Source organism: Harpia harpyja, chromosome 22, assembly GCF_026419915.1.
Source record: "Harpia harpyja isolate bHarHar1 chromosome 22, bHarHar1 primary haplotype, whole genome shotgun sequence".
Lineage (NCBI taxonomy): Eukaryota > Metazoa > Chordata > Aves > Accipitriformes > Accipitridae > Harpia > Harpia harpyja.
The window spans coordinates 12,808,526-12,947,993 of NC_068961.1; positions in this window are offsets into that span (position 1 = coordinate 12,808,526).

Sequence of the window (139,468 nt, forward strand, 5' to 3'; positions counted from 1 at the left end):
CAAGGAAGGGCCCAGCCCTGAAAGCTCTTGCTGCTCTTCACGGTGCCTTGGCGCCCTCTCTACAGGCACAACAGCAGTGGGGATCTGTGCTTTCCCAGAGACGCAACATCTCATGGCGCTCGGCCCGCGGCACAGCCTCTTGCCGAAAAGGCAAACGTCCGGCTCCTTCTCCCACAAGGAAGGGCCCAGCCCTGAAAGCTCTTGCTGCTCTTCACGGTGCCTTGGCGCCCTCTCTACAGGCACAACAGCAGTGGGGATCTGTGCTTTCCCAGAGACGCAACATCTCATGGCGCTCGGCCGCGGCAGAGCCTCTTGCCGAAAAGGCAAACGTCCGGCTCCTTCTCCCACAAGGAAGGGCCCAGCCCTGAAAGCTCTTGCTGCTCTTCACGGTGCCTTGGCGCCCTATGTACAGGCACAACAGCAGTGGGGATCTCTGCATTCCCAGAGACGCAACATCTCATGGCGCTCGGCCGCAGCAGAGCCTCTTGCCGAAAAGGCAAACGTCCGGCTCCTTCTCCCACAAGGAAGGGCCCAGCCCGGAAAGCTCTTGCTGCTCTTCACGGTGCCTTGGCGCCCTATCTACAGGCACAACAGCACTGGGGATCTGTGCTTTCCCAGAGACGCAACATCTCATGGCGCTCGGCCGCGGCAGAGCCTCTTGCCGAAAAGGCAAACGTCCGGCTCCTTCTGCCACAAGGAAGGGCCCAGCCCTGAAAGCTCTTGCTGCTCTTCACGGTGCCTTGGCGCCCTATCTACAGGCACAACAGCAGTGGGGATCTCTGCTTTCCCAGAGACGCAACATCTCATGGCGCTCGGCCGCGGCAGAGCCTCTTGCCGAAAAGGCAAACGTCCGGCTCCTTCTCCCACAAGGAAGGGCCCAGCCCTGAAAGCTCTTGCTGCTCTTCACGGTGCCTTGGCGCCCTATCTACAGGCACAACAGCAGTGGGGATCTCTGCATTCCCAGAGACGCAACATCTCATGGCGCTCGGCCGCGGCAGAGCCTCTTGCCGAAAAGGCAAACGTCCGGCTCCTTCTCCCACAAGGAAGGGCCCAGCCCTGAAAGCTCTTGCTGCTCTTCACGGTGCCTTGGCGCCCTATCTACAGGTACAACAGCAGTGGGGATCTGTGCTTTCCCAGAGACGCAATATCTCAGGGCGCTCGGACGCGTCAGAGCCTCTTGCCGAAAAGGCAAACGTCCGGCTCCTTCTCCCACAAGGAAGGGCCCAGCCCTGAAAGCTCTTGCTGCTCTTCACCTACCCTTGGTGCCCTAATCTACAGGCACAACAGCAGTGGGGATCTGTGCTTTCCCAGAGACGCAACATCTCATGGCGCTCGGCCGCGGCAGAGCCTCTTGCCGAAAAGGCAAACGTCCGGCTCCTTCTCCCACAAGGAAGGGCCCAGCCCTGAAAGCTCTTGCTGCTCTTCACGGTGCCTTGGCGCCCTATCTACAGGCACAACAGCAGTGGGGATCTGTGCTTTCCCAGAGACGCAACATCTCATGGCGCTCGGCCGCGGCAGAGCCTCTTGCCGAAAAGGCAAACGTCCGGCTCCTTCTCCCACAAGGAAGGGCCCAGCCCTGAAAGCTCTTGCTGCTCTTCACGGTGCCTTGGCGCCCTCTCTACAGGCACAACAGCAGTGGGGATCTGTGCTTTCCCAGAGACGCAACATCTCATGGCGCTCGGCCGCGGCAGAGCCTCTTGCCGAAAAGGCAAACGTCCGGCTCCTTCTCCCACAAGGAAGGGCCCAGCCCTGAAAGCTCTTGCTGCTCTTCACCTACCCTTGGTGCCCTAATCTACAGGCACAACAGCAGTGGGGATCTGTGCTTTCAGAGAGACGCAACATCTCATGGCGCTCGGCCGCGGCAGAGCCTCTTGCCGAAAAGGCAAACGTCCGGCTCCTTCTCCCACAAGGAAGGGCCCAGCCCTGAAAGCTCTTGCTGCTCTTCACGGTGCCTTGGCGCCCTCTCTACAGGCACAACAGCAGTGGGGATCTGTGCTTTCCCAGAGACGCAACATCTCATGGCGCTCGGCCGCGGCACAGCCTCTTGCCGAAAAGGCAAACGTCCGGCTCCTTCTCCCACAAGGAAGGGCCCAGCCCTGAAAGCTCTTGCTGCTCTTCACGGTGCCTTGGCGCCCTCTCTACAGGCACAACAGCAGTGGGGATCTGTGCTTTCCCAGAGACGCAACATCTCATGGCGCTCGGCCGCGGCAGAGCCTCTTGCCGAAAAGGCAAACGTCCGGCTCCTTCTCCCACAAGGAAGGGCCCAGCCCTGAAAGCTCTTGCTGCTCTTCACGGTGCCTTGGCGCCCTCTCTACAGGCACAACAGCAGTGGGGATCTGTGCTTTCCCAGAGACGCAACATCTCATGGCGCTCGGCCGCGGCAGAGCCTCTTGCCGAAAAGGCAAACGTCCGGCTCCTTCTCCCACAAGGAAGGGCCCAGCCCTGAAAGCTCTTGCTGCTCTTCATGGTGCCTTGGCGCCCTATCTACAGGCACAACAGCAGTGGGGATCTGTGCTTTCCCAGAGACGCAACATCTCATGGCGCTCGGCCGCAGCAGAGCCTCTTGCCGAAAAGGCAAACGTCCGGCTCCTTCTCCCACAAGGAAGGGCCCAGCCCTGAAAGCTCTTGCTGCTCTTCACGGTGCCTTGGCGCCCTATCTACAGGCACAACAGCAGTGGGGATCTGTGCTTTCCCAGAGACGCAACATCTCATGGCGCTCGGCCGCGGCAGAGCCTCTTGCCGAAAAGGCAAACGTCCGGCTCCTTCTCCCACAAGGAAGGGCCCAGCCCTGAAAGCTCTTGCTGCTCTTCATGGTGCCTTGGCGCCCTATCTACAGGTACAACAGCAGTGGGGATCTGTGCTTTCCCAGAGACGCAATATCTCAGGGCGCTCGGACGCGTCAGAGCCTCTTGCCGAAAAGGCAAACGTCCGGCTCCTTCTCCCACAAGGAAGGGCCCAGCCCTGAAAGCTCTTGCTGCTCTTCACGGTGCCTTGGCGCCCTATCTACAGGCACAACAGCAGTGGGGATCTGTGCTTTCCCAGAGACGCAACATCTCATGGCGCTCGGCCGCGGCAGAGCCTCTTGCCGAAAAGGCAAACGTCCGGCTCCTTCTGCCACAAGGAAGGGCCCAGCCCTGAAAGCTCTTGCTGCTCTTCACGGTGCCTTGGCGCCCTATGTACAGGCACAACAGCAGTGGGGATCTGTGCTTTCCCAGAGACGCAACATCTCATGGCGCTCGGCCGCGGCAGAGCCTCTTGCCGAAAAGGCAAACGTCCGGCTCCTTCTCCCACAAGGAAGGGCCCAGCCCTGAAAGCTCTTGCTGCTCTTCACGGTGCCTTGGCGCCCTCTCTACAGGCACAACAGCAGTGGGGATCTGTGCTTTCAGAGAAACGCAACATCTCATGGCGCTCGGCCGCGGCAGAGCCTCTTGCCGAAAAGGCAAATGTCCAGCTCCTTCTCCCACAAGGAAGGGCCCAGCCCTGAAAGCTCTTGCTGCTCTTCACCTACCCTTGGTGCCCTAATCTACAGGCACAACAGCAGTGGGGATCTGTGCTTTCAGAGAGACGCAACATCTCATGGCGCTCGGCCGCGGCAGAGCCTCTTGCCGAAAAGGCAAACGTCCGGCTCCTTCTCCCACAAGGAAGGGCCCAGCCCTGAAAGCTCTTGCTGCTCTTCACGGTGCCTTGGCGCCCTATCTACAGGCACAACAGCAGTGGGGATCTGTGCTTTCCCAGAGACGCAACATCTCATGGCGCTCGGCCGCGGCAGAGCCTCTTGCCGAAAAGGCAAACGTCCGGCTCCTTCTGCCACAAGGAAGGGCCCAGCCCTGAAAGATCTTGCTGCTCTTCACGGTGCCTTGGCGCCCTATGTACAGGCACAACAGCAGTGGGGATCTGTGCTTTCCCAGAGACGCAACATCTCATGGCGCTCGGCCGCGGCAGAGCCTCTTGCCGAAAAGGCAAACGTCCGGCTCCTTCTCCCACAAGGAAGGGCCCAGCCCTGAAAGCTCTTGCTGCTCTTCACGGTGCCTTGGCGCCCTATGTACAGGCACAACAGCAGTGGGGATCTCTGCATTCCCAGAGACGCAACATCTCATGGCGCTCGGCAGCGGCAGAGCCTCTTGCCGAAAAGGCAAACGTCCGGCTCCTTCTCCCACAAGGAAGGGCCCAGCCCTGAAAGCTCTTGCTGATCTTCACGGTGCCTTGGCGCCCTATCTACAGGTACAACAGCAGTGGGGATCTGTGCTTTCCCAGAGACGCAACATCTCATGGCGCTCGGCCGCGGCACAGCCTCTTGCCGAAAAGGCAAACGTCCGGCTCCTTCTCCCACAAGGAAGGGCCCAGCCCGGAAAGCTCTTGCTGCTCTTCACGGTGCCTTGGCGCCCTATCTACAGGCACAAGAGCAGTGGGGATCTGTGCTTTCCCAGAGACGCAACATCTCATGGCGCTCGGCCGCGGCACAGCCTCTTGCCGAAAAGGCAAACGTCCGGCTCCTTCTCCCACAAGGAAGGGCCCAGCCCGGAAAGCTCTTGCTGCACTTCACGGTGCCTTGGCGCCCTATCTACAGGCACAACAGCAGTGGGGATCTGTGCTTTCCCAGAGACGCAACATCTCATGGCGCTCGGCCGCGGCACAGCCTCTTGCCGAAAAGGCAAACGTCCGGCTCCTTCTCCCACAAGGAAGGGCCCAGCCCGGAAAGCTCTTGCTGCTCTTCACGGTGCCTTGGCGCCCTATCTACAGGCACAAGAGCAGTGGGCATCTGTGCTTTCCCAGAGACGCAACATCTCAAGGCGCTCGGCCGCGGCACAGCCTCTTGCCGAAAAGGCAAACGTCCGGCTCCTTCTCCCACAAGGAAGGGCCCAGCCCGGAAAGCTATTGCTGCTCTTCACGGTGCCTTGGCGCCCTGTCTACAGGCACAACAGCAGTGGGGATCTGTGCTTTCCCAGAGACGCAACATCTCATGGCGCTCGGCCGCGGCACAGCCTCTTGCCGAAAAGGCAAACGTCCGGCTCCTTCTGCCACAAGAAGGGCCCAGCCCGGAAAGCTCTTGCTGCTCTTCACGGTGCCTTGGCGCCCTATCTACAGGCACAACAGCACTGGGGATCTGTGCTTTCCCAGAGACGCAACATCTCATGGCGCTCGGCCGCGGCAGAGCCTCTTGCCGAAAAGGCAAACGTCCGGCTCCTTCTCCCACAAGGAAGGGCCCAGCCCGGAAAGCTCTTGCTGCTCTTCACGGTGCCTTGGCGCCCTGTCTACAGGCACAACAGCAGTGGGGATCTGTGCTTTCCCAGAGACGCAACATCTCATGGCGCTCGGCCGCGGCACAGCCTCTTGCCGAAAAGGCAAACGTCCGGCTCCTTCTCCCACAAGGAAGGGCCCAGCCCGGAAAGCTGTTGCTGCTCTTCACGGTGCCTTGGCGCCCTATCTACAGGCACAACAGCAGTGGGGATCTGTGCTTTCCCAGAGACGCAACATCTCATGGCGCTCGGCCGCGGCAGAGCCTCTCGCCGAAAAGGCAAACGTCCGGCTCCTTCTCCCACAAGGAAGGGCCCAGCCCGGAAAGCTCTTGCTGCTCTTCACGGTGCCTTGGTGCCCTATCTACAAGCACAACAGCAGTGGGGATCTGTGCTTTCCCAGAGACGCAACATCTCATGGCGCTCGGCCGCAGCACAGCTTCTTGCCGAAAAGGCAAACGTCCGGCTCCTTCTCCCACAAGGAAGGGCCCAGCCCGGAAAACTCTTGCTGCTCTTCACGGTGCCTTGGCGCCCTATCTACAGGCACAACAGCAGTGGGGATCTGTGCTTTCCCAGAGACGCAACATCTCATGGCGCTCGGCCGCGGCACAGCCTCTTGCCGAAAAGGCAAACGTCCGGCTCCTTCTCCCACAAGGAAGGGCCCAGCCCGGAAAGCTCTTGCTGCTCTTCACGGTGCCTTGGCGCCCTATCTACAGGCACAACAGCAGTGGGGATCTGTGCTTTCCCAGAGACGCAACATCTCATGGCGCTCGGCCGCGGCACAGCCTCTCGCCGAAAACGCAAACGTCCGGCTCCTTCTCCCACAAGGAAGGGCTCAGCCCGGAAAGCTCTTGCTGCTCTTCACGGTGCCTTGGCGCCCTATCTACAGGCACAACAGTAGTGGGGATCTGTGCTTTCCCAGAGACGCAACATCTCAAGGCGCTCGGCCGCGGCACAGCCTCTCGCTGAATAGGCAAACGTCCGGCTCCTTCTCCGACAAGGAAGGGCCTAGCCCTGAAAGCTGTTACTGCTCTTCACGGTGCCTTGGCGCCCTATCTACAGGCACAACAGCAGTGGGGATCTGTGCTTTCCCAGAGACGCAACATCTCAAGGCGCTCGGCCGCGGCACAGCCTCTTGCCGAAAAGGCAAACGTCCGGCTCCTTCTCCCACAAGAAGGGCCCAGCCAAAGCTCTTGCTGCTCTTCACGGTGCCTTGGCGCCCTATCTACAGGCACAATAGCAATGGGGATCTGTGCTTTCCCAGAGACGCAACATCTCATGGCGCTCGGCCGCGGCACAGCCTCTTGCCGAAAAGGCAAACGTCCGGCTCCTTCTCCCACAAGGAAGGGCCCAGCCCGGAAAGCTCTTGCTGCTCTTCACGGTGCCTTGGCGCCCTATCTACAGGCACAACAGCAGTGGGGATCTGTGCTTTCCCAGAGACGCAACATCTCATGGCGCTCGGCCGCGGCAGAGCCTCTTGCCGAAAAGGCAAACGTCCGGCTCCTTCTCCCACAAGGAAGGGCCCAGCCCGGAAAGCTCTTGCTGCTCTTCACGGTGCCTTGGCGCCCTATCTACAGGCACAACAGCAGTAGGGATCTGTGCTTTCCCAGAGACGCAACATCTCATGGCGCTCGGCCGCGGCAGAGCCTCTCGCCGAAAAGGCAAACGTCCGGCTCCTTCTCCCACAAGGAAGGGCCCAGCCCGGAAAGCTCTTGCTGCTCTTCACGGTGCCTTGGTGCCCTATCTACAGGCACAAGAGCAGTGGGCATCTGTGCTTTCCCAGAGACGCAACATCTCAAGGCGCTCGGCCGCGGCACAGCCTCTTGCCGAAAAGGCAAACGTCCGGCTCCTTCTCCCACAAGGAAGGGCCCAGCCTGGAAAGCTGTTGCTGCTCTTCACGGTGCCTTGGCGCCCTATCTACAGGCACAACAGCAGTGGGGATCTGTGCTTTCCCAGAGACGCAACATCTCATGGCGCTCGGCCGCGGCAGAGCCTCTCGCCGAAAAGGCAAACGTCCGGCTCCTTCTCCCACAAGGAAGGGCCCAGCCTGGAAAGCTCTTGCTGCTCTTCACGGTGCCTTGGCGCCCTATCTACAGGCACAACAGCACTGGGGATCTGTGCTTTCCCAGAGACGCAACATCTCATGGCGCTCGGCCGCGGCACAGCCTCTTGCCGAAAAGGCAAACGTCTGGCTCCTTCTCCCACAAGGAAGGGCCCAGCCCGGAAAGCTCTTGCTGCACTTCACGGTGTCTTGGCGCCCTATCTACAGGCACAACAGCAGTGGGGATCTGTGCTTTCCCAGAGACGCAACATCTCATGGCGCTCGGCCGCGGCAGAGCCTCTTGCCGAAAAGGCAAACGTCCGGCTCCTTCTCCCACAAGGAAGGGCCCAGCCCGGAAAGCTCTTGCTGCTCTTCACGGTGCCTTGGCGCCCTATCTACAGGCACAAGAGCAGTGGGCATCTGTGCTTTCCCAGAGACGCAACATCTCAAGGCGCTCGGCCGCGGCACAGCCTCTTGCCGAAAAGGCAAACGTCCGGCTCCTTCTCCCACAAGGAAGGGCCCAGCCCGGAAAGCTCTTGCTGCTCTTCACGGTGCCTTGGCGCCCTATCTACAAGCACAACAGCAGTGGGGATCTGTGCTTTCCCAGAGACGCAACATCTCATGGCGCTCGGCCGCGGCACAGCCTCTCGCCGAAAACGCAAACGTCCGGCTCCTTCTGCCACAAGGAAGGGCCCAGCCCTGAAAGCTCTTGCTGCTCTTCACGGTGCCTTGGCGCCCTATCTACAGGCACAAGAGCAGTGGGGATCTGTGCTTTCCCAGAGACGCAACATCTCATGGCGCTCGGCCGCAGCACAGCCTCTTGCCGAAAACGCAAACGTCCGGCTCCTTCTCCCACAAGGAAGGGCCCAGCCCGGAAAGCTCTTGCTGCTCTTCACGGTGCCTTGGCGCCCTATCTACAGGCACAACAGCAGTGGGGATCTGTGCTTTCCCAGAGACGCAACATCTCAAGGCGCTCGGCTGCGGCACAGCCTCTCGCCGAAAAGGCAAACGTCCGGCTCCTTCTCCCACAAGGAAGGGCCCAGCCCGGAAAGCTCTTGCTGCTCTTCACGGTGCCTTGGCGCCCTATCTACAGGCACAACAGCAGTGGGGATCTCTGCTTTCCCAGAGACGCAACATATCAAGGGGCTCGTCTGCGGCACAGCCTCTCGCCGAAAAGGCAAACGTCCGGCTCCTTCTCCCACAAGGAAGGGCCCAGCCCGGAACGCTCTTGCTGCTCTTCACGGTGCCTTGGCGCCCTATCTACAGGCACAAGAGCAGTGGGGATCTGTGCTTTCCCAGAGACGCAACATCTCATGGCGCTCGGCCGCGGCACAGCCTCTTGCCGAAAAGGCAAACGTCCGGCTCCTTCTCCCACAAGGAAGGGCCCAGCCCGGAAAGCTCTTGCTGCTCTTCACGGTGCCTTGGCGCCCTATCTACAGGCACAACAGCAGTGGGGATCTGTGCTTTCCCAGAGACGCAACATCTCATGGCGCTCGGCCGCGGCACAGCCTCTTGCCGAAAAGGCAAACGTCTGGCTCCTTCTCCCACAAGGAAGGGCCCAGCCCGGAAAGCTCTTGCTGCTCTTCACGGTGCCTTGGTGCCCTATCTACAGGCACAACAGCAGTGGGGATCTGTGCTTTCCCAGAGACGCAACATCTCATGGCGCTCGGCCGCGGCACAGCCTCTTGCCGAAAAGGCAAACGTCCGGCTCCTTCTCCCACAAGGAAGGGTCCAGCCCGGAAAGCTCTTGCTGCTCTTCACGGTGCCTTGGCGCCCTATCTACAGGCACAAGAGCAGTGGGCATCTGTGCTTTCCCAGAGACGCAACATCTCAAGGCGCTCGGCCGCGGCACAGCCTCTTGCCGAAAAGGCAAACGTCCGGCTCCTTCTCCCACAAGGAAGGGCCCAGCCCGGAAAGCTGTTGCTGCTCTTCACGGTGCCTTGGCGCCCTATCTACAAGCACAACAGCAGTGGGGATCTGTGCTTTCCCAGAGACGCAACATCTCATGGCGCTCGGCTGCAGCACAGCTTCTTGCCGAAAAGGCAAACGTCCGGCTCCTTCTCCCACAAGGAAGGGCCCAGCCCGGAAAGCTCTTGCTGCTCTTCACGGTGCCTTGGCGCCCTATCTACAGGCACAACAGCAGTGGGGATCTGTGCTTTCCCAGAGACGCAACATCTCATGGCGCTCGGCCGCGGCACAGCCTCTCGCCGAAAACGCAAACGTCCGGCTCCTTCTGCCACAAGGAAGGGCCCAGCCCTGAAAGCTCTTGCTGCTCTTCACGGTGCCTTGGCGCCCTATCTACAGGCACAACAGCAGTGGGGATCTCTGCTTTCCCAGAGACGCAACATATCAAGGCGCTCGTCTGCGGCACAGCCTCTCGCCGAAAAGGCAAACGTCCGGCTCCTTCTCCCACAAGGAAGGGCCCAGCCCTTAAAGCTGTTGCTGCTCTTCACGGTGCCTTGGTGCCCTATCTACAGGCACAAGAGCAGTGGGGATCTGTGCTTTCCCAGAGACGCAACATCTCATGGCGCTCGGCCGCGGCACAGCCTCTCGCCGAAAAGGCAAACGTCCGGCTCCTTCTCCCACAAGGAAGGGCCCAGCCCGGAAAGCTCTTGCTGCTCTTCACGGTGCCTTGGCGCCCTATCTACAGGCACAATAGCAATGGGGATCTGTGCTTTCCCAGAGACGCAACATCTCATGGCGCTCGGCCGCGGCACAGCCTCTTGCCGAAAAGGCAAACGTCCGGCTCCTTCTCCCACAAGGAAGGGCCCAGCCCGGAAAGCTCTTGCTGCTCTTCACGGTGCCTTGGCGCCCTATCTACAGGCACAACAGCAGTGGGGATCTGTGCTTTCCCAGAGACGCAACATGTCATGGCGCTCGGCCGCAGCACAGCCTCTTGCCGAAAAGGCAAACGTCCGGCTCCTTCTCCCACAAGGAAGGGCCCAGCCCGGAAAGCTCTTGCTGCTCTTCACGGTGCCTTGGCGCCCTATCTACAGGCACAAGAGCAGTGGGGATCTGTGCTTTCCCAGAGACGCAACATCTCATGGCGCTCGGCCGCGGCAGAGCCTCTCGCCGAAAAGGCAAACGTCCGGCTCCTTCTCCCACAAGGAAGGGCCCAGCCCGGAAAGCTGTTGCTGCTCTTCACGGTGCCTTGGCGCCCTATCTACAGGCACAAGAGCAGTGGGGATCTGTGCTTTCCCAGAGACGCAACATCTCATGGCGCTCGGCCGCGGCACAGCCTCTTGCCGAAAAGGCAAACGTCTGGCTCCTTCTCCCACAAGGAAGGGCCCAGCCCGGAAAGCTCTTGCTGCACTTCACGGTGCCTTGGCGCCCTATCTACAGGCACAACAGCAGTGGGGATCTGTGCTTTCCCAGAGACGCAACATCTCATGGCGCTCGGCCGCGGCAGAGCCTCTTGCCGAAAAGGCAAACGTCCGGCTCCTTCTCCCACAAGGAAGGGCCCAGCCCGGAAAGCTCTTGCTGCTCTTCACGGTGCCTTGGCGCCCTATCTACAGGCACAAGAGCAGTGGGCATCTGTGCTTTCCCAGAGACGCAACATCTCAAGGCGCTCGGCCGCGGCACAGCCTCTTGCCGAAAAGGCAAACGTCCGGCTCCTTCTCCCACAAGGAAGGGCCCAGCCCGGAAAGCTCTTGCTGCTCTTCACGGTGCCTTGGCGCCCTATCTACAAGCACAAGAGCAGTGGGGATCTGTGCTTTCCCAGAGACGCAACATCTCATGGCGCTCGGCTGCAGCACAGCTTCTTGCCGAAAAGGCAAACGTCCGGCTCCTTCTCCCACAAGGAAGGGCCCAGCCCGGAAAGCTCTTGCTGCTCTTCACGGTGCCTTGGCGCCCTATCTACAGGCACAACAGCAGTGGGGATCTGTGCTTTCCCAGAGACGCAACATCTCATGGCGCTCGGCCGCGGCACAGCCTCTCGCCGAAAACGCAAACGTCCGGCTCCTTCTGCCACAAGGAAGGGCCCAGCCCTGAAAGCTCTTGCTGCTCTTCACGGTGCCTTGGCGCCCTATCTACAGGCACAACAGCAGTGGGGATCTGTGCTTTCCCAGAGACGCAACATCTCATGGCGCTCGGCCGCGGCACAGCCTCTTGCCGAAAACGCAAACGTCCGGCTCCTTCTCCCACAAGGAAGGGCCCAGCCCGGAAAGCTGTTGCTGCTCTTCACGGTGCCTTGGCGCCCTATCTACAGGCACAACAGCAGTGGGGATCTGTGCTTTCCCAGAGACGCAACATCTCAAGGCGCTCGGCTGCGGCACAGCCTCTCGCCGAAAAGGCAAACGTCCGGCTCCTTCTCCCACAAGGAAGGGCCCAGCCCGGAAAGCTCTTGCTGCTCTTCACGGTGCCTTGGCGCCCTATCTACAGGCACAACAGCAGTGGGGATCTCTGCTTTCCCAGAGACGCAACATATCAAGGCGCTCGTCTGCGGCACAGCCTCTCGCCGAAAAGGCAAACGTCCGGCTCCTTCTCCCACAAGGAAGGGCCCAGCCCGGAACGCTCTTGCTGCTCTTCACGGTGCCTTGGCGCCCTATCTACAGGCACAACAGCAGTGGGGATCTGTGCTTTCCCAGAGACGCAACATCTCATGGCGCTCGGCCGCGGCACAGCCTCTCGCCGAAAAGGCAAACGTCCGGCTCCTTCTCCCACAAGGAAGGGCCCAGCCCGGAAAGCTCTTGCTGCTCTTCACGGTGCCTTGGCGCCCTATCTACAGGCACAATAGCAATGGGGATCTGTGCTTTCCCAGAGACGCAACATCTCATGGCGCTCGGCCGCGGCACAGCCTCTTGCCGAAAAGGCAAACGTCCGGCTCCTTCTCCCACAAGGAAGGGCCCAGCCCGGAAAGCTCTTGCTGCTCTTCACGGTGCCTTGGCGCCCTATCTACAGGCACAACAGCAGTGGGGATCTGTGCTTTCCCAGAGACGCAACACCTCATGGCGCTCGGCCGCGGCACAGCCTCTCGCCGAAAACGCAAACGTCCGGCTCCTTCTGCCACAAGGAAGGGCCCAGCCCTGAAAGCTCTTGCTGCTCTTCACGGTGCCTTGGCGCCCTATCTACAGGCACAACAGCACTGGGGATCTGTGCTTTCCCAGAGACGCAACATCTCATGGCGCTCGGCCGCGGCACAGCCTCTTGCCGAAAACGCAAACGTCCGGCTCCTTCTCCCACAAGGAAGGGCCCAGCCCGGAAAGCTGTTGCTGCTCTTCACGGTGCCTTGGCGCCCTATCTACAGGCACAACAGCAGTGGGGATCTGTGCTTTCCCAGAGACGCAACATCTCAAGGCGCTCGGCTGCGGCACAGCCTCTCGCCGAAAAGGCAAACGTCCGGCTCCTTCTCCCACAAGGAAGGGCCCAGCCCGGAAAGCTCTTGCTGCTCTTCACGGTGCCTTGGCGCCCTATCTACAGGCACAACAGCAGTGGGGATCTCTGCTTTCCCAGAGACGCAACATATCAAGGCGCTCGTCTGCGGCACAGCCTCTCGCCGAAAAGGCAAACGTCCGGCTCCTTCTCCCACAAGGAAGGGCCCAGCCCGGAACGCTCTTGCTGCTCTTCACGGTGCCTTGGCGCCCTATCTACAGGCACAAGAGCAGTGGGGATCTGTGCTTTCCCAGAGACGCAACATCTCATGGCGCTCGGCCGCGGCACACCCTCTCGCCGAAAAGGCAAACGTCCGGCTCCTTCTCCCACAAGGAAGGGCCCAGCCCGGAAAGCTCTTGCTGCTCTTCACGGTGCCTTGGCGCCCTATCTACAGGCACAACAGCAGTGGGGATCTGTGCTTTCCCAGAGACGCAACATCTCATGGCGCTCGGCCGCGGCACAGCCTCTCGCCGAAAAGGCAAACGTCCGGCTCCTTCTCCCACAAGGAAGGGCCCAGCCCGGAAAGCTCTTGCTGCTCTTCACGGTGCCTTGGCGCCCTATCTACAGGCACAACAGCACTGGGGATCTGTGCTTTCCCAGAGACGCAACATCTCATGGCGCTCGGCCGCGGCACAGCCTCTTGCCGAAAAGGCAAACGTCCGGCTCCTTCTCCCACAAGGAAGGGCCCAGCCCGGAAAGCTCTTGCTGCTCTTCACGGTGCCTTGGCGCCCTATCTACAGGCACAAGAGCAGTGGGCATCTGTGCTTTCCCAGAGACGCAACATCTCAAGGCGCTCGGCCGCGGCAGAGCCTCTTGCCGAAAAGGCAAACGTCCGGCTCCTTCTCCCACAAGGAAGGGCCCAGCCCGGAAAGCTCTTGCTGCTCTTCACGGTGCCTTGGCGCCCTATCTACAAGAACAAGAGCAGTGGGGATCTGTGCTTTCCCAGAGACGCAACATCTCATGGCGCTCGGCCGCGGCACAGCCTCTTGCCGAAAACGCAAACGTCCGGCTCCTTCTCCCACAAGGAAGGGCCCAGCCCGGAAAGCTCTTGCTGCTCTTCACGGTGCCTTGGCGCCCTATCTACAGGCACAACAGCAGTGGGGATCTGTGCTTTCCCAGAGACGCAACATCTCATGGCGCTCGGCCGCGGCACAGCCTCTCGCCGAAAACGCAAACGTCCGGCTCCTTCTGCCACAAGGAAGGGCCCAGCCCGGAAAGCTCTTGCTGCTCTTCACGGTGCCTTGGCGCCCTATCTACAGGCACAACAGCAGTGGGGATCTGTGCTTTCCCAGAGACGCAACATCTCATGGCGCTCGGCCGCGGCACAGCCTCTTGCCGAAAACGCAAACGTCCGGCTCCTTCTCCCACAAGGAAGGGCCCAGCCCGGAAAGCTCTTGCTGCTCTTCACGGTGCCTTGGCGCCCTATCTACAGGCACAACAGCAGTGGGGATCTGTGCTTTCCCAGAGACGCAACATCTCAAGGCGCTCGGCTGCGGCACAGCCTCTCGCCGAAAAGGCAAACGTCCGGCTCCTTCTCCCACAAGGAAGGGCCCAGCCCGGAAAGCTCTTGCTGCTCTTCACGGTGCCTTGGCGCCCTATCTACAGGCACAACAGCAGTGGGGATCTCTGCTTTCCCAGAGACGCAACATATCAAGGCGCTCGTCTGCGGCACAGCCTCTCGCCGAAAAGGCAAACGTCCGGCTCCTTCTCCCACAAGGAAGGGCCCAGCCCGGAACGCTCTTGCTGCTCTTCACGGTGCCTTGGCGCCCTATCTACAGGCACAAGAGCAGTGGGGATCTGTGCTTTCCCAGAGACGCAACATCTCATGGCGCTCGGCCGCGGCACAGCCTCTCGCCGAAAAGGCAAACGTCCGGCTCCTTCTCCCACAAGGAAGGGCCCAGCCCGGAAAGCTCTTGCTGCTCTTCACGGTGCCTTGGCGCCCTATCTACAGGCACAATAGCAATGGGGATCTGTGCTTTCCCAGAGACGCAACATCTCATGGCGCTCGGCCGCGGCACAGCCTCTTGCCGAAAAGGCAAACGTCCGGCTCCTTCTCCCACAAGGAAGGGCCCAGCCCGGAAAGCTCTTGCTGCTCTTCACGGTGCCTTGGCGCCCTATCTACAGGCACAACAGCAGTGGGGATCTGTGCTTTCCCAGAGACGCAACACCTCATGGCGCTCGGCCGCGGCACAGCCTCTCGCCGAAAGCGCAAACGTCCGGCTCCTTCTGCCACAAGGAAGGGCCCAGCCCTGAAAGCTCTTGCTGCTCTTCACGGTGCCTTGGCGCCCTATCTACAGGCACAACAGCACTGGGGATCTGTGCTTTCCCAGAGACGCAACATCTCATGGCGCTCGGCCGCGGCACAGCCTCTTGCCGAAAACGCAAACGTCCGGCTCCTTCTCCCACAAGGAAGGGCCCAGCCCGGAAAGCTGTTGCTGCTCTTCACGGTGCCTTGGCGCCCTATCTACAGGCACAACAGCAGTGGGGATCTGTGCTTTCCCAGAGACGCAACATCTCAAGGCGCTCGGCTGCGGCACAGCCTCTCGCCGAAAAGGCAAACGTCCGGCTCCTTCTCCCACAAGGAAGGGCCCAGCCCGGAAAGCTCTTGCTGCTCTTCACGGTGCCTTGGCGCCCTATCTACAGGCACAACAGCAGTGGGGATCTCTGCTTTCCCAGAGACGCAACATATCAAGGCGCTCGTCTGCGGCACAGCCTCTCGCCGAAAAGGCAAACGTCCGGCTCCTTCTCCCACAAGGAAGGGCCCAGCCCGGAACGCTCTTGCTGCTCTTCACGGTGCCTTGGCGCCCTCTCTACAGGCACAACAGCAGTGGGGATCTGTGCTTTCCCAGAGACGCAACATCTCATGGCGCTCGGCCGCGGCACACCCTCTCGCCAAAAAGGCAAACGTCTGGCTCCTTCTCCCACAAGGAAGGGCCCAGCCCGGAAAGCTCTTGCTGCTCTTCACGGTGCCTTGGCGCCCTATCTACAGGCACAATAGCAATGGGGATCTGTGCTTTCCCAGAGACGCAACATCTCATGGCGCTCGGCCGCGGCACAGCCTCTTGCCGAAAAGGCAAACGTCCGGCTCCTTCTCCCACAAGGAAGGGCCCAGCCCGGAAAGCTCTTGCTGCTCTTCACGGTGCCTTGGCGCCCTATCTACAGGCACAACAGCAGTGGGGATCTGTGCTTTCCCAGAGACGCAACATCTCATGGCGCTCGGCCGCGGCAGAGCCTCTTGCCGAAAAGGCAAACGTCCGGCTCCTTCTCCCACAAGGAAGGGCCCAGCCCGGAAAGCTCTTGCTGCTCTTCACGGTGCCTTGGCGCCCTATCTACAGGCACAACAGCAGTAGGGATCTGTGCTTTCCCAGAGACGCAACATCTCATGGCGCTCGGCCGCGGCAGAGCCTCTCGCCGAAAAGGCAAACGTCCGGCTCCTTCTCCCACAAGGAAGGGCCCAGCCCGGAAAGCTCTTGCTGCTCTTCACGGTGCCTTGGTGCCCTATCTACAGGCACAAGAGCAGTGGGCATCTGTGCTTTCCCAGAGACGCAACATCTCAAGGCGCTCGGCCGCGGCACAGCCTCTTGCCGAAAAGGCAAACGTCCGGCTCCTTCTCCCACAAGGAAGGGCCCAGCCTGGAAAGCTGTTGCTGCTCTTCACGGTGCCTTGGCGCCCTATCTACAGGCACAACAGCACTGGGGATCTGTGCTTTCCCAGAGACGCAACATCTCATGGCGCTGGGCCGCGGCACAGCCTCTTGCCGAAAAGGCAAACGTCTGGCTCCTTCTCCCACAAGGAAGGGCCCAGCCCGGAAAGCTCTTGCTGCACTTCACGGTGCCTTGGCGCCCTATCTACAAGCACAACAGCAGTGGGGATCTGTGCTTTCCCAGAGACGCAACATCTCATGGCGCCGTCTGCGGCACAGCCTCTCGCCGAAAAGGCAAACATCCGGCTCCTTCTCCCACAAGGAAGGGCCCAGCCCGGAACGCTCTTGCTGCTCTTCACGGTGCCTTGGCGCCCTATCTACAGGCACAACAGCAGTGGGGATCTGTGCTTTCCCAGAGACGCAACATCTCATGGCGCTCGGCCGCGGCACAGCCTCTCGCCGAAAAGGCAAACGTCCGGCTCCTTCTCCCACAAGGAAGGGCCCAGCCCGGAAAGCTCTTGCTGCTCTTCACGGTGCCTTGGCGCCCTATCTACAGGCACAATAGCAATGGGGATCTGTGCTTTCCCAGAGACGCAACATCTCATGGCGCTCGGCCGCGGCACAGCCTCTTGCCGAAAAGGCAAACGTCCGGCTCCTTCTCCCACAAGGAAGGGCCCAGCCCGGAAAGCTCTTGCTGCTCTTCACGGTGCCTTGGCGCCCTATCTACAGGCACAACAGCAGTGGGGATCTGTGCTTTCCCAGAGACGCAACATCTCATGGCGCTCGGCCGCGGCAGAGCCTCTTGCCGAAAAGGCAAACGTCCGGCTCCTTCTCCCACAAGGAAGGGCCCAGCCCGGAAAGCTCTTGCTGCTCTTCACGGTGCCTTGGCGCCCTATCTACAGGCACAATAGCAGTGGGGATCTGTGCTTTCCCAGAGACGCAACATCTCATGGCGCTCGGCCGCGGCACAGCCTCTCGCCGAAAAGGCAAACGTCCGGCTCCTTCTCCTCAAGGAAGGGCCCAGCCCGGAAAGCTCTTGCTGCTCTTCACGGTGCCTTGGTGCCCTATCTACAGGCACAACAGCAGTGGGGATCTGTGCTTTCCCAGAGACGCAACATCTCATGGCGCTCGGCCGCGGCAGAGCTTCTTGCCGAAAAGGCAAACGTCCGGCTCCTTCTCCCACAAGGAAGGGCCCAGCCCGGAAAGCTGTTGCTGCTCTTCACGGTGCCTTGGCGCCTTATCTACAGGCACAAGAGCAGTGGGGATCTGTGCTTTCCCAGAGACGCAACATCTCATGGCGCTCGGCCGCGGCACAGCCTCTTGCCGAAAAGGCAAACGTCCGGCTCCTTCTGCCACAAGGAAGGGCCCAGCCCGGAAAGCTCTTGCTGCTCTTCACGGTGCCTTGGCGCCCTATCTACAGGCACAACAGCAGTGGGGATCTGTGCTTTCCCAGAGACGCAACATCTCATGGCGCTCGGCCGCGGCACAGCCTCTTGCCGAAAACGCAAACGTCCGGCTCCTTCTCCCACAAGGAAGGGCCCAGCCCGGAAAGCTCTTGCTGCACTTCACGGTGCCTTGGTGCCCTATCTACAGGCACAACAGCAGTGGGGATCTGTGCTTTCCCAGAGACGCAACATCTCATGGCGCTCGGCCACGGCACAGCCTCTTGCCGAAAACGCAAACGTCCGGCTCCTTCTCCCACAAGAAGGGCCCAGCCCGGAAAGCTCTTGCTGCTCTTCACGGTGCCTTGGCGCCCTATCTACAGGCACAATAGCAGTGGGGATCTGTGCTTTCCCAGAGACGCAACATCTCATGGCGCTCGGCCGCGGCAGAGCCTCTCGCCGAAAAGGCAAACGTTCCGGCTCCTTCTCCCACAAGGAAGGGCCCAGCCCGGAAAGCTCTTGCTGCTCTTCACGGTGCCTTGGTGCCCCTATCTACAGGCACAACAGCAGTGGGGATCTGTGCTTTCCCAGAGACGCAACATCTCATGGCGCTCGGCCGCGGCAGAGCTTCTTGCCGAAAAGGGCAAACGTCCGGCTCCTTCTCCCACAAGGAAGGGCCCAGCCCGGGAAAGCTGTTGCTGCTCTTCACGGTGCATTGGCGCCTTATCTACAGGCACAAGAGCAGTGGGGATCTGTGCTTTCCAGAGACGCAACATCTCATGGCGCTCGGCCGCGGCACAGCCTCTTGCCGAAAAGGCAAACGTCCGGCTCCTTCTCCCACAAGGAAGGGCCCAGCCCGGAAAGCTCTTGCTGCTCTTCACGGTGCCTTGGCGCCCTATCTACAGGCACAACAGCAGTGGGGATCTGTGCTTTCCCAGAGACGCAACATCTCATGGCGCTCGGCCGCGGCACAGCCTCTTGCCGAAAAGGCAAACGTCCGGCTCCTTCTCCCACAAGGAAGGGCCCAGCCCGGAAAGCTCTTGCTGCACTTCACGGTGCCTTGGTGCCCTATCTACAGGCACAACAGCAGTGGGGATCTGTGCTTTCCCAGAGACGCAACATCTCATGGCGCTCGGCCACGGCACAGCCTCTTGCCGAAAACGCAAACGTCCGGCTCCTTCTCCCACAAGGAAGGGCCCAGCCCGGAAAGCTCTTGCTGCTCTTCACGGTGCCTTGGCGCCCTATCTACAGCACAACAGCAGTGGGGATCTGTGCTTTCCCAGAGACGCAACATCTCAAGGCGCACGGCTGCGGCACAGCCTCTCGCCGAAAAGGCAAACGTCCGGCTCCTTCTCCCACAAGGAAGGTCCCAGCCCGGAAAGCTCTTGCTGCTCTTCACGGTGCCTTGGCGCCCTATCTACAGGCACAACAGCAGTGGGGGATCTGTGCTTTCCCAGAGACGCAACATCTCAAGGCGCTCGTCTGCGGCACAGCCTCTCGCCGAAAACGCAAACGTCCGGCTCCTTCTCCCACAAGGAAGGGCCCAGCCCGGAAAGCTATTGCTGCTCTTCACGGTGCCTTGGCGCCCTATCTACAGGCACAACAGCAGTGGGGATCTCTGCTTTCCCAGAGACGCAAAATATCAAGGCGCTCGTCTGCGGCACAGCCTCTCGCCGAAAAGGCAAACGTCCGGCTCCTTCTCCCACAAGGAAGGGCCCAGCCCGGAACGCTCTTGCTGCTCTTCACGGTGCCTTGGCGCCCTATCTACAGGCACAACAGCAGTGGGGATCTGTGCTTTCCCAGAGACGCAACATCTCATGGCGCTCGGCCGCGGCAGAGCCTCTCGCCGAAAAGGCAAACGTCCGGCTCCTTCTGCCACAAGGAAGGGCCCAGCCCGGAAAGCTCTTGCTGCTCTTCACGGTGCCTTGGCGCCCTATCTACAGGCACAATAGCAATGGGGATCTGTGCTTTCCCAGAGACGCAACATCTCATGGCGCTCGGCCCGCGGCACAGCCTCTCGCCGAAAAGGCAAACGTCCGGCTCCTTCTCCCACAAGGAAGGGCCCAGCCCGGAAAGCTCTTGCTGCTCTTCACGGTGCCTTGGCGCCCTATCTACAGGCACAACAGCACTGGGGATCTGTGCTTTCCCAGAGACGCAACATCTCATGGCGCTCGGCCACGGCACAGCCTCTTGCCGAAAAGGCAAACGTCCGGCTCCTTCTCCCACAAGGAAGGGCCCAGCCCGGAAAGCTCTTGCTGCTCTTCACGGTGCCTTGGCGCCCTATCTACAGGCACAACAGCAGTGGGGATCTGTGCTTTCCCAGAGACGCAACATCTCATGGCGCTCGGCCCGCGGCACAGCCTCTCGCCGAAAAGGCAAACGTCCGGCTCCTTCTCCCACAAGGAAGGGTCCAGCCCGGAAAGCTCTTGCTGCTCTTCACGGTGCCTTGGCGCCCTATCTACAGGCACAACAGCAGTGGGGATCTGTGCTTTCCCAGAGACGCAACATCTCATGGCGCTCGGCCGCCGGCACAGCCTTTCGCCGAAAACACAAACGTCCGGCTCCTTCTGCACAAGGAAGGGCCCAACCCGGAAAGCTCTTGCTGCTCTTCACGGTGCCTTGGCGCCCTATCTACAGGCACAACAGCAGTGGGATCTGTGCTTTCCCAGAGACGCAACATCTCATGGCGCTCGGCCGCGGCACAGCCTCTCGCCGAAAAGGCAAACGTCCGGCTCCTTCTCCACAAGGAAGGGTCCAGCCCAGAAGCTCTTGCTGCTCTTCACGGTGCCTTGGCGCCCTATCTACAGGCACAACAGCACTGGGGATCTGTGCTTTCCCAGAGACGCAACATCTCAAGGCGCTCGGCTGCGGCACAGCCTCTCGCCGAAAAGGCAAACGTCCGGCTCCTTCTCCCACAAGGAAGGGTCCAGCCCTGAAAGCTCTTGCTGCTCTTCACGGTGCCATGGCGCCCTATCTACAGGCACAACAGCAGTGCGGATCTCTGCTTTCCCCAGAGACGCAACATCTCAAGCGCACGGCTGCGGCACAGCCTCTCGCCGAAAAGGCAAACGTCCGGCTCCTTCTCCCAGAAGAAGGTCCCAGCCCGGAAAGCTCTTGCTGCTCTTCACGGTGCCTTGGCGCCCTATCTACAGGCACAACAGCAGTGGGGATCTGTGCTTTCCCAGAGACGCAACATCTCAAGGCGCTCGTCTGCGGCACAGCCTCTCGCCGAAAACGCAAACGTCCGGCTCCTTCTCCCACAAGGAAGGGCCCAGCCCGGAAAGCTATTGCTGCTCTTCCACGGTGCCTTGGCGCCCTATCTACAGGCACAACAGCAGTGGGGATCTCTGCTTTCCCAGAGACGCAACATATCAAGGCGCTCGTCTGCGGCACAGCCTCTCGCCGAAAAGGCAAACGTCCGGCTCCTTCTGCCACAAGGAAGGGCCCAGCCCGGAAAGCTCTTGCTGCTCTTCACGGTGCCTTGGCGCCCCATCTACAGGCACAATAGCAGTGGGGATCTGTGCTTTCCCAGAGACGCAACATCTCATGGCGCTCGGCCCGCGGCACAGCCTCTTGCCGAAAAGGCAAACGTCCGGCTCCTTCTCCCACAAGGAAGGGCCCAGCCCGGAAAGCTCTTGCTGCTCTTCACGGTGCCTTGGCGCCCTATCTACAGGCACAACAGCAGTGGGGATCTGTGCTTTCCCAGAGACGCAACATCTCATGGCGCTCGGCCGCGGCACAGCCTCTTGCCGAAAAGGCAAACGTCCGGCTCCTTCTGCCACAAGGAAGGGCCCAGCCCGGAAAGCTCTTGCTGCACTTCACGGTGCCTTGGTGCCCTATCTACAGGCACAAGAGCTGTGGGGATCTGTGCTTTCCCAGAGACGCAACATCTCATGGCGCTCGGCCACGGCACAGCCTCTTGCCGAAAACGCAAACGTCCGGCTCCTTCTCCCACAAGGAAGGGCCCAGCCCGGAAAGCTCTTGCTGCTCTTCACGGTGCCTTGGCGCCCTATCTACAGGCACAACAGCAGTGCGGATCTCTGCTTTCCCAGAGACGCAACATCTCAAGGCGCACGGCTGCGGCACAGCCTCTTGCCGAAAAGGCAAACGTCCGGCTCCTTCTCCCACAAGGAAGGTCCCAGCCCGGAAAGCTCTTGCTGCTCTTCACGGTGCCTTGGCGCCCTATCTACAGGCACAACAGCAGTGGGGATCTGTGCTTTCCAAGAGACGCAACATCTCAAGGCGCTCGTCTGCGGCACAGCCTCTCGCCGAAAACGCAAACGTCCGGCTCCTTCTCCCACAAGGAAGGGCCCAGCCCGGAAAGCTATTGCTGCTCTTCACGGTGCCTTGGCGCCCTATCTACAGGCACAACAGCAGTGGGGATCTCTGCTTTCCCAGAGACGCAACATATCAAGGCGCTCGTCTGCGGCACAGCCTCTCGCCGAAAAGGCAAAACGTCCGGCTCCTTCTCCCACAAGGAAGGGCCCAGCCCGGAACGCTCTTGCTGCTCTTCACGGTGCCTTGGCGCCCTATCTACAGGCACAACAGCAGTGGGGATCTGTGCTTTCCCAGAGACGCAACATCTCATGGCGCTCGGCCGCGGCAGAGCCTCTCGCCGAAAAGGCAAACGTCCGGCTCCTTCTGCCACAAGGAAGGGCCCAGCCCGGAAAGCTCTTGCTGCTCTTCACGGTGCCTTTGCGCCCTATCTACAGGCACAATAGCAATGGGGATCTGTGCTTTCCCAGAGACGCAACATCTCATGGCGCTCGGCCGCGGCACAGCCTCTTGCCGAAAAGGCAAACGTCCGGCTCCTTCTCCCACAAGGAAGGGCCCAGCCCGGAAAGCTCTTGCTGCTCTTCACGGTGCCTTGGCGCCCTAACTACAGGCACAACAGCACTGGGGATCTGTGCTTTCCCAGAGACGCAACATCTCATGGCGCTCGGCCACGGCACAGCCTCTTGCCGAAAAGGCAAACGTCCGGCTCCTTCTCCCACAAGGAAGGGCCCAGCCCGGAAAGCTCTTGCTGCTCTTCACGGTGCCTTGGCGCCCTATCTACAGGCACAACAGCAGTGGGGATCTGTGCTTTCCCAGAGACGCAACATCTCATGGCGCTCGGCCGCGGCACAGCCTCTTGCCGAAAAGGCAAACGTCCGGCTCCTTCTCCCACAAGGAAGGGTCCAGCCCGGAAAGCTCTTGCTGCTCTTCACGGTGCCTTGGCGCCCTATCTACAGGCACAACAGCAGTGGGGATCTGTGCTTTCCCAGAGACGCAACATCTCATGGCGCTCGGCCGCGGCACAGCCTTTCGCCGAAAACGCAAACGTCCGGCTCCTTCTGCCACAAGGAAGGGCCCAACCCGGAAAGCTCTTGCTGCTCTTCACGGTGCCTTGGCGCCCTATCTACAGGCACAACAGCACTGGGGATCTGTGCTTTCCCAGAGACGCAACATCTCATGGCGCTTGGCCGCTGCACAGCCTCTCGCCGAAAAGGCAAACGTCCGGCTCCTTCTCCCACAAGGAAGGGCCCAGCCCTGAAAGCTCTTGCTGCTCTTCACGGTGCCTTGGCGCCCTATCTACAGGCACAACAGCAGTGGGGATCTGTGCTTTCCCAGAGACGCAACATCTCAAGGCGCTCGGCTGCGGCACAGCCTCTCGCCGAAAAGGCAAACGTCCGGCTCCTTCTCCAACAAGGAAGGGCCCAGCCCTGAAAGCTCTTGCTGCTCTTCACGGTGCCTTGGCGCCCTATCTACAGGCACAACAGCAGTGCGGATCTCTGCTTTCCCAGAGACGCAACATCTCAAGGCGCACGGCTGCGGCACAGCCTCTCGCCGAAAAGGCAAACGTCCGGCTCCTTCTCCCACAAGGAAGGTCCCAGCCCGGAAAGCTCTTGCTGCTATTCACGGTGCCTTGGCGCCCTATCTACAGGCACAACAGCAGTGGGGATCTGTGCTTTCCCAGAGACGCAAACATCTCAAGGCGCTCGTCTGCGGCACAGCCTCTCGCCGAAAACGCAAACGTCCGGCTCCTTCTCCCACAAGGAAGGGCCCAGCCCGGAAAGCTATTGCTGCTCTTCACGGTGCCTTGGCGCCCTATCTACAGGCACAACAGCAGTGGGGATCTCTGCTTTCCCAGAGACGCAACATATCAAGGCGCTCGTCTGCGGCACAGCCTCTCGCCGAAAAGGCAAACGTCCGGCTCCTTCTCCCACAAGGAAGGGCCCAGCCCGGAACGCTCTTGCTGCTCTTCACGGTGCCTTGGCGCCCTATCTACAGGCACAACAGCAGTGGGGATCTGTGCTTTCCCAGAGACGCAACATCTCATGGCGCTCGGCCGCGGCAGAGCCTCTCGCCGAAAAGGCAAACGTCCGGCTCCTTCTGCCACAAGGAAGGGCCCAGCCCGGAAAGCTCTTGCTGCTCTTCACGGTGCCTTTGCGCCCTATCTACAGGCACAATAGCAATGGGGATCTGTGCTTTCCCAGAGACGCAACATCTCATGGCGCTCGGCCGCGGCACAGCCTCTTGCCGAAAAGGCAAACGTCCGGCTCCTTCTCCCACAAGGAAGGGCCCAGCCCGGAAAGCTCTTGCTGCTCTTCACGGTGCCTTGGCGCCCTATCTACAGGCACAACAGCACTGGGGATCTGTGCTTTCCCAGAGACGCAACATCTCATGGCGCTCGGCCACGGCACAGCCTCTTGCCGAAAAGGCAAACGTCCGGCTCCTTCTCCCACAAGGAAGGGCCCAGCCCGGAAAGCTCTTGCTGCTCTTCACGGTGCCTTGGCGCCCTATCTACTGGCACAACAGAAGTGGGGATCTGTGCTTTCCCAGAGACGCAACATCTCATGGCGCTCGGCCGCGGCACAGCCTCTTGCCGAAAAGGCAAACGTCCGGCTCCTTCTCCCACAAGGAAGGGTCCAGCCCGGAAAGCTCTTGCTGCTCTTCACGGTGCCTTGGCGCCCTATCTACAGGCACAACAGCAGTGGGGATCTGTGCTTTCCCAGAGACGCAACATCTCATGGCGCTCGGCCGCGGCACAGCCTTTCGCCGAAAACGCAAACGTCCGGCTCCTTCTGCCACAAGGAAGGGCCCAACCCGGAAAGCTCTTGCTGCTCTTCACGGTGCCTTGGCGCCCTATCTACAGGCACAACAGCAGTGGGCATCTGTGCTTTCCCAGAGACGCAACATCTCATGGCGCTTGGCCGCTGCACAGCCTCTCGCCGAAAAGGCAAACGTCCGGCTCCTTCTCCCACAAGGAAGGGCCCAGCCCTGAAAGCTGTTGCTGCTCTTCACGGTGCCTTGGCGCCCTATCTACAGGCACAACAGCAGTGGGGATCTGTGCTTTCCCAGAGACGCAACATCTCATGGCGCTCGGCCGCGGCACAGCCTCTCGCCGAAAAGGCAAACGTCCGGCTCCTTCTGCCACAAGGAAGGGCCCAGCCCGGAAAGCTCTTGCTGCTCTTCACGGTGCCTTGGCGCCCTATCTACAGGCACAACAGCAGTGCGGATCTCTGCTTTCCCAGAGACGCAACATCTCAAGGCGCACGGCTGCGGCACAGCCTCTCGCCGAAAAGGCAAACGTCCGGCTCCTTCTCCCACAAGGAAGGTCCCAGCCCGGAAAGCTCTTGCTGCTCTTCACGGTGCCTTGGCGCCCTATCTACAGGCACAACAGCAGTGGGGATCTGTGCTTTCCCAGAGACTCAACATCTCAAGGCGCTCGTCTGCGGCACAGCCTCTCGCCGAAAACGCAAACGTCCGGCTCCTCCCACAAGGAAGGGCCCAGCCCGGAAAGCTATTGCTGCTCTTCACGGTGCCTTGGCGCCCTATCTACAGGCACAACAGCAGTGGGGATCTCTGCTTTCCCAGAGACGCAACATCTCAAGGCGCTCGTCTGCGGCACAGCCTCTCGCCGAAAAGGCAAACGTCCGGCTCCTTCTCCCACAAGGAAGGGCCCAGCCCGGAACGCTCTTGCTGCTCTTCACGGTGCCTTGGCGCCCTATCTACAGGCACAACAGCACTGGGGATCTGTGCTTTCCCAGAGACGCAACATCTCATGGCGCTCGGCCGCAGCACAGCCTCTCGCCGAAAAGGCAAACGTCCGGCTCCTTCTGCCACAAGGAAGGGCCCAGCCCGGAAAGCTCTTGCTGCTCTTCACGGTGCCTTGGCGCCCCATCTACAGGCACAATAGCAATGGGGATCTGTGCTTTCCCAGAGACGCAACATCTCATGGCGCTCGGCCGCGGCACAGCCTCTTGCCGAAAAGGCAAACGTCCGGCTCCTTCTCCCACAAGGAAGGGCCCAGCCGGGAAAGCTCTTGCTGCTCTTCACGGTGCCTTGGCGCCCTATCTACAGGCACAACAGCAGTGGGGATCTGTGCTTTCCCAGAGACGCAACATCTCATGGCGCTCGGCCGCGGCACAGCCTCTTGCCGAAAAGGCAAACGTCCGGCTCCTTCTCCCACAAGGAAGGGCCCAGCCCGGAAAGCTCTTGCTGCTCTTCATGGTGCCTTGGCGCCCTATCTACAGGCACAACAGCAGTGGGGATCTGTGCTTTCCCAGAGACGCAACATCTCATGGCGCTCGGCCGCGGCACAGCCTTTCGCCGAAAACGCAAACGTCCGGCTCCTTCTGCCACAAGGAAGGGCCCAACCCGGAAAGCTCTTGCTGCTCTTCACGGTGCCTTGGCGCCCTATCTACAGGCACAACAGCAGTGGGGATCTGTGCTTTCCCAGAGACGCAACATCTCATGGCGCTTGGCCGCTGCACAGCCTCTCGCCGAAAAGGCAAACGTCCGGCTCCTTCTCCCACAAGGAAGGGCCCAGCCCGGAAAGCTGTTGCTGCTCTTCACGGTGCCTTGGCGCCCTATCTACAGGCACAACAGCAGTGGGGATCTGTGCTTTCCCAGAGACGCAACATCTCAAGGCGCTCGGCTGCGGCACAGCCTCTCGCCGAAAAGGCAAACGTCCGGCTCCTTCTCCCACAAGGAAGGGCCCAGCCCGGAAAGCTCTTGCTGCTCTTCACGGTGCCTTGGCGCCCTATCTACAGGCACAACAGCAGTGGGGATCTGTGCTTTCCCAGAGATGCAACATCTCATGGCGCTCGGCCGCGGCACAGCCTCTTGCCGAAAAGGCAAACGTCCGTCTCCTTCTCCCACAAGGAAGGGCCCAGCCCGGAAAGCTGTTGCTGCTCTTCAAGGTGCCTTGGTGCCCTATCTACAGGCACAACAGCAGTGGGGATCTGTGCTTTCCCAGAGACGCAACATCTCATGGCGCTCGGCCGCGGCACAGCCTCTCGCCGAAAAGGCAAACGTCCGGCTCCTTCTCCCACAAGGAATGGCCCAGCCCAGAAAGCTCTTGCTGCTCTTCACGGTGCCTTGGCGCCCTATCTACATGCACAACAGCAGTGGGGATCTCTGCTTTCCCAGAGACGCAACATCTCATGGCGCTCGGCCGCGGCACAGCCTCTTGCCGAAAAGGCAAACGTCCGGCTCCTTCTCCCACAAGGAAGGGCCCAGCCCGGAAAGCTGTTGCTGCTCTTCACGGTGCCTTGGCGCCCTATCTACAGGCACAACAGCAGTGGGGATCTGTGCTTTCCCAGAGACGCAACATCTCATGGCGCTCGGCCGCGGCACAGCCTCTCGCCGAAAAGGCAAACGTCCGGCTCCTTCTCCCAAAGGAAGGGCCCAGCCCGGAAAGCTCTTGCTGCTCTTCACGGTGCCTTGGCGCCCTATCTACAGGCACAAGAGCAGTGGGGATCTGTGCTTTCCAGAGACGCAACATCTCATGGCGCTCGGCCGCGGCACAGCCTCTTGCCGAAAACGCAAACGTCCGGCTCCTTCTGCCACAAGGAAGGGCCCAGCCCGGAAAGCTCTTGCTGCTCTGCAAGGTGCCTTGGCGCCCTGTCTACAGGCACAACAGCACTGGGGATCTGTGCTTTCCCAGAGACGCAACATCTCATGGCGCTCGGCCGCGGCACAGCCTCTTGCCGAAAAGGCAAACGTCCGGCTCCTTCTCCCACATGGAAGGGCCCAGCCCTGAAAGCTCTTGCTGCTCTTCACGGTGCCTTGGCGCCCTATCTACAGGCACAACAGCAGTGGGGATCTGTGCTTTCCCAGAGACGCAACTTCTCATGGCGCTCGGCCGCGGCACAGCCTCTCGCCGAAAACGCAAACGTCCGGCTCCTTCTGCCACAAGGAAGGGCCCAACCCGGAAAGCTGTTGCTGCTCTTCACGGTGCCTTTGCGCCCTATCTACAGGCACAACAGCAGTGGGGATCTGTGCTTTCCCAGAGACGCAACATCTCATGGCGCTCGGCCGCGGCACAGCCTCTCGCCGAAAAGGCAAACGTCCGGCTCCTTCTCCCACAAGGAAGGGCCCAGCCCGGAAAGCTGTTGCTGCTCTTCACGGTGCCTTGGCACCCTATCTACAGACACAACAGCAGTGGGGATCTGTGCTTTCCCAGAGACGCAACATCTCATGGCGCTCGGCCGCGGCACAGCCTCTCGCCGAAAAGGCAAACGTCCGGCTCCTTCTCCCACAAGGAATGGCCCAGCCCTGAAAGCTCTTGCTGCTCTTCACGGTGCCTTGGCGCCCTATCTACAGGCACAACAGCACTGGGGATCTGTGCTTTCCCAGAGACGCAACATCTCATGGCGCTCGGCCGCGGCACAGCCTCTCGCCGAAAAGGCAAACGTCCGGCTCCTTCTCCCACAAGGAATGGCCCAGCCCGGAAAGCTCTTGCTGCTCTTCATGGTGCCTTGGCGCCCTATCTACAGGCACAAGAGCAGTGGGGATCTCTGCTTTCCCACAGACGCAACATCTCATGGCGCTCGGCCGCGGCACAGCCTCTTGCCGAAAAGGCAAACGTCCGGCTCCTTCTCCCACAAGGAAGGGCCCAGCCGGGAAAGCTCTTGCTGCTCTTCACGGTGCCTTGGCGCCCTATCTACAGGCACAACAGCAGTGGGGATCTGTGCTTTCCCAGAGACGCAACATCTCAAGGCGCTCGGCTGCGGCACAGCCTCTCGCCGAAAAGGCAAACGTCCGGCTCCTTCTCCCACAAGGAAGGGCCCAGCCCGGAAAGCTCTTGCTGCTCTTCACGGTGCCTTGCTGTCCTATCTACAGGCACAACAGCAGTGGGGATCTGTGCTTTCCCAGAGACGCAACATCTCATGGCGCTCGGCCGCGGCACAGCCTCTTGCCGAAAAGGCAAACGTCCGGCTCCTTCTCCCACAAGGAAGGGTCCAGCCCGGAAAGCTCTTGCTGCTCTTCACGGTGCCTTGGCGCCCTATCTACAGGCACAACAGCAGTGGGGATCTGTGCTTTCCCAGAGACGCAACATCTCATGGCGCTCGGCCGCGGCACAGCCTCTCGCTGAAAACGCAAACGTCCGGCTCCTTCTGCCACAAGGAAGGGCCCAACCCGGAAAGCTCTTGCTGCTCTTCACGGTGCCTTGGCGCCCTATCTACAGGCACAACAGCAGTGGGGATCTGTGCTTTCCCAGAGACGCAACATCTCATGGCGCTTGGCCGCTGCACAGCCTCTCGCCGAAAAGGCAAACGTCCGGCTCCTTCTCCCACAAGGAAGGGCCCAGCCCGGAAAGCTGTTGCTGCTCTTCACGGTGCCTTGGCGCCCTATCTACAGGCACAAGAGCAGTGGGGATCTGTGCTTTCCAGAGACGCAACATCTCATGGCGCTCGGCCGCGGCACAGCCTCTTGCCGAAAACGCAAACGTCCGGCTCCTTCTCCCACAAGGAAGGGCCCAGCCCGAAAAGCACTTGCTGCTCTGCAAGGTGCCTTGGCGCCCTGTCTACAGGCACAACAGCAGTGGGGATCTGTGCTTTCCCAGAGACGCAACATCTCATGGCGCTCGGCCGCGGCACAGCCTCTTGCCGAAAAGGCAAACGTCCGGCTCCTTCTCCCACAAGGAAGGGCCCAGCCGGGAAAGCTCTTGCTGCTCTTCACGGTGCCTTGGCGCCCTATCTACAGGCACAACAGCAGTGGGGATCTGTGCTTTCCCAGAGACGCAACTTCTCATGGCGCTCGGCCGCGGCACAGCCTCTCGCCGAAAACGCAAACGTCCGGCTCCTTCTGCCACAAGGAAGGGCCCAACCCGGAAAGCTGTTGCTGCTCTTCACGGTGCCTTTGCGCCCTATCTACAGGCACAACAGCAGTGGGGATCTGTGCTTTCCCAGAGACGCAACATCTCATGGCGCTTGGCCGCTGCACAGCCTCTTGCCGAAAAGGCAAACGTCCGGCTCCTTCTCCCACAAGGAAGGTCCCAGCCCGGAAAGCTCTTGCTGCTCTTCACGGTGCCTTGGCGCCCTATCTACAGGCACAAGAGCTGTGGGGATCTGTTCTTTCCCAGAGACGAAACATCTCATGGCGCTCGGCCGCAGCACAGCCTCTTGCCGAAAAGGCAAACGTCCGGCTCCTTCTGCCACAAGGAAGGGCCCAGCCCGGAAAGCTGTTGCTGCTCTTCACGGTGCCTTGGCACCCTATCTACAGGCACAACAGCAGTGGGGATCTGTGCTTTCCCAGAGACGCAACATCTCATGGCGCTCGGCCGCGGCACAGCCTCTCGCCGAAAAGGCAAACGTCCGGCTCCTTCTCCCACAAGGAATGGCCCAGCCCTGAAAGCTCTTGCTGCTCTTCCCGGTGCCTTGGCGCCCTATCTACAGGCACAACAGCACTGGGGATCTGTGCTTTCCCAGAGACGCAACATCTCATGGCGCTCGGCCGCGGCACAGCCTCTCGCCGAAAAGGCAAACGTCCGGCTCCTTCTCCCACAAGGAAGGGCCCAGCCCGGAAAGCTCTTGCTGCTCTTCACGGTGCCTTGGCGCCCTATCTACAGGCACAACAGCAGTGGGGATCTGTGCTTTCCCAGAGACGCAACATCTTAAGGGCTCGGGCCGCGGCACAGCCTCTCGCCGAAAAGGCAAACGTCCGGCTCCTTCTCCCACAAGGAATGGCCCAGCCCTGAAAGCTCTTGCTGCTCTTCCCGGTGCCTTGGCGCCCTATCTACAGGCACAACAGCACTGGGGATCTGTGCTTTCCCAGAGACGCAACATCTCATGGCGCTCGGCCGCGGCACAGCCTCTCGCCGAAAAGGCAAACGTCCGGCTCCTTCTCCCACAAGGAAGGGCCCAGCCCGGAAAGCTCTTGCTGCTCTTCACGGTGCCTTGGCGCCCTATCTACAGGCACAACAGCAGTGGGGATCTGTGCTTTCCCAGAGACGCAACATCTTAAGGCGCTCGTCTGCGGCACAGCCTCTTGCCGAAAAGGCAAACGTCCGGCTCCTTCTCCCACAAGGAAGGGCCCAGCCCGGAAAGCTCTTGCTGCTCTTCACGGTGCCTTGGCGCCCTATCTACAGGCACAACAGCAGTGGGGATCTGTGCTTTCCCAGAGACGCAACATCTCATGGCGCTCGGCGGCGGCACAGCCTCTTGCCGAAAAGGCAAACGTCCGGCTCCTTCTCCCACAAGGAAGGGCCCAGCCGGGAAAGCTCTTGCTGCTCTTCACGGTGCCTTGGCGCCCTATCTACAGGCACAACAGCAGTGGGGATCTGTGCTTTCCCAGAGACGCAACATCTCAAGGCGCTCGTCTGCGGCACAGCCTCTCGCCGAAAAGGGAAACGTCCGGCTCCTTCTCCCACAAGGAAGGGCCCAGCCCGGAAAGCTCTTGCTGCTCTTCACGGTGCCTTGGCGCCCTATCTACAGGCACAACAGCACTGGGGATCTGTGCTTTCCCAGAGACGCAACATCTCATGGCGCTCGGCCGCGGCACAGCCTCTCGCCGAAAAGGCAAACGTCCGGCTCCTTCTCCCACAAGGAAGGGCCCAGCCCGGAAAGCTCTTGCTGCACTTCACGGTGCCTTGGTGCCCTATCTACAGGCACAAGAGCAGTGGGGATCTGTGCTTTCCCAGAGGCGCAACATCTCATGGCGCTCGGCGGCGGCACAGCCTCTCGCCGAAAATGCAAACGTCCGGCTCCTTCTCCCACAAGGAAGGGCCCAGCCCGGAAAGCTCTTGCTGCTCTTCACGGTGCCTTGGCGCCCTATCTACAGGCACAACAGCAGTGGGGATCTGTGCTTTCCCAGAGACGCAACATCTCATGGCGCTCGGCCGCGGCACAGCCTCTCGCCGAAAAGGCAAACGTCCGGCTCCTTCTCCCACAAGGAAGGGCCCAGCCCGGAAAGCTCTTGCTGCTCTTCACGGTGCCTTGGCGCCCTATCTACAGGCTCAAGAGCAGTGGGGATCTGTGCTTTCCAGAGACGCAACATCTCATGGCGCTCGGCCGCGGCACAGCCTCTTGCCGAAAAGGCAAACGTCCGGCTCCTTCTCCCACAAGGAAGGGCCCAGCCCTGAAAGCTCTTGCTGCTCTTCACGGTGCCTTGGCGCCCTATCTACAGGCACAACAGCAGTGGGGATCTGTGCTTTCCCAGAGACGCAACATCTCATGGCGCTTGGCCGCTGTACAGCCTCTTGCCGAAAAGGCAAACGTCCGGCTCCTTCTCCCACAAGGAAGGTCCCAGCCCGGAAAGCTCTTGCTGCTCTTCACGGTGCCTTGGCGCCCTATCTACAGGCACAAGAGCTGTGGGGATCTGTTCTTTCCCAGAGACGCAACATCTCATGGCGCTCGGCCGCAGCACAGCCTCTTGCCGAAAAGGCAAACGTCCGGCTCCTTCTCCCACAAGGAAGGGCCCAGCCCGGAAAGCTGTTGCTGCTCTTCACGGTGCCTTGGCACCCTATCTACAGGCACAACAGCAGTGGGGATCTGTGCTTTCCCAGAGACGCAACATCTCATGGCGCTCGGCCGCGGCACAGCCTCTTGCCGAAAAGGCAAACGTCCGGCTCCTTCTCCCACAAGGAATGGCCCAGCCCTGAAAGCTCTTGCTGCACTTCACGGTGCCTTGGCGCCCTATCTACAGGCACAACAGCACTGGGGATCTGTGCTTTCCCAGAGACGCAACATCTCATGGCACTCGGCCGCGGCACAGCCTCTCGCCGAAAAGGCAAACGTCCGGCTCCTTCTCCCACAAGGAATGGCCCAGCCCTGAAAGCTCTTGCTGCACTTCACGGTGCCTTGGCGCCCTATCTACAGGCACAACAGCAGTGGGGATCTGTGCTTTCCCAGAGACGCAACATCTCATGGCACTCGGCCGCGGCACAGCATCTTGCCGAAAAGGCAAACGTCCGGCTCCTTCTCCCACAAGGAAGGGCCCAGCCCGGAAAGCTCTTGCTGCTCTTCACGGTGCCTTGGCGCCCTATCTACAGGCACAAGAGCAGTGGGGATCTGTGCTTTCCCAGAGACGCAACATCTCATGGCGCTCGGCCGCGGCACAGCCTCCTGCCGAAAAGTCAAACGTCCGGCTCCTTCTCCCACAAGGAAGGGCCCAGCCCGGAAAGCTCTTGCTGCTCTTCACGGTGCCTTGGCGCCCTATCTACAGGCACAAGAGCAGTGGGGATCTGTGCTTTCCAGAGACGCAACATCTCATGGCGCTCGGCCGCGGCACAGCCTCTTGCCGAAAACGCAAACGTCCGGCTCCTTCTCCCACAAGGAAGGGCCCAGCCCGAAAAGCACTTGCTGCTCTGCAAGGTGCCTTGGCGCCCTGTCTACAGGCACAACAGCAGTGGGGATCTGTGCTTTCCCAGAGACGCAACATCTCATGGCGCTCGGGCCGCGGCACAGCCTCTTGCCGAAAAGGCAAACGTCCGGCTCCTTCTCCCACAAGGAAGGGCCCAGCCCTGAAAGCTCTTGCTGCTCTTCACGGTGCCTTGGCGCCCTATCTACAGCACAACAGCAGTGGGGATCTGTGCTTTCCCAGAGACGCAACTTCTCATGGCGCTCGGCCGCGGCACAGCCTCTCGCCGAAAACGCAAACGTCCGGCTCCTTCTGCCACAAGGAAGGGCCCAACCCGGAAAGCTGTTGCTGCTCTTCACGGTGCCTTTGCGCCCTATCTACAGGCACAACAGCAGTGGGGATCTGTGCTTTCCCAGAGACGCAACATCTCATGGCGCTTGGCCGCTGCACAGCCTCTTGCCGAAAAGGCAAACGTCCGGCTCCTTCTCCCACAAGGAAGGTCCCAGCCCGGAAAGCTCTTGCTGCTCTTCACGGTGCCTTGGCGCCCTATCTACAGGCACAACAGCACTGGGGATCTGTGCTTTCCCAGAGACGCAACATCTCATGGCGCTCGGCCGCGGCACAGCCTCTCGCCGAAAAGGCAAACGTCCGGCTCCTTCTCCCACAAGGAAGGGCCCAGCCCGGAAAGCTCTTGCTGCTCTTCACGGTGCCTTGGCGCCCTATCTACAGGCACAACAGCAGTGGGGATCTCTGCTTTCCCACAGACGCAACATCTCATGGCGCTCGGCCGCGGCACAGCCTCTTGCCGAAAAGGCAAACGTCCGGCTCCTTCTCCCACAAGGAAGGGCCCAGCCGGGAAAGCTCTTGCTGCTCTTCACGGTGCCTTGGCGCCCTATCTACAGGCACAGCAGCAGTGGGGATCTGTGCTTTCCCAGAGACGCAATATCTCAAGGCGCTCGTCTGCGGCACAGCCTCTCGCCGAAAAGGCAAACGTCCGGCTCCTTCTCCCACAAGGAAGGGCCCAGCCCGGAAAGCTCTTGCTGCTCTTCACGGTGCCTTGGCACCCTATCTACAGGCACAACAGCAGTGGGGATCTGTGCTTTCCCAGAGACGCAACATCTCATGGCGCTCGGCGGCGGCACAGCCTCTTGCCGAAAAGGCAAACGTCCGGCTCCTTCTCCCACAAGGAAGGGCCCAGCCGGGAAAGCTCTTGCTGCTCTTCACGGTGCCTTGGCGCCCTATCTACAGGCACAACAGCACTGGGGATCTGTGCTTTCCCAGAGACGCAACATCTCATGGCGCTCGGCCGCGGCACAGCCTCTCGCCGAAAAGGCAAACGTCCGGCTCCTTCTCCCACAAGGAAGGGCCCAGCCCTGAAAGCTCTTGCTGCACTTCACGGTGCCTTGGTGCCCTATCTACAGGCACAAGAGCAGTGGGGATCTGTGCTTTCCCAGAGGCGCAACATCTCATGGCGCTCGGCCGCGGCACAGCCTCTCGCCGAAAATGCAAACGTCCGGCTCCTTCTCCCACAAGGAAGGGCCCAGCCCGGAAAGCTCTTGCTGCTCTTCACGGTGCCTTGGCGCCCTGTCTACAGGCACAACAGCAGTGGGGATCTGTGCTTTCCCAGAGACGCAACATCTCATGGCACTCGGCCGCGGCACAGCATCTTGCCGAAAAGGCAAACGTCCGGCTCCTTCTCCCAAAAGGAAGGGCCCAGCCCGGAAAGCTCTTGCTGATCTTCACGGTGCCTTGGCGCCCTATCTACAGGCACAAGAGCAGTGGGGATCTGTGCTTTCCCAGAGACGCAACATCTCATGGCGCTCGGCCGCGGCACAGCCTCTTGCCGAAAAGGCAAACGTCCGGTTCCTTCTCCCACAAGGAAGGGCCCAGCCGGGAAAGCTCTTGCTGCTCTTCACGGTGCCTTGGCGCCCTATCTACAGGCACAACAACAGTGGGGATCTGTGCTTTCCCAGAGACGCAACATCTCAAGGCGCTCGTCTGCGGCACAGCCTCTCGCCGAAAAGGCAAACGTCCGGCTCCTTCTCCCACAAGGAAGGGCCCAGCCCGGAAAGCTCTTGCTGCTCTTCACGGTGCCTTGGCGCCCTATCTACAGGCACAACAGCAGTGGGGATCTGTGCTTTCCCAGAGACGCAACATCTCATGGCGCTCGGCCGCGGCACAGCCTCTTGCCGAAAAGGCAAACGTCCGGCTCCTTCTCCCACAAGGAAGGGTCCAGCCCGGAAAGCTCTTGCTGCTCTTCACGGTGCCTTGGCGCCCTATCTACAGGCACAACAGCAGTGGGGATCTGTGCTTTCCCAGAGACGCAACATCTCATGGCGCTCGGCCACGGCACAGCCTCTCGCTGAAAACGCAAACGTCCGGCTCCTTCTGCCACAAGGAAGGGCCCAACCCGGAAAGCTCTTGCTGCTCTTCACGGTGCCTTGGCGCCCTATCTACAGGCACAACAGCAGTGGGGATCTGTGCTTTCCCAGAGACGCAACATCTCATGGCGCTTGGCCGCGGCACAGCCTCTCGCCGAAAAGGCAAACGTCCGGCTCCTTCTCCCACAAGGAAGGGCCCAGCCCGGAAAGCTCTTGCTGCTCTTCACGGTGCCTTGGCGCCCTATCTACAGGCACAACAGCAGTGGGGATCTCTGCTTTCCCACAGACGCAACATCTCATGGCGCTCGGCCGCGGCACAGCCTCTTGCCGAAAAGGCAAACGTCCGGCTCCTTCTCCCACAAGGAAGGGCCCAGCCCGGAAAGCTCTTGCTGCTCTTCACGGTGCCTTGGCACCCTATCTACAGGCACAACAGCAGTGGGGATCTGTGCTTTCCCAGAGACGCAACATCTCATGGCGCTCGGCGGCGGCACAGCCTCTTGCCGAAAAGGCAAACGTCCGGCTCCTTCTCCCACAAGGAAGGGCCCAGCCGGGAAAGCTCTTGCTGCTCTTCACGGTGCCTTGGCGCCCTATCTACAGGCACAACAGCAGTGGGGATCTGTGCTTTCCCAGAGACGCAACATCTCAAGGCGCTCGTCTGCGGCACAGCCTCTCGCCGAAAAGGCAAACGTCCGGCTCCTTCTCCCACAAGGAAGGGCCCAGCCCGGAAAGCTCTTGCTGCTCTTCACGGTGCCTTGGCGCCCTATCTACAGGCACAACAGCACTGGGGATCTGTGCTTTCCCAGAGACGGAACATCTCATGGCGCTCGGCCGCGGCACAGCCTCTCGCCGAAAAGGCAAACGTCCGGCTCCTTCTCCCACAAGGAAGGGCCCAGCCCGGAAAGCTCTTGCTGCACTTCACGGTGCCTTGGTGCCCTATCTACAGGCACAAGAGCAGTGGGGATCTGTGCTTTCCCAGAGGCGCAACATCTCATGGCGCTCGGCCGCGGCACAGCCTCTCGCCGAAAATGCAAACGTCCGGCTCCTTCTCCCACAAGGAAGGGCCCAGCCCGGAAAGCTCTTGCTGCTCTTCACGGTGCCTTGGCGCCCTATCTACAGGCACAACAGCAGTGGGGATCTGTGCTTTCCCAGAGACGGAACATCTCATGGCGCTCGGCCGCGGCACAGCCTCTCGCCGAAAAGGCAAACGTCCGGCTCCTTCTCCCACAAGGAAGGGCCCAGCCCGGAAAGCTCTTGCTGCTCTTCACTGTGCCTTGGCGCCCTGTCGACAGGCACAACAGCAGTGGGCATCTGTGCTTTCCCAGAGACGCAACATCTCATGGCGCTTGGCCGCTGCACAGCCTCTTGCCGAAAAGGCAAACGTCCGGCTCCTTCTCCCACAAGGAAGGGCCCAGCCCGGAAAGCTCTTGCTGCTCTTCACGGTGCCTTGGCGCCCTGTCTACAGGCACAACAGCAGTGGGGATCTGTGTCTTCCCAGAGACGCAACATCTCAAGGCGCTCGTCTGCGGCACAGCCTCTCGCCGAAAAGGCAAACGTCCGGCTCCTTCTCCCACAAGGAAGGGCCCAGCCCGGAAAGCTCTTGCTGCTCTTCACGGTGCCTTGGCACCCTATCTACAGGCACAACAGCAGTGGGGATCTGTGCTTTCCCAGAGACGCAACATCTCATGGCGCTCGGCGGCGGCACAGCCTCTTGCCGAAAAGGCAAACGTCCGGCTCCTTCTCCCACAAGGAAGGGCCCAGCCCGGAAAGCTCTTGCTGCACTTCACGGTGCCTTGGTGCCCTATCTACAGGCACAACAGCAGTGGGGATCTGTGCTTTCCCAGAGGCGCAACATCTCATGGCGCTCGGCCGCGGCACAGCCTCTCGCCGAAAATGCAAACGTCCGGCTCCTTCTCCCACAAGGAAGGGCCCAGCCCGGAAAGCTCTTGCTGCTCTTCACGGTGCCTTGGCGCCCTATCTACAGGCACAACAGCAGTGGGGATCTGTGCTTTCCCGGAGACGCAACATCTCATGGCGCTCGGCCGCGGCACAGCCTCTCGCCGAAAAGGCAAACGTCCGGCTCCTTCTCCCACAAGGAAGGGCCCAGCCCGGAAAGCTCTTGCTGCTCTTCACGGTGCCTTGGCGCCCTGTCGATAGGCACAACAGCAGTGGGGATCTGTGCTTTCCCAGAGACGCAACATCTCATGGCGCTTGGCCGCTGTACAGCCTCTTGCCGAAAAGGCAAACGTCCGGCTCCTTCTCCCACAAGGAAGGGTCCAGCCCGGAAAGCTCTTGCTGCTCTTCACGGTGCCTTGGCGCCCTGTCTACAGGCACAACAGCAGTGGGGATCTGTGCTTTCCCAGAGACGCAACATCTCATGGCACTCGGCCGCGGCACAGCATCTTGCCGAAAAGGCAAACGTCCGGCTCCTTCTCCCACAAGGAAGGCCCGGAAAGCTGTTGCTGCTCTTCACGGTGCCTTGGCGCCCTATCTACAGGCACAAGAGCAGTGGGGATCTATGCTTTCCCAGAGACGCAACATCTCATGGCGCTCGGCCGCACCACAGCCTCTTGCCGAAAAGGCAAACGTCCGGCTCCTTCTCCCACAAGGAAGGGCCCAGCCTGGAAAGCTCTTGCTGCTCTTCACGGTGCCTTGGCGCCCTATCTACAGGCACAGGAGCAGTGGGGATCTGTGCTTTCCCAGAGACGCAACATCTCATGGCGCTCGGCCGCGGCACAGCCTCTTGCCGAAAAGGCAAACGTCCGGCTCCTTCTCCCACAAGGAAGGGCCCAGCCCGGAAAGCTCTTGCTGCTCTTCACGGTGCCTTGGCGCCCTATCTACAGGCACAAGAGCAGTGGGGATCTGTGCTTTCCCAGAGACGCAACATCTCATGGCGCTCGGGCCGCGGCACAGCCTCTTGCCGAAAAGGCAAACGTCCGGCTCCTTCTCCCACAAGGAAGGGCCCAGCCCTGAAAGCTCTTGCTGCTCTTCACGGTGCCTTGGCGCCCTATCTACAGGCACAACAGCAGTGGGGATCTGTGCTTTCCCAGAGACGCAACATCTCATGGCGCTCGGCCGCGGCACAGCCTCTTGCCGAAAAGGCAAACGTCCGGCTCCTTCTCCCACAAGGAAGGGCCCAGCCCGGAAAGCTCTTGCTGCACTTCACGGTGCCTTGGCGCCCTATCTACAGGCACAACAGCAGTGGGGATCTGTGCTTTCCCAGAGACGCAACATCTCATGGCGCTCGGCCGCGGCACAGCCTCTTGCCGAAAAGGCAAACGTCCGGCTCCTTCTCCCACAAGGAAGGGCCCAGCCCGGAAAGCTCTTGCTGCTCTTCACAATGCCTTGGCACCGTATCTACAGGCACAACAGCAGTGGGCATCTGTGCTTTCCCAGAGACGCAACATCTCATGGCGCTCGGCCGCGGCACAGCCTCTCGCCGAAAAGGCAAACGTCCGGCTCCTTCTCCCACAAGGAAGGGCCCAGCCCGGAAAGCTGTTGCTGCTCTTCACGGTGCCTTGGCGCCCTATCTACAGGCACAACAGCAGTGGGGATCTGTGCTTTCCCAGAGACGCAACATCTCAAGGCGCTCGGCCGTGGCACAGCCTCTTGCCGAAAAGGCAAACGTCCGGCTCCTTCTCCCACAAGGAAGGGCCCAGCCCGGAAAGCTCTTGCTGCTCTTCACGGTGCCTTGGCGCCTTATCTACAGGCACAACAGCAGTGGGGATCTGTGCTTTCCCAGAGACGCAACATCTCATGGCGCTCGGCCGCGGCACAGCCTCTTGCCGAAAAGGCAAACGTCCGGCTCCTTCTGACACAAGAAGGGCCCAGCCTGGAAAGCTCTTGCTGCTCTTCACGGTGCCTTGGCGCCCTATCTACAGGCACAAGAGCAGTGGGGATCTGTGCTTTCCCAGAGACGCAACATCTCATGGCGCTCGGCCGCGGCACAGCCTCTCGCCGAAAAGGCAAACGTCGGGCTCCTTCTCCCACAAGGAAGGGCCCAGCCCGGAAAGCTCTTGCTGCTCTTCACGGTGCCTTGGCGCCCTATCTACAGGCACAACAGCAGTGGGGATCTGTGCTTTCCCAGAGACGCAACATCTCAAGGCGCTCGGCCGCGGCACAGCCTCTCGCTGAATAGGCAAACGTCCGGCTCCTTCTCCGACAAGGAAGAGCCCAGCCCGGAAAGCTGTTGCTGCTCTTCACGGTGCCTTGGCGCCCTATCTACAGGCACAACAGCAGTGGGGATCTGTGCTTTCCCAGAGACGCAACATCTCAAGGTGCTCGGCCGCGGCACAGCCTCTTGCCGAAAAGGCAAACGTCCGGCTCCTTCTCCCACAAGAAGGGCCCAGCCCGGAAAGCTCTTGCTGCTCTTCACGGTGCCTTGGCGCCCTATCTACAGGCACAACAGCAGTGGGGATCTGTGCTTTCCCAGAGACGCAACATCTCAAGGCGCACGGCCGCGGCACAGCCTCTCGCTGAAAAGGCAAACGTCCGGCTCCTTCTCCCACAAGGAAGGGCCCAGCCCGGAAAGCTGTTGCTGCTCTTCACGGTGCCTTGGCGCCCTATCTACAGGCACAAGAGCAGTGGGGATCTGTGCTTTCCCAGAGACGCAACATCTCATGGCGCTCGGCCGCGGCACAGCCTCTTGCCGAAAAGGCAAACGTCCGGCTCCTTCTCCCACAAGGAAGGGCCCAGCCCGGAAAGCTCTTGCTGCTCTTCACGGTGCCTTGGCGCCCTATCTACAGGCACAAGAGCAGTGGGGATCTGTGCTTTCCCAGAGACGCAACATCTCATGGCGCTCGGCCGCGGCACAGCCTCTTGCCGAAAAGGCAAACGTCCGGCTCCTTCTCCCACAAGGAAGGGCCCAGCCCGGAAAGCTCTTGCTGCACTTCACGGTGCCTTGGCGCCCTATCTACAGGCACAACAGCAGTGGGGATCTGTGCTTTCCCAGAGACGCAACATCTCATGGCGCTCGGCCGCGGCACAGCCTCTTGCCGAAAAGGCAAACGTCCGGCTCCTTCTCCCACAAGGAAGGGCCCAGCCCGGAAAGCTCTTGCTGCTCTTCACGGTGCCTTGGCGCCCTATCTACAGGCACAAGAGCAGTGGGCATCTGTGCTTTCCCAGAGACGCAACATCTCAAGGCGCTCGGCCGCGGCACAGCCTCTTGCCGAAAAGGCAAACGTCCGGCTCCTTCTCCCACAAGGAAGGGCCCAGCCCGGAAAGCTCTTGCTGCTCTTCACGGTGCCTTGGCGCCCTGTCTACAGGCACAACAGCACTGGGGATCTGTGCTTTCCCAGAGACGCAACATCTCATGGCGCTCGGCCGCGGCACAGCCTCTTGCCGAAAAGGCAAACGTCCGGCTCCTTCTCCCACAAGGAAGGGCCCAGCCCGGAAAGCTGTTGCTGCTCTTCACGGTGCCTTGGCGCCCTATCTACAGGCACAACAGCAGTGGGGATCTGTGCTTTCCCAGAGACGCAACATCTCAAGGCGCTCGGCTGCGGCACAGCCTCTCGCCGAAAAGGCAAAGGTCCGGCTCCTTCTCCAACAAGGAAGGGCCCAGCCCGGAAAGCTGTTGCTGCTCTTCACGGTGCCTTGGCGCCCTATCTACAGGCACAACAGCACTGGGGATCTGTGCTTTCCCAGAGACGCAACATCTCATGGCGCTCGGCCGCAGCACAGCCTCTTGCCGAAAAGGCAAACGTCCGTCTCCTTCTCCCACAAGGAAGGGCCCAGCCCGGAAAGCTGTTGCTGCTCTTCAAGGTGCCTTGGCGCCCTATCTACAGGCACAACAGCAGTGGGGATCTGTGCTTTCCCAGAGACGCAACATCTCATGGCGCTCGGCCGCGGCACAGCCTCTCGCCGAAAACGAAAACGTCCGGCTCCTTCTCCCACAAGGAAGGGCCCAGCCCAGAAAGCTCTTGCTGCTCTTCACGGTGCCTTGGCGCCCTATCTACAGGCACAACAGCAGTGGGGATCTGTGCTTTCCCAGAGACGCAACATCTCATGGCGCTCGGCCGCGGCACAGCCTCTCGCCGAAAAGGGAAACGTCCGGCTCCTTCTCCCAAAGGAAGGGCCCAGCCCGGAAAGCTCTTGCTGCTCTTCACGGTGCCTTGGCGCCCTATCTACAGGCACAAGAGCAGTGGGGATCTGTGCTTTCCAGAGACGCAACATCTCATGGCGCTCGGCCGCGGCAGAGCCTCTTGCCGGAAAGGCAAACGTCCGGCTCCTTCTCCCACAAGGAAGGGCCCAGCCCTGAAAGCTCTTGCTGCTCTTCACGGTGCCTTGGCGCCCTATCTACAGGCACAACAGCAGTGGGGATCTGTGCTTTCCCAGAGACGCAACATCTCATGGCGCTTGGCCGCGGCACAGCCTCTCGCCGAAAAGGCAAACGTCCGGCTCCTTCTCCCACAAGGAAGGGCCCAGCCCGGAAAGCTCTTGCTGCTCTTCACGGTGCCTTGGCGCCCTATCTACAGGCACAAGAGCTGTGGGGATCTGTGCTTTCCCAGAGACGCAACATCTCATGGCGCTCGGCCGCACCACAGCCTCTTGCCGAAAAGGCAAACGTCCGGCTCCTTCTCCCACAAGGAAGGGCCCAGCCCGGAAAGCTGTTGCTGCTCTTCACGGTGCCTTGGCACCCTATCTACAGGTACAACAGCAGTGGGGATCTGTGCTTTCCCAGAGACGCAACATCTCATGGCGCTCGGCCGCGGCACAGCCTCTCGCCGAAAAGGCAAACGTCCGGCTCCTTCTCCCACAAGGAATGGCCCAGCCCTGAAAGCTCTTGCTGCTCTTCACGGTGCCTTGGCGCCCTATCTACAGGCACAAGAGCAGTGGGGATCTGTGCTTTCCCAGAGACGCAACATCTCATGGCGCTCGGCCGCGGCACAGCCTCTCGCCGAAAAGGCAAACGTCGGGCTCCTTCTCCCACAAGGAAGGGCCCAGCCCGGAAAGCTCTTGCTGCTCTTCACGGTGCCTTGGCGCCCTATCTACAGGCACAACAGCAGTGGGGATCTGTGCTTTCCCAGAGACGCAACATCTCAAGGCCCTCGGCCGCGGCACAGCCTCTCGCTGAATAGGCAAACGTCCGGCTCCTTCTCCGACAAGGAAGAGCCCAGCCCGGAAAGCTGTTGCTGCTCTTCACGGTGCCTTGGCGCCCTATCTACAGGCACAACAGCAGTGGGGATCTGTGCTTTCCCAGAGACGCAACATCTCAAGGTGCTCGGCCGCGGCACAGCCTCTTGCCGAAAAGGCAAACGTCCGGCTCCTTCTCCCACAAGAAGGGCCCAGCCCGGAAAGCTCTTGCTGCTCTTCACGGTGCCTTGGCGCCCTATCTACAGGCACAACAGCAGTGGGGATCTGTGCTTTCCCAGAGACGCAACATCTCAAGGCGCACGGCCGCGGCACAGCCTCTCGCTGAAAAGGCAAACGTCCGGCTCCTTCTCCCACAAGGAAGGGCCCAGCCCGGAAAGCTGTTGCTGCTCTTCACGGTGCCTTGGCGCCCTATCTACAGGCACAAGAGCAGTGGGGATCTGTGCTTTCCCAGAGACGCAACATCTCATGGCGCTCGGCCCGCGGCACAGCCTCTTGCCGAAAAGGCAAACGTCCGGCTCCTTCTCCCACAAGGAAGGGCCCAGCCCGGAAAGCTCTTGCTGCTCTTCACGGTGCCTTGGCGCCCTATCTACAGGCACAACAGCAGTGGGGATCTGTGCTTTCCCAGAGACGCAACATCTCATGGCGCTCGGCCGCGGCACAGCCTCTTGCCGAAAAGGCAAACGGCCGGCTCCTTCTCCCACAAGGAAGGGCCCAGCCCGGAAAGCTCTTGCTGCACTTCACGGTGCCTTGGCGCCCTATCTACAGGCACAACAGCAGTGGGGATCTGTGCTTTCCCAGAGACGCAACATCTCATGGCGCTCGGCCGCGGCACAGCCTCTTGCCGAAAAGGCAAACGTCCGGCTCCTTCTCCCACAAGGAAGGGCCCAGCCCGGAAAGCTCTTGCTGCTCTTCACGGTGCCTTGGCGCCCTATCTACAGGCACAAGAGCAGTGGGCATCTGTGCTTTCCCAGAGACGCAACATCTCAAGGCGCTCGGCCGCGGCACAGCCTCTTGCCGAAAAGGCAAACGTCCGGCTCCTTCTCCCACAAGGAAGGGCCCAGCCCGGAAAGCTCTTGCTGCTCTTCACGGTGCCTTGGCGCCCTGTCTACAGGCACAACAGCACTGGGGATCTGTGCTTTCCCAGAGACGCAACATCTCATGGCGCTCGGCCGCGGCACAGCCTCTTGCCGAAAAGGCAAACGTCCGGCTCCTTCTCCCACAAGGAAGGGCCCAGCCCGGAAAGCTGTTGCTGCTCTTCACGGTGCCTTGGCGCCCTATCTACAGGCACAACAGCAGTGGGGATCTGTGCTTTCCCAGAGACGCAACATCTCAAGGCGCTCGGCTGCGGCACAGCCTCTCGCCGAAAAGGCAAAGGTCCGGCTCCTTCTCCAACAAGGAAGGGCCCAGCCCGGAAAGCTGTTGCTGCTCTTCACGGTGCCTTGGCGCCCTATCTACAGGCACAACAGCACTGGGGATCTGTGCTTTCCCAGAGACGCAACATCTCATGGCGCTCGGCCGCAGCACAGCCTCTTGCCGAAAAGGCAAACGTCCGTCTCCTTCTCCCACAAGGAAGGGCCCAGCCCGGAAAGCTGTTGCTGCTCTTCAAGGTGCCTTGGCGCCCTATCTACAGGCACAACAGCAGTGGGGATCTGTGCTTTCCCAGAGACGCAACATCTCATGGCGCTCGGCCGCGGCACAGCCTCTCGCCGAAAACGAAAACGTCCGGCTCCTTCTCCCACAAGGAAGGGCCCAGCCCAGAAAGCTCTTGCTGCTCTTCACGGTGCCTTGGCGCCCTATCTACAGGCACAACAGCAGTGGGGATCTGTGCTTTCCCAGAGACGCAACATCTCATGGCGCTCGGCCGCGGCACAGCCTCTCGCCGAAAAGGGAAACGTCCGGCTCCTTCTCCCAAAGGAAGGGCCCAGCCCGGAAAGCTCTTGCTGCTCTTCACGGTGCCTTGGCGCCCTATCTACAGGCACAAGAGCAGTGGGGATCTGTGCTTTCCAGAGACGCAACATCTCATGGCGCTCGGCCGCGGCAGAGCCTCTTGCCGGAAAGGCAAACGTCCGGCTCCTTCTCCCACAAGGAAGGGCCCAGCCCTGAAAGCTCTTGCTGCTCTTCACGGTGCCTTGGCGCCCTATCTACAGGCACAACAGCAGTGGGGATCTGTGCTTTCCCAGAGACGCAACATCTCATGGCGCTTGGCCGCGGCACAGCCTCTCGCCGAAAAGGCAAACGTCCGGCTCCTTCTCCCACAAGGAATGGCCCAGCCCTGAAAGCTCTTGCTGCTCTTCACGGTGCCTTGGCGCCCTATCTACAGGCACAAGAGCAGTGGGGATCTGTGCTTTCCCAGAGACGCAACATCTCATGGCGCTCGGCCGCAGCACAGCCTCTTGCCGAAAAGGCAAACGTCCGGCTCCTTCTCCCACAAGGAAGGGCCCAGCCCGGAAAGCTGTTGCTGCTCTTCACGGTGCCTTGGCGCCCTATCTACAGGCACAACAGCAGTGGGGATCTGTGCTTTCCCAGAGACGCAACATCTCAAGGCGCTCGTCTGCGGCACAGCCTCTCGCCGAAAAGGCAAACGTCCGGCTCCTTCTCCCACAAGGAATGGCCCAGCCCGGAAAGCTCTTGCTGCTCTTCACGGTGCCTTGGCGCCCTATCTACAGGCACAAGAGCAGTGGGGATCTCTGCTTTCCCAGAGACGCAACATCTCATGGCGCTCGGCCGCGGCACAGCCTCTTGCCGAAAAGGCAAACGTCCGGCTCCTTCTCCCACAAGGAAGGGCCCAGCCGGGAAAGCTCTTGCTGCTCTTTACGGTGCCTTGGCGCCCTATCTACAGGCACAACAGCAGTGGGGATCTGTGCTTTCCCAGAGACGCAACATCTCAAGGCGCTCGTCTGCGGCACAGCCTCTCGCCGAAAAGGCAAACGTCCGGCTCCTTCTCCCACAAGGAAGGTCCCAGCCCGGAAAGCTCTTGCTGCTCTTCACGGTGCCTTGGCGCCCTATCTACAGGCACAACAGCAGTGGGGATCTGTGCTTTCCCAGAGACGCAACATCTCATGGCGCTCGGCCGCGGCACAGCCTCTCGCCGAAAAGGCAAACGTCCGGCTCCTTCTCCCACAAGGAAGGGCCCAGCCCGGAAAGCTCTTGCTGCTCTTCACGGTGCCTTGGCGCCCTATCTACAGGCACAAGAGCAGTGGGGATCTGTGCTTTCCAGAGACGCAACATCTCATGGCGCTCGGCCGCGGCACAGCCTCTTGCCGAAAACGCAAACGTCCGGCTCCTTCTCCCACAAGGAAGGGCCCAGCCCGGAAAGGTGTTGCTGCTCTGCAAGGTGCCTTGGCGCCCTACCTACAGGCACAACAGCAGTGGGGATCTGTGCTTTCCCAGAGACGCAACATCTCATGGCGCTCGGCCGCGGCACAGCCTCTTGCCGAAAAGGCAAACGTCCGGCTCCTTCTCCCACAAGGAAGGGCCCAGCCCTGAAAGCTCTTGCTGCTCTTCACGGTGCCTTGGCGCCCTATCTACAGGCACAACAGCAGTGGGGATCTGTGCTTTCCCAGAGATGCAACTTCTCATGGCGCTCGGCCGCGGCACAGCCTCTCGCCGAAAACGCAAACGTCCGGCTCCTTCTGCCACAAGGAAGGGCCCAACCCGGAAAGCTGTTGCTGCTCTTCACGGTGCCTTGGCGCCCTATCTACAGGCACAACAGCAGTGGGGATCTGTGCTTTCCCAGAGACGCAACATCTCATGGCGCTCGGCCGCGGCACAGCCTCTCGCCGAAAACGCAAACGTCCGGCTCCTTCTCCCACAAGGAATGGCCCAGCCGGGAAAGCTCTTGCTGCTCTTCACGGTGCCTTGGCGCCCTATCTACAGGCACAACAGCAGTGGGGATCTCTGCTTTCCCAGAGACGCAACATCTCATGGCGCTCGGCCGCGGCACAGCCTCTTGCCGAAAAGGCAAACGTCCGGCTCCTTCTCCCACAAGGAAGGGCCCAGCCCGGAAAGCTCTTGCTGCTCTTCACGGTGCCTTGGCGCCCTATCTACAGGCACAACAGCAGTGGGGATCTGTGCTTTCCCAGAGACGCAACATCTCATGGCGCTCGGCCGCGGCACAGCCTCTCGCCGAAAAGGCAAACGTCCGGCTCCTTCTCCCACAAGGAAGGGCCCAGCCCGGAAAGCTGTTGCTGCTCTTCACGGTGCCTTGGCGCCCTATCTACAGGCACAACAGCAGTGGGGATCTGTGCTTTCCCAGAGACGCAACATCTCAAGGCGCTCGTCTGCGGCACAGCCTCTTGCCGAAAAGACAAACGTCCGGCTCCTTCTCCCACAAGGAAGGGCCCAGCCCGGAAAGCTGTTGCTGCTCTGCAAGGTGCCTTGGCGCCCTATCTACAGGCACAACAGCAGTGGGGATCTGTGCTTTCCCAGAGACGCAACATCTCATAGCGCTCGGCCGCGGCATAGCCTCTCGCTGAAAAGGCAAACGTCCTGCTCTTTCTCCCACAAGGAAGGGCCCAGCCTGGAAAGCTCTTGCTGCTCTTCACGGTGCCTTGGCGCCCTATCTACAGGCACAACAGCAGTGGGGATCTGTGCTTTCCCAGAGACGCAACATCTCATGGCGCTCCGCTGCGGCAGAGCCTCTCGCCGAAAAGGCAAACGTCCGGCTCCTTCTCCCACAAGGAAGGGCCCAGCCCGGAAAGCTCTTGCTGCTCTTCACGGTGCCTTGGCGCCCTATCTACAGGCACAACAGCAGTGGGGATCTGTGCTTTCCCAGAGACGCAACATCTCATGGCGCTCGGCCGCGGCACAGCCTCTTGCCGAAAACGCAAACGTCCGGCTCCTTCTCCCACAAGGAAGGGCCCAGCCCGGAAAGCTCTTGCTGCTCTTCACGGTGCCTTGGCGCCCTATCTACAGGCACAACAGCAGTGGGGATCTGTGCTTTCCCAGAGACGCAACATCTCAAGGCGCTCGTCTGCGGCACAGCCTCTTGCCGAAAAGACAAACGTCCGGCTCCTTCTCCCACAAGGAAGGGCCCAGCCCGGAAAGCTGTTGCTGCTCTGCAAGGTGCCTTGGCGCCCTATCTACAGGCACAAGAGCAGTGGGGATCTGTGCTTTCCCAGAGACGCAACATCTCATGGCGCTCGGCCGCGGCACAGCCTCTCGCCGAAAAGGCAAACGTCCTGCTCTTTCTCCCACAAGGAAGGGCCCAGCCTGGAAAGCTCTTGCTGCTCTTCACGGTGCCTTGGCGCCCTATCTACAGGCACAACAGCAGTGGGGATCTGTGCTTTCCCAGAGACGCAACATCTCATGGCGCTCCACTGCGGCAGAGCCTCTCGCCGAAAAGGCAAACGTCCGGCTCCTTCTCCCACAAGGAAGGGCCCAGCCCGGAAAGCTCTTGCTGCTCTTCACGGTGCCTTGGCGCCCTATCTACAGGCACAAGAGCAGTGGGGATCTGTGCTTTCCCAGAGACGCAACATCTCATGGCGCTCGGCCGCGGCACAGCCTCTTGCCGAAAAGGCAAACGTCCGGCTCCTTCTCCCACAAGGAAGGGCCCAGCCCGGAAAGCTCTTGCTGCTCTTCACGGTGCCTTGGCGCCCTATCTACAGGCACAACAGCAGTGGGGATCTGTGCTTTCCCAGAGACGCAACATCTCATGGCGCTCGTCTGCGGCACAGCCTCTTGCCGAAAAGACAAACGTCCGGCTCCTTCTCCCACAAGGAAGGGCCCAGCCCGGAAAGCTGTTGCTGCTCTGCAAGGTGCCTTGGCGCCCTATCTACAGGCACAAGAGCAGTGGGGATCTGTGCTTTCCCAGAGACGCAACATCTCATGGCGCTCGGCCGCGGCACAGCCTCTCGCCGAAAAGGCAAACGTCCTGCTCTTTCTCCCACAAGGAAGGGCCCAGCCTGGAAAGCTCTTGCTGCTCTTCACGGTGCCTTGGCGCCCTATCTACAGGCACAACAGCAGTGGGGATCTGTGCTTTCCCAGAGACGCAACATCTCATGGCGCACGGCCGCGGCACAGCCTCTCGCCGAAAAGGCAAACGTCCGGCTCCTTCTCCCACAAGGAAGGGCCCAGCCCGGAAAGCTCTTGCTGCTCTTCACGGTGCCTTGGCGCCCTATCTACAGGCACAAGAGCAGTGGGGATCTGTGCTTTCCCAGAGACGCAACATCTCATGGCGCTCGGCCGCGGCACAGCCTCTTGCCGAAAAGGCAAACGTCCGGCTCCTTCTCCCACAAGGAAGGGCCCAGCCCGGAAAGCTCTTGCTGCTCTTCACGGTGCCTTGGCGCCCTATCTACAGGCACAACAGCAGTGGGGATCTGTGCTTTCCCAGAGACGCAACATCTCAAGGCGCTCGTCTGCGGCACAGCCTCTTACCGAAAAGACAAACGTCCGGCTCCTTCTCCCACAAGGAAGGGCCCAGCCCGGAAAGCTGTTGCTGCTCTGCAAGGTGCCTTGGCGCCCTATCTACAGGCACAAGAGCAGTGGGGATCTGTGCTTTCCCAGAGACGCAACATCTCATGGCGCTCGGCCGCGGCACAGCCTCTCGCCGAAAAGGCAAACGTCCTGCTCTTTCTCCCACAAGGAAGGGCCCAGCCTGGAAAGCTCTTGCTGCTCTTCACGGTGCCTTGGCGCCCTATCTACAGGCACAACAGCAGTGGGGATCTGTGCTTTCCCAGAGACGCAACATCTCATGGCGCTCCGCTGCGGCAGAGCCTCTCGCCGAAAAGGCAAACGTCCGGCTCCTTCTCCCACAAGGAAGGGCCCAGCCCTGAAAGCTCTTGCTGCTCTTCACGGTGCCTTGGCGCCCTATCTACAGGCACAAGAGCAGTGGGGATCTGTGCTTTCCCAGAGACGCAACATCTCATGGCGCTCGGCCGCGGTACAGCCTCTTGCCGAAAAGGCAAACGTCCGGCTCCTTCTCCCACAAGGAAGGGCCCAGCCCTGAAAGCTCTTGCTGCTCTTCACGGTGCCTTGGCGCCCTATCTACAGGCACAGGAGCAGTGGGGATCTGTGCTTTCCCAGAGATGCAACATCTCATGGCGCTCGGCCGCGGCACAGCCTCTTGCCGAAAAGGCAAACGTCCGGCTCCTTCTCCCACAAGGAAGGGCCCAGCCCGGAAAGCTCTTGCTGCTCTTCACGGTGCCTTGGCGCCCTATCTACAGGCACAACAGCAGTGGGGATCTCTGCTTTCCCACAGACGCAACATCTCATGGCGCTCGGCCGCGGCACAGCCTCTCGCCGAAAACGCAAACGTCCGGCTCCTTCTGCCACAAGGAAGGGCCCAGCCCGGAAAGCTCTTGCTGCTCTTCACGGTGCCTTGGCGCCCTATCTACAGGCACAAGAGCAGTGGGGATCTGTGCTTTCCCAGAGACGCAACATCTCATGGCGCTCGGCCGCGGCACAGCCTCTTGCCGAAAAGGCAAACGTCCGGCTCCTTCTCCCACAAGGAAGGGCCCAGCCCTGAAAGCTCTTGCTGCTCTTCACGGTGCCTTGGCGCCCTATCTACAGGCACAACAGCAGTGGGGATCTCTGCTTTCCCAGAGACGCAACATCTCATGGCGCTCCGCTGCGGCAGAGCCTCTCGCCGAAAAGGCAAACGTCCGGCTCCTTCTCCCACAAGGAAGGGCCCAGCCCGGAAAGCTCTTGCTGCTCTTCACGGTGCCTTGGCGCCCTATCTACAGGCACAACAGCAGTGGGGATCTGTGCTTTCCCAGAGACGCAACATCTCATGGCGCTCCGCTGCGGCAGAGCCTCTCGCCGAAAAGGCAAACGTCCGGCTCCTTCTCCCACAAGGAAGGGCCCAGCCCGGAAAGCTCTTGCTGCTCTTCACGGTGCCTTGGCGCCCTATCTACAGGCACAAGAGCAGTGGGGATCTGTGCTTTCCCAGAGACGCAACATCTCATGGCGCTCGGCCGCGGCACAGCCTCTTGCCGAAAAGGCAAACGTCCGGCTCCTTCTCCCACAAGGAAGGGCCCAGCCCGGAAAGCTCTTGCTGCTCTTCACGGTGCCTTGGCGCCCTATCTACAGGCACAACAGCAGTGGGGATCTGTGCTTTCCCAGAGATGCAACATCTCATGGCGCTCGGCCGCGGCACAGCCTCTTGCCGAAAAGGCAAACGTCCGGCTCCTTCTCCCACAAGGAAGGGCCCAGCCCGGAAAGCTCTTGCTGCTCTTCACGGTGCCTTGGCGCCCTATCTACAGGCACAACAGCAGTGGGGATCTGTGCTTTCCCAGAGACGCAACATCTCATGGCGCTCGGCCGCGGCACAGCCTCTCGCCGAAAACGCAAACGGCCGGCTCCTTCTCCCACAAGGAAGGGCCCAGCCCGGAAAGCTCTTGCTGCTCTTCACGGTGCCTTGGCGCCCTATCTACAGGCACAACAGCAGTGGGGATCTGTGCTTTCCCAGAGACGCAACATCTCATGGCGCTCGGCCGCAGCACAGCCTCTTGCCGAAAAGGCAAACGTCCGGCTCCTTCTCCCACAAGGAAGGGCCCAGCCCTGAAAGCTCTTGCTGCTCTTCACGGTGCCTTGGCGCCCTATCTACAGGCACAACAGCAGTGGGGATCTCTGCTTTCCCAGAGACGCAACATCTCAAGGCGCTCGTCTGCGGCACAGCCTCTCGCCGAAAAGGCAAACGTCCGGCTCCTTCTGCCACAAGGAAGGGCCCAGCCCGGAAAGCTCTTGCTGCTCTTCACGGTGCCTTGGCGCCCTATCTACAGGCACAACAGCAGTGGGGATCTGTGCTTTCCCAGAGACGCAACATCTCATGGCGCTCGGCCGCGGCACAGCCTCTCGCCGAAAACGCAAACGTCCGGCTCCTTCTCCCACAAGGAAGGGCCCAGCCCGGAAAGCTCTTGCTGCTCTTCACGGTGCCTTGGCGCCCTATCTACAGGCACAGGAGCAGTGGGGATCTCTGCTTTCCCAGAGACGCAACATCTCAAGGCGCTCGGCCGCGGCACAGCCTCTTGCCGAAAAGGCAAACGTCCGAATCCTTCTCCCACAAGGAAGGGCCCAGCCCGGAAAGCTCTTGCTGCTCTTCACGGTGCCTTGGCGCCCTATCTACAGGCACAACAGCAGTGGGGATCTGTGCTTTCCCAGAGACGCAACATCTCATGGCGCTCGGCCGCGGCACAGCCTCTCGCCGAAAAGGCAAACGTCCTGCTCCTTCTCCCACAAGGAAGGGCCCAGCCCTGAAAGCTCTTGCTGCTCTTCACGGTGCCTTGGCGCCCTATCTACAGGCACAACAGCAGTGGGGATCTGTGCTTTCCCAGAGACGCAACATCTCATGGCGCTCCGCTGCGGCAGAGCCTCTCGCCGAAAAGGCAAACGTCCGGCTCCTTCTCCCACAAGGAAGGGCCCAGCCCGGAAAGCTCTTGCTGCTCTTCACGGTGCCTTGGCGCCCTATCTACAGGCACAAGAGCAGTGGGGATCTGTGCTTTCCCAGAGACGCAACATCTCATGGCGCTCGGCCGCGGCACAGCCTCTTGCCGAAAAGGCAAACGTCCGGCTCCTTCTCCCACAAGGAAGGGCCCAGCCCGGAAAGCTCTTGCTGCTCTTCACGGTGCCTTGGCGCCCTATCTACAGGCACAACAGCAGTGGGGATCTGTGCTTTCCCAGAGACGCAACATCTCAAGGCGCTCGTCTGCGGCACAGCCTCTTGCCGAAAAGACAAACGTCCGGCTCCTTCTCCCACAAGGAAGGGCCCAGCCCGCAAAGCTCTTGCTGCTCTGCAAGGTGCCTTGGCGCCCTATCTACAGGCACAAGAGCAGTGGGGATCTGTGCTTTCCCAGAGACGCAACATCTCATGGCGCTCGGCCGCGGCACAGCCTCTCGCCGAAAAGGCAAACGTCCTGCTCTTTCTCCCACAAGGAAGAGCCCAGCCCTGAAAGCTCTTGCTGCTCTTCACGGTGCCTTGGCGCCCTATCTACAGGCACAAGAGCAGTGGGGATCTCTGCTTTCCCAGAGACGCAACATCTCATGGCGCTCGGCCGCGGCACAGCCTCTTGCCGAAAACGCAAACGTCCGGCTCCTTCTCCCACAAGGAAGGGCCCAGCCCGGAAAGCTGTTGCTGCTCTGCAAGGTGCCTTGGCGCCCTACCTACAGGCACAACAGCAGTGGGGATCTGTGCTTTCCCAGAGACGCAACATCTCATGGCGCTCGGCCGCGGCACAGCCTCTTGCTGAAAAGGCAAACGTCCGGCTCCTTCTCCCACAAGGAAGGGCCCAGCCCTGAAAGCTCTTGCTGCTCTTCACGGTGCCATGGCGCCCTATCTACAGGCACAACAGCAGTGGGGATCTGTGCTTTCCCAGAGACGCAACTTCTCATGGCGCTCGGCCGCGGCACAGCCTCTCGCCGAAAACGCAAAAGTCCGGCTCCTTCTGCCACAAGGAAGGGCCCAACCCGGAAAGCTGTTGCTGCTCTTCACGGTGCCTTGGCGCCCTATCTACAGGCACAACAGCAGTGGGGATCTGTGCTTTCCCAGAGACGCAACATCTCATGGCGCTCGGCCGCGGCACAGCCTCTTGCCGAAAAGGCAAACGTCCGGCTCCTTCTCCCACAAGGAAGGGCCCAGCCGGGAAAGCTCTTGCTGCTCTTCACGGTGCCTTGGCGCCCTATCTACAGGCACAACAGCAGTGGGGATCTGTGCTTTCCCAGAGACGCAACATCTCATGGCGCTCGGCCGCGGCACAGCCTCTCGCCGAAAAGGCAAACGTCCGGCTCCTTCTCCCACAAGGAATGGCCCAGCCGGGAAAGCTCTTGCTGCTCTTCACGGTGCCTTGGCGCCCTATCTACAGGCACAACAGCAGTGGGGATCTCTGCTTTCCCAGAGACGCAACATCTCATGGCGCTCGGCCGCGGCACAGCCTCTTGCCGAAAAGGCAAACGTCCGGCTCCTTCTCCCACAAGGAAGGGCCCAGCCCGGAAAGCTATTGCTGCTCTTCACGGTGCCTTGGCGCCCTATCTACAGGCACAAGAGCAGTGGGGATCTGTGCTTTCCCAGAGACGCAACATCTCATGGCGCTCGGCCGCGGTACAGCCTCTTGCCGAAAAGGCAAACGTCCGGCTCCTTCTCCCACAAGGAAGGGCCCAGCCCTGAAAGCTCTTGCTGCTCTTCACGGTGCCTTGGCGCCCTATCTACAGGCACAGGAGCAGTGGGGATCTGTGCTTTCCCAGAGATGCAACATCTCATGGCGCTCGGCCGCGGCACAGCCTCTTGCCGAAAAGGCAAACGTCCGGCTCCTTCTCCCACAAGGAAGGGCCCAGCCCGGAAAGCTCTTGCTGCTCTTCACGGTGCCTTGGCGCCCTATCTACAGGCACAACAGCAGTGGGGATCTCTGCTTTCCCACAGACGCAACATCTCATGGCGCTCGGCCGCGGCACAGCCTCTCGCCGAAAACGCAAACGTCCGGCTCCTTCTGCCACAAGGAAGGGCCCAGCCCGGAAAGCTCTTGCTGCTCTTCACGGTGCCTTGGCGCCCTATCTACAGGCACAACAGCAGTGGGGATCTGTGCTTTCCCAGAGACGCAACATCTCATGGCGCTCGGCCGCGGCACAGCCTCTTGCCGAAAAGGCAAACGTCCGGCTCCTTCTCCCACAAGGAAGGGCCCAGCCCTGAAAGCTCTTGCTGCTCTTCACGGTGCCTTGGCGCCCTATCTACAGGCACAACAGCAGTGGGGATCTCTGCTTTCCCAGAGACGCAACATCTCATGGCGCTCCGCTGCGGCAGAGCCTCTCGCCGAAAAGGCAAACGTCCGGCTCCTTCTCCCACAAGGAAGGGCCCAGCCCGGAAAGCTCTTGCTGCTCTTCACGGTGCCTTGGCGCCCTATCTACAGGCACAACAGCAGTGGGGATCTGTGCTTTCCCAGAGACGCAACATCTCATGGCGCTCCGCTGCGGCAGAGCCTCTCGCCGAAAAGGCAAACGTCCGGCTCCTTCTCCCACAAGGAAGGGCCCAGCCCGGAAAGCTCTTGCTGCTCTTCACGGTGCCTTGGCGCCCTATCTACAGGCACAAGAGCAGTGGGGATCTGTGCTTTCCCAGAGACGCAACATCTCATGGCGCTCGGCCGCGGCACAGCCTCTTGCCGAAAAGGCAAACGTCCGGCTCCTTCTCCCACAAGGAAGGGCCCAGCCCGGAAAGCTCTTGCTGCTCTTCACGGTGCCTTGGCGCCCTATCTACAGGCACAACAGCAGTGGGGATCTGTGCTTTCCCAGAGATGCAACATCTCATGGCGCTCGGCCGCGGCACAGCCTCTTGCCGAAAAGGCAAACGTCCGGCTCCTTCTCCCACAAGGAAGGGCCCAGCCCGGAAAGCTCTTGCTGCTCTTCACGGTGCCTTGGCGCCCTATCTACAGGCACAACAGCAGTGGGGATCTGTGCTTTCCCAGAGACGCAACATCTCATGGCGCTCGGCCGCGGCACAGCCTCTCGCCGAAAACGCAAACGGCCGGCTCCTTCTCCCACAAGGAAGGGCCCAGCCCGGAAAGCTCTTGCTGCTCTTCACGGTGCCTTGGCGCCCTATCTACAGGCACAACAGCAGTGGGGATCTGTGCTTTCCCAGAGACGCAACATCTCATGGCGCTCGGCCGCAGCACAGCCTCTTGCCGAAAAGGCAAACGTCCGGCTCCTTCTCCCACAAGGAAGGGCCCAGCCCTGAAAGCTCTTGCTGCTCTTCACGGTGCCTTGGCGCCCTATCTACAGGCACAACAGCAGTGGGGATCTCTGCTTTCCCAGAGACGCAACATCTCAAGGCGCTCGTCTGCGGCACAGCCTCTCGCCGAAAAGGCAAACGTCCGGCTCCTTCTGCCACAAGGAAGGGCCCAGCCCGGAAAGCTCTTGCTGCTCTTCACGGTGCCTTGGCGCCCTATCTACAGGCACAACAGCAGTGGGGATCTGTGCTTTCCCAGAGACGCAACATCTCATGGCGCTCGGCCGCGGCACAGCCTCTCGCCGAAAACGCAAACGTCCGGCTCCTTCTCCCACAAGGAAGGGCCCAGCCCGGAAAGCTCTTGCTGCTCTTCACGGTGCCTTGGCGCCCTATCTACAGGCACAGGAGCAGTGGGGATCTCTGCTTTCCCAGAGACGCAACATCTCAAGGCGCTCGGCCGCGGCACAGCCTCTTGCCGAAAAGGCAAACGTCCGAATCCTTCTCCCACAAGGAAGGGCCCAGCCCGGAAAGCTCTTGCTGCTCTTCACGGTGCCTTGGCGCCCTATCTACAGGCACAAGAGCAGTGGGGATCTGTGCTTTCCCAGAGACGCAACATCTCATGGCGCTCGGCCGCGGCACAGCCTCTCGCCGAAAAGGCAAACGTCCTGCTCCTTCTCCCACAAGGAAGGGCCCAGCCCTGAAAGCTCTTGCTGCTCTTCACGGTGCCTTGGCGCCCTATCTACAGGCACAACAGCAGTGGGGATCTGTGCTTTCCCAGAGACGCAACATCTCATGGCGCTCCGCTGCGGCAGAGCCTCTCGCCGAAAAGGCAAACGTCCGGCTCCTTCTCCCACAAGGAAGGGCCCAGCCCGGAAAGCTCTTGCTGCTCTTCACGGTGCCTTGGCGCCCTATCTACAGGCACAAGAGCAGTGGGGATCTGTGCTTTCCCAGAGACGCAACATCTCATGGCGCTCGGCCGCGGCACAGCCTCTTGCCGAAAAGGCAAACGTCCGGCTCCTTCTCCCACAAGGAAGGGCCCAGCCCGGAAAGCTCTTGCTGCTCTTCACGGTGCCTTGGCGCCCTATCTACAGGCACAACAGCAGTGGGGATCTGTGCTTTCCCAGAGACGCAACATCTCAAGGCGCTCGTCTGCGGCACAGCCTCTTGCCGAAAAGACAAACGTCCGGCTCCTTCTCCCACAAGGAAGGGCCCAGCCCGCAAAGCTCTTGCTGCTCTGCAAGGTGCCTTGGCGCCCTATCTACAGGCACAAGAGCAGTGGGGATCTGTGCTTTCCCAGAGACGCAACATCTCATGGCGCTCGGCCGCGGCACAGCCTCTCGCCGAAAAGGCAAACGTCCTGCTCTTTCTCCCACAAGGAAGAGCCCAGCCCTGAAAGCTCTTGCTGCTCTTCACGGTGCCTTGGCGCCCTATCTACAGGCACAAGAGCAGTGGGGATCTCTGCTTTCCCAGAGACGCAACATCTCATGGCGCTCGGCCGCGGCACAGCCTCTTGCCGAAAACGCAAACGTCCGGCTCCTTCTCCCACAAGGAAGGGCCCAGCCCGGAAAGCTGTTGCTGCTCTGCAAGGTGCCTTGGCGCCCTACCTACAGGCACAACAGCAGTGGGGATCTGTGCTTTCCCAGAGACGCAACATCTCATGGCGCTCGGCCGCGGCACAGCCTCTTGCTGAAAAGGCAAACGTCCGGCTCCTTCTCCCACAAGGAAGGGCCCAGCCCTGAAAGCTCTTGCTGCTCTTCACGGTGCCATGGCGCCCTATCTACAGGCACAACAGCAGTGGGGATCTGTGCTTTCCCAGAGACGCAACTTCTCATGGCGCTCGGCCGCGGCACAGCCTCTCGCCGAAAACGCAAAAGTCCGGCTCCTTCTGCCACAAGGAAGGGCCCAACCCGGAAAGCTGTTGCTGCTCTTCACGGTGCCTTGGCGCCCTATCTACAGGCACAACAGCAGTGGGGATCTGTGCTTTCCCAGAGACGCAACATCTCATGGCGCTCGGCCGCGGCACAGCCTCTTGCCGAAAAGGCAAACGTCCGGCTCCTTCTCCCACAAGGAAGGGCCCAGCCGGGAAAGCTCTTGCTGCTCTTCACGGTGCCTTGGCGCCCTATCTACAGGCACAACAGCAGTGGGGATCTGTGCTTTCCCAGAGACGCAACATCTCATGGCGCTCGGCCGCGGCACAGCCTCTCGCCGAAAAGGCAAACGTCCGGCTCCTTCTCCCACAAGGAATGGCCCAGCCGGGAAAGCTCTTGCTGCTCTTCACGGTGCCTTGGCGCCCTATCTACAGGCACAACAGCAGTGGGGATCTCTGCTTTCCCAGAGACGCAACATCTCATGGCGCTCGGCCGCGGCACAGCCTCTTGCCGAAAAGGCAAACGTCCGGCTCCTTCTCCCACAAGGAAGGGCCCAGCCCGGAAAGCTATTGCTGCTCTTCACGGTGCCTTGGCGCCCTATCTACAGGCACAACAGGAGTGGGGATCTGTGCTTTCCCAGAGACGCAACATCTCATGGCGCTCGGCCGCGGCACAGCCTCTCGCCGAAAAGGCAAACGTCCGGCTCCTTCTCCCAAAAGGAAGGGCCCAGCCCGGAAAGCTGTTGCTGCTCTTCACGGTGCCTTGGCGCCCTATCTACAGGCACAACAGCAGTGGGGATCTGTGCTTTCCCAGAGACGCAACATCTCAAGGCGCTCGTCTGCGGCACAGCCTCTTGCCGAAAAGACAAACGTCCGGCTCCTTCTCCCACAAGGAAGGGCCCAGCCCGGAAAGCTGTTGCTGCTCTGCAAGGTGCCTTGGCGCCCTATCTACAGGCACAAGAGCAGTGGGGATCTGTGCTTTCCCAGAGACGCAACATCTCATGGCGCTCGGCCGCGGCACAGCCTCTCGCCGAAAAGGCAAACGTCCTGCTCTTTCTCCCACAAGGAAGGGCCCAGCCTGGAAAGCTCTTGCTGCTCTTCACGGTGCCTTGGCGCCCTATCTACAGGCACAACAGCAGTGGGGATCTGTGCTTTCCCAGAGACGCAACATCTCATGGCGCTCCGCTGCGGCAGAGCCTCTCGCCGAAAAGGCAAACGTCCGGCTCCTTCTCCCACAAGGAAGGGCCCAGCCCGGAAAGCTCTTGCTGCTCTTCACGGTGCCTTGGCGCCCTATCTACAGGCACAAGAGCAGTGGGGATCTGTGCTTTCCCAGAGACGCAACATCTCATGGCGCTCGGCCGCGGCACAGCCTCTTGCCGAAAAGGCAAACGTCCGGCTCCTTCTCCCAGAAGGAAGGGCCCAGCCCGGAAAGCTCTTGCTGCTCTTCACGGTGCCTTGGCGCCCTATCTACAGGCACAACAGCAGTGGGGATCTGTGCTTTCCCAGAGACGCAACATCTCAAGGCGCTCGTCTGCGGCACAGCCTCTTGCCGAAAAGACAAACGTCCGGCTCCTTCTCCCACAAGGAAGGGCCCAGCCCGGAAAGCTGTTGCTGCTCTGCAAGGTGCCTTGGCGCCCTATCTACAGGCACAAGAGCAGTGGGGATCTGTGCTTTCCCAGAGACGCAACATCTCATGGCGCTCGGCCGCGGCACAGCCTCTCGCCGAAAAGGCAAACGTCCTGCTCTTTCTCCCACAAGGAAGGGCCCAGCCTGGAAAGCTCTTGCTGCTCTTCACGGTGCCTTGGCGCCCTATCTACAGGCACAACAGCAGTGGGCATCTGTGCTTTCCCAGAGACGCAACATCTCATGGCGCTCCGCTGCGGCAGAGCCTCTCGCCGAAAAGGCAAACGTCCGGCTCCTTCTCCCACAAGGAAGGGCCCAGCCCGGAAAGCTCTTGCTGCTCTTCACGGTGCCTTGGCGCCCTATCTACAGGCACAAGAGCAGTGGGGATCTGTGCTTTCCCAGAGACGCAACATCTCATGGCGCTCGGCCGCGGCACAGCCTCTTGCCGAAAAGGCAAACGTCCGGCTCCTTCTCCCACAAGGAAGGGCCCAGCCCGGAAAGCTCTTGCTGCTCTTCACGGTGCCTTGGCGCCCTATCTACAGGCACAACAGCAGTGGGGATCTGTGCTTTCCCAGAGACGCAACATCTCAAGGCGCTCGTCTGCGGCACAGCCTCTTGCCGAAAAGACAAACGTCCGGCTCCTTCTCCCACAAGGAAGGGCCCAGCCCGGAAAGCTGTTGCTGCTCTGCAAGGTGCCTTGGCGCCCTATCTACAGGCACAAGAGCAGTGGGGATCTGTGCTTTCCCAGAGACGCAACATCTCATGGCGCTCGGCCGCGGCACAGCCTCTCGCCGAAAAGGCAAACGTCCTGCTCTTTCTCCCACAAGGAAGGGCCCAGCCTGGAAAGCTGTTGCTGCTCTTCACGGTGCCTTGGCGCCCTATCTACAGGCACAACAGCAGTGGGGATCTGTGCTTTCCCAGAGACGCAACATCTCATGGCGCTCCGCTGCGGCAGAGCCTCTCGCCGAAAAGGCAAACGTCCGGCTCCTTCTCCCACAAGGAAGGGCCCAGCCCGGAAAGCTCTTGCTGCTCTTCACGGTGCCTTGGCGCCCTATCTACAGGCACAAGAGCAGTGGGGATCTGTGCTTTCCCAGAGACGCAACATCTCATGGCGCTCGGCCGCGGCACAGCCTCTTGCCGAAAAGGCAAACGTCCGGCTCCTTCTCCCACAAGGAAGGGCCCAGCCGGGAAAGCTCTTGCTGCTCTTCACGGTGCCTTGGCGCCCTATCTACAGGCACAACAGCAGTGGGGATCTGTGCTTTCCCAGAGACGCAACATCTCAAGGCGCTCGTCTGCGGCACAGCCTCTTGCCGAAAAGACAAACGTCCGGCTCCTTCTCCCACAAGGAAGGGCCCAGCCCGGAAAGCTCTTGCTGCTCTGCAAGGTGCCTTGGCGCCCTATCTACAGGCACAAGAGCAGTGGGGATCTGTGCTTTCCCAGAGACGCAACATCTCATGGCGCTCGGCCGCGGCACAGCCTCTCGCCGAAAAGGCAAACGTCCTGCTCTTTCTCCCACAAGGAAGGGCCCAGCCTGGAAAGCTCTTGCTGCTCTTCACGGTGCCTTGGCGCCCTATCTACAGGCACAACAGCAGTGGGGATCTGTGCTTTCCCAGAGACGCAACATCTCATGGCGCTCCGCTGCGGCAGAGCCTCTCGCCGAAAAGGCAAACGTCCGGCTCCTTCTCCCACAAGGAAGGGCCCAGCCCGGAAAGCTCTTGCTGCTCTTCACGGTGCCTTGGCGCCCTATCTACAGGCACAACAGCAGTGGGGATCTGTGCTTTCCCAGAGACGCAACATCTCATGGCGCTCGGCCGCGGTACAGCCTCTTGCCGAAAAGGCAAACGTCCGGCTCCTTCTCCCACAAGGAAGGGCCCAGCCCTGAAAGCTCTTGCTGCTCTTCACGGTGCCTTGGCGCCCTATCTACAGGCACAGGAGCAGTGGGGATCTGTGCTTTCCCAGAGATGCAACATCTCATGGCGCTCGGCCGCGGCACAGCCTCTTGCCGAAAAGGCAAACGTCCGGCTCCTTCTCCCACAAGGAAGGGCCCAGCCCGGAAAGCTCTTGCTGCTCTTCACGGTGCCTTGGCGCCCTATCTACAGGCACAACAGCAGTGGGGATCTGTGCTTTCCAAGAGACGCAACATCTCATGGCGCTCGGCCGCGGCACAGCCTCTCGCCGAAAACGCAAACGTCCGGCTCCTTCTGCCACAAGGAAGGGCCCAGCCCGGAAAGCTCTTGCTGCTCTTCACGGTGCCTTGGCGCCCTATCTACAGGCACAACAGCAGTGGGGATCTGTGCTTTCCCAGAGACGCAACATCTCATGGCGCTCGGCCGCAGCACAGCCTCTTGCCGAAAAGGCAAACGTCCGGCTCCTTCTCCCACAAGGAAGGGCCCAGCCCTGAAAGCTCTTGCTGCTCTTCACGGTGCCTTGGCGCCCTATCTACAGGCACAAGAGCAGTGGGGATCTGTGCTTTCCCAGAGACGCAACATCTCATGGCGCTCCGCTGCGGCAGAGCCTCTCGCCGAAAAGGCAAACGTCCGGCTCCTTCTGCCACAAGGAAGGGCCCAGCCCGGAAAGCTCTTGCTGCTCTTCACGGTGCCTTGGCGCCCTATCTACAGGCACAACAGCAGTGGGGATCTGTGCTTTCCCAGAGACGCAACATCTCATGGCGCTCCGCTGCGGCAGAGCCTCTCGCCGAAAAGGCAAACGTCCGAATCCTTCTCCCACAAGGAAGGGCCCAGCCCGGAAAGCTCTTGCTGCTCTTCACGGTGCCTTGGCGCCCTATCTACAGGCACAAGAGCAGTGGGGATCTGTGCTTTCCCAGAGACGCAACATCTCATGGCGCTCGGCCGCGGCACAGCCTCTTGCCGAAAAGGCAAACGTCCGGCTCCTTCTCCCACAAGGAAGGGCCCAGCCCGGAAAGCTCTTGCTGCTCTTCACGGTGCCTTGGCGCCCTATCTACAGGCACAACAGCAGTGGGGATCTGTGCTTTCCCAGAGATGCAACATCTCATGGCGCTCGGCCGCGGCACAGCCTCTTGCCGAAAAGGCAAACGTCCGGCTCCTTCTCCCACAAGGAAGGGCCCAGCCCAGAAAGCTCTTGCTGCTCTTCACGGTGCCTTGGCGCCCTATCTACAGGCACAACAGCAGTGGGGATCTGTGCTTTCCCAGAGACGCAACATCTCATGGCGCTCGGCCGCGGCACAGCCTCTCGCCGAAAACGCAAACGTCCGGCTCCTTCTGCCACATTGAAGGGCCCAGCCCGGAAAGCTCTTGCTGCTCTTCACGGTGCCTTGGCGCCCTATCTACAGGCACAACAGCAGTGGGGATCTGTGCTTTCCCAGAGACGCAACATCTCATGGCGCTCGGCCGCAGCACAGCCTCTTGCCGAAAAGGCAAACGTCCGGCTCCTTCTCCCACAAGGAAGGGCCCAGCCCTGAAAGCTCTTGCTGCTCTTCACGGTGCCTTGGCGCCCTATCTACAGGCACAACAGCAGTGGGGATCTGTGCTTTCCCAGAGACGCAACATCTCAAGGCGCTCGTCTGCGGCACAGCCTCTCGCCGAAAAGGCAAACGTCCGGCTCCTTCTGCCACAAGGAAGGGCCCAGCCCGGAAAGCTCTTGCTGCTCTTCACGGTGCCTTGGCGCCCTATCTACAGGCACAACAGCAGTGGGGATCTGTGCTTTCCCAGAGACGCAACATCTCATGGCGCTCGGCCGCGGCACAGCCTCTCGCCGAAAACGCAAACGTCCGGCTCCTTCTGCCACAAGGAAGGGCCCAGCCCGGAAAGCTGTTGCTGCTCTTCACGGTGCCTTGGCGCCCTATCTACAGGCACAGGAGCAGTGGGGATCTCTGCTTTCCCAGAGACGCAACATCTCAAGGCGCTCGGCCGCGGCACAGCCTCTTGCCGAAAAGGCAAACGTCCGAATCCTTCTCCCACAAGGAAGGGCCCAGCCCGGAAAGCTCTTGCTGCTCTTCACGGTGCCTTGGCGCCCTATCTACAGGCACAAGAGCAGTGGGGATCTGTGCTTTCCCAGCGACGCAACATCTCATGGCGCTCGGCCGCGGCACAGCCTCTCGCCGAAAAGGCAAACGTCCTGCTCCTTCTCCCACAAGGAAGGGCCCAGCCTGGAAAGCTCTTGCTGCTCTTCACGGTGCCTTGGCGCCCTATCTACAGGCACAACAGCAGTGGGGATCTGTGCTTTCCCAGAGACGCAACATCTCATGGCGCTCCGCTGCGGCAGAGCCTCTCGCCGAAAAGGCAAACGTCCGGCTCCTTCTCCCACAAGGAAGGGCCCAGCCCGGAAAGCTCTTGCTGCTCTTCACGGTGCCTTGGCGCCCTATCTACAGGCACAAGAGCAGTGGGGATCTGTGCTTTCCCAGAGACGCAACATCTCATGGCGCTCGGGCCGCGGCACAGCCTCTTGCCGAAAAGGCAAACCGTCCGGCTCCTTCTCCCACAAGGAAGGGCCCAGCCCGGAAAGCTCTTGCTGCTCTTCACGGTGCCTTGGCGCCCTATCTACAGGCACAACAGCAGTGGGGATCTGTGCTTTCCCAGAGACGCAACATCTCAAGGCGCTCGTCTGCGGCACAGCCTCTTGCCGAAAAGACAAACGTCCGGCTCCTTCTCCCACAAGGAAGGGCCCAGCCCGGAAAGCTCTTGCTGCTCTGCAAGGTGCCTTGGCGCCCTATCTACAGGCACAAGAGCAGTGGGGATCTGTGCTTTCCCAGAGACGCAACATCTCATGGCGCTCGGCCGCGGCACAGCCTCTCGCCGAAAAGGCAAACGTCCTGCTCTTTCTCCCACAAGGAAGGGCCCAGCCTGGAAAGCTCTTGCTGCTCTTCACGGTGCCTTGGCGCCCTATCTACAGGCACAACAGCAGTGGGGATCTGTGCTTTCCCAGAGACGCAACATCTCATGGCGCTCGGCCGCGGCAGAGCCTCTCGCCGAAAAGGCAAACGTCCGGCTCCTTCTCCCACAAGGAAGGGCCCAGCCCGGAAAGCTCTTGCTGCTCTTCACGGTGCCTTGGCGCCCTATCTACAGGCACAAGAGCAGTGGGGATCTGTGCTTTCCCAGAGACGCAACATCTCATGGCGCTCGGCCGCGGTACAGCCTCTTGCCGAAAAGGCAAACGTCCGGCTCCTTCTCCCACAAGGAAGGGCCCAGCCCTGAAAGCTCTTGCTGCTCTTCACGGTGCCTTGGCGCCCTAACTACAGGCACAGGAGCAGTGGGGATCTGTGCTTTCCCAGAGATGCAACATCTCGTGGCGCTCGGCCGCGGCACAGCCTCTTGCCGAAAAGGCAAACGTCCGGCTCCTTCTCCCACAAGGAAGGGCCCAGCCCGGAAAGCTCTTGCTGCTCTTCACGGTGCCTTGGCGCCCTATCTACAGGCACAACAGCAGTGGGGATCTGTGCTTTCCCAGAGACGCAACATCTCATTGCGCTCGGCCGCGGCACAGCCTCTCGCCGAAAACGCAAACGTCCGGCTCCTTCTGCCACAAGGAAGGGCCCAGCCCGGAAAGCTCTTGCTGCTCTTCACGGTGCCTTGGCGCCCTATCTACAGGCACAACAGCAGTGGGGATCTGTGCTTTCCCCAGAGACGCAACATCTCATGGCGCTCGGCCGCAGCACAGCCTCTTGCCGAAAAGGCAAACGTCCGGCTCCTTCTCCCACAAGGAAGGGCCCAGCCCTGAAAGCTCTTGCTGCTCTTCACGGTGCCTTGGCGCCCTATCTACAGGCACAACAGCAGTGGGGATCTCTGCTTTCCCAGAGACGCAACATCTCATGGCGCTCCGCTGCGGCAGAGCCTCTCGCCGAAAAGGCAAACGTCCGGCTCCTTCTGCCACAAGGAAGGGCCCAGCCCGGAAAGCTCTTGCTGCTCTTCACGGTGCCTTGGCGCCCTATCTACAGGCACAACAGCAGTGGGGATCTGTGCTTTCCCAGAGACGCAACATCTCATGGCGCTCGGCCGCGGCACAGCCTCTTGCCGAAAAGGCAAACGTCCGGCTCCTTCTCCCACAAGGAAGGGCCCAGCCCGGAAAGCTCTTGCTGCTCTTCACGGTGCCTTGGCGCCCTATCTACAGGCACAAGAGCAGTGGGGATCTGTGCTTTCCCAGAGACGCAACATCTCATGGCGCTCGGCCGCGGCACAGCCTCTTGCCGAAAAGGCAAACGTCCGGCTCCTTCTCCCACAAGGAAGGGCCCAGCCCGGAAAGCTCTTGCTGCTCTTCACGGTGCCTTGGCGCCCTATCTACAGGCACAACAGCAGTGGGGATCTGTGCTTTCCCAGAGATGCAACATCTCATGGCGCTCGGCCGCGGCACAGCCTCTTGCCGAAAAGGCAAACGTCCGGCTCCTTCTCCCACAAGGAAGGGCCCAGCCCGGAAAGCTCTTGCTGCTCTTCACGGTGCCTTGGCGCCCTATCTACAGGCACAACAGCAGTGGGGATCTGTGCTTTCCCAGAGACGCAACATCTCATGGCGCTCGGCCGCGGCACAGCCTCTCGCCGAAAACGCAAACGTCCGGCTCCTTCTGCCACAAGGAAGGGCCCAGCCCGGAAAGCTCTTGCTGCTCTTCACGGTGCCTTGGCGCCCTATCTACAGGCACAACAGCAGTGGGGATCTGTGCTTTCCCAGAGACGCAACATCTCATGGCGCTCGGCCGCAGCACAGCCTCTTGCCGAAAAGGCAAACGTCCGGCTCCTTCTCCCACAAGGAAGGGCCCAGCCCTGAAAGCTCTTGCTGCTCTTCACGGTGCCTTGGCGCCCTATCTACAGGCACAACAGCAGTGGGGATCTCTGCTTTCCCAGAGACGCAACATCTCAAGGCGCTCGTCTGCGGCACAGCCTCTCGCCGAAAAGGCAAACGTCCGGCTCCTTCTGCCACAAGGAAGGGCCCAGCCCGGAAAGCTCTTGCTGCTCTTCACGGTGCCTTGGCGCCCTATCTACAGGCACAACAGCAGTGGGGATCTGTGCTTTCCCAGAGACGCAACATCTCATGGCGCTCGGCCGCGGCACAGCCTCTCGCCGAAAAGGCAAACGTCCGGCTCCTTCTCCCACAAGGAAGGGCCCAGTCCGGAAAGCTCTTGCTGCTCTTCACGGTGCCTTGGCGCCCTATCTACAGGCACAGGAGCAGTGGGGATCTCTGCTTTCCCAGAGACGCAACATCTCAAGGCGCTCGGCCGCGGCACAGCCTCTTGCCGAAAAGGCAAACGTCCGAATCCTTCTCCCACAAGGAAGGGCCCAGCCCGGAAAGCTCTTGCTGCTCTTCACGGTGCCTTGGCGCCCTATCTACAGGCACAAGAGCAGTGGGGATCTGTGCTTTCCCAGAGACGCAACATCTCATGGCGCTCGGCCGCGGCACAGCCTCTCGCCGAAAAGGCAAACGTCCTGCTCCTTCTCCCACAAGGAAGGGCCCAGCCTGGAAAGCTCTTGCTGCTCTTCACGGTGCCTTGGCGCCCTATCTACAGGCACAACAGCAGTGGGGATCTGTGCTTTCCCAGAGACGCAACATCTCATGGCGCTCCGCTGCGGCAGAGCCTCTCGCCGAAAAGGCAAACGTCCGGCTCCTTCTCCCACAAGGAAGGGCCCAGCCCGGAAAGCTCTTGCTGCTCTTCACGGTGCCTTGGCGCCCTATCTACAGGCACAAGAGCAGTGGGGATCTGTGCTTTCCCAGAGACGCAACATCTCATGGCGCTCGGCCGCAGCACAGCCTCTTGCCGAAAAGGCAAACGTCCGGCTCCTTCTCCCACAAGGAAGGGCCCAGCCCGGAAAGCTCTTGCTGCTCTTCACGGTGCCTTGGCGCCCTATCTACAGGCACAACAGCAGTGGGGATCTGTGCTTTCCCAGAGACGCAACATCTCAAGGCGCTCGTCTGCGGCACAGCCTCTTGCCGAAAAGACAAACGTCCGGCTCCTTCTCCCACAAGGAAGGGCCCAGCCCGGAAAGCTGTTGCTGCTCTGCAAGGTGCCTTGGCGCCCTATCTACAGGCACAAGAGCAGTGGGGATCTGTGCTTTCCCAGAGACGCAACATCTCATGGCGCTCGGCCGCGGCACAGCCTCTCGCCGAAAAGGCAAACGGCCTGCTCTTTCTCCCACAAGGAAGAGCCCAGCCCTGAAAGCTCTTGCTGCTCTTCACGGTGCCTTGGCGCCCTATCTACAGGCACAACAGCAGTGGGGATCTGTGCTTTCCCAGAGACGCAACATCTCATGGCGCTCGGCCGCAGCACAGCCTCTTGCCGAAAAGGCAAACGTCCGGCTCCTTCTCCCACAAGGAAGGGCCCAGCCCTGAAAGCTCTTGCTGCTCTTCACGGTGCCTTGGCGCCCTATCTACAGGCACAAGAGAAGTGGGGATCTCTGCTTTCCCAGAGACGCAACATCTCAAGGCGCTCGTCTGCGGCACAGCCTCTCGCCGAAAAGGCAAACGTCCGGCTCCTTCTCCCACAAGGAAGGGCCCAGCCCGGAAAGCTCTTGCTGCTCTTCACGGTGCCTTGGCGCCCTATCTACAGGCACAACAGCAGTGGGCATCTGTGCTTTCCCAGAGACGCAACATCTCATGGCGCTCCGCTGCGGCAGAGCCTCTCGCCGAAAAGGCAAACGTCCGGCTCCTTCTCCCACAAGGAAGGGCCCAGCCCGGAAAGCTCTTGCTGCTCTTCACGGTGCCTTGGCGCCCTATCTACAGGCACAAGAGCAGTGGGGATCTGTGCTTTCCCAGAGACGCAACATCTCATGGCGCTCGGCCGCGGCACAGCCTCTTGCCGAAAAGGCAAACGTCCGGCTCCTTCTCCCACAAGGAAGGGCCCAGCCCGGAAAGCTCTTGCTGCTCTTCACGGTGACTTGGCGCCCTATCTACAGGCACAACAGCAGTGGGGATCTGTGCTTTCCCAGAGACGCAACATCTCATGGCGCTCCGCTGCGGCAGAGCCTCTCGCCGAAAAGGCAAACGTCCGGCTCCTTCTCCCACAAGGAAGGGCCCAGCCCGGAAAGCTCTTGCTGCTCTTCACGGTGCCTTGGCGCCCTATCTACAGGCACAAGAGCAGTGGGGATCTGTGCTTTCCCAGAGACGCAACATCTCATGGCGCTCGGCCGCGGCACAGCCTCTTGCCGAAAAGGCAAACGTCCGGCTCCTTCTCCCACAAGGAAGGGCCCAGCCCGGAAAGCTCTTGCTGCTCTTCACGGTGCCTTGGCGCCCTATCTACAGGCACAACAGCAGTGGGGATCTGTGCTTTCCCAGAGACGCAACATCTCATGGCGCTCGGCCGCGGCACAGCCTCTCGCCGAAAACGCAAACGTCCGGCTCCTTCTGCCACAAGGAAGGGCCCAGCCCGGAAAGCTCTTGCTGCTCTTCACGGTGCCTTGGCGCCCTATCTACAGGCACAACAGCAGTGGGGATCTGTGCTTTCCCAGAGACGCAACATCTCATGGCGCTCGGCCGCAGCACAGCCTCTTGCCGAAAAGGCAAACGTCCGGCTCCTTCTGCCACAAGGAAGGGCCCAGCCCGGAAAGCTCTTGCTGCTCTTCACGGTGCCTTGGCGCCCTATCTACAGGCACAACAGCAGTGGGGATCTGTGCTTTCCCAGAGACGCAACATCTCATGGCGCTCGGCCGCGGCACAGCCTCTCGCCGAAAAGGCAAACGTCCGGCTCCTTCTCCCACAAGGAAGGGCCCAGCCCGGAAAGCTCTTGCTGCTCTTCACGGTGCCTTGGCGCCCTATCTACAGGCACAGGAGCAGTGGGGATCTCTGCTTTCCCAGAGACGCAACATCTCAAGGCGCTCGGCCGCGGCACAGCCTCTTGCCGAAAAGGCAAACGTCCGAATCCTTCTCCCACAAGGAAGGGCCCAGCCCGGAAAGCTCTTGCTGCTCTTCACGGTGCCTTGGCGCCCTATCTACAGGCACAAGAGCAGTGGGGATCTGTGCTTTCCCAGAGACGCAACATCTCATGGCGCTCGGCCGCGGCACAGCCTCTCGCCGAAAAGGCAAACGTCCTGCTCCTTCTCCCACAAGGAAGGGCCCAGCCTGGAAAGCTCTTGCTGCTCTTCACGGTGCCTTGGCGCCCTATCTACAGGCACAACAGCAGTGGGGATCTGTGCTTTCCCAGAGACGCAACATCTCATGGCGCTCCGCTGCGGCAGAGCCTCTCGCCGAAAAGGCAAACGTCCGGCTCCTTCTCCCACAAGGAAGGGCCCAGCCCGGAAAGCTCTTGCTGCTCTTCACGGTGCCTTGGCGCCCTATCTACAGGCACAAGAGCAGTGGGGATCTGTGCTTTCCCAGAGACGCAACATCTCATGGCGCTCGGCCGCGGCACAGCCTCTTGCCGAAAAGGCAAACGTCCGGCTCCTTCTCCCACAAGGAAGGGCCCAGCCCGGAAAGCTCTTGCTGCTCTTCACGGTGCCTTGGCGCCCTATCTACAGGCACAACAGCAGTGGGGATCTGTGCTTTCCCAGAGACGCAACATCTCAAGGCGCTCGTCTGCGGCACAGCCTCTTGCCGAAAAGGCAAACGTCCGGCTCCTTCTCCCACAAGGAAGGGCCCAGCCCGGAAAGCTGTTGCTGCTCTGCAAGGTGCCTTGGCGCCCTATCTACAGGCAGAAGAGCAGTGGGGATCTGTGCTTTCCCAGAGACGCAACATCTCATGGCGCTCGGCCGCGGCACAGCCTCTCGCCGAAAAGGCAAACGTCCTGCTCTTTCTCCCACAAGGAAGAGCCCAGCCCTGAAAGCTCTTGCTGCTCTTCACGGTGCCTTGGCGCCCTATCTACAGGCACAACAGCAGTGGGGATCTGTGCTTTCCCAGAGACGCAACATCTCATGGCGCTCGGCCGCAGCACAGCCTCTTGCCGAAAAGGCAAACGTCCGGCTCCTTCTCCCACAAGGAAGGTCCCAGCCCTGAAAGCTCTTGCTGCTCTTCACGGTGCCTTGGCGCCCTATCTACAGGCACAAGAGAAGTGGGGATCTCTGCTTTCCCAGAGACGCAACATCTCAAGGCGCTCGTCTGCGGCACAGCCTCTCGCCGAAAAGGCAAACGTCCGGCTCCTTCTGCCACAAGGAAGGGCCCAGCCCGGAAAGCTCTTGCTGCTCTTCACGGTGCCTTGGCGCCCTATCTACAGGCACAACAGCAGTGGGGATCTGTGCTTTCCCAGAGACGCAACATCTCATGGCGCTCCGCTGCGGCAGAGCCTCTCGCCGAAAAGGCAAACGTCCGGCTCCTTCTCCCACAAGGAAGGGCCCAGCCCGGAAAGCTCTTGCTGCTCTTCACGGTGCCTTGGCGCCCTATCTACAGGCACAAGAGCAGTGGGGATCTGTGCTTTCCCAGAGACGCAACATCTCATGGCGCTCGGCCGCGGCACAGCCTCTTGCCGAAAAGGCAAACGTCCGGCTCCTTCTCCCACAAGGAAGGGCCCAGCCCGGAAAGCTCTTGCTGCTCTTCACGGTGACTTGGCGCCCTATCTACAGGCACAACAGCAGTGGGGATCTGTGCTTTCCCAGAGACGCAACATCTCATGGCGCTCGGCCGCGGCACAGCCTCTCGCCGAAAACGCAAACGTCCGGCTCCTTCTGCCACAAGGAAGGGCCCAGCCCGGAAAGCTCTTGCTGCTCTTCACGGTGCCTTGGCGCCCTATCTACAGGCACAACAGCAGTGGGGATCTGTGCTTTCCCAGAGACGCAACATCTCATGGCGCTCGGCCGCAGCACAGCCTCTTGCCGAAAAGGCAAACGTCCGGCTCCTTCTCCCACAAGGAAGGGCCCAGCCCTGAAAGCTCTTGCTGCTCTTCACGGTGCCTTGGCGCCCTATCTACAGGCACAGGAGCAGTGGGGATCTCTGCTTTCCCAGAGACGCAACATCTCAAGGCGCTCGGCCGCGGCACAGCCTCTTGCCGAAAAGGCAAACGTCCGAATCCTTCTCCCACAAGGAAGGGCCCAGCCCGGAAAGCTCTTGCTGCTCTGCAAGGTGCCTTGGCGCCCTATCTACAGGCACAAGAGCAGTGGGGATCTGTGCTTTCCCAGAGACGCAACATCTCATGGCGCTCGGCCGCGGCACAGCCTCTCGCCGAAAAGGCAAACGTCCTGCTCCTTCTCCCACAAGGAAGGGCCCAGCCTGGAAAGCTCTTGCTGCTCTTCACGGTGCCTTGGCGCCCTATCTACAGGCACAACAGCAGTGGGGATCTGTGCTTTCCCAGAGACGCAACATCTCATGGCGCTCCGCTGCGGCAGAGCCTCTCGCCGAAAAGGCAAACGTCCGGCTCCTTCTCCCACAAGGAAGGGCCCAGCCCGGAAAGCTGTTGCTGCTCTTCACGGTGCCTTGGCGCCCTATCTACAGGCACAAGAGCAGTGGGGATCTGTGCTTTCCCAGAGACGCAACATTTCATGGCGCTCGGCCGCGGCACAGCCTCTTGCCGAAAAGGCAAACGTCCGGCTCCTTCTCCCACAAGGAAGGGCCCAGCCCGGAAAGCTCTTGCTGCTCTTCACGGTGCCTTGGCGCCCTATCTACAGGCACAAGAGCAGTGGGGATCTGTGCTTTCCCAGAGACGCAACATCTCATGGCGCTCGGCCGCGGTACAGCCTCTTGCCGAAAAGGCAAACGTCCGGCTCCTTCTCCCACAAGGAAGGGCCCAGCCCGGAAAGCTCTTGCTGCTCTTCACGGTGCCTTGGCGCCCTATCTACAGGCACAACAGCAGTGGGGATCTGTGCTTTCCCAGAGATGCAAAATCTCATGGCGCTCGGCCGCGGCACAGCCTCTTGCCGAAAAGGCAAACGTCCGGCTCCTTCTCCCACAAGGAAGGGCCCAGCCCGGAAAGCTCTTGCTGCTCTTCACGGTGCCTTGGCGCCCTATCTACAGGCACAACAGCAGTGGGGATTTGTGCTTTCCCAGAGACGCAACATCTCATGGCGCTCGGCCGCGGCACAGCCTCTCGCCGAAAACGCAAACGTCCGGCTCCTTCTGCCACAAGGAAGGGCCCAGCCCGGAAAGCTCTTGCTGCTCTTCACGGTGCCTTGGCGCCCTATCTACAGGCACAACAGCAGTGGGGATCTGTGCTTTCCCAGAGACGCAACATCTCATGGCGCTCGGCCGCAGCACAGCCTCTTGCCGAAAAGGCAAACGTCCGGCTCCTTCTCCCACAAGGAAGGGCCCAGCCCTGAAAGCTCTTGCTGCTCTTCACGGTGCCTTGGCGCCCTATCTACAGGCACAACAGCAGTGGGGATCTCTGCTTTCCCAGAGACGCAACATCTCAAGGCGCTCATCTGCGGCACAGCCTCTCGCCGAAAAGGCAAACGTCCGGCTCCTTCTGCCACAAGGAAGGGCCCAGCCCGGAAAGCTGTTGCTGCTCTTCACGGTGCCTTGGCGCCCTATCTACAGGCACAACAGCAGTGGGGATCTGTGCTTTCCCAGAGACGCAACATCTCATGGCGCTCCGCTGCGGCAGAGCCTCTTGCCGAAAAGGCAAACGTCCGGCTCCTTCTGCCACAAGGAAGGGCCCAGCCCGGAAAGCTCTTGCTGCTCTTCACGGTGCCTTGGCGCCCTATCTACAGGCACAACAGCAGTGGGGATCTGTGCTTTCCCAGAGACGCAACATCTCATGGCGCTCCGCTGCGGCAGAGCCTCTCGCCGAAAAGGCAAACGTCCGGCTCCTTCTCCCACAAGGAAGGGCCCAGCCCGGAAAGCTCTTGCTGCTCTTCACGGTGCCTTGGCGCCCTATCTACAGGCACAAGAGCAGTGGGGATCTGTGCTTTCCCAGAGACGCAACATCTCATGGCGCTCGGCCGCGGCACAGCCTCTTGCCGAAAAGGCAAACGTCCGGCTCCTTCTCCCACAAGGAAGGGCCCAGCCCGGAAAGCTCTTGCTGCTCTTCACGGTGACTTGGCGCCCTATCTACAGGCACAACAGCAGTGGGGATTTGTGCTTTCCCAGAGACGCAACATCTCATGGCGCTCGGCCGCGGCACAGCCTCTCGCCGAAAACGCAAACGTCCGGCTCCTTCTGCCACAAGGAAGGGCCCAGCCCGGAAAGCTCTTGCTGCTCTTCACGGTGCCTTGGCGCCCTATCTACAGGCACAACAGCAGTGGGGATCTGTGCTTTCCCAGAGACGCAACATCTCATGGCGCTCGGCCGCAGCACAGCCTCTTGCCGAAAAGGCAAACGTCCGGCTCCTTCTCCCACAAGGAAGGGCCCAGCCCTGAAAGCTCTTGCTGCTCTTCACGGTGCCTTGGCGCCCTATCTACAGGCACAACAGCAGTGGGGATCTCTGCTTTCCCAGAGACGCAACATCTCAAGGCGCTCGTCTGCGGCACAGCCTCTCGCCGAAAAGGCAAACGTCCGGCTCCTTCTGCCACAAGGAAGGGCCCAGCCCGGAAAGCTCTTGCTGCTCTTCACGGTGCCTTGGCGCCCTATCTACAGGCACAACAGCAGTGGGGATCTGTGCTTTCCCAGAGACGCAACATCTCATGGCGCTCGGCCGCGGCACAGCCTCTCGCCGAAAACGCAAACGTCCGGCTCCTTCTCCCACAAGGAAGGGCCCAGCCCGGAAAGCTGTTGCTGCTCTTCACGGTGCCTTGGCGCCCTATCTACAGGCACAGGAGCAGTGGGGATCTCTGCTTTCCCAGAGACGCAACATCTCAAGGCGCTCGGCCGCGGCACAGCCTCTTGCCGAAAAGGCAAACGTCCGAATCCTTCTCCCACAAGGAAGGGCCCAGCCCGGAAAGCTCTTGCTGCTCTGCAAGGTGCCTTGGCGCCCTATCTACAGGCACAAGAGCAGTGGGGATCTGTGCTTTCCCAGAGACGCAACATCTCATGGCGCTCGGCCGCGGCACAGCCTCTCGCCGAAAAGGCAAACGTCCTGCTCCTTCTCCCACAAGGAAGGGCCCAGCCTGGAAAGCTCTTGCTGCTCTTCACGGTGCCTTGGCGCCCTATCTACAGGCACAACAGCAGTGGGGATCTGTGCTTTCCCAGAGACGCAACATCTCATGGCGCTCCGCTGCGGCAGAGCCTCTCGCCGAAAAGGCAAACGTCCGGCTCCTTCTCCCACAAGGAAGGGCCCAGCCCGGAAAGCTCTTGCTGCTCTTCACGGTGCCTTGGCGCCCTATCTACAGGCACAAGAGCAGTGGGGATCTGTGCTTTCCCAGAGACGCAACATTTCATGGCGCTCCGGCCGCGGCACAGCCTCTTGCCGAAAAGGCAAACGTCCGGCTCCTTCTCCCACAAGGAAGGGCCCAGCCCGGAAAGCTCTTGCTGCTCTTCACGGTGCCTTGGCGCCCTATCTACAGGCACAAGAGCAGTGGGGATCTGTGCTTTCCCAGAGACGCAACATCTCATGGCGCTCGGCCGCGGTACAGCCTCTTGCCGAAAAGGCAAACGTCCGGCTCCTTCTCCCACAAGGAAGGGCCCAGCCCGGAAAGCTCTTGCTGCTCTTCACGGTGCCTTGGCGCCCTATCTACAGGCACAACAGCAGTGGGGATCTGTGCTTTCCCAGAGATGCAAAATCTCATGGCGCTCGGCCGCGGCACAGCCTCTTGCCGAAAAGGCAAACGTCCGGCTCCTTCTCCCACAAGGAAGGGCCCAGCCCGGAAAGCTCTTGCTGCTCTTCACGGTGCCTTGGCGCCCTATCTACAGGCACAACAGCAGTGGGGATTTGTGCTTTCCCAGAGACGCAACATCTCATGGCGCTCGGCCGCGGCACAGCCTCTCGCCGAAAACGCAAACGTCCGGCTCCTTCTGCCACAAGGAAGGGCCCAGCCCGGAAAGCTCTTGCTGCTCTTCACGGTGCCTTGGCGCCCTATCTACAGGCACAACAGCAGTGGGGATCTGTGCTTTCCCAGAGACGCAACATCTCATGGCGCTCGGCCGCAGCACAGCCTCTTGCCGAAAAGGCAAACGTCCGGCTCCTTCTCCCACAAGGAAGGGCCCAGCCCTGAAAGCTCTTGCTGCTCTTCACGGTGCCTTGGCGCCCTATCTACAGGCACAACAGCAGTGGGGATCTCTGCTTTCCCAGAGACGCAACATCTCAAGGCGCTCATCTGCGGCACAGCCTCTCGCCGAAAAGGCAAACGTCCGGCTCCTTCTGCCACAAGGAAGGGCCCAGCCCGGAAAGCTGTTGCTGCTCTTCACGGTGCCTTGGCGCCCTATCTACAGGCACAACAGCAGTGGGGATCTGTGCTTTCCCAGAGACGCAACATCTCATGGCGCTCCGCTGCGGCAGAGCCTCTCGCCGAAAAGGCAAACGTCCGGCTCCTTCTCCCACAAGGAAGGGCCCAGCCCGGAAAGCTCTTGCTGCTCTTCACGGTGCCTTGGCGCCCTATCTACAGGCACAAGAGCAGTGGGGATCTGTGCTTTCCCAGAGACGCAACATCTCATGGCGCTCGGCCGCGGCACAGCCTCTTGCCGAAAAGGCAAACGTCCGGCTCCTTCTGCCACAAGGAAGGGCCCAGCCCGGAAAGCTCTTGCTGCTCTTCACGGTGCCTTGGCGCCCTATCTACAGGCACAACAGCAGTGGGGATCTGTGCTTTCCCAGAGATGCAACATCTCATGGCGCTCGGCCGCGGCACAGCCTCTTGCCGAAAAGGCAAACGTCCGGCTCCTTCTCCCACAAGGAAGGGCCCAGCCCGGAAAGCTCTTGCTGCTCTTCACGGTGCCTTGGCGCCCTATCTACAGGCACAACAGCAGTGGGGATCTGTGCTTTCCCAGAGATGCAACATCTCATGGCGCTCGGCCGCGGCACAGCCTCTCGCCGAAAACGCAAACGTCCGGCTCCTTCTGCCACAAGGAAGGGCCCAGCCCGGAAAGCTCTTGCTGCTCTTCACGGTGCCTTGGCGCCCTATCTACAGGCACAACAGCAGTGGGGATCTGTGCTTTCCCAGAGACGCAACATCTCATGGCGCTCGGCCCGCAGCACAGCCTCTTGCCGAAAAGGCAAACGTCCGGCTCCTTCTCCCACAAGGAAGGGCCCAGCCCTGAAAGCTCTTGCTGCTCTTCACGGTGCCTTGGCGCCCTATCTACAGGCACAAGAGCAGTGGGGATCTCTGCTTTCCCAGAGACGCAACATCTCAAGGCGCTCGTCTGCGGCACAGCCTCTCGCCGAAAAGGCAAACGTCCGGCTCCTTCTGCCACAAGGAAGGGCCCAGCCCGGAAAGCTCTTGCTGCTCTTCACGGTGCCTTGGCGCCCTATCTACAGGCACAACAGCAGTGGGGATCTGTGCTTTCCCAGAGACGCAACATCTCATGGCGCTCGGCCGCGGCACAGCCTCTCGCCGAAAACGCAAACGTCCGGCTCCTTCTCCCACAAGGAAGGGCCCAGCCCGGAAAGCTCTTGCTGCTCTTCACGGTGCCTTGGCGCCCTATCTACAGGCACAGGAGCAGTGGGGATCTGTGCTTTCCCAGAGACGCAACATCTCATGGCGCTCGGCCGCGGCACAGCCTCTTGCCGAAAAGGCAAACGTCCGGCTCCTTCTCCCACAAGGAAGGGCCCAGCCCGGAAAGCTCTTGCTGCTCTTCACGGTGCCTTGGCGCCCTATCTACAGGCACAACAGCAGTGGGGATCTGTGCTTTCCCAGAGATGCAACATCTCATGGCGCTCGGCCGCGGCACAGCCTCTTGCCGAAAAGGCAAACGTCCGGCTCCTTCTCCCACAAGGAAGGGCCCAGCCCGGAAAGCTCTTGCTGCTCTTCACGGTGCCTTGGCGCCCTATCTACAGGCACAAGAGCAGTGGGGATCTGTGCTTTCCCAGAGACGCAACATCTCATGGCGCTCGGCCGCGGCACAGCCTCTCGCCGAAAACGCAAACGTCCGGCTCCTTCTGCCACAAGGAAGGGCCCAGCCCGGAAAGCTCTTGCTGCTCTTCACGGTGCCTTGGCGCCCTATCTACAGGCACAACAGCAGTGGGGATCTGTGCTTTCCCAGAGACGCAACATCTCATGGCGCTCGGCCGCAGCACAGCCTCTTGCCGAAAAGGCAAATGTCCGGCTCCTTCTCCCACAAGGAAGGGCCCAGCCCGGAAAGCTCTTGCTGCTCTTCACGGTGCCTTGGCGCCCTATCTACAGGCACAACAGCAGTGGGGATCTGTGCTTTCCCAGAGATGCAAAATCTCATGGCGCTCGGCCGCGGCACAGCCTCTTGCCGAAAAGGCAAACGTCCGGCTCCTTCTCCCACAAGGAAGGGCCCAGCCCGGAAAGCTCTTGCTGCTCTTCACGGTGCCTTGGCGCCCTATCTACAGGCACAACAGCAGTGGGGATTTGTGCTTTCCCAGAGACGCAACATCTCATGGCGCTCGGCCGCGGCACAGCCTCTCGCCGAAAACGCAAACGTCCGGCTCCTTCTGCCACAAGGAAGGGCCCAGCCCGGAAAGCTCTTGCTGCTCTTCACGGTGCCTTGGCGCCCTATCTACAGGCACAACAGCAGTGGGGATCTGTGCTTTCCCAGAGACGCAACATCTCATGGCGCTCGGCCGCAGCACAGCCTCTTGCCGAAAAGGCAAACGTCCGGCTCCTTCTCCCACAAGGAAGGGCCCAGCCCTGAAAGCTCTTGCTGCTCTTCACGGTGCCTTGGCGCCCTATCTACAGGCACAACAGCAGTGGGGATCTCTGCTTTCCCAGAGACGCAACATCTCAAGGCGCTCATCTGCGGCACAGCCTCTCGCCGAAAAGGCAAACGTCCGGCTCCTTCTGCCACAAGGAAGGGCCCAGCCCGGAAAGCTGTTGCTGCTCTTCACGGTGCCTTGGCGCCCTATCTACAGGCACAACAGCAGTGGGGATCTGTGCTTTCCCAGAGACGCAACATCTCATGGCGCTCCGCTGCGGCAGAGCCTCTCGCCGAAAAGGCAAACGTCCGGCTCCTTCTCCCACAAGGAAGGGCCCAGCCCGGAAAGCTCTTGCTGCTCTTCACGGTGCCTTGGCGCCCTATCTACAGGCACAAGAGCAGTGGGGATCTGTGCTTTCCCAGAGACGCAACATCTCATGGCGCTCGGCCGCGGCACAGCCTCTTGCCGAAAAGGCAAACGTCCGGCTCCTTCTGCCACAAGGAAGGGCCCAGCCCGGAAAGCTCTTGCTGCTCTTCACGGTGCCTTGGCGCCCTATCTACAGGCACAACAGCAGTGGGGATCTGTGCTTTCCCAGAGACGCAACATCTCATGGCGCTCCGCTGCGGCAGAGCCTCTCGCCGAAAAGGCAAACGTCCGGCTCCTTCTCCCACAAGGAAGGGCCCAGCCCGGAAAGCTCTTGCTGCTCTTCACGGTGCCTTGGCGCCCTATCTACAGGCACAAGAGCAGTGGGGATCTGTGCTTTCCCAGAGACGCAACATCTCATGGCGCTCGGCCGCGGCACAGCCTCTTGCCGAAAAGGCAAACGTCCGGCTCCTTCTCCCACAAGGAAGGGCCCAGCCCGGAAAGCTCTTGCTGCTCTTCACGGTGACTTGGCGCCCTATCTACAGGCACAACAGCAGTGGGGATCTGTGCTTTCCCAGAGACGCAACATCTCATGGCGCTCGGCCGCGGCACAGCCTCTCGCCGAAAACGCAAACGTCCGGCTCCTTCTGCCACAAGGAAGGGCCCAGCCCGGAAAGCTCTTGCTGCTCTTCACGGTGCCTTGGCGCCCTATCTACAGGCACAACAGCAGTGGGGATCTGTGCTTTCCCAGAGACGCAACATCTCATGGCGCTCGGCCGCAGCACAGCCTCTTGCCGAAAAGGCAAACGTCCGGCTCCTTCTCCCACAAGGAAGGGCCCAGCCCTGAAAGCTCTTGCTGCTCTTCACGGTGCCTTGGCGCCCTATCTACAGGCACAACAGCAGTGGGGATCTCTGCTTTCCCAGAGACGCAACATCTCAAGGCGCTCGTCTGCGGCACAGCCTCTCGCCGAAAAGGCAAACGTCCGGCTCCTTCTGCCACAAGGAAGGGCCCAGCCCGGAAAGCTCTTGCTGCTCTTCACGGTGCCTTGGCGCCCTATCTACAGGCACAACAGCAGTGGGGATCTGTGCTTTCCCAGAGACGCAACATCTCATGGCGCTCGGCCGCGGCACAGCCTCTCGCCGAAAACGCAAACGTCCGGCTCCTTCTCCCACAAGGAAGGGCCCAGCCCGGAAAGCTGTTGCTGCTCTTCACGGTGCCTTGGCGCCCTATCTACAGGCACAGGAGCAGTGGGGATCTCTGCTTTCCCAGAGACGCAACATCTCAAGGCGCTCGGCCGCGGCACAGCCTCTTGCCGAAAAGGCAAACGTCCGAATCCTTCTCCCACAAGGAAGGGCCCAGCCCGGAAAGCTCTTGCTGCTCTGCAAGGTGCCTTGGCGCCCTATCTACAGGCACAAGAGCAGTGGGGATCTGTGCTTTCCCAGAGACGCAACATCTCATGGCGCTCGGCCGCGGCACAGCCTCTCGCCGAAAAGGCAAACGTCCTGCTCCTTCTCCCACAAGGAAGGGCCCAGCCTGGAAAGCTCTTGCTGCTCTTCACGGTGCCTTGGCGCCCTATCTACAGGCACAACAGCAGTGGGGATCTGTGCTTTCCCAGAGACGCAACATCTCATGGCGCTCCGCTGCGGCAGAGCCTCTCGCCGAAAAGGCAAACGTCCGGCTCCTTCTCCCACAAGGAAGGGCCCAGCCCGGAAAGCTCTTGCTGCTCTTCACGGTGCCTTGGCGCCCTATCTACAGGCACAAGAGCAGTGGGGATCTGTGCTTTCCCAGAGACGCAACATTTCATGGCGCTCGGCCGCGGCACAGCCTCTTGCCGAAAAGGCAAACGTCCGGCTCCTTCTCCCACAAGGAAGGGCCCAGCCCGGAAAGCTCTTGCTGCTCTTCACGGTGCCTTGGCGCCCTATCTACAGGCACAAGAGCAGTGGGGATCTGTGCTTTCCCAGAGACGCAACATCTCATGGCGCTCGGCCGCGGTACAGCCTCTCGCCGAAAAGGCAAACGTCCGGCTCCTTCTCCCACAAGGAAGGGCCCAGCCCGGAAAGCTCTTGCTGCTCTTCACGGTGCCTTGGCGCCCTATCTACAGGCACAACAGCAGTGGGGATCTGTGCTTTCCCAGAGATGCAAAATCTCATGGCGCTCGGCCGCGGCACAGCCTCTTGCCGAAAAGGCAAACGTCCGGCTCCTTCTCCCACAAGGAAGGGCCCAGCCCGGAAAGCTCTTGCTGCTCTTCATGGTGCCTTGGCGCCCTATCTACAGGCACAACAGCAGTGGGGATTTGTGCTTTCCCAGAGACGCAACATCTCATGGCGCTCGGCCGCGGCACAGCCTCTCGCCGAAAACGCAAACGTCCGGCTCCTTCTGCCACAAGGAAGGGCCCAGCCCGGAAAGCTCTTGCTGCTCTTCACGGTGCCTTGGCGCCCTATCTACAGGCACAACAGCAGTGGGGATCTCTGCTTTCCCAGAGACGCAACATCTCATGGCGCTCGGCCGCAGCACAGCCTCTTGCCGAAAAGGCAAACGTCCGGCTCCTTCTCCCACAAGGAAGGGCCCAGCCCTGAAAGCTCTTGCTGCTCTTCACGGTGCCTTGGCGCCCTATCTACAGGCACAACAGCAGTGGGGATCTCTGCTTTCCCAGAGACGCAACATCTCAAGGCGCTCATCTGCGGCACAGCCTCTCGCCGAAAAGGCAAACGTCCGGCTCCTTCTGCCACAAGGAAGGGCCCAGCCCGGAAAGCTGTTGCTGCTCTTCACGGTGCCTTGGCGCCCTATCTACAGGCACAACAGCAGTGGGGATCTGTGCTTTCCCAGAGACGCAACATCTCATGGCGCTCCGCTGCGGCAGAGCCTCTCGCCGAAAAGGCAAACGTCCGGCTCCTTCTCCCACAAGGAAGGGCCCAGCCCGGAAAGCTCTTGCTGCTCTTCACGGTGCCTTGGCGCCCTATCTACAGGCACAAGAGCAGTGGGGATCTGTGCTTTCCCAGAGACGCAACATCTCATGGCGCTCGGCCGCGGCACAGCCTCTTGCCGAAAAGGCAAACGTCCGGCTCCTTCTGCCACAAGGAAGGGCCCAGCCCGGAAAGCTCTTGCTGCTCTTCACGGTGCCTTGGCGCCCTATCTACAGGCACAACAGCAGTGGGGATCTGTGCTTTCCCAGAGATGCAACATCTCATGGCGCTCGGCCGCGGCACAGCCTCTTGCCGAAAAGGCAAACGTCCGGCTCCTTCTCCCACAAGGAAGGGCCCAGCCCGGAAAGCTCTTGCTGCTCTTCACGGTGCCTTGGCGCCCTATCTACAGGCACAACAGCAGTGGGGATCTGTGCTTTCCCAGAGATGCAACATCTCATGGCGCTCGGCCGCGGCACAGCCTCTCGCCGAAAACGCAAACGTCCGGCTCCTTCTGCCACAAGGAAGGGCCCAGCCCGGAAAGCTCTTGCTGCTCTTCACGGTGCCTTGGCGCCCTATCTACAGGCACAACAGCAGTGGGGATCTGTGCTTTCCCAGAGACGCAACATCTCATGGCGCTCGGCCGCAGCACAGCCTCTTGCCGAAAAGGCAAACGTCCGGCTCCTTCTCCCACAAGGAAGGGCCCAGCCCTGAAAGCTCTTGCTGCTCTTCACGGTGCCTTGGCGCCCTATCTACAGGCACAAGAGCAGTGGGGATCTCTGCTTTCCCAGAGACGCAACATCTCATGGCGCTCCGCTGCGGCACAGCCTCTCGCCGAAAAGGCAAACGTCCGGCTCCTTCTGCCACAAGGAAGGGCCCAGCCCGGAAAGCTCTTGCTGCTCTTCACGGTGCCTTGGCGCCCTATCTACAGGCACAACAGCAGTGGGGATCTGTGCTTTCCCAGAGACGCAACATCTCATGGCGCTCGGCCGCGGCACAGCCTCTCGCCGAAAACGCAAACGTCCGGCTCCTTCTCCCACAAGGAAGGGCCCAGCCCGGAAAGCTCTTGCTGCTCTTCACGGTGCCTTGGCGCCCTATCTACAGGCACAGGAGCAGTGGGGATCTGTGCTTTCCCAGAGACGCAACATCTCATGGCGCTCGGCCGCGGCACAGCCTCTTGCCGAAAAGGCAAACGTCCGGCTCCTTCTCCCACAAGGAAGGGCCCAGCCCGGAAAGCTCTTGCTGCTCTTCACGGTGCCTTGGCGCCCTATCTACAGGCACAACAGCAGTGGGGATCTGTGCTTTCCCAGAGATGCAACATCTCATGGCGCTCGGCCGCGGCACAGCCTCTTGCCGAAAAGGCAAACGTCCGGCTCCTTCTCCCACAAGGAAGGGCCCAGCCCGGAAAGCTCTTGCTGCTCTTCACGGTGCCTTGGCGCCCTATCTACAGGCACAAGAGCAGTGGGGATCTGTGCTTTCCCAGAGACGCAACATCTCATGGCGCTCGGCCGCGGCACAGCCTCTCGCCGAAAACGCAAACGTCCGGCTCCTTCTGCCACAAGGAAGGGCCCAGCCCGGAAAGCTCTTGCTGCTCTTCACGGTGCCTTGGCGCCCTATCTACAGGCACAACAGCAGTGGGGATCTGTGCTTTCCCAGAGACGCAACATCTCATGGCGCTCGGCCGCAGCACAGCCTCTTGCCGAAAAGGCAAATGTCCGGCTCCTTCTCCCACAAGGAAGGGCCCAGCCCTGAAAGCTCTTGCTGCTCTTCACGGTGCCTTGGCGCCCTATCTACAGGCACAACAGCAGTGGGGATCTGTGCTTTCCCAGAGACGCAACATCTCAAGGCGCTCGGCCGCGGCACAGCCTCTCGCCGAAAAGGCAAACGTCCGGCTCCTTCTGCCACAAGGAAGGGCCCAGCCCGGAAAGCTCTTGCTGCTCTTCACGGTGCCTTGGCGCCCTATCTACAGGCACAACAGCAGTGGGGATCTGTGCTTTCCCAGAGACGCAACATCTCATGGCGCTCGGCCGCGGCACAGCCTCTCGCCGAAAACGCAAACGTCCGGCTCCTTCTCCCACAAGGAAGGGCCCAGCCCGGAAAGCTCTTGCTGCTCTTCACGGTGCCTTGGCGCCCTATCTACAGGCACAGGAGCAGTGGGGATCTCTGCTTTCCCAGAGACGCAACATCTCAAGGCGCTCGGCCGCGGCACAGCCTCTTGCCGAAAAGGCAAACGTCCGGCTCCTTCTCCCACAAGGAAGGGCCCAGCCCGGAAAGCTCTTGCTGCTCTGCAAGGTGCCTTGGCGCCCTATCTACAGGCACAACAGCAGTGGGGATCTGTGCTTTCCCAGAGACGCAACATCTCATGGCGCTCGGCCGCGGCACAGCCTCTCGCCGAAAACGCAAACGTCCGGCTCCTTCTCCCAAAAGGAAGGGCCCAGCCCGGAAAGCTGTTGCTGCTCTTCACGGTGCCTTGGCGCCCTATCTACAGGCACAACAGCAGTGGGGATCTGTGCTTTCCCAGAGACGCAACATCTCAAGGCGCTCGTCTGCGGCACAGCCTCTCGCCGAAAAGGCAAACGTCCGGCTCCTTCTACCACAAGGAAGGGCCCAGCCCGGAAAGCTGTTGCTGCTCTGCAAGGTGCCTTGGCGCCCTATCTACAGGCACAAGAGCAGTGGGGATCTGTGCTTTCCCAGAGACGCAACATCTCATGGCGCTCGGCCGCGGCACAGCCTCTCGCCGAAAAGGCAAACGTCCGGCTCCTTCTGCCACAAGGAAGGGCCCAGCCTGGAAAGCTCTTCCTGCTCTTCACGGTGCCTTGGCGCCCTATCTACAGGCACAACAGCAGTGGGGATCTGTGCTTTCCCAGAGACGCAACATCTCATGGCGCTCCGCTGCGGCAGAGCCTCTCGCCGAAAAGGCAAACGTCCGGCTCCTTCTCCCACAAGGAAGGGCCCAGCCCGGAAAGCTCTTGCTGCTCTTCACAGTGCCTTGGCGCCCTATCTACAGGCACAAGAGCAGTGGGGATCTGTGCTTTCCCAGAGATGCAACATCTCATGGCGCTCGGCCGCGGCACAGCCTCTCGCCGAAAAGGCAAACGTCCTGCTCCTTCTCCCACAAGGAAGGGCCCAGCCCGGAAAGCTCTTGCTGCTCTTCACGGTGCCTTGGCGCCCTATCTACAGGCACAAGAGCAGTGGGGATCTCTGCTTTCCCAGAGACGCAACATATCAAGGCGCTCGTCTGCGGCACAGCCTCTCGCCGAAAAGGCAAAAGTCCGGCTCCTTCTCCCACAAGGAAGGGCCCAGCCCGGAAAGCTCTTGCTGCTCTTCACGGTGCCTTGGCGCCCTATCTACAAGAACAACAGCAGTGGGGATCTGTGCTTTCCCAGAGACGCAACATCTCATGGCGCTCGGCCGCAGCACAGCCTCTCGCCGAAAAGGCAAACGTCCAGCTCCTTCTCCCACAAGGAAGGGCCCAGCCCGGAAAGCTCTTGCTGCTCTTCACGGTGCCTTGGCGCCCTATCTACAGGCACAACAGCAGTGGGGATCTGTGCTTTCCCAGAGACGCAACATCTCATGGCGCTCGGCCGCGGCACAGCCTCTCGCCGAAAACGCAAACGTCCGGCTCCTTCTCCCACAAGGAAGGGCCCAGCCCGGAAAGCTCTTGCTGCTCTTCACGGTTCCTTGGCGCCCTATCTACAGGCACAACAGCAGTGGGGATCTGTGCTTTCCCAGAGACGCAACATCTCATGGCGCTCGGCCGCGGTACAGCCTCTTGCCGAAAAGGCAAACGTCCGGCTCCTTCTCCCACAAGGAAGGGCCCAGCCCTGAAAGCTCTTGCTGCTCTTCACGGTGCCTTGGCGCCCTATCTACAGGCACAACAGCAGTGGGGATCTGTGCTTTCCCAGAGACGCAACATCTCATGGCGCTCCGCTGCGGCAGAGCCTCTCGCCGAAAAGGCAAACGTCCGGCTCCTTCTCCCACAAGGAAGGGCCCAGCCCGGAAAGCTCTTGCTGCTCTTCACGGTGCCTTGGCGCCCTATCTACAGGCACAAGAGCAGTGGGGATCTGTGCTTTCCCAGAGACGCAACATCTCATGGCGCTCGGCCGCGGTACAGCCTCTTGCCGAAAAGGCAAACGTCCGGCTCCTTCTCCCACAAGGAAGGGCCCAGCCCTGAAAGCTCTTGCTGCTCTTCACGGTGCCTTGGCGCCCTATCTACAGGCACAAGAGCAGTGGGGATCTGTGCTTTCCCAGAGATGCAACATCTCATGGCGCTCGGCCGCGGTACAGCCTCTTGCCGAAAAGGCAAACGTCCGGCTCCTTCTCCCACAAGGAAGGGCCCAGCCCTGAAAGCTCTTCCTGCTCTTCACGGTGCCTTGGCGCCCTATCTACAGGCACAAGAGCAGTGGGGATCTGTGCTTTCCCAGAGATGCAACATCTCATGGCGCTCGGCCGCGGCACAGCCTCTCGCCGAAAAGGCAAACGTCCTGCTCCTTCTCCCACAAGGAAGGGCCCAGCCCGGAAAGCTCTTGCTGCTCTTCACGGTGCCTTGGCGCCCTATCTACAGGCACAAGAGCAGTGGGGATCTCTGCTTTCCCAGAGACGCAACATATCAAGGCGCTCGTCTGCGGCACAGCCTCTCGCCGAAAAGGCAAAAGTCCGGCTCCTTCTCCCACAAGGAAGGGCCCAGCCCGGAAAGCTCTTGCTGCTCTTCACGGTGCCTTGGCGCCCTATCTACAAGAACAACAGCAGTGGGGATCTGTGCTTTCCCAGAGACGCAATATCTCATGGCGCTCGGCCGCAGCACAGCCTCTCGCCGAAAAGGCAAACGTCCAGCTCCTTCTCCCACAAGGAAGGGCCCAGCCCGGAAAGCTCTTGCTGCTCTTCACGGTGCCTTGGCGCCCTATCTACAGGCACAACAGCAGTGGGGATCTGTGCTTTCCCAGAGACGCAACATCTCATGGCGCTCGGCCGCGGCACAGCCTCTCGCCGAAAACGCAAACGTCCGGCTCCTTCTCCCACAAGGAAGGGCCCAGCCCGGAAAGCTCTTGCTGCTCTGCAAGGTGCCTTGGCGCCCTATCTACAGGCACAACAGCACTGGGGATCTGTGCTTTCCCAGAGACGCAACATCTCATGGCGCTCGGCCGCGGCACAGCCTCTCGCCGAAAAGGCAAACGTCCTGCTCTTTCTCCCACAAGGAAGAGCCCAGCCTGGAAAGCTCTTGCTGCTCTTCACGGTGCCTTGGCGCCCTATCTACAGGCACAACAGCAGTGGGGATCTGTGCTTTCCCAGAGACGCAACATCTCATGGCGCTCCGCTGCGGCAGAGCCTCTCGCCGAAAAGGCAAACGTCCGGCTCCTTCTCCCACAAGGAAGGGCCCAGCCCGGAAAGCTCTTGCTGCTCTTCACGGTGCCTTGGCGCCCTATCTACAGGCACAAGAGCAGTGGGGATCTGTGCTTTCCCAGAGACGCAACATCTCATGGCGCTCGGCCGCGGTACAGCCTCTTGCCGAAAAGGCAAACGTCCGGCTCCTTCTCCCACAAGGAAGGGCCCAGCCCTGAAAGCTCTTGCTGCTCTTCACGGTGCCTTGGCGCCCTATCTACAGGCACAACAGCAGTGGGGATCTGTGCTTTCCCAGAGATGCAAAATCTCATGGCGCTCGGCCGCGGCACAGCCTCTTGCCGAAAAGGCAAACGTCCGGCTCCTTCTCCCACAAGGAAGGGCCCAGCCCGGAAAGCTCTTGCTGCTCTTCACGGTTCCTTGGCGCCCTATCTACAGGCACAACAGCAGTGGGGATCTGTGCTTTCCCAGAGACGCAACATCTCATGGCGCTCGGCCGCGGCACAGCCTCTCGCCGAAAACGCAAACGTCCGGCTCCTTCTGCCACAAGGAAGGGCCCAGCCCGGAAAGCTCTTGCTGCTCTTCACGGTGCCTTGGCACCCTATCTACAGGCACAACAGCAGTGGGGATCTGTGCTTTCCCAGAGACGCAACATCTCATGGCGCTCGGCCGCAGCACAGCCTCTTGCCGAAAAGGTAAACGTCCGGCTCCTTCTCACACAAGGAAGGGCCCAGCCCGGAAAGCTCTTGCTGCTCTTCACGGTGCCTTGGCGCCCTATCTACAGGCACAACAGCAGTGGGGATCTGTGCTTTCCCAGAGACGCAACATCTCATGGCGCTCGGCCGCAGCACAGCCTCTTGCCGAAAAGGCAAACGTCCGGCTCCTTCTCCCACAAGGAAGGGCCCAGCCCTGAAAGCTCTTGCTGCTCTTCACGGTGCCTTGGCGCCCTATCTACAGGCACAAGAGCAGTGGGGATCTCTGCTTTCCCAGAGACGCAACATCTCAAGGCGCTCGTCTGCGGCACAGCCTCTCGCCGAAAAGGCAAACGTCCGGCTCCTTCTGCCACAAGGAAGGGCCCAGCCCGGAAAGCTCTTGCTGCTCTTCACGGTGCCTTGGCGCCCTATCTACAGGCACAACAGCAGTGGGGATCTGTGCTTTCCCAGAGACGCAACATCTCATGGCGCTCGGCCGCGGCACAGCCTCTCGCCGAAAACGCAAAAGTCCGGCTCCTTCTCCCACAAGGAAGGGCCCAGCCCGGAAAGCTCTTGCTGCTCTTCACGGTGCCTTGGCGCCCTATCTACAGGCACAGGAGCAGTGGGGATCTGTGCTTTCCCAGAGACGCAACATCTCAAGGCGCTCGGCCGCGGCACAGCCTCTTGCCGAAAAGGCAAACGTCCGAATCCTTCTCCCACAAGGAAGGGCCCAGCCCGGAAAGCTCTTGCTGCTCTGCAAGGTGCCTTGGCGCCCTATCTACAGGCACAAGAGCAGTGGGGATCTGTGCTTTCCCAGAGACGCAACATCTCATGGCGCTCGGCCGCGGCACAGCCTCTCGCCGAAAAGGCAAACGTCCTGCTCCTTCTCCCACAAGGAAGGGCCCAGCCTGGAAAGCTCTTGCTGCTCTTCACGGTGCCTTGGCGCCCTATCTACAGGCACAACAGCAGTGGGGATCTGTGCTTTCCCAGAGACGCAACATCTCAAGGCGCTCGTCTGCGGCACAGCCTCTTGCCGAAAAGGCAAACGTCCGGCTCCTTCTCCCACAAGGAAGGGCCCAGCCCGGAAAGCTCTTGCTGCTCTTCACGGTGCCTTGGCGCCCTATCTACAGGCACAACAGCAGTGGGGATCTGTGCTTTCCCAGAGACGCAACATCTCATGGCGCTCGGCTGCGGCAGAGCATCTCGCCGAAAAGGCAAACGTCCGGCTCCTTCTCCCACAAGGAAGGGCCCAGCCCGGAAAGCTCTTGCTGCTCTTCACGGTGCCTTGGCGCCCTATCTACAGGCACAACAGCAGTGGGGATCTGTGCTTTCCCAGAGACGCAACATCTCATGGCGCTCGGCTGCGGCAGAGCATCTCGCCGAAAAGGCAAACGTCCGGCTCCTTCTCCCACAAGGAAGGGCCCAGCCTGGAAAGCTCTTGCTGCTCTTCACGGTGCCTTGGCGCCCTGTCTACAGGCACAAGAGCAGTGGGGATCTGTGCTTTCCCAGAGACGCAACATCTCATGGCGCTAGGCTGCGGCACAGCCTCTCGCCGAAAACGCAGAAGTCCGGCTCCTTCTGCCACAAGGAAGGGCCCAGCCCGGAAAGCTCTTGCTGCTCTTCACGGTGCATTGGCGCCCTATCTACAGGCACAACAGCAGTGGGGATCTGTGCTTTCCCAGAGACGCAACATCTCATGGCGCTCGGCTGCGGCAGAGCATCTCGCCGAAAAGGCAAACGTCCGGCTCCTTCTCCCACAAGGAAGGGCCCAGCCCTGAAAGCTCTTGCTGCTCTTCACGGTGCCTTGGCGCCCTATCTACAGGCACAACAGCAGTGGGGATCTGTGCTTTCCCAGAGACGCAACATCTCATGGCGCTCGGCTGCGGCAGAGCATCTCGCCGAAAAGGCAAACGTCCGGCTCCTTCTCCCACAAGGAAGGGCCCAGCCCGGAAAGCTCTTGCTGCTCTTCACGGTGCCTTGGCGCCCTGTCTACAGGCACAAGAGCAGTGGGGATCTGTGCTTTCCCAGAGACGCAACATCTCATGGCGCTTGGCCGCTGCACAGCCTCTTGCCGAAAAGGCAAACGTCCGGCTCCTTCTCCCACAAGGAAGGGCCCAGCCCGGAAAGCTCTTGCTGCTCTTCACGGTGCCTTGGCGCCCTATCTACAGGCACAACAGCAGTGGGGATCTGTGCTTTCCCAGAGACGCAACATCTCAAGGCGCTCGTCTGCGGCACAGCGTCTCGCCGAAAAGGCAAACGTCCGGCTCCTTCTCCCACAAGGAAGGGCCCAGCCCGGAAAGCTCTTGCTGCTCTTCACGGTGCCTTGGCGCCCTATCTACAGGCACAACAGCAGTGGGGATCTGTGCTTTCCCAGAGACGCAACATCTCATGGCGCTCGGCCGCGGCACAGCCTCTTGCCGAAAAGGCAAACGTCCGGCTCCTTCTCCCACAAGGAAGGGCCCAGCCCGGAAAGCTCTTGCTGCTCTTCACGGTGCCTTGGTGCCCTGTCTACAGGCACAACAGCAGTGGGGATCTGTGCTTTCCCAGAGACGCAACATCTCATGGCGCTCGGCCGCAGCACAGCCTCTTGCCGAAAAGGCAAACGTCCGGCTCCTTCTCCCACAAGGAAGGGCCCAGCCCGGAAAGCTGTTGCTGCTCTTCACGGTGCCTTGGCACCCTATCTACAGGCACAACAGCAGTGGGGATCTGTGCTTTCCCAGAGACGCAACATCTCATGGCGCTCGGCCGCGGCACAGCCTTTCGCCGAAAACGCAAACGTCCGGCTCCTTCTCCCACAAGGAAGGGCCCAGCCCTGAAAGCTGTTGCTGCTCTTCACGGTGCCTTGGCACCCTATCTACAGGCACAACAGCAGTGGGGATCTGTGCTTTCCCAGAGACGCAACATCTCATGGCGCTCGGCCGCAGCACAGCCTCTTGCCGAAAAGGCAAACGTCCGGCTCCTTCTGCCACAAGGAAGGGCCCAGCCCGGAAAGCTCTTGCTGCTCTTCACGGTGCCTTGGCGCCCTATCTACAGGCACAACAGCAGTGGGGATCTCTGCTTTCCCAGAGACGCAACATCTCAAGGCGCTCGGCCGCGGCACAGCCTCTCGCCGAAAACGCAAACGTCCGGCTCCTTCTGCCACAAGGAAGGGCCCAGCCCGGAAAGCTCTTGCTGCTCTTCACGGTGCCTTGGCGCCCTATCTACAGGCACAACAGCAGTGGGGATCTGTGCTTTCCCAGAGACGCAACATCTCATGGCGCTCGGCCGCGGCACAGCCTCTCGCCGAAAACGCAAACGTCCGGCTCCTTCTGTCACAAGGAAGGGCCCAGCCCGGAAAGCTCTTGCTGCTCTTCACGGTGCCTTGGCGCCCTATCTACAGGCACAACAGCAGTGGGCATCTGTGCTTTCCCAGAGACGCAACATCTCATGGCGCTCGGCTGCGGCAGAGCATCTCGCCGAAAAGGCAAACGTCCGGCTCCTTCTCCCACAAGGAAGGGCCCAGCCCGGAAAGCTCTTGCTGCTCTTCACGGTGCCTTGGCGCCCTATCTACAGGCACAACAGCAGTGGGGATCTGTGCTTTCCCAGAGACACAACATCTCATGGCGCTCGGCTGCGGCACAGCCTCTCGCCGAAAAGGCAAACGTCCGGCTCCTTCTCCCACAAGGAAGGGCCCAGCCCGGAAAGCTCTTGCTGCTCTTCACGGTGCCTTGGCGCCCTGTCTACAGGCACAAGAGCAGTGGGGATCTGTGCTTTCCCAGAGACGCAACATCTCATGGCGCTCGGCTGCGGCACAGCCTCTCGCCGAAAACGCAAAAGTCCGGCTCCTTCTCCCACAAGGAAGGGCCCAGCCCGGAAAGCTGTTGCTGCTCTTCACGGTGCCTTGGCACCCTATCTACAGGCACAACAGCAGTGGGGATCTGTGCTTTCCCAGAGACGCAACATCTCATGGCGCTCGGCTGCGGCAGAGCATCTCGCCGAAAAGGCAAACGTCCGGCTCCTTCTCCCACAAGGAAGGGCCCAGCCCGGAAAGCTCTTGCTGCTCTTCACGGTGCCTTGGCGCCCTATCTACAGGCACAAGAGCAGTGGGGATCTCTGCTTTCCCAGAGACGCAACATCTCAAGGCGCTCGTCTGCGGCACAGCCTCTCGCCGAAAAGGCAAACGTCCGGCTCCTTCTGCCACAAGGAAGGGCCCAGCCCGGAAAGCTCTTGCTGCTCTTCACGGTGCCTTGGCGCCCTATCTACAGGCACAACAGCAGTGGGGATCTGTGCTTTCCCAGAGACGCAACATCTCATGGCGCTCGGCCGCGGCACAGCCTCTCGCCGAAAAGGCAAACGTCCGGCTCCTTCTCCCACAAGGAAGGGCCCAGCCCGGAAAGCTCTTGCTGCTCTTCACGGTGCCTTGGCGCCCTATCTACAGGCACAGGAGCAGTGGGGATCTGTGCTTTCCCAGAGACGCAACATCTCATGGCGCTCGGCCGCGGCACAGCCTCTTGCCGAAAAGGCAAACGTCCGGCTCCTTCTCCCACATGGAAGGGCCCAGCCCTGAAAGCTCTTGCTGCTCTTCACGGTGCCTTGGCGCCCTGTCTACAGGCACAACAGCAGTGGGGATCTGTGCTTTCCCAGAGATGCAACATCTCATGGCGCTCGGCCGCGGCACAGCCTCTTGCCGAAAAGGCAAACGTCCGGCTCCTTCTGCCACAAGGAAGGGCCCAGCCCGGAAAGCTCTTGCTGCTCTTCACGGTGCCTTGGCGCCCTATCTACAGGCACAACAGCAGTGGGGATCTGTGCTTTCCCAGAGACGCAACATCTCAAGGCGCTCGGCCGCAGCACAGCCTCTTGCCGAAAAGGCAAACGTCCGGCTCCTTCTCCCACAAGGATGGGCCCAGCCCGGAAAACTCTTGCTGCTCTTCACGGTGCCTTGGCGCCCTATCTACAGGCACAACAGCAGTGGGGATCTGTGCTTTCCCAGAGACGCAACATCTCATGGCGCTCGGCCGCGGCACAGCCTCTCGCCGAAAAGGCAAACGTCCGGCTCCTTCTCCCACAAGGAAGGGCCCAGCCCGGAAAGCTCTTGCTGCTCTTCACGGTGCCTTGGCGCCCTATCTACAGGCACAACAGCAGTGGGGATCTGTGCTTTCCCAGAGACGCAACATCTCATGGCGCTCGGCCGCGGCACAGCCTCTCGCCGAAAACGCAAACGTCCGGCTCCTTCTTCCACAAGGAAGGGCCCAGCCCGCAAAGCTCTTGCTGCTCTTCACGGTGCCTTGGCGCCCTATCTACAAGCACAACAGCAGTGGGGATCTGTGCTTTCCCAGAGACGCAACATCTCAAGGCGCTCCTCTGCGGCACAGCCTCTTGCCGAAAAGGCAAACGTCCGGCTCCTTCTGCCACAAGGAAGGGCCCAGCCCGGAAAGCTCTTGCTGCTCTTCACGGTGCCTTGGCGCCCTATCTACAGGCACAACAGCAGTGGGGATCTGTGCTTTCCCAGAGACGCAACATCTCATGGCGCTCGGCCGCAGCACAGCCTCTTGCCGAAAAGGCAAACGTCCGGCTCCTTCTCCCAAAGGAAGGGCCCAGCCCGGAAAGCTCTTGCTGCTCTTCACAGTGCCTTGGCGCCCTATATACAGGCACAACAGCAGTGGGGATCTGTGCTTTCCCAGAGACGCAACATCTCATGGCGCTCGGCCGCGGCACAGCCTCTCGCCGAAAACGCAAACGTCCGGCTCCTTCTGCCACAAGGAAGGGCCCAGCCCGGAAAGCTCTTGCTGCTCTTCACGGTGCCTTGGCGCCCTATCTACAGGCACAAGAGCAGTGGGGATCTGTGCTTTCCCAGAGACGCAACATCTCATGGCGCTCGGCCGCGGCACAGCCTCTCGCCGAAAACGAAAACGTCCGGCTCCTTCTTCCACAAGGAAGGGCCCAGCCCTGAAAGCTGTTGCTGCTCTTCACGGTGCCTTGGCGCCCTATCTACAGGCACAACAGCAGTGGGGATCTGTGCTTTCCCAGAGACGCAACATCTCATGGCGCTCGGCCGCAGCACAGTCTCTTGCCGAAAAGGCAAACGTCCGGCTCCTTCTCCCACAAGGAAGGGCCCAGCCCGGAAAGCTCTTGCTGCTCTTCACAGTGCCTTGGCGCCCTATCTACAGGCACAACAGCAGTGGGGATCTGTGCTTTCCCAGAGACGCAACATCTCATGGCGCTCGGCCGCGGCACAGCCTCTCGCCGAAAACGCAAACGTCCGGCTCCTTCTGCCACAAGGAAGGGCCCAGCCCGGAAAGCTCTTGCTGCTCTTCACGGTGCCTTGGCGCCCTATCTACAGGCACAACAGCAGTGGGGATCTGTGCTTTCCCAGAGACGCAACATCTCATGGCGCTCGGCCGCGGCACAGCCTCTCGCCGAAAACGCAAACGTCCGGCTCCTTCTGCCACAAGGAAGGGCCCAGCCCGGAAAGCTCTTGCTGCTCTTCACGGTGCCTTGGCGCCCTATCTACAGGCACAAGAGCAGTGGGGATCTGTGCTTTCCCAGAGACGCAACATCTCAAGGCGCTCGTCTGCGGCACAGCCTCTTGCCGAAAAGGCAAACGTCCGGCTCCTTCTGCCACAAGGAAGGGCCCAGCCCTGAAAGCTGTTGCTGCTCTTCACGGTGCCTTGGCGCCCTATCTACAGGCACAAGAGCAGTGGGGATCTGTGCTTTCCCAGAGACGCAACATCTCATGGCGCTCGGCCTCAGCACAGCCTCTTGCCAAAAAGGCAAACGTCCGGCTCCTTCTCCCACAAGGAAGGGCCCAGCCCGGAAAGCTCTTGCTGCTCTTCACGGTGCCTTGGCGCCCTATCTACAGGCACAAGAGCAGTGGGGATCTGTGCTTTCCCAGAGACGCAACATCTCATGGCGCTCGGCCGCGGCACAGCCTCTCGCCGAAAACGCAAACGTCCGGCTCCTTCTGCCACAAGGAAGGGCCCAGCCCGGAAAGCTCTTGCTGCTCTTCACGGTGCCTTGGCGCCCTATCTACAGGCACAACAGCAGTGGGGATCTGTGCTTTCCCAGAGACGCAACATCTCATGGCGCTCGGCCGCGGCACAGCCTCTCGCCGAAAACGCAAACGTCCGGCTCCTTCTGCCACAAGGAAGGGCCCAGCCCGGAAAGCTCTTGCTGCTCTTCACGGTGCCTTGGCGCCCTATCTACAGGCACAAGAGCAGTGGGGATCTGTGCTTTCCCAGAGACGCAACATCTCATGGCGCTCGGCCGCGGCACAGCCTCTTGCCGAAAAGGCAAACGTCCGGCTCCTTCTCCCACAAGGAAGGGCCCAGCCCGGAAAGCTCTTGCTGCTCTTCACGGTGCCTTGGCGCCCTATCTACAGGCACAACAGCAGTGGGGATCTGTGCTTTCCCAGAGACGCAACATCTCATGGCGCTCGGCTGCGGCAGAGCATCTCGCCGAAAAGGCAAACGTCCGGCTCCTTCTCCCACAAGGAAGGGCCCAGCCCGGAAAGCTCTTGCTGCTCTTCACGGTGCCTTGGCGCCCTATCTACAGGCACAACAGCAGTGGGGATCTGTGCTTTCCCAGAGACACAACATCTCATGGCGCTCGGCTGCGGCAGAGCATCTCGCCGAAAAGGCAAACGTCCGGCTCCTTCTCCCACAAGGAAGGGCCCAGCCCGGAAAGCTCTTGCTGCTCTTCACGGTGCCTTGGCGCCCTGTCTACAGGCACAAGAGCAGTGGGGATCTGTGCTTTCCCAGAGACGCAACATCTCATGGCGCTCGGCTGCGGCACAGCCTCTCGCCGAAAACGCAAAAGTCCGGCTCCTTCTCCCACAAGGAAGGGCCCAGCCCGGAAAGCTGTTGCTGCTCTTCACGGTGCCTTGGCACCCTATCTACAGGCACAACAGCAGTGGGGATCTGTGCTTTCCCAGAGACGCAACATCTCATGGCGCTCGGCTGCGGCAGAGCATCTCGCCGAAAAGGCAAACGTCCGGCTCCTTCTCCCACAAGGAAGGGCCCAGCCCGGAAAGCTCTTGCTGCTCTTCACGGTGCCTTGGCGCCCTATCTACAGGCACAACAGCAGTGGGGATCTGTGCTTTCCCAGAGACGCAACATCTCATGGCGCTCGGCTGCGGCAGAGCATCTCGCCGAAAAGGCAAACGTCCGGCTCCTTCTCCCACAAGGAAGGGCCCAGCCCGGAAAGCTGTTGCTGCTCTTCACGGTGCCTTGGCGCCCTGTCTACAGGCACAAGAGCAGTGGGGATCTCTGCTTTCCCAGAGACGCAACATCTCATGGCGCTCGGCTGCGGCACAGCCTCTCGCCGAAAACGCAAAAGTCCGGCTCCTTCTGCCACAAGGAAGGGCCCAGCCCGGAAAGCTGTTGCTGCTCTTCACGGTGCCTTGGCACCCTATCTACAGGCACAACAGCAGTGGGGATCTGTGCTTTCCCAGAGACGCAACATCTCAAGGCGCTCGGCCGCGGCACAGTCTCTTGCCGAAAAGGCAAACGTCCGGCTCCTTCTCCCACAAGGAAGGGCCCAGCCCGGAAAGCTCTTGCTGCTCTTCACAGTGCCTTGGCGCCCTATCTACAGGCACAACAGCAGTGGGGATCTGTGCTTTCCCAGAGACGCAACATCTCATGGCGCTCGGCCGCGGCACAGCCTCTCGCCGAAAACGCAAACGTCCGGCTCCTTCTCCCACAAGGAAGGGCCCAGCCCGGAAAGCTCTTGCTGCTCTTCACGGTGCCTTGGCGCCCTATCTACAGGCACAAGAGCAGTGGGGATCTGTGCTTTCCCAGAGACGCAACATCTCATGGCGCTCGGCCGCGGCACAGCCTCTCGCCGAAAACGCAAACGTCAGGCTCCTTCTGCCACAAGGAAGGGCCCAGCCCGGAAAGCTCTTGCTGCTCTTCACGGTGCCTTGGCGCCCTATCTACAGGCACAAGAGCAGTGGGGATCTGTGCTTTCCCAGAGACGCAACATCTCTAGGCGCTCGTCTGCGGCACAGCCTCTTGCCGAAAAGGCAAACGTCCGGCTCCTTCTGCCACAAGGAAGGGCCCAGCCCTGAAAGCTGTTGCTGCTCTTCACGGTGCCTTGGCGCCCTATCTACAGGCACAAGAGCAGTGGGGATCTGTGCTTTCCCAGAGACGCAACATCTCATGGCGCTCGGCCTCAGCCCAGCCTCTTGCCGAAAAGGCAAACGTCCGGCTCCTTCTCCCACAAGGAAGGGCCCAGCCCGGAAAGCTCTTGCTGCTCTTCACGGTGCCTTGGCGCCCTATCTACAGGCACAAGAGCAGTGGGGATCTGTGCTTTCCCAGAGACGCAACATCTCAAGGCGCTCGTCTGCGGCACAGCCTCTTGCTGAAAAGGCAAACGTCCGGCTCCTTCTGCCACAAGGAAGGGCCCAGCCCGGAAAGCTCTTGCTGCTCTTCACGGTGCCTTGGCGCCCTATCTACAGGCACAACAGCAGTGGGGATCTGTGCTTTCCCAGAGACGCAACATCTCATGGCGCTCGGCCGCGGCACAGCCTCTTGCCAAAAAGGCAAACGTCCGGCTCCTTCTCCCACAAGGAAGGGCCCAGCCCGGAAAGCTCTTGCTGCTCTTCACGGTGCCTTGGCGCCCTATCTACAGGCACAACAGCAGTGGGGATCTGTGCTTTCCCAGAGACGCAACATCTCAAGGCGCTCGTCTGCGGCACAGCCTCTCGCCGAAAAGGCAAACGTCCGGCTCCTTCTGCCACAAGGAAGGGCCCAGCCCGGAAAGCTCTTGCTGCTCTTCACGGTGCCTTGGCACCCAATCTACAGGCACAAAAGCAGTGGGGATCTGTGTCTTCCCAGAGACGCAACATCTCAAGGCGCTCGTCTGCGGCACAGCCTCTCGCCGAAAAGGCAAACGTCCGGCTCCTTCTCCCACAAGGAAGGGCCCAGCCCGGAAAGCTCTTGCTGCTCTTCACGGTGCCTTGGCGCCCTATCTACAGGCACAACAGCAGTGGGGATCTGTGCTTTCCCAGAGACGCAACATCTCATGGCGCTCGGCCGCGGCACAGCCTCTTGCCGAAAAGGCAAACGTCCGGCTCCTTCTCCCACAAGGAAGGGCCCAGCCCGGAAAGCTCTTGCTGCTCTTCACGGTGCCTTGGCGCCCTATCTACAGGCACAACAGCAGTGGGGATCTGTGCTTTCCCAGAGACGCAACATCTCAAGGCGCTCGTCTGCGGCACAGCCTCTCGCCGAAAAGGCAAAAGTCCGGCTCCTTCTGCCACAAGGAAGGGCCCAGCCCGGAAAGCTCTTGCTGCTCTTCACGGTGCCTTGGCGCCCTATCTACAGGCACAACAGCAGTGGGGATCTGTGCTTTCCCAGAGACGCAACATCTCATGGCGCTCGGCCGCGGCACAGCCTCTCGCCGAAAAGGGAAATGTCCGGCTCCTTCTCCCACAAGGAAGGGCCCAGCCCGGAAAGCTCTTGCTGCTCTTCACGGTGCCTTGGTGCCTTATCTACAGGCACAAGAGCAGTGGGGATCTGTGCTTTCCCAGACACGCAACATCTCAAGGCGCTCGTCTGCGGCACAGCCTCTTGCTGAAAAGGCAAACGTCCGGCTCCTTCTGCCACAAGGAAGGGCCCAGCCCGGAAAGCTCTTGCTGCTCTTCACGGTGCCTTGGCGCCCTATCTACAGGCACAACAGCAGTGGGGATCTGTGCTTTCCCAGAGACGCAACATCTCATGGCGCTCGGCCGCGGCACAGCCTCTTGCCAAAAAGGCAAACGTCCGGCTCCTTCTCCCACAAGGAAGGGCCCAGCCCGGAAAGCTCTTGCTGCTCTTCACGGTGCCTTGGCGCCCTATCTACAGGCACAACAGCAGTGGGGATCTGTGCTTTCCCAGAGACGCAACATCTCAAGGCGCTCGTCTGCGGCACAGCCTCTCGCCGAAAAGGCAAACGTCCGGCTCCTTCTGCCACAAGGAAGGGCCCAGCCCGGAAAGCTCTTGCTGCTCTTCACGGTGCCTTGGCACCCAATCTACAGGCACAAAAGCAGTGGGGATCTGTGTCTTCCCAGAGACGCAACATCTCAAGGCGCTCGTCTGCGGCACAGCCTCTCGCCGAAAAGGCAAACGTCCGGCTCCTTCTCCCACAAGGAAGGGCCCAGCCCGGAAAGCTCTTGCTGCTCTTCACGGTGCCTTGGCGCCCTATCTACAGGCACAACAGCAGTGGGGATCTGTGCTTTCCCAGAGACGCAACATCTCATGGCGCTCGGCCGCGGCACAGCCTCTTGCCGAAAAGGCAAACGTCCGGCTCCTTCTCCCACAAGGAAGGGCCCAGCCCGGAAAGCTCTTGCTGCTCTTCACGGTGCCTTGGCGCCCTATCTACAGGCACAACAGCAGTGGGGATCTGTGCTTTCCCAGAGACGCAACATCTCAAGGCGCTCGTCTGCGGCACAGCCTCTCGCCGAAAAGGCAAAAGTCCGGCTCCTTCTGCCACAAGGAAGGGCCCAGCCCGGAAAGCTCTTGCTGCTCTTCACGGTGCCTTGGCGCCCTATCTACAGGCACAACAGCAGTGGGGATCTGTGCTTTCCCAGAGACGCAACATCTCATGGCGCTCGGCCGCGGCACAGCCTCTCGCCGAAAAGGGAAATGTCCGGTTCCTTCTCCCACAAGGAAGGGCCCAGCCCGGAAAGCTCTTGCTGCTCTTCACGGTGCCTTGGTGCCTTATCTACAGGCACAAGAGCAGTGGGGATCTGTGCTTTCCCAGACACGCAACATCTCAAGGCGCTCGGCTGCGGCACAGCCTCTCGCCGAAAAGGCAAACGTCCAGCTCCTTCTCCCACAAGGAAGGGCCAAGCCCTGAAAGCTCTTGCTGCTCTTCACGGTGCCTTGGCGCCCTATCTACAGGCACAACAGCAGTGGGGATCTGTGCTTTCCCAGAGACGCAACATCACATGGCGCTCGGCTGCAGCACAGCCTCTTGCCGAAAAGGCAAACGTCCGGCTCCTTCTCCCACAAGGAAGGGCCCAGCCCGGAAAGCTCTTGCTGCTCTTCACGGTGCCTTGGCGCCCTATCTACAGGCACAACAGCAGTGGGGATCTGTGCTTTCCCAGAGACGCAACATCTCATGGCGCTCGGCCGCGGCACAGCCTCTCGCCGAAAACGCAAACGTCCGGCTCCTTCTGCCACAAGGAAGGGCCCAGCCCGGAAAGCTCTTGCTGCTCTTCACGGTGCCTTGGCGCCCTATCTACAGGCACAAGAGCAGTGGGGATCTCTGCTTTCCCAGAGACGCAACATCTCAAGGCGCTCGTCTGCGGCACAGCCTCTCGCCGGAAAGGCAAACGTCCGGCTCCTTCTCCCACAAGGAAGGGCCCAGCCCGGAAAGCTGTTGCTACTCTTCACGGTGCCTTGGCGCCCTATCTACAGGCACAAGAGCAGTGGGGATCTGTGCTTTCCCAGAGACGCAACATCTCATGGCGCTCGGCCGCGGCACAGCCTCTTGCCGAAAAGGCAAACGTCCGGCTCCTTCTCCCACAAGGAAGGGCCCAGCCCGGAAAGCTGTTGCTGCTCTTCACGGTGCCTTGGCGCCCTATCTACAGGCACAAGAGCAGTGGGGATCTGTGCTTTCCCAGAGACGCAACATCTCATGGCGCTCGGCCGCGGCACAGCCTCTTGCCAAAAAGGCAAACGTCCGGCTCCTTCTCCCACAAGGAAGGGCCCAGCCCGGAAAGCTCTTGCTGCTCTTCACGGTGCCTTGGCGCCCTATCTACAGGCACAACAGCAGTGGGGATCTGTGCTTTCCCAGAGACGCAACATCTCAAGGCGCTCGTCTGCGGCACAGCCTCTTGCCGAAAAGGCAAACGTCCGGCTCCTTCTGCCACAAGGAAGGGCCCAGCCCTGAAAGCTCTTGCTGCTCTTCACGGTGCCTTGGCGCCCTATCTACAGGCACAAGAGTAGTGGGGATCTGTGCTTTCCCAGAGACGCAACATCTCATGGCGCTCGGCCGCGGCACAGCCTCTTGCCGAAAAGGCAAACGTCCGGCTCCTTCTCCCACAAGGAAGGGCCCAGCCCGGAAAGCTCTTGCTGCTCTTCACGGTGCCTTGGCGCCCTATCTACAGGCACAACAGCAGTGGGGATCTGTGCTTTCCCAGAGACGCAACATCTCATGGCGCTCGGCCGCGGCACAGCCTCTTGCCGAAAAGGCAAACGTCCGGCTCCTTCTCCCACAAGGAAGGGCCCAGCCCGGAAAGCTCTTGCTGCTCTTCACGGTGCCTTGGCGCCCTATCTACAGGCACAAGAGCAGTGGGGATCTGTGCTTTCCCAGAGACGCAACATCTCATGGCGCTCGGCCGCGGCACAGCCTCTTGCCGAAAAGGCAAACGTCCGGCTCCTTCTCCCACAAGGAAGGGCCCAGCCCTGAAAGCTCTTACTGCTCTTCACGGTGCCTTGGCGCCCTATCAACAGGCACAACAGCAGTGGGGATCTGTGCTTTCCAAGAGACGCAACATCTCATGCTGCTCGGCCGCAGCACAGCCTCTTGCCGAAAAGGCAAACGTCCGGCTCCTTCTCCCACAAGGAAGGGCCCAGCCCGGAAAGCTCTTGCTGCTCTTCACGGTGCCTTGGCGCCCTATCTACAGGCACAACAGCAGTGGGGATCTGTGCTTTCCCAGAGACGCAACATCTCATGGCGCACGGCCGCGGCACAGCCTCTTGCCGAAAAGGCAAACGTCCGGCTCCTTCTCCCACAAGGAAGGGCCCAGCCGGGAAAGCTCTTGCTGCTCTTCACGGTGCCTTGGCGCCCTATCTACAGGCACAACAGCAGTGGGGATCTGTGCTTTCCCAGAGACACAATATCTCATGGCGCTCGGCCGCGGCACAGCCTCTTGCCGAAAAGGCAAACGTCCGGCTCCTTCTCCCACAAGGAAGGGCCCAGCCCTGAAAGCTCTTGCTGCTCTTCACGGTGCCTTGGCACCCTATCTACAGGCACAACAGCAGTGGGGATCTGTGCTTTCCCAGAGACGCAACATCTCATGGCGCTCGGCCGCGGCACAGCCTCTTGCCGAAAAGGCAAACGTCCGGCTCCTTCTGCCACAAGGAAGGGCCCAGCCCGGAAAGCTCTTGCTGCTCTTCACGGTGCCTTGGCGCCCTATCTACAGGCACAACAGCAGTGGGGATCTCTGCTTTCCCAGAGACGCAACATCTCAAGGCGCTCGTCTGCGGCACAGCCTCTCGCCGAAAAGGCAAAAGTCCGGCTCCTTCTGCCACAAGGAAGGGCCCAGCCCGGAAAGCTCTTGCTGCTCTTCACGGTGCCTTGGCGCCCTATCTACAGGCACAACAGCAGTGGGGATCTGTGCTTTCCCAGAGACGCAACATCTCATGGCGCTCGGCCGCGGCACAGCCTCTCGCCGAAAACGGAAATGTCCGGCTCCTTCTCCCACAAGGAAGGGCCCAGCCCGGAAAGCTCTTGCTGCTCTTCACGGTGCCTTGGCGCCTTATCTACAGGCACAAGAGTAGTGGGGATCTGTGCTTTCCCAGAGACGCAACATCTCAAGGCGCTCGGCTGCGGCACAGCCTCTCGCCGAAAAGGCAAACGTCCAGCTCCTTCTCCCACAAGGAAGGGCCAAGCCCTGAAAGCTCTTGCTGCTCTTCACGGTGCCTTGGCGCCCTATCTACAGGCACAACAGCAGTGGGGATCTGTGCTTTCCCAGAGACGCAACATCACATGGCGCTCGGCTGCAGCACAGCCTCTTGCCGAAAAGGCAAACGTCCGGCTCCTTCTCCCACAAGGAAGGGCCCAGCCCGGAAAGCTGTTGCTGCTCTTCACGGTGCCTTGGCGCCCTATCTACAGGCACAACAGCAGTGGGGATCTGTGCTTTCCCAGAGACGCAACATCTCATGGCGCTCGGCCTCAGCACAGCCTCTTGCCGAAAAGGCAAACGTCCGGCTCCTTCTCCCACAAGGAAGGGCCCAGCCCGGAAAGCTCTTGCTGCTCTTCACGGTGCCTTGGCGCCCTATCTACAGGCACAAGAGCAGTGGGGATCTCTGCTTTCCCAGAGACGCAACATCTCAAGGCGCTCGTCTGCGGCACAGCCTCTCGACGAAAAGGCAAACGTCCGGCTCCTTCTCCCACAAGGAAGGGCCCAGCCCGGAAAGCTCTTGCTGCTCTTCACGGTGCCTTGGCGCCCTATCTACAGGCACAAGAGCAGTGGGGATCTGTGCTTTCCCAGAGACGCAACATCTCATGGCGCTCGGCCGCGGCACAGCCTCTTGCCGAAAAGGCAAACGTCCGGCTCCTTCTCCCACAAGGAAGGGCCCAGCCCGGAAAGCTGTTGCTGCTCTTCACGGTGCCTTGGCGCCCTATCTACAGGCACAACAGCAGTGGGGATCTGTGCTTTCCCAGAGACGCAACATCTCATGGCGCTCGGCCGCGGCACAGCCTCTTGCCAAAAAGGCAAACGTCCGGCTCCTTCTCCCACAAGGAAGGGCCCAGCCCGGAAAGCTCTTGCTGCTCTTCACGGTGCCTTGGCGCCCTATCTACAGGCACAACAGCAGTGGGGATCTGTGCTTTCCCAGAGACGCAACATCTCAAGGCGCTCGTCTGCGGCACAGCCTCTCGCCGAAAAGGCAAACGTCCGGCTCCTTCTGCCACAAGGAAGGGCCCAGCCCGGAAAGCTCTTGCTGCTCTTCACGGTGCCTTGGCACCCTATCTACAGGCACAACAGCAGTGGGGATCTGTGTCTTCCCAGAGACGCAACATCTCAAGGCGCTCGGCTGCGGCACAGCCTCTCGCCGAAAAGGCAAACGTCCGGCTCCTTCTCCCACAAGGAAGGGCCCAGCCCGGAAAGCTCTTGCTGCTCTTCACGGTGCCTTGGTGCCCTATCTACAAGCACAACAGCAGTGGGGATCTGTGCTTTCCCAGAGACGCAACATCTCATGGCGCTCGGCCGCGGCACAGCCTCTTGCCGAAAAGGCAAACGTCCGGCTCCTTCTGCCACAAGGAAGGGCCCAGCCCTGAAAGCTCTTGCTGCTCTTCACGGTGCCTTGGCGCCCTATCTACAGGCACAAGAGCAGTGGGGATCTGTGCTTTCCCAGAGACGCAACATCTCAAGGCGCTCGTCTGCGGCACAGCCTCTCGCCGAAAAGGCAAAAGTCCGGCTCCTTCTGCCACAAGGAAGGGCCCAGCCCGGAAAGCTCTTGCTGCTCTTCACGGTGCCTTGGCGCCCTATCTACAGGCACAACAGCAGTGGGGATCTGTGCTTTCCCAGAGACGCAACATCTCATGGCGCTCGGCCGCGGCACAGCCTCTCGCCGAAAAGGGAAATGTCCGGCTCCTTCTCCCACAAGGAAGGGCCCAGCCCGGAAAGCTCTTGCTGCTCTTCACGGTGCCTTGGTGCCTTATCTACAGGCACAAGAGTAGTGGGGATCTGTGCTTTCCCAGACACGCAACATCTCAAGGCGCTCGGCCGCGGCACAGCCTCTCGCCGAAAAGGCAAACGTCCAGCTCCTTCTCCCACAAGGAAGGGCCAAGCCCTGAAAGCTCTTGCTGCTCTTCACGGTGCCTTGGCGCCCTATCTACAGGCACAACAGCAGTGGGGATCTGTGCTTTCCCAGAGACGCAACATCACATGGCGCTCGGCTGCAGCACAGCCTCTTGCCGAAAAGGCAAACGTCCGGCTCCTTCTCCCACAAGGAAGGGCCCAGCCCGGAAAGCTCTTGCTGCTCTTCACGGTGCCTTGGCGCCCTATCTACAGGCACAACAGCAGTGGGGATCTGTGCTTTCCCAGAGACGCAACATCTCATGGCGCTCGGCCGCGGCACAGCCTCTTGCCGAAAAGGCAAACGTCCGGCTCCTTCTGCCACAAGGAAGGGCCCAGCCCGGAAAGCTCTTGCTGCTCTTCACGGTGCCTTGGCGCCCTATCTACAGGCACAACAGCAGTGGGGATCTCTGCTTTCCCAGAGACGCAACATCTCAAGGCGCTCGTCTGCGGCACAGCCTCTCGCCGGAAAGGCAAACGTCCGGCTCCTTCTCCCACAAGGAAGGGCCCAGCCCGGAAAGCTCTTGCTGCTCTTCACGGTGCCTTGGCGCCCTATCTACAGGCACAACAGCAGTGGGGATCTGTGCTTTCCCAGAGACGCAACATCTCATGGCGCTCGGCCGCGGCACAGCCTCTTGCCGAAAAGGCAAACGTCCGGCTCCTTCTCCCACAAGGAAGGGCCCAGCCCGGAAAGCTGTTGCTGCTCTTCACGGTGCCTTGGCGCCCTATGTACAGGCACAAGAGCAGTGGGGATCTGTGCTTTCCCAGAGACGCAACATCTCATGGCGCTCGGCCGCGGCACAGCCTCTCGCCGAAAACGGAAATGTCCGGCTCCTTCTCCCACAAGGAAGGGCCCAGCCCGGAAAGCTCTTGCTGCTCTTCACGGTGCCTTGGCGCCTTATCTACAGGCACAAGAGTAGTGGGGATCTGTGCTTTCCCAGAGACGCAACATCTCAAGGCGCTCGGCTGCGGCACAGCCTCTCGCCGAAAAGGCAAACGTCCAGCTCCTTCTCCCACAAGGAAGGGCCAAGCCCTGAAAGCTCTTGCTGCTCTTCACGGTGCCTTGGCGCCCTATCTACAGGCACAACAGCAGTGGGGATCTGTGCTTTCCCAGAGACGCAACATCACATGGCGCTCGGCTGCAGCACAGCCTCTTGCCGAAAAGGCAAACGTCCGGCTCCTTCTCCCACAAGGAAGGGCCCAGCCCGGAAAGCTCTTGCTGCTCTTCACGGTGCCTTGGCGCCCTATCTACAGGCACAACAGCAGTGGGGATCTGTGCTTTCCCAGAGACGCAACATCTCATGGCGCTCGGCCTCAGCACAGCCTCTTGCCGAAAAGGCAAACGTCCGGCTCCTTCTCCCACAAGGAAGGGCCCAGCCCGGAAAGCTCTTGCTGCTCTTCACGGTGCCTTGGCGCCCTATCTACAGGCACAAGAGCAGTGGGGATCTCTGCTTTCCCAGAGACGCAACATCTCAAGGCGCTCGTCTGCGGCACAGCCTCTCGACGAAAAGGCAAACGTCCGGCTCCTTCTCCCACAAGGAAGGGCCCAGCCCGGAAAGCTCTTGCTGCTCTTCACGGTGCCTTGGCGCCCTATCTACAGGCACAAGAGCAGTGGGGATCTGTGCTTTCCCAGAGACGCAACATCTCATGGCGCTCGGCCGCGGCACAGCCTCTTGCCGAAAAGGCAAACGTCCGGCTCCTTCTCCCACAAGGAAGGGCCCAGCCCGGAAAGCTCTTGCTGCTCTTCACGGTGCCTTGGCGCCCTATCTACAGGCACAACAGCAGTGGGGATCTGTGCTTTCCCAGAGACGCAACATCTCATGGCGCTCGGCCGCGGCACAGCCTCTTGCCGAAAAGGCAAACGTCCGGCTCCTTCTCCCACAAGGAAGGGCCCAGCCCGGAAAGCTCTTGCTGCTCTTCACGGTGCCTTGGCGCCCTATCTACAGGCACAACAGCAGTGGGGATCTGTGCTTTCCCAGAGACGCAACATCTCAAGGCGCTCGTCTGCGGCACAGCCTCTCGCCGAAAAGGCAAACGTCCGGCTCCTTCTGCCACAAGGAAGGGCCCAGCCCGGAAAGCTCTTGCTGCTCTTCACGGTGCCTTGGCACCCTATCTACAGGCACAACAGCAGTGGGGATCTGTGTCTTCCCAGAGACGCAACATCTCAAGGCGCTCGGCTGCGGCACAGCCTCTCGCCGAAAAGGCAAACGTCCGGCTCCTTCTGCCACAAGGAAGGGCCCAGCCCGGAAAGCTCTTGCTGCTCTTCACGGTGCCTTGGCGCCCTATCTACAAGCACAACAGCAGTGGGGATCTGTGCTTTCCCAGAGACGCAACATCTCATGGCGCTCGGCCGCGGCACAGCCTCTTGCCGAAAAGGCAAACGTCCGGCTCCTTCTGCCACAAGGAAGGGCCCAGCCCGGAAAGCTCTTGCTGCTCTTCACGGTGCCTTGGCGCCCTATCTACAGGCACAACAGCAGTGGGGATCTGTGCTTTCCCAGAGACGCAACATCTCAAGGCGCTCGTCTGCGGCACAGCCTCTCGCCGAAAAGGCAAAAGTCCGGCTCCTTCTGCCACAAGGAAGGGCCCAGCCCGGAAAGCTCTTGCTGCTCTTCACGGTGCCTTGGCGCCCTATCTACAGGCACAACAGCAGTGGGGATCTGTGCTTTCCCAGAGACGCAACATCTCATGGCGCTCGGCCGCGGCACAGCCTCTCGCCGAAAAGGGAAATGTCCGGCTCCTTCTCCCACAAGGAAGGGCCCAGCCCGGAAAGCTCTTGCTGCTCTTCACGGTGCCTTGGTGCCTTATCTACAGGCACAAGAGTAGTGGGGATCTGTGCTTTCCCAGACACGCAACATCTCAAGGCGCTCGGCTGCGGCACAGCCTCTCGCCGAAAAGGCAAACGTCCAGCTCCTTCTCCCACAAGGAAGGGCCAAGCCCTGAAAGCTCTTGCTGCTCTTCACGGTGCCTTGGCGCCCTATCTACAGGCACAACAGCAGTGGGGATCTGTGCTTTCCCAGAGACGCAACATCACATGGCGCTCGGCTGCAGCACAGCCTCTTGCCGAAAAGGCAAACGTCCGGCTCCTTCTCCCACAAGGAAGGGCCCAGCCCGGAAAGCTCTTGCTGCTCTTCACGGTGCCTTGGCGCCCTATCTACAGGCACAACAGCAGTGGGGATCTGTGCTTTCCCAGAGACGCAACATCTCATGGCGCTCGGCCGCGGCACAGCCTCTCGCCGAAAACGCAAACGTCCGGCTCCTTCTGCCACAAGGAAGGGCCCAGCCCGGAAAGCTCTTGCTGCTCTTCACGGTGCCTTGGCGCCCTATCTACAGGCACAACAGCAGTGGGGATCTCTGCTTTCCCAGAGACGCAACATCTCAAGGCGCTCGTCTGCGGCACAGCCTCTCGCCGGAAAGGCAAACGTCCGGCTCCTTCTCCCACAAGGAAGGGCCCAGCCCGGAAAGCTCTTGCTGCTCTTCACGGTGCCTTGGCACCCTATCTACAGGCTCAACAGCAGTGGGGATCTGTGCTTTCCCAGAGACGCAACATCTCATGGCGCTCGGCCGCGGCACAGCCTCTTGCCGAAAAGGCAAACGTCCGGCTCCTTCTCCCACAAGGAAGGGCCCAGCCCGGAAAGCTGTTGCTGCTCTTCACGGTGCCTTGGCGCCCTATCTACAGGCACAAGAGCAGTGGGGATCTGTGCTTTCCCAGAGACGCAACATCTCATGGCGCTCGGCCGCGGCACAGCCTCTTGCCAAAAAGGCAAACGTCCGGCTCCTTCTCCCACAAGGAAGGGCCCAGCCCTGAAAGCTCTTGCTGCTCTTCACGGTGCCTTGGCGCCCTATCTACAGGCACAAGAGCAGTGGGGATCTCTGCTTTCCCAGAGACGCAACATCTCAAGGCGCTCGTCTGCGGCACAGCCTCTCGCCGAAAAGGCAAACGTCCGGCTCCTTCTCCCACAAGGAAGGGCCCAGCCCGGAAAGCTCTTGCTGCTCTTCACGGTGCCTTGGTGCCCTATCTACAAGCACAACAGCAGTGGGGATCTGTGCTTTCCCAGAGACGCAACATCTCATGGCGCTCGGCCGCGGCACAGCCTCTTGCCGAACGGGCAAACGTCAGGCTCCTTCTCCCACAAAGAAGGGCCCAGCCCGGAAAGCTCTTGCTGCTCTTCACGGTGCCTTGGCGCCCTATCAACAGGCACAACAGCAGTGGGGATCTGTGCTTTCCCAGAGACGCAACATCTCATGGCGCTCGGCCGCGGCACAGCCTCTTGCCGAAAAGGCAAACGTCCGGCTCCTTCTCCCACAAGGAAGGGCCCAGCCCGGAAAGCTCTTGCTGCTCTTCACGGTGCCTTGGCGCCCTATCTACAGGCACAACAGCAGTGGGGATCTGTGCTTTCCCAGAGACGCAACATCTCAAGGCGCTCGTCTGCGGCACAGCCTCTCGCCGAAAAGGCAAAAGTCCGGCTCCTTCTGCCACAAGGAAGGGCCCAGCCCGGAAAGCTCTTGCTGCTCTTCACGGTGCCTTGGCGCCCTATCTACAGGCACAACAGCAGTGGGGATCTGTGCTTTCCCAGAGACGCAACATCTCATGGCGCTCGGCCGCGGCACAGCCTCTCGCCGAAAAGGGAAATGTCCGGCTCCTTCTCCCACAAGGAAGGGCCCAGCCCTGAAAGCTCTTGCTGCTCTTCACGGTGCCTTGGCGCCCTATCTACAGGCACAACAGCAGTGGGGATCTGTGCTTTCCCAGAGACGCAACATCTCATGGCGCTCGGCCTCAGCACAGCCTCTTGCCGAAAAGGCAAACGTCCGGCTCCTTCTCCCACAAGGAAGGGCCCAGCCCGGAAAGCTCTTGCTGCTCTTCACGGTGCCTTGGCGCCCTATCTACAGGCACAAGAGCAGTGGGGATCTGTGCTTTCCCAGAGACGCAACATCTCATGGCGCTCGGCCGCGGCACAGCCTCTCGCCGAAAACGCAAACGTCCGGCTCCTTCTGCCACAAGGAAGGGCCCAGCCCGGAAAGCTCTTGCTGCTCTTCACGGTGCCTTGGCGCCCTATCTACAGGCACAACAGCAGTGGGGATCTCTGCTTTCCCAGAGACGCAACATCTCAAGGCGCTCGTCTGCGGCACAGCCTCTCGCCGAAAAGGCAAACGTCCGGCTCCTTCTCCCACAAGGAAGGGCCCAGCCCGGAAAGCTCTTGCTGCTCTTCACGGTGCCTTGGCGCCCTATCTACAGGCACAAGAGCAGTGGGGATCTGTGCTTTCCCAGAGACGCAACATCTCATGGCGCTCGGCCGCGGCACAGCCTCTTGCCGAAAAGGCAAACGTCCGGCTCCTTCTCCCACAAGGAAGGGCCCAGCCCGGAAAGCTCTTGCTGCTCTTCACGGTGCCTTGGCGCCCTATCTACAGGCACAACAGCAGTGGGGATCTCTGCTTTCCCAGAGACGCAACATCTCAAGGCGCTCGTCTGCGGCACAGCCTCTCGCCGAAAAGGCAAACGTCCGGCTCCTTCTGCCACAAGGAAGGGCCCAGCCCTGAAAGCTGTTGCTGCTCTTCACGGTGCCTTGGCGCCCTATCTACAGGCACAAGAGCAGTGGGGATCTGTGCTTTCCCAGAGACGCAACATCTCAAGGCGCTCGTCTGCGGCACAGCCTCTTGCCGAAAAGGCAAACGTCCGGCTCCTTCTGCCACAAGGAAGGGCCCAGCCCGGAAAGCTCTTGCTGCTCTTCACGGTGCCTTGGCACCCAATCTACAGGCACAACAGCAGTGGGGATCTGTGCTTTCCCAGAGACGCAACATCTCAAGGCGCTCGGCTGCGGCACAGCCTCTCGCCGAAAAGGCAAACGTCCGGCTCCTTCTCCCACAAGGAAGGGCCCAGCCCGGAAAGCTCTTGCTGCTCTTCACGGTGCCTTGGCGCCCTATCTACAAGCACAACAGCAGTGGGGATCTGTGCTTTCCCAGAGACGCAACATCTCAAGGCGCTCGGCCGCGGCACAGCCTCTTGCCGAACGGGCAAACGTCTGGCTCCTTCTCCCACAAAGAAGGGCCCAGCCCGGAAAGCTCTTGCTGCTCTTCACGGTGCCTTGGCGCCCTATCTACAGGCACAACAGCAGTGGGGATCTGTGCTTTCCCAGAGACGCAACATCTCATGGCGCTCGGCCGCGGCACAGCCTCTTGCCGAAAAGGCAAACGTCCGGCTCCTTCTCCCACAAGGAAGGGCCCAGCCCGGAAAGCTCTTGCTGCTCTTCACGGTGCCTTGGCGCCCTATCTACAGGCACAACAGCAGTGGGGATCTCTGCTTTCCCAGAGACGCAACATCTCAAGGCGCTCGTCTGCGGCACAGCCTCTCGCCGAAAAGGCAAACGTCCGGCTCCTTCTCCCACAAGGAAGGGCCCAGCCCGGAAAGCTCTTGCTGCTCTTCACGGTGCCTTGGCGCCCTATCTACAGGCACAACAGCAGTGGGGATCTGTGCTTTCCCAGAGAGGCAACATCTCATGGCGCACGGCCGCGGCACAGCCTCTTGCCGAAAAGGCAAACGTCCGGCTCCTTCTGCCACAAGGAAGGGCCCAGCCCGGAAAGCTCTTGCTGCTCTTCACGGTGCCTTGGTGCCCTATCTACAGGCACAAGAGCAGTGGGGATCTGTGCTTTCCCAGAGACGCAACATCTCATGGCGCTCGGCCGCGGCACAGCCTCTTGCCGAAAAGGCAAACGTCCGGCTCCTTCTCCCACAAGGAAGGGCCCAGCCCGGAAAGCTCTTGCTGCTCTTCACGGTGCCTTGGCGCCCTATCTACAGGCACAACAGCAGTGGGGATCTGTGCTTTCCCAGAGACGCAACATCTCATGGCGCTCGGCCGCGGCAGAGCCTCTCGCCGAAAAGGCAAACGTCCGGCTCCTTCTCCCACAAGGAAGGGCCCAGCCCGGAAAGCTCTTGCTGCTCTTCACGGTGCCTTGGCGCCCTATCTACAGGCACAAGAGCAGTGGGGATCTGTGCTTTCCCAGAGACGCAACATCTCATGGCGCTCGGCCGCGGCACAGCCTCTTGCCGAAAAGGCAAACGTCCGGCTCCTTCTCCCACAAGGAAGGGCCCAGCCCGGAAAGCTGTTGCTGCTCTTCACGGTGCCTTGGCGCCCTATCTACAGGCACAACAGCAGTGGGGATCTGTGCTTTCCCAGAGACGCAACATCTCAAGGCGCTCGTCTGCGGCACAGCCTCTCGCCGAAAAGGCAAACGTCCGGCTCCTTCTGCCACAAGGAAGGGCCCAGCCCGGAAAGCTCTTGCTGCTCTTCACGGTGCCTTGGCGCCCTATCTACAGGCACAAGAGCAGTGGGGATCTGTGCTTTCCCAGAGACGCAACATCTCAAGGCGCTCGTCTGCGGCACAGCCTCTTGCCGAAAAGGCAAACGTCCGGCTCCTTCTGCCACAAGGAAGGGCCCAGCCCGGAAAGCTCTTGCTGCTCTTCACGGTGCCTTGGCACCCAATCTACAGGCACAACAGCAGTGGGGATCTGTGCTTTCCCAGAGACGCAACATCTCAAGGCGCTCGGCTGCGGCACAGCCTCTCGCCGAAAAGGCAAACGTCCGGCTCCTTCTCCCACAAGGAAGGGCCCAGCCCGGAAAGCTCTTGCTGCTCTTCACGGTGCCTTGGCGCCCTATCTACAGGCACAAGAGCAGTGGGGATCTCTGCTTTCCCAGAGACGCAACATCTCATGGCGCTCGGCCGCGGCACAGCCTCTTGCCGAACGGGCAAACGTCTGGCTCCTTCTCCCACAAAGAAGGGCCCAGCCCGGAAAGCTCTTGCTGCTCTTCACGGTGCCTTGGCGCCCTATCAACAGGCACAACAGCAGTGGGGATCTGTGCTTTCCCAGAGACGCAACATCTCATGGCGCTCGGCCGCGGCACAGCCTCTTGCCGAAAAGGCAAACGTCCGGCTCCTTCTCCCACAAGGAAGGGCCCAGCCCGGAAAGCTCTTGCTGCTCTTCACGGTGCCTTGGCGCCCTATCTACAGGCACAACAGCAGTGGGGATCTCTGCTTTCCCAGAGACGCAACATCTCAAGGCGCTCGTCTGCGGCACAGCCTCTCGCCGAAAAGGCAAACGTCCGGCTCCTTCTCCCACAAGGAAGGGCCCAGCCCGGAAAGCTCTTGCTGCTCTTCACGGTGCCTTGGCGCCCTATCTACAGGCACAACAGCAGTGGGGATCTGTGCTTTCCCAGAGAGGCAACATCTCATGGCGCACGGCCGCGGCACAGCCTCTTGCCGAAAAGGCAAACGTCCGGCTCCTTCTCCCACAAGGAAGGGCCCAGCCCGGAAAGCTCTTGCTGCTCTTCACGGTGCCTTGGTGCCCTATCTACAGGCACAAGAGCAGTGGGGATCTGTGCTTTCCCAGAGACGCAACATCTCATGGCGCTCGGCCGCGGCACAGCCTCTTGCCGAAAAGGCAAACGTCCGGCTCCTTCTCCCACAAGGAAGGGCCCAGCCCGGAAAGCTCTTGCTGCTCTTCACGGTGCCTTGGCGCCCTATCTACAGGCACAACAGCAGTGGGGATCTGTGCTTTCCCAGAGACGCAACATCTCATGGCGCTCGGCCGCGGCACAGCCTCTTGCCGAAAAGGCAAACGTCCGGCTCCTTCTCCCACAAGGAAGGGCCCAGCCCTGAAAGCTCTTACTGCTCTTCACGGTGCCTTGGCGCCCTATCAACAGGCACAACAGCAGTGGGGATCTGTGCTTTCCAAGAGACGCAACATCTCATGCCGCTCGGCCGCAGCACAGCCTCTTGCCGAAAAGGCAAACGTCCGGCTCCTTCTCCCACAAGGAAGGGCCCAGCCCGGAAAGCTCTTGCTGCTCTTCACGGTGCCTTGGCGCCCTATCTACAGGCACAAGAGCAGTGGGGATCTGTGCTTTCCCAGAGACGCAACATCTCATGGCGCTCGGCCGCGGCACAGCCTCTTGCCGAAAAGGCAAACGTCCGGCTCCTTCTCCCACAAGGAAGGGCCCAGCCCGGAAAGCTGTTGCTGCTCTTCACGGTGCCTTGGCGCCCTATCTACAGGCACAACAGCAGTGGGGATCTGTGCTTTCCCAGAGACGCAACATCTCAAGGCGCTCGTCTGCGGCACAGCCTCTCGCCGAAAAGGCAAACGTCCGGCTCCTTCTGCCACAAGGAAGGGCCCAGCCCGGAAAGCTCTTGCTGCTCTTCACGGTGCCTTGGCGCCCTATCTACAGGCACAACAGCAGTGGGGATCTGTGCTTTCCCAGAGACGCAACATCTCAAGGCGCTCGGCTGCGGCACAGCCTCTCGCCGAAAAGGCAAACGTCCGGCTCCTTCTCCCATAAGGAAGGGCCCAGCCCGGAAAGCTCTTGCTGCTCTTCACGGTGCCTTGGCGCCCTATCTACAGGCACAAGAGCAGTGGGGATCTGTGCTTTCCCAGAGACGCAACATCTCATGGCGCTCGGCCGCGGCACAGCCTCTTGCCGAACGGGCAAACGTCTGGCTCCTTCTCCCACAAAGAAGGGCCCAGCCCGGAAAGCTCTTGCTGCTCTTCACGGTGCCTTGGCGCCCTATCAACAGGCACAACAGCAGTGGGGATCTGTGCTTTCCCAGAGACGCAACATCTCATGGCGCTCGGCCGCGGCACAGCCTCTTGCCGAAAAGGCAAACGTCCGGCTCCTTCTGCCACAAGGAAGGGCCCAGCCCGGAAAGCTCTTGCTGCTCTTCACGGTGCCTTGGCGCCCTATCTACAGGCACAACAGCAGTGGGGATCTGTGCTTTCCCAGAGACGCAACATCTCAAGGCGCTCGTCTGCGGCACAGCCTCTCGCCGAAAAGGGAAATGTCCGGCTCCTTCTGCCACAAGGAAGGGCCCAGCCCGGAAAGCTCTTGCTGCTCTTCACGGTGCCTTGGCGCCCTATCTACAGGCACAACAGCAGTGGGGATCTGTGCTTTCCCAGAGACGCAACATCTCATGGCGCTCGGCCGCGGCACAGCCTCTTGCCGAAAAGGCAAACGTCCGGCTCCTTCTCCCACAAAGAAGGGCCCAGCCCGGAAAGCTCTTGCTGCTCTTCACGGTGCCTTGGCGCCCTATCTACAGGCACAACAGCAGTGGGGATCTGTGCTTTCCCAGAGACGCAACATCTCATGGCGCTCGGCCGCGGCACAGCCTCTTGCCGAAAAGGCAAACGTCCGGCTCCTTCTGCCACAAGGAAGGGCCCAGCCCGGAAAGCTCTTGCTGCTCTTCACGGTGCCTTGGCGCCCTATCAACAGGCACAACAGCAGTGGGGATCTGTGCTTTCCAAGAGACGCAACATCTCATGCCGCTCGGCCGCAGCACAGCCTCTTGCCGAAAAGGCAAACGTCCGGCTCCTTCTCCCACAAGGAAGGGCCCAGCCCGGAAAGCTGTTGCTGCTCTTCACGGTGCCTTGGCGCCCTATCTACAGGCACAACAGCACTGGGGATCTGTGCTTTCCCAGAGACGCAACATCTCATGGCGCTCGGCCGCGGCACAGCCTCTTGCCGAAAAGGCAAACGTCCGGCTCCTTCTCCCACAAGGAAGGGCCCAGCCCGGAAAGCTCTTGCTGCTCTTCACGGTGCCTTGGTGCCCTATCTACAGGCACAAGAGCAGTGGGGATCTGTGCTTTCCCAGAGACGCAACATCTCATGGCGCTCGGCCGCGGCACAGCCTCTTGCCGAAAAGGCAAACGTCCGGCTCCTTCTCCCACAAGGAAGGGCCCAGCCCGGAAAGCTCTTGCTGCTCTTCACGGTGCCTTGGCGCCCTATCTACAGGCACAACAGCAGTGGGGATCTGTGCTTTCCCAGAGACACAATATCTCATGGCGCTCGGCCGCGGCACAGCCTCTTGCTGAAAAGGGAAACGTCCGGCTCCTTCTCCCACAAGGAAGGGCCCAGCCCGGAAAGCTCTTGCTGCTCTTCACGGTGCCTTGGCGCCCTATCTACAAGCACAACAGCAGTGGGGATCTGTGCTTTCCCAGAGACGCAACATCTCATGGCGCTCGGCCGCGGCACAGCCTCTTGCCGAAAAGGCAAACGTCCGGCTCCTTCTGCCACAAGGAAGGGCCCAGCCCGGAAAGCTCTTGCTGCTCTTCACGGTGCCTTGGCGCCCTATCTACAGGCACAACAGCAGTGGGGATCTCTGCTTTCCCAGAGACGCAACATCTCAAGGCGCTCGTCTGCGGCACAGCCTCTCGCCGAAAAGGCAAAAGTCCGGCTCCTTCTGCCACAAGGAAGGGCCCAGCCCGGAAAGCTCTTGCTGCTCTTCACGGTGCCTTGGCGCCCTATCTACAGGCACAACAGCAGTGGGGATCTGTGCTTTCCCAGAGACGCAACATCTCATGGCGCTCGGCCGCGGCACAGCCTCTCGCCGAAAAGGGAAATGTCCGGCTCCTTCTCCCACAAGGAAGGGCCCAGCCCGGAAAGCTCTTGCTGCTCTTCACGGTGCCTTGGCGCCTTATCTACAGGCACAAGAGTAGTGGGGATCTGTGCTTTCCCAGAGACGCAACATCTCAAGGCGCTCGGCTGCGGCACAGCCTCTCGCCGAAAAGGCAAACGTCCAGCTCCTTCTCCCACAAGGAAGGGCCAAGCCCGGAAAGCTCTTGCTGCTCTTCACGGTGCCTTGGCGCCCTATCTACAGGCACAACAGCAGTGGGGATCTGTGCTTTCCCAGAGACGCAACATCACATGGCGCTCGGCTGCAGCACAGCCTCTTGCCGAAAAGGCAAACGTCCGGCTCCTTCTCCCACAAGGAAGGGCCCAGCCCGGAAAGCTGTTGCTGCTCTTCACGGTGCCTTGGCGCCCTATCTACAGGCACAACAGCAGTGGGGATCTGTGCTTTCCCAGAGACGCAACATCTCATGGCGCTCGGCCGCGGCACAGCCTCTTGCCGAAAAGGCAAACGTCCGGCTCCTTCTCCCACAAGGAAGGGCCCAGCCCGGAAAGCTCTTGCTGCTCTTCACGGTGCCTTGGCGCCCTATCTACAGGCACAAGAGCAGTGGGGATCTGTGCTTTCCCAGAGACGCAACATCTCATGGCGCTCGGCCGCGGCACAGCCTCTTGCCGAAAAGGCAAACGTCCGGCTCCTTCTCCCACAAGGAAGGGCCCAGCCCTGAAAGCTCTTACTGCTCTTCACGGTGCCTTGGCGCCCTATCAACAGGCACAACAGCAGTGGGGATCTGTGCTTTCCAAGAGACGCAACATCTCATGCCGCTCGGCCGCAGCACAGCCTCTTGCCGAAAAGGCAAACGTCCGGCTCCTTCTCCCACAAGGAAGGGCCCAGCCCGGAAAGCTCTTGCTGCTCTTCACGGTGCCTTGGCGCCCTATCTACAGGCACAACAGCAGTGGGGATCTGTGCTTTCCCAGAGACGCAACATCTCATGGCGCACGGTCGCGGCACAGCCTCTTGCCGAAAAGGCAAACGTCTGGCTCCTTCTCCCACAAGGAAGGGCCCAGCCCGGAAAGCTCTTGCTGCTCTTCACGGTGCCTTGGTGCCCTATCTACAGGCACAACAGCACTGGGGATCTGTGCTTTCCCAGAGACGCAACATCTCATGACGCTCGGCCGCGGCACAGCCTCTTGCCGAAAAGGCAAACGTCCGGCTCCTTCTCCCACAAGGAAGGGCCCAGCCCGGAAAGCTCTTGCTGCTCTTCACGGTGCCTTGGCGCCCTATCTACAGGCACAACAGCAGTGGGGATCTGTGCTTTCCCAGAGACACAATATCTCATGGCGCTCGGCCGCGGCACAGCCTCTTGCCGAAAAGGCAAACGTCCGGCTCCTTCTCCCACAAGGAAGGGCCCAGCCCTGAAAGCTCTTGCTGCTCTTCACGGTGCCTTGGCGCCCTATCTACAAGCACAACAGCAGTGGGGATCTGTGCTTTCCCAGAGACGCAACATCTCATGGCGCTCGGCCGCGGCACAGCCTCTTGCCGAAAAGGCAAACGTCCGGCTCCTTCTGCCACAAGGAAGGGCCCAGCCCGGAAAGCTCTTGCTGCTCTTCACGGTGCCTTGGCGCCCTATCTACAGGCACAACAGCAGTGGGGATCTCTGCTTTCCCAGAGACGCAACATCTCAAGGCGCTCGGCCGCGGCACAGCCTCTCGCCGAAAAGGCAAAAGTCCGGCTCCTTCTGCCACAAGGAAGGGCCCAGCCCGGAAAGCTCTTGCTGCTCTTCACGGTGCCTTGGCGCCCTATCTACAGGCACAAGAGCAGTGGGGATCTGTGCTTTCCCAGAGACGCAACATCTCATGGCGCTCGGCCGCGGCACAGCCTCTCGCCGAAAACGCAAACGTCCGGCTCCTTCTGCCACAAGGAAGGGCCCAGCCCGGAAAGCTCTTGCTGCTCTTCACGGTGCCTTGGCGCCCTATCTACAGGCACAACAGCAGTGGGGATCTCTGCTTTCCCAGAGACGCAACATCTCAAGGCGCTCGTCTGCGGCACAGCCTCTCGCCGAAAAGGCAAACGTCCGGCTCCTTCTTTCACAAGGAAGGGCCCAGCCCGGAAAGCTCTTGCTGCTCTTCACGGTGCCTTGGCGCCCTATCTACAGGCACAAGAGCAGTGGGGATCTGTGCTTTCCCAGAGACGCAACATCTCATGGCGCTCGGCCGCGGCACAGCCTCTTGCCGAAAAGGCAAACGTCCGGCTCCTTCTCCCACAAGGAAGGGCCCAGCCCGGAAAGCTGTTGCTGCTCTTCACGGTGCCTTGGCGCCCTATCTACAGGCACAACAGCAGTGGGGATCTGTGCTTTCCCAGAGACGCAACATCTCAAGGCGCTCGTCTGCGGCACAGCCTCTCGCCGAAAAGGCAAACGTCCGGCTCCTTCTGCCACAAGGAAGGGCCCAGCCCGGAAAGCTCTTGCTGCTCTTCACGGTGCCTTGGCGCCCTATCTACAGGCACAACAGCAGTGGGGATCTGTGCTTTCCCAGAGACGCAACATCTCAAGGCGCTCGGCTGCGGCACAGCCTCTCGCCGAAAAGGCAAACGTCCGGCTCCTTCTCCCATAAGGAAGGGCCCAGCCCGGAAAGCTCTTGCTGCTCTTCACGGTGCCTTGGCGCCCTATCTACAGGCACAAGAGCAGTGGGGATCTGTGCTTTCCCAGAGACGCAACATCTCATGGCGCTCGGCCGCGGCACAGCCTCTTGCCGAACGGGCAAACGTCTGGCTCCTTCTCCCACAAAGAAGGGCCCAGCCCGGAAAGCTCTTGCTGCTCTTCACGGTGCCTTGGCGCCCTATCAACAGGCACAACAGCAGTGGGGATCTGTGCTTTCCCAGAGACGCAACATCTCATGGCGCTCGGCCGCGGCACAGCCTCTTGCCGAAAAGGCAAACGTCCGGCTCCTTCTGCCACAAGGAAGGGCCCAGCCCGGAAAGCTCTTGCTGCTCTTCACGGTGCCTTGGCGCCCTATCTACAGGCACAACAGCAGTGGGGATCTGTGCTTTCCCAGAGACGCAACATCTCAAGGCGCTCGTCTGCGGCACAGCCTCTCGCCGAAAAGGGAAATGTCCGGCTCCTTCTGCCACAAGGAAGGGCCCAGCCCGGAAAGCTCTTGCTGCTCTTCACGGTGCCTTGGCGCCCTATCTACAGGCACAACAGCAGTGGGGATCTGTGCTTTCCCAGAGACGCAACATCTCATGGCGCTCGGCCGCGGCACAGCCTCTTGCCGAAAAGGCAAACGTCCGGCTCCTTCTCCCACAAGGAAGGGCCCAGCCCGGAAAGCTCTTGCTGCTCTTCACGGTGCCTTGGCGCCCTATCTACAGGCACAACAGCAGTGGGGATCTGTGCTTTCCCAGAGACGCAACATCTCATGGCGCTCGGCCGCGGCACAGCCTCTTGCCGAAAAGGCAAACGTCCGGCTCCTTCTGCCACAAGGAAGGGCCCAGCCCGGAAAGCTCTTGCTGCTCTTCACGGTGCCTTGGCGCCCTATCAACAGGCACAACAGCAGTGGGGATCTGTGCTTTCCAAGAGACGCAACATCTCATGCCGCTCGGCCGCAGCACAGCCTCTTGCCGAAAAGGCAAACGTCCGGCTCCTTCTCCCACAAGGAAGGGCCCAGCCCGGAAAGCTGTTGCTGCTCTTCACGGTGCCTTGGCGCCCTATCTACAGGCACAACAGCAGTGGGGATCTGTGCTTTCCCAGAGACGCAACATCTCATGGCGCTCGGCCGCGGCACAGCCTCTTGCCGAAAAGGCAAACGTCCGGCTCCTTCTCCCACAAGGAAGGGCCCAGCCCGGAAAGCTCTTGCTGCTCTTCACGGTGCCTTGGTGCCCTATCTACAGGCACAAGAGCAGTGGGGATCTGTGCTTTCCCAGAGACGCAACATCTCATGGCGCTCGGCCGCGGCACAGCCTCTTGCCGAAAAGGCAAACGTCCGGCTCCTTCTCCCACAAGGAAGGGCCCAGCCCGGAAAGCTCTTGCTGCTCTTCACGGTGCCTTGGCGCCCTATCTACAGGCACAACAGCAGTGGGGATCTGTGCTTTCCCAGAGACACAATATCTCATGGCGCTCGGCCGCGGCACAGCCTCTTGCTGAAAAGGCAAACGTCCGGCTCCTTCTCCCACAAGGAAGGGCCCAGCCCTGAAAGCTCTTGCTGCTCTTCACGGTGCCTTGGCGCCCTATCTACAAGCACAACAGCAGTGGGGATCTGTGCTTTCCCAGAGACGCAACATCTCATGGCGCTCGGCCGCGGCACAGCCTCTTGCCGAAAAGGCAAACGTCCGGCTCCTTCTGCCACAAGGAAGGGCCCAGCCCGGAAAGCTCTTGCTGCTCTTCACGGTGCCTTGGCGCCCTATCTACAGGCACAACAGCAGTGGGGATCTCTGCTTTCCCAGAGACGCAACATCTCAAGGCGCTCGTCTGCGGCACAGCCTCTCGCCGAAAAGGCAAAAGTCCGGCTCCTTCTGCCACAAGGAAGGGCCCAGCCCGGAAAGCTCTTGCTGCTCTTCACGGTGCCTTGGCGCCCTATCTACAGGCACAACAGCAGTGGGGATCTGTGCTTTCCCAGAGACGCAACATCTCATGGCGCTCGGCCGCGGCACAGCCTCTCGCCGAAAAGGGAAATGTCCGGCTCCTTCTCCCACAAGGAAGGGCCCAGCCCGGAAAGCTCTTGCTGCTCTTCACGGTGCCTTGGCGCCTTATCTACAGGCACAAGAGTAGTGGGGATCTGTGCTTTCCCAGAGACGCAACATCTCAAGGCGCTCGGCTGCGGCACAGCCTCTCGCCGAAAAGGCAAACGTCCAGCTCCTTCTCCCACAAGGAAGGGCCAAGCCCGGAAAGCTCTTGCTGCTCTTCACGGTGCCTTGGCGCCCTATCTACAGGCACAACAGCAGTGGGGATCTGTGCTTTCCCAGAGACGCAACATCACATGGCGCTCGGCTGCAGCACAGCCTCTTGCCGAAAAGGCAAACGTCCGGCTCCTTCTCCCACAAGGAAGGGCCCAGCCCGGAAAGCTGTTGCTGCTCTTCACGGTGCCTTGGCGCCCTATCTACAGGCACAACAGCAGTGGGGATCTGTGCTTTCCCAGAGACGCAACATCTCATGACGCTCGGCCGCGGCACAGCCTCTCGCCGAAAACGCAAACGTCCGGCTCCTTCTCCCACAAGGAAGGGCGCAGCCCGGAAAGCTCTTGCTGCTCTTCACGGTGCCTTGGCGCCCTATCTACAGGCACAACAGCAGTGGGGATCTGTGCTTTCCCAGAGACGCAACATCTCATGGCGCTCGGCCTCAGCACAGCCTCTTGCCGAAAAGGCAAACGTCCGGCTCCTTCTCCCACAAGGAAGGGCCCAGCCCGGAAAGCTCTTGCTGCTCTTCACGGTGCCTTGGCGCCCTATCTACAGGCACAAGAGCAGTGGGGATCTGTGCTTTCCCAGAGACGCAACATCTCATGGCGCTCGGCCGCGGCACAGCCTCTCGCCGAAAACGCAAACGTCCGGCTCCTTCTGCCACAAGGAAGGGCCCAGCCCGGAAAGCTCTTGCTGCTCTTCACGGTGCCTTGGCGCCCTATCTACAGGCACAACAGCAGTGGGGATCTCTGCTTTCCCAGAGACGCAACATCTCAAGGCGCTCGTCTGCGGCACAGCCTCTCGCCGAAAAGGCAAACGTCCGGCTCCTTCTTTCACAAGGAAGGGCCCAGCCCGGAAAGCTCTTGCTGCTCTTCACGGTGCCTTGGCGCCCTATCTACAGGCACAAGAGCAGTGGGGATCTGTGCTTTCCCAGAGACGCAACATCTCATGGCGCTCGGCCGCGGCACAGCCTATTGCCGAAAAGGCAAACGTCCGGCTCCTTCTCCCACAAGGAAGGGCCCAGCCCGGAAAGCTATTGCTGCTCTTCACGGTGCCTTGGCGCCCTATCTACAGGCACAAGAGCAGTGGGGATCTGTGCTTTCCCAGAGACGCAACATCTCATGGCGCTCGGCCGCGGCACAGCCTCTTGCCAAAAAGGCAAACGTCCGGCTCCTTCTCCCACAAGGAAGGGCCCAGCCCGGAAAGCTCTTGCTGCTCTTCACGGTGCCTTGGCGCCCTATCTACAGGCACAACAGCAGTGGGGATCTGTGCTTTCCCAGAGACGCAACATCTCAAGGCGCTCGTCTGCGGCACAGCCTCTCGCCGAAAAGGCAAACGTCCGGCTCCTTCTGCCACAAGGAAGGGCCCAGCCCGGAAAGCTCTTGCTGCTCTTCACGGTGCCTTGGCACCCAATCTACAGGCACAACAGCAGTGGGGATCTGTGCTTTCCCAGAGACGCAACATCTCAAGGCGCTCGGCTGCGGCACAGCCTCTCGCCGAAAAGGCAAACGTCCGGCTCCTTCTCCCACAAGGAAGGGCCCAGCCCGGAAAGCTGTTGCTGCTCTTCACGGTGCCTTGGCGCCCTATCTACAAGCACAACAGCAGTGGGGATCTGTGCTTTCCCAGAGACGCAACATCTCATGGCGCTCGGCCGCGGCACAGCCTCTTGCCGAACGGGCAAAAGTCTTGCTCCTTCTGCCACAAAGAAGGGCCCAGCCCGGAAAGCTCTTGCTGCTCTTCACGGTGCCTTGGCGCCCTGTCTACAGGCACAACAGCAGTGGGGATCTGTGCTTTCCCAGAGACGCAACATCTCATGGCGCTCGGCCGCGGCACAGCCTCTTGCCGAAAAGGCAAACGTCCGGCTCCTTCTCCCACAAGGAAGGGCCCAGCCCGGAAAGCTCTTGCTGCTCTTCACGGTGCCTTGGCGCCCTATCTACAGGCACAACAGCAGTGGGGATCTCTGCTTTCCCAGAGACGCAACATCTCAAGGCGCTCGTCTGCGGCACAGCCTCTCGCCGAAAAGGCAAAAGTCCGGCTCCTTCTGCCACAAGGAAGGGCCCAGCCCGGAAAGCTCTTGCTGCTCTTCACGGTGCCTTGGCGCCCTATCTACAGGCACAACAGCAGTGGGGATCTGTGCTTTCCCAGAGACGCAACATCTCATGGCGCTCGGCCGCGGCACAGCCTCTCGCCGAAAAGGGAAATGTCCGGCTCCTTCTCCCACAAGGAAGGGCCCAGCCCTGAAAGCTCTTGCTGCTCTTCACGGTGCCTTGGCGCCCTATGTACAGGCACAACAGCAGTGGGGATCTGTGCTTTCCCAGAGACGCAACATCTCAAGGCGCTCGGCTGCGGCACAGCCTCTCGCCGAAAAGGCAAACGTCCAGCTCCTTCTCCCACAAGGAAGGGCCAAGCCCTGAAAGCTCTTGCTGCTCTTCACGGTGCCTTGGCGCCCTATCTACAGGCACAACAGCAGTGGGGATCTGTGCTTTCCCAGAGACGCAACATCACATGGCGCTCGGCTGCAGCACAGCCTCTTGCCGAAAAGGCAAACGTCCGGCTCCTTCTCCCACAAGGAAGGGCCCAGCCCGGAAAGCTGTTGCTGCTCTTCACGGTGCCTTGGCGCCCTATCTACAGGCACAACAGCAGTGGGGATCTGTGCTTTCCCAGAGACGCAACATCTCATGAAGCTCGGCCACGGCACAGCCTCTCGCCGAAAACGCAAACGTCCGGCTCCTTCTCCCACAAGGAAGGGCGCAGCCCGGAAAGCTCTTGCTGCTCTTCACGGTGCCTTGGCGCACTATCTACAGGCACAACAGCAGTGGGGATCTGTGCTTTCCCAGAGACGCAACATCTCATGGCGCTCGGCCTCAGCACAGCCTCTTGCCGAAAAGGCAAACGTCCGGCTCCTTCTGCCACAAGGAAGGGCCCAGCCCGGAAAGCTCTTGCTGCTCTTCACGGTGCCTTGGCGCCCTATCTACAGGCACAACAGCAGTGGGGATCTGTGCTTTCCCAGAGACGCAACATCTCAAGGCGCTCGTCTGCGGCACAGCCTCTCGCCGAAAAGGCAAACGTCCGGCTCCTTCTCCCACAAGGAAGGGCCCAGCCCGGAAAGCTCTTGCTGCTCTTCACGGTGCCTTGGCGCCCTATCTACAGGCACAAGAGCAGTGGGGATCTGTGCTTTCCCAGAGACGCAACATCTCATGGCGCTCGGCCGCGGCACAGCCTCTTGCCGAAAAGGCAAACGTCCGGCTCCTTCTCCCACAAGGAAGGGCCCAGCCCGGAAAGCTGTTGCTGCTCTTCACGGTGCCTTGGCGCCCTATCTACAGGCACAAGAGCAGTGGGGATCTGTGCTTTCCCAGAGACGCAACATCTCATGGCGCTCGGCCGCGGCACAGCCTCTTGCCAAAAAGGCAAACGTCCGGCTCCTTCTCCCACAAGGAAGGGCCCAGCCCGGAAAGCTCTTGCTGCTCTTCACGGTGCCTTGGCGCCCTATCTACAGGCACAACAGCAGTGGGGATCTGTGCTTTCCCAGAGACGCAACATCTCAAGGCGCTCGTCTGCGGCACAGCCTCTCGCCGAAAAGGCAAACGTCCGGCTCCTTCTGCCACAAGGAAGGGCCCAGCCCGGAAAGCTCTTGCTGCTCTTCACGGTGCCTTGGCACCCAATCTACAGGCACAACAGCAGTGGGGATCTGTGCTTTCCCAGAGACGCAACATCTCATGGCGCTCAGCCGCGGCACAGCCTTTCGCCGAAAACGCAAACGTCCGGCTCCTTCTCCCACAAGGAAGGGCCCAGCCCGGAAAGCTCTTGCTGCTCTTCACGGTGCCTTGGCGCCCTATCTACAGGCACAACAGCAGTGGGGATCTGTGCTTTCCCAGAGACGCAACATCTCATGGCGCTCGGCCGCGGCACAGCCTCTTGCCGAAAAGGCAAACGTCCGGCTCCTTCTCCCACAAGGAAGGGCCCAGCCCGGAAAGCTCTTGCTGCTCTTCACGGTGCCTTGGCGCCCTATCTACAGGCACAACAGCAGTGGGGATCTGTGCTTTCCCAGAGACGCAACATCTCATGGCGCTCGGCCGCGGCACAGCCTCTCGCCGAAAAGGCAAACGTCCGGCTCCTTCTGCCACAAGGAAGGGCCCAGCCCGGAAAGCTCTTGCTGCTCTTCACGGTGCCTTGGCGCCCTCTCTACAGGCACAACAGCAGGGGGGATCTGTGCTTTCCCAGAGACGCAACATCTCAAGGCGCTCGGCTGCGGCACAGCCTCTCGCCGAAAACGCAAACGTCCGGCTCCTTCTCCCACAAGGAAGGGCCCAGCCCGGAATGCTCTTGCTGCTCTTCACGGTGCCTTGGCGCCCTATCTACAGGCACAACAGCAGTGGGGATCTGTGCTTTCCCAGAGACGCAACATCTCATGGCGCTCGGCCGCGGCACAGCCTCTTGCCGAAAAGGCAAACGTCCGGCTCCTTCTCCCACAAGGAAGGGCCCAGCCCGGAAAGCTCTTGCTGCTCTTCACGGTGCCTTGGCGCCCTATCTACAGGCACAAGAGCAGTGGGGATCTGTGCTTTCCCAGAGACGCAACATCTCAAGGCGCTCGTCTGCGGCACAGCCTCTCGCCGAAAAGGCAAACGTCCAGCTCCTTCTCCCACAAGGAAGGGCCAAGCCCTGAAAGCTCTTGCTGCTCTTCACGGTGCCTTGGCGCCCTATCTACAGGCACAACAGCAGTGGGGATCTGTGCTTTCCCAGAGACGCAACATCTCATGGCGCTCGGCCGCGGCACAGCCTCTTGCCGAAAAGGCAAACGTCCGGCTCCTTCTCCCACAAGGAAGGGCCCAGCCCGGAAAGCTGTTGCTGCTCTTCACGGTGCCTTGGCGCCCTATCTACAGGCACAACAGCAGTGGGGATCTGTGCTTTCCCAGAGACGCAACATCTCATGGCGCTCGGCCGCGGCACAGCCTCTCGCCGAAAACGCAAACGTCCGGCTCCTTCTCCCACAAGGAAGGGCCCAGCCCGGAAAGCTCTTGCTGCTCTTCACGGTGCCTTGGCGCCCTATCTACAGGCACAAGAGCAGTGGGGATCTGTGCTTTCCCAGAGACGCAACATCTCATGGCGCTCGGCCGCGGCACAGCCTCTTGCCGAAAAGGCAAACGTCCGGCTCCTTCTGCCACAAGGAAGGGCCCAGCCCGGAAAGCTCTTGCTGCTCTTCACGGTGCCTTGGCGCCCTATCTACAGGCACAAGAGCAGTGGGGATCTGTGCTTTCCCAGAGACGCAACATCTCATGGCGCTCGGCCGCGGCACAGCCTCTTGCCGAAAAGGCAAACGTCCGGCTCCTTCTCCCACAAGGAAGGGCCCAGCCCGCAAAGCTCTTGCTGCTCTTCACGGTGCCTTGGTGCCCTATCTACAGGCACAAGAGCAGTGGGGATCTGTGCTTTCCCAGAGACGCAACATCTCATGGCGCTCGGCCGCGGCACAGCCTCTTGCCGAAAAGGCAAACGTCCGGCTCCTTCTCCCACAAGGAAGGGCCCAGCCCGCAAAGCTCTTGCTGCTCTTCACGGTGCCTTGGCGCCCTATCTACAGGCACAAGAGCAGTGGGGATCTGTGCTTTCCCCAGAGACGCAACATCTCATGGCGCTCGGCCGCGGCACAGCCTCTTGCCGAAAAGGCAAACGTCCGGCTCCTTCTGCCACAAGGAAGGCCCAGCCCTGAAAGCTGTTGCTGCTCTTCACGGTGCCTTGGCGCCCTATCAAAAGGCACAACAGCAGTGGGGATCTGTGCTTTCCCAGAGACGCAACATCTCTTGGCGCTCAGCCGCGGCACAGCCTCTTGCCGAAAAGGCAAACGTCCGGCTCCTTCTCCCACAAGGAAGGGCCCAGCCCGGAAAGCTCTTGCTGCTCTTCACGGTGCCTTGGCGCCCTATCTACAGGCACAAGAGCAGTGGGGATCTGTGCTTTCCCAGAGACGCAACATCTCATGGCGCTCGGCCGCGGCACCGCCTCTTGCCGAAAAGGCAAACGTCCGGCTCCTTCTCCAACAAGGAAGGGCCCAGCCCGGAAAGCTCTTGCTGCTCTTCACGGTGCCTTGGCGCCCTATCTACAGGCACAAGAGCAGTGGGGATCTGTGCTTTCCCAGAGACGCAACATCTCATGGCGCTCGGCCGCGGCACAGTCTCTTGCCGAAAACGCAAAAGTCCGGCTCCTTCTCCCACAAGGAAGGGCCTAGACCGGAAAGCTCTTGCTGCTCTTCACGGTGCCTTGGCGCCCTATCTACAGGCACAACAGCAGTGGGGATCTGTGCTTTCCCAGAGACGCAACATCTCATGCCGCTCGGCCGCAGCACAGCCTCTTGCCGAAAAGGCAAACGTCCGGCTCCTTCTCCCACAAGGAAGGGCCCAGCCCGGAAAGCTCTTGCTGCTCTTCACGGTGCCTTGGCACCCTATCTACAGGCACAACAGCAGTGGGGATCTGTGCTTTCCCAGAGACGCAACATCTCATGGCGCTCGGCCGCGGCACAGCCTCTTGCTGAAAAGGCAAACGTCCGGCTCCTTCTCCCACAAGGAAGGGCCAAGCCCGGAAAGCTCTTGCTGCTCTTCACGGTGCCTTGGTGCCCTATCTACAGGCACAAGAGCAGTGGGGATCTGTGCTTTCCCAGAGACGCAACATCTCATGGCGCTCGGCCGCGGCACAGCCTCTTGCCGAAAAGGCAAACGTCCGGCTCCTTCTCCCACAAGGAAGGGCCCAGCCCGCAAAGCTCTTGCTGCTCTTCACGGTGCCTTGGCGCCCTATCTACAGGCACAAGAGCAGTGGGGATCTGTGCTTTTTCCAGAGACGCAACATCTCATGGCGCTCGGCCGCGGCACAGCCTCTTGCCGAAAAGGCAAACGTCCGGCTCCTTCTCCCACAAGGAAGGGCCCAGCCCGCAAAGCTCTTGCTGCTCTTCACGGTGCCTTGGCGCCCTATCTACAGGCACAACAGCAGTGGGGATCTGTGCTTTCCCAGAGACGCAACATCTCATGGCGCTCGGCCGCGGCACAGCCTCTTGCCGAAAAGGCAAACGTCCGGCTCCTTCTCCCACAAGGAAGGGCCCAGCCCGGAAAGCTGTTGCTGCTCTTCACGGTGCCTTGGCGCCCTATCACAGGCACAAGAGTAGTGGTGATCTGTGCTTTCCCAGAGACGCAACATCTCATGGCGCTCGGCCGCGGCACAGCCTCTTGCCGAAAAGGCAAAGGTCCGGCTCCTTTTCCAACAAGGAAGGGCCCAGCCCGGAAAGCTCTTGCTGCTCTTCACGGTGCCTTGGCGCCCTATCTACAGGCACAAGAGCAGTGGGGATCTGTGCTTTCCCAGAGACGCAACATCTCATGGCGCTCGGCCGCGGCACAGCCTCTTGCCGAAAAGGCAAACGTCCGGCTCCTTCTCCAACAAGGAAGGGCCCAGCCCGGGAAAGCTCTTGCTGCTCTTCACGGTGCCTTGGTACCCTATCTACAGGCACAAGAGCAGTGGGGATCCTGTGCTTTCCCAGAGACGCAACATCTCATGGCGCTCGGCCGCGGCACAGCCCTCTTGCCCGAAAAGGCAAACGTCCGGCTCCTTCTCCCACAAGGAAGGGCCGAGCCCGCAAAGCTCTTGCTGCTCTTCACGGTGCCTTGGCGCCCTATCTACAGGCACAAGAGCAGTGGGGATCTGTGCTTTCCCAGAGACGCAACATCTCATGGCGCTCGGCCCGCGGGCACAGCCTCTTGCCGAAAAGGCAAACGTCCGGCTCCTTCTCCCACAAGGAAGGGCCCAGCCCGGAATGCTCTTGCTGCTCTTCACGGTGCCTTGGCGCCCTATCTACAGGCACAACAGCAGGGGGGATCTGTGCTTTCCCAGAGACGCAACATCTCATGGCGCTCGGCCGCGGCACAGCCTCTTGCCGAAAAGGCAAACGTCCGGCTCCTTCTCCCACAAGGAAGGGCCCAGCCCGGAAAGCTCTTGCTGCTCTTCACGGTGCCTTGGCGCCCTATCTACAAGCACAACAGCAGTGGGGATCTGTGCTTTCCCAGAGACGCAACATCTCATGGCGCTCGGCCGCGGCACAGCCTCTTGCCGAAAAGGCAAACGTCCGGCTCCTTCTGCCACAAGGAAGGGCCCAGCCCGGGAAAGCTGTTGCTGCTCTTCACGGTGCCTTGGCGCCCTATCTACAGGCACAACAGCAGGGGGGATCTGTGCTTTCCCAGAGACGCAACATCTCATGGCGCTCGGCCGCGGCACAGCCTCTTGCCGAAAAGGCAAACGTCCGGCTCCTTCTCCCACAAGGAAGGGCCCAGCCCTGAAAGCTCTTGCTGCTCTTCACGGTGCCTTGGCGCCCTATCTAAAGGCACAACAGCAGTGGGGATCTCTGCTTTCCCAGAGACGCAACATCTCAAGGCGCTCGTCTGCGGCACAGCCTCTCGCCGAAAAGGCAAACGTCTGGCTCCTTCTCCCACAAGGAAGGGCCCAGCCCGGAAAGCTCTTGCTGCTCTTCACGGTGCCTTGGCGCCCTATCTACAGGCACAAGAGCAGTGGGGATCTGTGCTTTCCCAGAGACGCAACATCTCATGGCGCTCGGCCGCGGCACAGCCTCTCGCCGAAAAGGCAAACGTCCGGCTCCTTCTGCCACAAGGAAGGGCCCAGCCCGGAAAGCTGTTGCTGCTCTTCACGGTGCCTTGGCGCCCTATCTACAGGCACAACAGCAGTGGGGATCTGTGCTTTCCCAGAGACGCAACATCTCATGGCGCTCGGCCGCGGCACAGCCTCTCGCCGAAAAGGCAAACGTCCGGCTCCTTCTGCCACAAGGAAGGGCCCAGCCCTGAAAGCTGTTGCTGCTCTTCATGGTGCCTTGGCGCCCTATCTACAGGCACAAGAGCAGTGGGGATCTGTGCTTTCCCAGAGACGCAACATCTCATGGCGCTCGGCCGCGGCACAGCCTCTCGCCGAAAAGGCAAATGTCCGGGTCCTTCTCCCACAAGTAAGGGCCCAGCCCGCAAAGCTCTTGCTGCTCTTCACGGTGCCTTGGCGCCCTATCTACAGGCACAACAGCAGTGGGGATCTGTGCTTTCCAAGAGACGCAACATCTCATGGCGCTCGGCCGCGGCACAGCCTCTCGCCGAAAAGGCAAACGTCTGGCTCCTTCTGCCACAAGGAAGGGCCCAGCCCGGAAAGCTCTTGCTGCTCTTCACGGTGCCTTGGCGCCCTATCTACAGGCACAACAGCAGTGGGGATCTGTGCTTTCCCAGAGACGCAACATCTCATGGCGCTCGGCCGCGGCACAGCCTCTCGCCGAAAAGGCAAACGTCCGGCTCCTTCTGCCACAAGGAAGGGCCCAGCCCGGAAAGCTGTTGCTGATCTTCACGGTGCCTTGGCGCCCTATCTACAGGCACAACAGCAGTGCGGATCTCTGCTTTCCCAGAGACGCAACATCTCATGGCGCTCGGCCGCGGCACAGCCTCTCGCCGAAAAGGCAAACGTCCGGCTCCTTCTGCCACAAGGAAGGGCCCAGCCCGGAAAGCTGTTGCTGCTCTTCACGGTGCCTTGGCGCCCTATCTACAGGCACAACAGCAGTGGGGATCTGTGCTTTCCCAGAGACGCAACATCTCATGGCGCTCAGCCGCGGCACAGCCTTTCGCCGAAAACGCAAACGTCCGGCTCCTTCTCCCACAAGGAAGGGCCCAGCCCGGAAAGCTCTTGCTGCTCTTCACGGTGCCTTGGCGCCCTATCTACAGGCACAAGAGCAGTGGGGGATCTGTGCTTTCCCAGAGACGCAACATCTCATGGCGCTCGGCCGCGGCACAGCCTCTTGCCGAAAAGGCAAACGTCCGGCTCCTTCTCCCACAAGGAAGGGCCCAGCCCGGAAAGCTCTTGCTGCTCTTCACGGTGCCTTGGCGCCCTATCTACAGGCACAACAGCAGTGGGGATCTGTGCTTTCCCAGAGACGCAACATCTCATGGCGCTCGGCCGCGGCACAGCCTCTTGCCGAAAAGGCAAACGTCCGGCTCCTTCTGCCACAAGGAAGGGCCCAGCCCGGAAAGCTCTTGCTGCTCTTCACGGTGCCTTGGCGCCCTATCTACAGGCACAACAGCAGTGGGGATCTGTGCTTTCCCAGAGACGCAACATCTCAAGGCGCTCGGCTGCGGCACAGCCTCTCGCGGAAAACGCAAACGTCCGGCTCCTTCTCCCACAAGGAAGGGCCCAGACCGGAATGCTCTTGCTGCTCTTCACGGTGCCTTGGCGCCCTATCTACAGGCACAACAGCAGTGGGGATCTGTGCTTTCCCAGAGACGCAACATCTCATGGCGCTCGGCCGCGGCACAGCCTCTTGCCGAAAAGGCAAACGTCCGGCTCCTTCTCCCACAAGGAAGGGCCCAGCCCGGAAAGCTCTTGCTGCTCTTCACGGTGCCTTGGCGCCCTATCTACAAGCACAACAGCAGTGGGGATCTGTGCTTTCCCAGAGACGCAACATCTCATGGCGCTCGGCCGCGGCACAGCCTCTTGCCGAAAAGGCAAACGTCCGGCTCCTTCTGCCACAAGGAAGGGCCCAGCCCGGAAAGCTCTTGCTGCTCTTCACGGTGCCTTGGCGCCCTATCTACAGGCACAAGAGCAGTGGGGATCTGTGCTTTCCCAGAGACGCAACATCTCAAGGCGCTCGTCTGCGGCACAGCCTCTTGCCGAAAAGGCAAACGTCCAGCTCCTTCTCCCACAAGGAAGGGCCAAGCCCTGAAAGCTCTTGCTGCTCTTCACGGTGCCTTGGCGCCCTATCTACAGGCACAACAGCAGTGGGGATCTGTGCTTTCCCAGAGACGCAACATCTCATGGCGCTCGGCCGCGGCACAGCCTCTCGCCGAAAAGGCAAACGTCCGGCTCCTTCTGCCACAAGGAAGGGCCCAGCCCGGAAAGCTCTTGCTGCTCTTCACGGTGCCTTGGCGCCCTATCTACAGGCACAAGAGCAGTGGGGATCTGTGCTTTCCCAGAGACGCAACATCTCAAGGCGCTCGTCTGCGGCACAGCCTCTTGCCGAAAAGGCAAACGTCCAGCTCCTTCTCCCACAAGGAAGGGCCAAGCCCTGAAAGCTCTTGCTGCTCTTCACGGTGCCTTGGCGCCCTATCTACAGGCACAACAGCAGTGGGGATCTGTGCTTTCCCAGAGACGCAACATCTCATGGCGCTCGGCCGCGGCACAGCCTCTCGCCGAAAAGGCAAACGTCCGGCTCCTTCTGCCACAAGGAAGGGCCCAGCCCGGAAAGCTGTTGCTGCTCTTCACGGTGCCTTGGCGCCCTATCTACAGGCACAAGAGCAGTGGGGATCTGTGCTTTCCCAGAGACGCAACATCTCATGGCGCTCGGCCGCGGCACAGCCTCTTGCCGAAAAGGCAAACGTCCGGCTCCTTCTCCCACAAGGAGGGCCCAGCCCTGAAAGCTCTTGCTGCTCTTCACGGTGCCTTGGCGCCCTATCTAAAGGCACAACAGCAGTGGGGATCTCTGCTTTCCCAGAGACGCAACATCTCATGGCGCTCGTCTGCGGCACAGCCTCTCGCCGAAAAGGCAAACGTCTGGCTCCTTCTCCCACAAGGAAGGGCCCAGCCCGGAAAGCTGTTGCTGCTCTTCACGGTGCCTTGGCGCCCTATCTACAGCACAACAGCAGTGGGGATCTGTGCTTTCCCAGAGACGCAACATCTCATGGCGCTCGGCCGCGGCACAGCCTCTCGCCGAAAAGGCAAACGTCCGGCTCCTTCTGCCACAAGGAAGGGCCCAGCCCGGAAAGCTGTTGCTGCTCTTCACGGTGCCTTGGCGCCCTATCTACAGGCACAACAGCAGTGGGGATCTGTGCTTTCCCAGAGACGCAACATCTCATGGCGCTCGGCCGCGGCAGAGCCTCTTGCCGAAAAGGCAAACGTCCGGCTCCTTCTGCCACAAGGAAGGGCCCAGCCCTGAAAGCTGTTGCTGCTCTTCATGGTGCCTTGGCGCCCTATCTACAGGCACAAGAGCTGTGGGGGATCTGTGCTTTCCCAGAGACGCAACATCTCATGGCGCTCGGCCGCGGCACAGCCTCTCGCCGAAAAGGCAAATGTCCGGGTCCTTCTCCCACAGTAAGGGCCCAGCCCGGAAAGCTCTTGCTGCTCTTCACGGTGCCTTGGGCGCCCTATCTACAGGCACAACAGCAGTGGGGATCTGTGCTTTCCAAGAGACGCAACATCTCATGGCGCTCGGCCGCGGCACAGCCTCTCGCCGAAAAGGCAAACGTCTGGCTCCTTCTGCCACAAGGAAGGGCCCAGCCCGGAAAGCTCTTGCTGCTCTTCACGGTGCCTTGGCGCCCTATCTACAGGCACAACAGCAGTGGGGATCTGTGCTTTCCCAGAGACGCAACATCTCATGGCGCTCGGCCGCGGCACAGCCTCTCGCCGAAAAGGCAAACGTCCGGCTCCTTCTGCCACAAGGAAGGGCCCAGCCCGGAAAGCTGTTGCTGATCTTCACGGTGCCTTGGCGCCCTATCTACAGGCACAACAGCAGTGGGGATCTGTGCTTTCCCAGAGACGCAACATCTCATGGCGCTCGGCCGCGGCACAGCCTCTCGCCGAAAAGGCAAACGTCCGGCTCCTTCTGCCACAAGGAAGGGCCCAGCCCGGAAACCTGTTGCTGCTCTTCACGGTGCCTTGGCGCCCTATCTACAGGCACAAGAGCAGTGGGGATCTGTGCTTTCCCAGAGACGCAACATCTCATGGCGCTCAGCCGCGGCACAGCCTTTCGCCGAAAACGCAAACGTCCGGCTCCTTCTCCCACAAGGAAGGGCCCAGCCCGGAAAGCTCTTGCTGCTCTTCACGGTGCCTTGGCGCCCTATCTACAGGCACAACAGCAGTGGGGATCTGTGCTTTCCAAGAGACGCAACATCTCATGGCGCTCGGCCGCGGCACAGCCTCTTGCCGAAAAGGCAAACGTCCGGCTCCTTCTCCCACAAGGAAGGGCCCAGCCCGGAAAGCTCTTGCTGCTCTTCACGGTGCCTTGGCGCCCTATCTACAGGCACAACAGCAGTGGGGATCTGTGCTTTCCCAGAGACGCAACATCTCATGGCGCTCGGCCGCGGCACAGCCTCTCGCCGAAAAGGCAAACGTCCGGCTCCTTCTGCCACAAGGAAGGGCCCAGCCCGGAAAGCTGTTGCTGCTCTTCACGGTGCCTTGGCGCCCTATCTACAGGCACAACAGCAGTGGGGATCTGTGCTTTCCCAGAGACGCAACATCTCAAGGCGCTCGGCTGCGGCACAGCCTCTCGCCGAAAACACAAACGTCCGGCTCCTTCTCCCACAAGGAAGGGCCCAGCTCTGAAAGCTCTTGCTGCTCTTCACGGTGCCTTGGCGCCCTATCTACAGGCACAACAGCAGTGGGGATCTGTGCTTTCCCAGAGACGCAACATATCAAGGCGCTCGGCCGCGGCACAGCCTCTCGCCGAAAAGGCAAACGTCTGGCTCCTTCTGCCACAAGGAAGGGCCCAGCCCGGAAAGCTGTTGCTGCTCTTCACGGTGCCTTGGCGCCCTATCTACAGGCACAACAGCAGTGGGGATCTGTGCTTTCCCAGAGACGCAACATCTCATGGCGCTCGGCTGCGGCACAGCCTCTCGCCGAAAACGCAAACGTCCGGCTCCTTCTCCCACAAGGAAGGGCCCAGCCCGGAAAGCTGTTGCTGCTCTTCACGGTGCCTTGGCGCCCTATCTACAGGCACAACAGCAGTGGGGATCTGTGCTTTCCCAGAGACGCAACATCTCATGGCGCTCAGCTGCCGCACAGCCTCTCGCCGAAAAGGCAAATGTCCGGGTCCTTCTCCCACAAGTAAGGGCCCAGCCCTGAAAGCTCTTGCTGCTCTTCACGGTGCCTTGGCGCCCTATCTACAGGCACAACAGCAGTGGGGATCTGTGCTTTCCCAGAGACGCAACATCTCATGGCGCTCGGCCGCGGCACAGCCTCTCGCCAAAAAGGCAAACGTCCGGCTCCTTCTCCCACAAGGAAGGGCCCAGCCCGGAAAGCTGTTGCTGCTCTTCACGGTGCCTTGGCGCCCTATCTACAGGCACAACAGCAGTGGGGATCTGTGCTTTCCCAGAGACGCAACATCTCATGGCGCTCGGCCGCGGCACAGCCTCTCGCCGAAAAGGCAAACGTCCGGCTCCTTCTCCCACAAGGAAGGGCCCAGCCCGGAAAGCTCTTGCTGCTCTTCACGGTGCCTTGGCGCCCTATCTACAGGCACAACAGCAGTGGGGATCTGTGCTTTCCCAGAGACGCAACATCTCATGGCGCTCGGCCGCGGCACAGCCTCTTGCCGAAAAGGCAAACGTCCGGCTCCTTCTCCCACAAGGAAGGGCCCAGCCCGGAAAGCTCTTGCTGCTCTTCACGGTGCCTTGGCGCCCTATCTACAGGCACAAGAGCAGTGGGGATCTGTGCTTTCCCAGAGACGCAACATCTCATGGCGCTCGGCCGCGGCACAGCCTCTCGCCAAAAAGGCAAACGTCCGGCTCCTTCTGCCACAAGGAAGGGCCCAGCCCGGAAAGCTGTTGCTGCTCTTCACGGTGCCTTGGCGCCCTATCTACAGGCACAACAGCAGTGGGGATCTGTGCTTTCCCAGAGACGCAACATCTCATGGCGCTCGGCCGCGGCACAGCCTCTCGCCGAAAAGGCAAACGTCCGGCTCCTTCTCCCAAAAGGAAGGGCCCAGCCCGGAAAGCTCTTGCTGCTCTTCACGGTGCCTTGGCGCCTTATCTACAGGCACAAGAGTAGTGGGGATCTGTGCTTTCCCAGAGACGCAACATCTCAAGGCGCTCGGCTGCGGCACAGCCTCTTGCCGAAAAGGCAAACGATCAGCTCCTTCTCCCACAAGGAAGGGCCAAGCCCTGAAAGCTCTTGCTGCTCTTCACGGTGCCTTGGCGCCCTATCTACAGGCACAAGAGCAGTGGGGATCTGTGCTTTCCCAGAGACGCAACATCTCATGGCGCTCGGCCGCGGCACAGCCTCTCGCCGAAAACGCAAACGTCCGGCTCCTTCTCCCACAAGGAAGGGCCCAGCCCGGAAAGCTCTTGATGCTCTTCACGGTGCCTTGGCGCCCTATCTACAGGCACAACAGCAGTGGGGATCTGTGCTTTCCCAGAGACGCAACATCTCATGGCGCTCGGCCGCGGCACAGCCTCTCGCCGAAAACGCAAACGTCCGGCTCCTTCTCCCACAAGGAAGGGCCCAGCCCTGAAAGCTGTTGCTGCTCTTCACGGTGCCTTGGCGCCCTATCTACAGGCACAAGAGCAGTGGGGATCTGTGCTTTCCCAGAGACGCAACATCTCATGGCGCTCGGCCGCGGCACAGCCTCTTGCCGAAAAAGCAAACGTCCGGCTCCTTCTCTCACAAGGAAGGGCCCAGCCAAGAAAGCTGTTGCTGCTCTTCACGGTGCCTTGGCGCCCTATCTACAGGCACAAGAGCAGTGGGGATCTGTGCTTTCCCAGAGACGCAACATCTCATGGCGCTCGGCCGCGGCACAGCCTCTCGCCGAAAAGGCAAACGTCCGGCTCCTTCTGCCACAAGGAAGGGCCCAGCCCTGAAAGCTGTTGCTGCTCTTCATGGTGCCTTGGCGCCCTATCTACAGGCACAAGAGCAGTGGGGATCTGTGCTTTCCCAGAGACGCAACATCTCATGGCGCTCAGCCGCGGCACAGCCTCTCGCCGAAAAGGCAAATGTCCGGGTCCTTCTCCCACAAGTAAGGGCCCAGCCCTGAAAGCTCTTGCTGCTCTTCACGGTGCCTTGGCGCCCTATCTACAGGCACAACAGCAGTGGGGATCTGTGCTTTCCAAGAGACGCAACATCTCATGGCACTCGGCCGCGGCACAGCCTCTCGCCGAAAAGGCAAACGTCTGGCTCCTTCTGCCAAAAGGAAGGGCCCAGCCCGGAAAGCTGTTGCTGCTCTTCACGGTGCCTTGGCGCCCTATATACAGGCACAACAGCAGTGGGGATCTGTGCTTTCCCAGAGACGCAACATCTCATGGCGCTCGGCCGCGGCACAGCCTCTCGCCGAAAAGGCAAACGTCCGGCTCCTTCTGCCACAAGGAAGGGCCCAGCCCGGAAAGCTGTTGCTGCTCTTCACGGTGCCTTGGCGCCCTATCTACAGGCACAACAGCAGTGGGGATCTGTGCTTTCCCAGAGACGCAACATCTCATGGCGCTCGGCCGCGGCACAGCCTCTCGCCGAAAAGGCAAACGTCCGGCTCCTTCTCCCACAAGGAAGGGCCCAGCCCGGAAACCTGTTGCTGCTCTTCACGGTGCCTTGGCGCCCTATCTACAGGCACAACAGCAGTGGGGATCTGTGCTTTCCCAGAGACGCAACATCTCATGGCGCTCAGCCGCGGCACAGCCTTTCGCCGAAAACGCAAACGTCCGGCTCCTTCTCCCACAAGGAAGGGCCCAGCCCGGAAAGCTCTTGCTGCTCTTCACGGTGCCTTGGCGCCCTATCTACAGGCACAACAGCAGTGGGGATCTGTGCTTTCCCAGAGACGCAACATCTCATGGCGCTCGGCCGCGGCACAGCCTCTTGCCGAAAAGGCAAACGTCCGGCTCCTTCTCCCACAAGGAAGGGCCCAGCCCGGAAAGCTCTTGCTGCTCTTCACGGTGCCTTCGCGCCCTATCTACAGGCACAACAGCAGTGGGGATCTGTGCTTTCCCAGAGACGCAACATCTCATGGCGCTCGGCCTCGGCACAGCCTCTCGCCGAAAAGGCAAACGTCCGGCTCCTTCTGCCACAAGGAAGGGCCCAGCCCTGAAAGCTGTTGCTGCTCTTCACGGTGCCTTGGCGCCCTATCTACAGGCACAACAGCAGTGGGGATCTGTGCTTTCCCAGAGACGCAACATCTCATGGCGCTCGGCCGCGGCACAGCCTCTTGCCGAAAAAGCAAACGTCCGGCTCCTTCTCTCACAAGGAAGGGCCCAGCCAAGAAAGCTCTTGCTGCTCTTCACGGTGCCTTGGCGCCCTATCTACAGGCACAACAGCAGTGGGGATCTGTGCTTTCCCAGAGACGCAACATCTCATGGCGCTCGGCCGCGGCACAGCCTCTTGCCGAAAAGGCAAACGTCCGGCTCCTTCTCCCACAAGGAAGGGCCCAGCCCGGAAAGCTCTTGCTGCTCTTCACGGTGCCTTGGCGCCCTATCTACAGGCACAACAGCAGTGGGGATCTGTGCTTTCCCAGAGACGCAACATCTCATGGCGCTCGGCCGCGGCACAGCCTCTCGCCGAAAAGGCAAACGTCCGGCTCCTTCTGCCACAAGGAAGGGCCCAGCCCGGAAAGCTGTTGCTGCTCTTCACGGTGCCTTGGCGCCCTATCTACAGGCACAACAGCAGTGGGGATCTGTGCTTTCCCAGAGACGCAACATCTCAAGGCGCTCGGCTGCGGCACAGCCTCTCGCCGAAAACGCAAACGTCCGGCTCCTTCTCCCACAAGGAAGGGCCCAGCCCGGAAAGCTCTTGCTGCTCTTCACGGTGCCTTGGCGCCCTATCTACAGGCACAAGAGCAGTGGGGATCTGTGCTTTCCCAGAGACGCAACATATCAAGGCGCTCGGCCGCGGCACAGCCTCTCGCCGAAAAGGCAAACGTCTGGCTCCTTCTGCCACAAGGAAGGGCCCAGCCCGGAAAGCTCTTGCTGCTCTTCACGGTGCCTTGGCGCCCTATCTACAGGCACAACAGCAGTGGGGATCTGTGCTTTCCCAGAGACGCAACATCTCATGGCGCTCGGCCGCGGCACAGCCTCTCGCCGAAAAGGCAAACGTCTGGCTCCTTCTGCCACAAGGAAGGGCCCAGCCCGGAAAGCTGTTGCTGCTCTTCACGGTGCCTTGGCGCCCTATCTACAGGCACAACAGCAGTGGGGATCTGTGCTTTCCCAGAGACGCAACATCTCATGGCGCTCGGCCGCGGCACAGCCTCTCGCCGAAAAGGCAAACGTCCGGCTCCTTCTGCCACAAGGAAGGGCCCAGCCCTGAAAGCTGTTGCTGCTCTTCACGGTGCCTTGGCGCCCTATCAAAAGGCACAACAGCAGTGGGGATCTGTGCTTTCCCAGAGACGCAACATCTCTTGGCGCTCAGCCGCGGCACAGCCTCTCGCCGAAAAGGCAAATGTCCGGCTCCTTCTCCCACAAGGAAGGGCCCAGCCCGGAAAGCTCTTGCTGCTCTTCACGGTGCCTTGGCGCCCTATCTACAGGCACAAGAGCAGTGGGGATCTGTGCTTTCCCAGAGACGCAACATCTCATGGCGCTCGGCCGCAGCACAGCCTTTCGCCGAAAACGCAAACTTCCAGCTCCTTCTGCCACAAGGAAGGGCCCAGCCCGGAAAGCTGTTGCTGCTCTTCACGGTGCCTTGGCGCCCTATCTACAGGCACAACAGCAGTGGGGATCTGTGCTTTCCCAGAGACGCAACATCTCATGGCGCTCGGCCGCGGCACAGCCTCTTGCCGAAAAGGCAAACGTCCGGCTCCTTCTCCCACAAGGAAGGGCCCAGCCCGGAAAGCTCTTGCTGCTCTTCACGGTGCCTTGGCGCCCTATCTACAGAAACAACAGAAGTGGGGATCTGTGCTTTCCCAGAGACGCAACATCTCATGGCGCTCGGCCGCGGCACAGCCTCTTGCCAAAAAGACAAACGTCCGGCTCCTTCTGCCACAAGGAAGGGCCCAGCCCGGAAAGCTCTTGCTGCTCTTCACGGTGCCTTGGCGCCCTATCTACAGGCAGAACAGCAGTGGGGATCTGTGCTTTCCCAGAGACGCAACATCTCATGGCGCTCGGCCGCGGCACAGCCTCTTGCCGAAAAGGCAAAAGTCCGGCTCCTTCTGCCACAAGGAAGGGCCCAGCCCGGAAAGCTGTTGCTGCTCTTCACGGTGCCTTGGCGCCCTATCTAAAGGCACAAGAGCACTGGGGATCTGTGCTTTCCCAGAGACGCAACATCTCATGGCGCTCGGCCGCGGCACAACCTCTTGCCGAAAAGGCAAACGTCCGGCTCCTTCTGCCACAAGAAGGGCCCAGCCCGGAAAGCTCTTGCTGCTCTTCACGGTGCCTTGGCGCCCTATCTACAGGCACAACAGCAGTGGGGATCTGTGCTTTCCCAGAGACGCAACATCTCAAGGCGCTCGGCCGCGGCACAGCCTCTTGCTGAAAAGGCAAACGTCCGGCTCCTTCTCCCACAAGGAAGGGGCCCGCCCGGAAAGCTCTTGCTGCACTTCACGGTGCCTTGGCGCCCTATCTACAGGCACAACAGCAGTGGGGATCTGTGCTTTCCCAGAGACGCAACATCTCATGGCGCTCGGCCTCGGCACAGCCTCTTGCCGAAAAGGCAAACGTCCGGCTCCTTCTGCCACAAGGAAGGGCCCAGCCCTGAAAGCTCTTGCTGCTCTTCACGGTGCCTTGGCACCCTATCTACAGGCACAACAGCAGTGGGGATCTGTGCTTTCCCAGAGACGCAACATCTCATGGCGCTCGGCCGTGGCACAGCCTCTTGCCGAAAACACAAACGTCCGGCTCCTTCTCCCACAAGGAAGGGCCCAGCCCTGAAAGCTCTTGCTGCTCTTCACGGTGCCTTGGCACCCTATCTACAGGCACAACAGCAGTGGGGATCTGTGCTTTCCCAGAGACGCAACATCTCATGGCGCTCGGCCGCGGCACAGCCTCTTGCCGAAAAGGCAAACGTCCGGCTCCTTCTCCCACAAGGAAGGGCCCAGCCCTGAAAGCTCTTGCTGCTCTTCACGGTGCCTTGGCGCCCTATCAACAGGCACAACAGCAGTGGGGATCTGTGCTTTCCAAGAGACGCAACATCTCATGGCGCTCGGCCGCGGCACAGCCTCTTGCCGAAAAGGCAAACGTCCGGCTCCTTCCCCCACAAGGAGGGGCCCAGCCCGGAAAGCTCTTGCTGCTCTTCACGGTGCCTTGGCGCCCTATCTACAGGCACAACAGCAGTGGGGATCTGTGCTTTCCCAGAGACGCAACATCTCATGGCGCTCGGCCGCGGCACAGCCTCTTGCCGAAAAGGCAAACGTCCGGCTCCTTCTCCCACAAGGAAGGGCCCAACCCGCAAAGCTGTTGCTGCTCTTC